Source organism: Ammospiza caudacuta, chromosome 4 (assembly GCF_027887145.1).
Source record: "Ammospiza caudacuta isolate bAmmCau1 chromosome 4, bAmmCau1.pri, whole genome shotgun sequence".
Lineage (NCBI taxonomy): Eukaryota > Metazoa > Chordata > Aves > Passeriformes > Passerellidae > Ammospiza > Ammospiza caudacuta.
The window spans coordinates 56,132,767-56,276,945 of NC_080596.1; the positions used below are offsets into that span (position 1 = coordinate 56,132,767).

The 144,179-nt window shown below is 38.5% G+C and overlaps 1 protein-coding gene across 1 annotated transcript; it reads right to left on the minus strand.

The window, feature by feature from the left end:
• Positions 1-29,607: 29,607 nt before the first annotated feature.
• DTHD1 (death domain containing 1) lies at positions 29,608-92,255 on the minus strand. The gene is given in 14 exon segments (XM_058804333.1): positions 29,608-29,903; positions 30,466-30,517; positions 33,779-34,022; positions 35,051-35,087; positions 35,238-35,526; positions 36,100-36,259; positions 37,108-37,209; positions 37,211-37,344; positions 38,159-38,338; positions 38,978-39,271; positions 39,491-39,518; positions 39,796-39,920; positions 40,095-40,568; positions 92,157-92,255. Coding segments are annotated over 14 exon segments (2,514 nt in total).
• Positions 92,256-144,179: the final 51,924 nt, after the last annotated feature.

The following is a 144,179-nucleotide window of genomic DNA, read 5'->3' on the forward strand; positions in this document are numbered from 1 at the left end:
CCTACAGGAACAGAATGTTTGTATTGCAGAAATATTAAAAGGTTGTGACCTTTCAAAGATAGTATCACACGGTGTAGTCTGAGACTTAATATCAGTTTCTCATCAGCAACACCTCACACAAACCATCATGATTTAAAAAAAAAAATAACTTCTCTTTTTGTTAAAAAGAAGAGAAATAACAGCAGAATAAGCGCAATTATTTTTCCTTCTAGAACTCATAGCTTAATCTGTTAGAAGTAGTTACTTTGTCAGCCAGATTTTGAAACCAGCTACTCATCTATGAATTAGTTGCGTGTTGTCTGAGGCTATGTATCATTATGCAAATGTGCATATTGCTAAATGACCTTTGTGGTAAATTTAGATGATCACTTAAGGAAAAACTGTCAATTTCATTTCATTTCCCCAAAGTCTTTGTCAGTGCATTTATGGATCTCAGTCACCCTGGAGTAGTGGCTTAAAATATGCCAAAATGCATTCAAGATATCTGATTAGCAAAACTAACTTAACCAGTTTCCTCTTGGTTCTTGTGACCTCCTTTTGTTTGATTTTTTTTTTTTAAATGCACTAAAAATGCATAAATGTTTTATGATAGGTATCATTTAATTTGCATTTTCCCTCAGAGGCTTCTGTCAAATTTGGAAACAAATTTTTCTGAAATGGCACATCTCCAGACAAATGATAGTGTTTTTTTTTAAAGTTAAATGTTTTATTATAATGAAAAGGTTTTACTTCTATATAAGTAAAAGAACAGGCCTTCCAGATTTATAAAAGAGGATGTCACAGTAAATGTTCTCTTGAGCAATTGAAGTGCATTTACCAAGTAGAAATGCACTGGTATTTACCACATTAGTGATTACAAGGCAATTATAAAATCGCACCAGCTTATTAAAATTGATGAGAAATGTTATAGATATACGTGATTTGTTAAAAGTATCACTGTAGCTGATAATTTTACAAAGTATGCTGTGAGAAGATTAATAAGTTATGTTGATAGTAAAAAAAGAAACGTTTAAATTCTTAAAATAATGTATTGGGGTTCTTTAAGTTTTTTTTCTTGGAGTGAGAAACCACAGGAAAGAAAACCCAAATAAAACCTTACAATTAAATATTTGGGGTTTTTCCATTAAAGTTGCAGTAACAAGTCCACTGAAGATCAAGACCTTCCCTGAAAACAGTTCTGTACATTTCCAGTTTCCTTTATCAGTTTTCTAACAATAACAGCAATAGTGATATATTGTCTTTATTTGTCTTTCTGGCTTAGACTGAAATTTTAAATCATGCAACTATTTAGATAGGTTTGCTTAAGACATAACTTAGGCTGTTCTATGGTCTTAAATAAACTGCAATTATTTACTACTTCAGATATGTTTTATTTGAAGTGTGTTGAAGCTCATGGTGATGTTTTTACTGACCCACAATGGCTTAGGACATACACATATTTCATTGCAATTGTCAGGGATTGCTGAATTCAGTAGCCTAGCAGGGGTGAGGCTGCTGCAGCTCTGTGGGAGCTCGAGGTGAGTCTGAGCATGTCAGTCTGTGAATTTGTAAACTGAGTAAATTAAAAAAGGATTACTGCCAAAATTTTTTAAAAAGAACAGTAGTCACAGCCTTATCTTAAAATATTCTAAGCTATGCTTCTATAAATGCACAAGTGATTAGCCAAAGGGTAGAATTATTAGCAGTATTATCTAACTAATACCCAATGTGCAATACCTAAATTTGGGGTAATATTAACTATATCACAAATATTATAAAAATCTAAATAATTAGCAAATGTAAGGAAGTTGTATCTTGTTCCTAAAATTTCAAAAGCAGAAACAGATGCTAAACTACACATACTATTCTTCATGAGATGTCTGCTCAGATCTAATATGTAGCTAATTCAATTTTCATACCAAATTTAATAAGCAAATTAGAGAAACTAGCATAGCAATTTCAGGGAAAAGTAGGGAATGATTCCATCTAATATTTTACTTTTAAACTTCGTTGTTCATCCAACAGTTGTAAAAGTGACACCTTGTGGTAATGAAGAACATTGTTCCAGTGTTCATTAACCACAGAAAGGGTGTTTTAAACTGCCTTCCCTGTAATACAAATAGAATAATGATATAATTCAATCACAGAGTTGGCCAGTAATCTTTCACTGTGAAAGATACCCATTAAGCATCAGGTTAGTGTTATTTCAGATTCAAACTGTCTTAAATGTTTTTCTAACCTTGTTCTGGTGCTTTTGCAATAATTTCACACCTTTAGAGTACTAATTGGGTTTGAACAATTCTCCTTGGGTTCAGCTGAGTGTTGCACTTGCTCCTGATGAAGATGAATGCACAAAGCAAAGGAAACCTGAGAATCAGATGAAATTAATCTTCTTTATATAGATACCATGTGCACAAACATATTCCTCGAGGGGAATTCAGAGAGCAGATTGTTTAACTATCTCTGCAGCACACTCAAGGGGTATTAGGTGACATCTCTGTTTGCCACCTTCCTTTTTGTCTATGCACAGTCATTGCAGAGCTAAAGGCTAAAAGGATAGTTCAGAGGTCTTAAACAATGTTGATAAGTGGGGTAGCCAAACTGTTTCCCATCTAAAGCTGCTCTCCTAGCAAGTAATCACAGTTTGATCATTACAGCCACACAGTGCTGAGCCTGAGTTCAGCGAGGTCTCTAATCCTGATAAGAATTAGCTACTTTACCTACAAGATGTGGTCATAACTTATTTAGAAATCTAATTTGTTAAGAAATCTAATTCCTCAGCCTTATTCTCATTTAGCTTTAAGTCCAGCTTTAGCAATCCTGACTCTCACTACAGACAAACCTTCATATAAACCAATCTCCCCTCACCTGGCAGCAGCTCACATACCTAGAAGGCATGAATGAAAAAGCCTATTCCAACTACCTTCTCATCATGATGCTCAGAGATTATAGAAATTGGGGGCTAATGTGAGAGAAAAGCTGGTAAAAAATTTTAACAAATGGGTGATAGATTTCCCTGAGTAGTTGGCCAGACACCATCCAAAATGATATTAATATTTTTGAAAGCAGTAGTTAAATGAATTCCATCTTTGTTAAATGGTTCTTCCAGGAAATGACATTGAAGAATTTGAAATATTGCATGACATGAAGGGATTTATTAAAGGAGTAACTAAAATGTGATAGAATGATAATCAATGTTCCTACTTTTAAAGCCTTTGTTCTACAGGGACAAAAAAATGAAATGTAAAGATTAGATTGAGTTAAGAACACTGTAACAACCTACTGAAGAAACAAGACAGAATGGGATAAAGATCTTTGCAGGTTTGTATAATTTGAGGAATCAATAAAAATTTTACTTTAAACTAAGGATTTTTTTGTGGTATTGTAACACCATATTTGATTGTAATAAACTATTCTGTAGCTCTATATGAAATTTTTGAAGCTCTATATTTGGATATTTGAGAAATATTAGGATTTTTTTATGTTGCTGCAACGCATAGATGTCGTAGTTGAGACGGAGACCACACAAAACAACACACCCATTTTCAGAAGGCTTCAAAACCATCTTTATTCTAGCATGCGTGCTTTTTATTCACTCTGAAAAAACTCCTAAGTTTACACTTTACTCATTGGTCAGAAGAGACAAACAAAGTGCTTATTGGAATACACAGTTGCAGGTTTCTCTTATTTATCCTTCTCTCTTTCTCGGTTTCCATGTCAACGACCTTGGTAGGAAATTCTTTCAGGGGTAAACATGGATCCTCTTATCAAACTTCCCTCTAGCTCAAAGAAGTTGCTGTAAAACCTCTTCCACACATAGACAGTAGAATTGGTAATGTGGTAATAGACACTGATGTAGTAGTAGTGGTAAATAGTAATGTGGTGTAGACACTGATGACTGTTTTTGCAAAATTCAACATTAAATATCTTTTAATCCAATGAGCAAATAACATCACAGTGTGGTATGAATATAATTATGAGTTAATAAATGTTAATTTCCCTGGAACATTAAATGAAGAAGGATATTTAAATCTTGACATGCAAGTTATAGTGGAATGCAGTGAAAACTTGCAAAGTAGTCAATTTTACTTATGGTCATACTGTAGAGTCGAATCAATTTACTCTTAGTGAAGGATTAGGCAGGTGCAAGGTGCAGCTGGTTACTGTGGAGAGGCTGACATGCTGGATTTTACTGCATAATTTATACTTATTCATACACCCCTTCCATGAAGTTCTCAATTTTGAAAGGCAATCTTTCATTCATCAAGGGAACTAATTAGAATCAACTTGTTAAAGGACTAGTTGGTACAGAGGTGGTACAGAACTGTACAAGATTATACAAATCAATAAAACTACAAGGAGTTGGGATTTGAAGCAAAGGGGGTGTGGAAAGAACTTGTATAATTGAGATCTAGCCTGAATTACCATCTGTGAAGTGTCAAACAAGCTGATAACTTACATGGAACAAAAAGGTCATCTGATCAGAGAAAAATTGCTAAGTCTCAGAGTTATGCAAGGGTATCATGAGAATTGCCAAGGTTCAAGGAGAATTTCATCTTGCAAAGATAGTAAAATAAGGTATAAAAGAATTTTCTATTTTATTTTAAAATACAGATGAGCTGTTCACACTCAGTGCCAGAGTCCTATTCCTGCTACCCAAGAATAACAAAGCTGCCAGGTGTTGTGTAGGACAGAACGGATCAAAAAACTCTTCAGGTTTGCAACAGTTAGGAGTAGTGGAGCATCAATCTCATTGTGCAGCTGTAAGATCCAGGGTACGGAATAGGTTTCAAGGCTGTTACCATTTTCTCTTTCTCCAGTGAACAGTTTCACATCAACCCACATATTTACAGGAGAGCCAACACATTCAAGAAAGGAATTAGTCTGCATCTGCTACTGACCTTTGCTTACACAAACTCCCAGACCATTTGGGAGTTCATCAGTTGAGATGGTTCATTTGGGACCATCTCTCATCCATCTCCAACAAAAACATTGAGTAGATACAATAATTCAGAAGAATCCTTACTGGCTGCTGCCACAAGAGAAGAGGAGCAAAGCAGCATCAAATCTTGACCTCTCTGAAGGTCAGTAAGTAAATAGTGGCACTGTCATGAGGAGGGTCTTAAGGCACATTTTGACTTTTAGCATTTGACTGATTCAGTGACCCTCTCCCATCAAGCCTGACTGACTGTGCAGCTGGCAGGCAGGAAACAGAATAGACTGTCCTGTGGATAACAGCAAAGACACAGATAAACACACAGACACAAGTCAAAAAATGTAGATTCCTGAGAATCCAGACACCGCTTGAACTGTTCTGTCATCATCAGATGAACAGCCACTGGGATCTATTCTGAATAAAGATCTTGCTTAATATTTCAACTGATGGCTTCAGAGTAGAATGGAAAAATGAGAAGTAATGACAAGTACACTAATGACAAGTACACTAATAAAACAACAAGGTAGAGAAGAATTGAAGAAGACAAAACCAATATAATCGAGGAAATGAATATAAAATTTCAAAGTACAAGATGGTACACTAACAAATGAGGGAGGACTGGCTTTGCTATCAAAACCTTGCAGCTCAACACAGCAGCTGGAATCATGTCTGTGCAGTATTGAATCAGACAGTGGCAGCTGCTGAGATGCAGCTGCAGAAAATACAACTTAGATATTTCAATCAGGTGAAGCATTTAGCAATGTCAGGAAAAATCTAATTAAGGCAGTATTAAATAGTCTAGGCCTGATGACATTTACTGCAGGATGCTTAGAGAATAGATGAACTATCTTTAATGCATTTGGAAGATATCCATGAAAACCTTTGCAGCTTGGGAGAGGCATCCAAGTCTGGAGAAGCTATGTCCTCTTCAAAAAGGGGATATTTTGGGGCAGAAAAACTGGATGATATTTGGATTTTAGAAATAGCCAAAAACTATATGTTTCAAGGATTCTATATGTAGCAGATCTGTGTAATATTTCAGGGATGAAGTGTGATAATCAGCTACTTTTTGTGTTAGGCTAGCAGCTTTGCTAGACAACTGACACAACTATCTTTTGGTGCAGGTAACAATTCTGGTTCTAATGCAGGTAAAAATTCTGTCTTTGGCAGTCCTATAACTGTTTCTCAGACAAAGTATATTTTGTCTCTTTGAGTAGAACTAGATATTCCATCTTAAAGAAATGGATAGCCTTAAGTTAGGTATCAGAAATACCCTTTCTAAGTTTCTAAGATAAGTCTCTGGAGAAAAAAAAAGGCACATTTTCTCTTTTTCCCTATGGGCAAATTTCTATTTCAGTTTATTAACTCTGAATCATGCTTCCCAGATGATTTCCAGCATCTGTGTACTGTTTGTTCATACAGTGTAGCAGACGCTTGTTTAGAGCTTTAGAGGGGTGCTGTTATGTGTTGTTCTAAGATTAGAGTTAGAAATAGTCTTCAAATATCATGTTTGCTCTTGCTTTATGTATTTGAAGCTCAAATAGTAGATCAGTCTGGGGTTTTGTGCTTCTCTGTGCCTCTATATCGTATCACCTTCTTCATGATTTCTAGCAACTTTAAATGAACATGGTTGATGAATAAAAGAAAAGCCCTTTGAAAAAATTCAAATATTTAAATTATTTTGTTGCAGGGCACTTTTACTTCTCTGTGCTATTCCTCTTGTAGTAGATTTTGCCTGCTATATAAAACAGTCTGCACACTGCTGTAGGAATTCTTCTCTGGGTTGGTGTTTGGAACATTTATAGACAATTCTTATTCAAATCTGAATATTAGAAAATAGTATCATAAAGAGCTTTTAAAAATAAAAAAAAATACATTCTGAAAAATATGTATGTATACATAGTTTAATTGCAATACTTGTTGCAGAGGGGCAGAATCAACTTCCTCAACCTACTGGCCCAAGATGCGGCCCAAGATATGATTGGCTTTCTGGGCTGCTGTCAACAGGAGACCAGAGAATTGATTGACTCAAATCAACTAGGTAGACTCTGTGTGTGTGTGTCTGTGTCTGTGTGTGTGTGTGTGTGTGTGTGTCTGTGTCTGTGTATCTGTGCTTGGGAAGGGGCAGGGCAAGGTCTGAATAGGTGGGACAGTGCAGTGCTCCACAGCCTGCCCCTGGAGCCTCTGGCCTGGTCCTAGAGTGTCTGCCAAACCACATGGCACACTGACAGCCCAAAACTTGTCCCCATGGCTATGTGGGCCCCTGAGGTACATTAAAGTGCAGGCTTGTACCTGGGGAAGAGCCCTGGGAGACCAGAGAAAATAACAAGCAGTGGCACTGTTGTGATGCTGATGAGCCCCACTGCCTTGGATTTACGAGTAGCTGAGGCCATGGTAGATCTAAGGCATTGAGTGTATATATATCTTTCTTCTTCCTTTTTTCTTTCTCTTTCTCTCTTTCTTCCAATTTATTGAAATATGTCTCAAGCCAGACTAAAATGTTCCAGTCAATGCTTTAGTAAGGGCCCTGTTTTGTCTGGATAACTTGAAGTTGGCTAATTCTAAATTTCCTAAGATAAGGTTTATGAAGTGACTTACTTTTAATTGGAGGTTGTTTCTAAATTTGCCAAGTACCTTATTTTATCTTTGTGTTCTAAAGTTTGCAAGTAAAACTTTGTATTTAAATGTTCTGAGAATTTTGATTCTTGTGCACCACCAGAGTGAACACAGTTACCTTCCCCCGTAAACTCGCCCAGCAAGCTCGCAGCTTAACAGTGGTGTACAGTACTTGTCCTTGTTTCCACCACCTGTGCATTTAAATGCCTCCTGCCCTTTAGTTTGATCAGCAGTTCCCTACTCTGCCATGCTGGTCTCTTGCCTTCCTTACCCTGCTTCTTGCTCCTGGAATTGCCAGGTGTTGCTCTCAATGGAAGACTTAAAGATTTTTTTTCTTTCCAGCTCCATTGGGCTCCTTTGTTGCTGCAGGCAGTCTCCCAGAGGGATCCTATTGACTATTGCTTTGAAGACCTGAAGATCCTAAAGTTCATGATTCTGACTTTACTCCTTACCTGACCCATATCCCTCAGGACTGCAAACTCCACACTGCATCCCAGGCTGCCTCCAGTCCTGACCTCCCTGATTAGCTCACTTGTGTTGGTGACCAACAGACCCAGTATGGCCTCCCCTCTGGTAGGGCTGTCTACTACCTGGCTCTAGAAATTATCCTCCATGCACTGCAGGACTGTCCTGCACTGCCTGCAGCTCGCTGTGCTACTTTCCCAGCAGATGTTGGGGAGGCTGAAGCATCCCAGCAGGACAAGAGCCTGTGAGCACAATGCCTTCTGTGGTGGGAGAACTAGAAGGCTTCATCAATAGGAACCCCTGCATCAGGTGGCATGTACTAAACATCAACTGTGAGGTTCTCTTTGTTGCCTTGGTCTCTGATTCTTACCCCATGGGCTTTTGACCTGTTCTTCAAAGACAGCTCCTCACACTCAATTCAGCCCCTGATGTAGAAGGGCAATCCCTCCACCTCTCCCACCTCTCTTCTGAACAGTCTGTAGCCATCGATAGTCATACTCCAACCATAGGATTCCTCTCACCAAGGTTCAGTAATGGCAACAAAGTCATATCTTTCCAGCACAGTGGCTTCTGGCTCCTGTTTGTTGTCCATGATGTGTACATTAGTCATTAGCAATATCCAGCCAAAGAGAGAAGGAATTTGTCTGGAGCTTGGTAGTGTGCCTTACCTATAACTTAATATTTTAATTCCTTCTAGTTTCGTCACTATTGTACTTGAGCATTACCTGTGTGGCATTGATCTACCTCAACAGTGAGACTTTCTGCCTTCAGTTATGCTGGACTATTTGAACCTGAGTCAACAGGCTGTCAACAGCTGAGCTACCCATTAAAACACAAATGTGATCAAAAATTGACTGATTGCTTCCATTCCTCTTTTCCCAATATATTAGCTTAATTAAAGTAACTACAGTTACTTTAATAAAACACTAGACTAAAGTGTGCTGCATCTTGTTCAAATACCACTTACATTAAAAAGTTAGAAGTTGCAAAGTAAAGCCTTGCCAAAATCAAGTTCCAGCAATAAGCACAAACCAACAAGTGTGAATTACAATATTGTTTTAAAATAATGATAGCTATTTTCCCAGTATACTTGTTCATAGTTCAGTTATCTCTTACTGAACAGCTATTCTATGATTCAGCTTAATCATTCTGAAGCCCATGATCCTATGCTTTATTTGCCATGCATTATTCAATATCTCTCTCTAATACAGCTATTGTTACATTTCTTTTCTATGAATCACTTCACTACAGAATGTGCATTTCTTGAATGATCACACACAGGGATAAAGAAGGAAGGTATTTTATGACTGTGGATCAAAGACATAAAAGCATTAGTGTCAAATCTACAAGGTGAAGGATTATTTAACTGGAGATGTCTAAGATGTAGGGTTTTTTTCAAAGTACATGAATTCTGTAAATCTGAATTACAAATATCTTTGGTTTCAGGTGGATTTCTGGCTTCTGAGAAATTCTGCAGCTGAGCTATGGGTGTTATTCAGGCAATATAGAATGAACAAACCTAGAACAGCCTAGTCTAAAGAGAGTACCTAGTATCATGTGAGATCTACATTCAGATGCAAACAGATTAGAAAACTGCCAATAAAACATTTTAAACCAATGATTTAGTATCCTTTTCCAGCAAACTTCCACCTCACAGGGCTCCATACCTAATACTGCGACAGAAAAGTTTACTTTATTACTAGAAAAACTCCAGTCTAGATTTCAGTGTAATCCTTATTGCAAATAACTTTGACAGCTTGTCTCACTGGGTTGTTGTTCATCATTGTGCTCTTCAAGTGTTACTTCGTTGGCTAAGAACCACTAAGTAACAGCAGGAAGCATCTTCCTCCCAGCAAAGTACACCCAGTAATCTGGGTGGCTGGAACCTGCTCCTGAGCTCCCTGCAGCTTTAAGCAGGTTCCAGCTGCCAGTTAACCACATGTGATTTTTTCCCCTTGTGATTTCTTTTCTTATATATTTTATACCACATGGAATTTCATGCTACATTACCATTTTTGTTGGAAGAGAAATTTACTTTTTATTCCTAGGACAAAATGCCGAACATTTGAGTTCCCTTCTTCAAAGCACAGTCATTCCAGTCTTCAAAGAAAAGAAAAGGTGATCAGAATTTCTTTTACCCTCCAAATTTTATTCTTCAGAATTACATTTATTTTTGACATAGCAAAATTTCTCTCAAATAAAAACATAGAATACCTTAAAATATGACCTATCAGTGGAAGAGATCTGAAAAATATCAGCTTATATTTGAAGCTTGGCAACGGAGAAGATGAGCTCTCACAATGAAGAGACCTAAGCAAATCTTAATGATAAATGGCAGTATTGGTCCCAACTGTAAGTGTTCAATGTTACATCTTCTATTCATCTAGATCCTAGATGCTAATGGCAACACTTTCTAAACCAGGAGTTTTGATGGCAAGCAAATCTCAGCTGATAAATGAATTCAGCCTTTTGCATGTAGTCCTAAACATTTAGTATCAGAGTACCTTGTCATCAGTCTCACAACATCAGAAAAATACTATTGCCCTGTCACTGTAGGACATGAAATAACACGACATGCACACAGTGCTGTTCTCAAGGTAAAAAAGAAGTTCATTTTCTGACTCCAACATTTATAGATTTCCAAAAGTGACAGTGGATTGGAGGGTGAAAGTGCTACCTCTCCAATGACACTGGACGTACCAACAGCGCATCAAATTGCTCCTCCTCTATAAAAGAATGCAAACCAGTAAGTTATTTACAGAAAGTGTGTGAGAAAGTTCCTTACAAGAATGTGAACATCAGAAGGCTTAGAAAAATCTTAAAAAGTCAGGGCGACATTGCCCAGAAAAAAAGATTAAAAGGGTAGGAGTTAAGAAAACAATGAAAACTTTACAGGAAACAGGCATGGCTGCACAATGCAATTCCCACGCAATCCTTTAATGGGTAGGCTGCCTAAGGTGAAAACTGCACCACGACAGTAGAGCTGCTGGCCCCTTTGTAAAGCTTAAGGAAGCACCGTACTGGGTCATCAGACACTCTGGGAGATTGCTGTCAGGGCCCAGATTTTGCCTTGACCTTCTCGGGGATGCGGCTGCCCGGGCTCAGGGCCAGCCGAGGAGCAGCGAGGCTGAAGGCCCCGGCAGAGCGAGCGGCGGGGCCCCGGCGAGGGCAGCTCTGGAGCGGGCCCGGCTGCGGCCGCCGCCTCCGCCTCAGGCTGCCGGGCTCTCCGGGCTGGGCCCTGCCTGAGCCGGCTGCAGTGTGCCGTGCCTGTGTCCTGCTGATCCAGATCCTCGCTCGCCGGCTGGGCCTGCGGGGCCTTGGCCTTTCTCTGTCACGGCAGGCAGCCGCGCTGAGCGGCGCTGAGCGGGGCTGCGGGTGCGCTGCGGCGTCCCTGGGGCAGCGGGACGGGCCCCGGCTGCCGCTGTGCTGCCCTTGGAGCGCTGCTCCTCGTGTGCGCTGCTCCGGGGGAAGCTGGAGGGTCAGAGGGGTCCTTATCGTTTTTCAGAAAAGCCTTTCACTCTTCTGAATCACATTTTGGTATTTTATACTAAGCAAGCTGTGCTTTCCAAGCAAACTTGAAAAAGAATTGTTTTCCTTCAATTCCTTTAGGTATTTATATTACAACAATTACAATAATATTAACAGATTAACTCACTAATGCCAAATTATTCTGGGGATATATTTCTGGGATATATTCTTGGGATATATTTCCTTTCCCAAAGCTATAGAAGCTGTACTGTGACGGTGGTCAAAAGGGGTGCAGGTGAAGAGAGCGACGAGAATGTTGAATCCATGTTCAGAAGGCTTGATTTATTATTTTATGATATATATTACATTATGACTATACTAAAAGAAAAAGCAGGAAAAGTTCTCAGAAGCTAGCTAAGCTAAGAATGGAAAAGAATGAATAACAAAGTTCTGTGTCCCAGCAGAGAGCGAGAGCAGCTCTGCCGTGCATGGTCAGTAAATCCAAACATCCACAGGAGACCAATCACGGATCCACCTGTTGCATTCCACAGCAGCAGATAACCATTGTTTACATTTTATTGCTGAGGCCACAGCTTCTCAGAAGGGAGAAAAATCCCAAGAAAGGATTTTTCACAAAAGATGTCTGTGACACTGTACAACTTAATTTCCATCAGTTCGTGACTCAACATCAGCCAGGCAATAAGTTTACTTCCAACACATTTCCATGCCTTTGATAAAGTTGTTTCTCTGGTATTCATGTATCTAAAAAATTTCTTTGTTGAAGGAAAATTGAATTGAAATTGGAAATGGAAATGAATTGAAAAATGTTTTTGTGTTGCACTCCACATATTGCTGTGTGTTATATCTTCTAATTCACATATAATAATGGTTTATGGAAAGCCAAAGCATTTGTATAAAAGAGTGCATTTGCCCACTTCTCTTAAAAATAGATCCAGATTGTATTTGCGGTTACAGCTGGTGGACATCCTCAGGGACATCTCCCACAAGAGGAGGAATGGCTGGGAAGTGCCATTGCAGAGGAAAATATGCTACTAGCTCTATTCTAGGGTCTGAGCTGTGGTGAGACAGAAAGGGGAAATACAGTTCAGTCATACAGTGAGAATTATCTACAAAACTACTGATTCCTTTGAAAAAGCAAACGGTATTTTTGCAACGAATTTTACAGCTGTCTCTTCTGCAATAGAAAATTAACATCCACTTCTTTCCAAAAGCGAATTTCCACCATGCTTCCATCTCCAATTCCTCCAAAACACAGATATAGATGTAGAAGTACAAACAAACATCTCTTTTCTAGAGAGGTTTCAGCCCTGTAAGAATGCTTGCAGGCAACAGAATGCACGTCATATTTTCAGAAGGGTACTTCAATTCCTATTTCCTTGTTTTTCTCCCTTTTAAAACCAATTGAGGTTAACTATATCAAATTGAAAATAAACTACTGCAAATTTTCTTTTAAACTCCATTTTTATAATCAGTAGTGAGCCATTTGCCTCCTAGGATCTGTCCTTACTTTGTAACCTGAAAATACACAAACAACCTCTAAGTTTCTCTGAGGTGTAGGTTATTTCTCTGAAATAGCTCTACAATATACACATAAAATTAAAACAACTACAAAAAAAAATCATCTGTTTATAGCTGACTATTCCCAAGAAACTGGGAAATCTGTAATCATGTTGAGTCCAGATTATATGCTGAAGTAAACACACTTTGGGTACTCTAAAAGAATACATTTAGATTGTGTTGCAATGGCAGTTTAGAAAATAATTTTTTTTGACAGGAAAGATTTGCCTAAAGGTTAAAGTAGATTCTGACAATCTAGGATGGGATGATTTCACATAAATGAAGATGACATTTTCTGATTTAGAATATGAAAAAATATAACTAAAAGAAGTGCATCTAGAGGTAGGTAATTCTTTGGCTGACAAAAATGGTCTTTTGGCTCAAAAACACTTCTAGCCAGAAGACTCTGTGGCTTTTTGACTTTCTGTATAATGTTGGAATTAGGATTAGACCATATTCCTTCAGGTACAATAGTTAACTTGGAACTAAGCCAGAATTTTCTGTGGTTAACTATCTACACTAGAAAAGACGTGTTTGGTTTCTTTTTTCTCTGAATTTCTGTGTTCACCTGTTGTGAATTAAACTTTCAAGCTGTATAAGCAGACTGATCTTCAGGTTTTGTTGGGGTTTTTTTTCTATAACACATTTAATGTCTTCTACTATTTTGACTAATTATTTTTGTGATTCTTTCATCCATGTTCCTTATAACTATAATTTAGACACACAGCTTTGATCTCAGCATAGTACTATAACAGCTTCTCCCTTGGAATAGAGGAACATTGCAATCCTCTCAGTCCTTTCCAGTCTCTCAGACCAGTGGAACTGCCCAGCTGCACTTGTGTATCACCTCTTTCCCTTGCCAGTCACTATTGCATCCCCTTCTGTTATGACTGGGACTGGGGTCTGGGCGTGTTTCTGTGAACTGCCCTTGTTCATCATGCTTTGAGATTTCTGGGAAATATTCAGATATTCAGGCTGATTGCAAAGGCAAAGAGACTGAGTTGTGTCTCTTTATCTGAGTCCTGCCTAGAGAGTCATAAAACCATAGACAGGTTTGGGTTGGAAAGGACATTAAAGATCATCTGGTTCCAATACCCTTCCATTTGATCAGGTTGCTCAAAGCCCCATCCAGCCTGTCTTAGAACACTTCCAGGGATGGGGCATCCACATCTTCTCTGGGTAACATGCTCCAGTGCATCACCACCCTCACAGCAACGAATTTCTTCCTAACATCTAATCTAACCCTTCCTCTTTCAGTTAAAAAACATTACCTCTTGGTCTATCTCTACATCTCAAACTGTTTTTGTCACATTCTAAGAAAGGCCTTCATCCTCTGCTAATAAATAATCCTCTGGTAATAAATGCAGATATTACCATACTGAGTTTTTCCTTCATTGATTGATCCCGCCTTCCTTAATCACTTATTGATTCAACAACCAAATTTATCAGCATTGACTGAATTATTTTTGTCCTCAGGTCTATGAAAATACAAATAAATGTAAAATCAGTCCCAGAAAAATATGATGAAAGAAAAATAGCCATTGGTGATATTCCCTATTTGCATAGCATGTTGAGATTTGAGATCCATGTTACTTAGTTGTTAAATCCTTTTGCCTTGATAATTTTTATCAAATGCATTTATAATTTCATAAAAATAAAAAATATATTGGTATAACAACATAATTTTACAAGATCAATTTTCCAGATAGCCATGTTGATTAGAAGTAATTACATTATCCTCCTTTAGTTGCTTATTTCTTGAATCCTGTATCAGGCTTTACACAATTACAACAATTTTTTTAATGCTGACAACACGAGACCTTTGACTGATGACAGATTATTTCATGACAGATATGGTAATGCAATGTGGCTTTTTAGCCTCTAAATAATCCAGATGTGGGCTTAAATACCTATTTATACTAAAATGTTATATTAGTGTGAACATAATAGTGAACTGAATAATGTCCTTTCTCATGTTTTATTTGGTGAAAGATTTGACCACAAGTTTCAGAAATACTTTAATCTGAGTTGTCTCTTCCCTAGAAAATTGGGGCTTTTCAAAGTCAAAAATATTTTTGCAAGATTTCAGTATATGAAACACTTTTTCCTAACAAAGGAATACATTCAAGGCCTTATTTTTCATTCTTGAGAATTCTCTGTGTTTTTCTGTTGGAAGTTTCAGTCTGAAAGAGTTGATGACTACATTTTATGTATCTTATGCAGGCACATGTTAAATAAGGAGGAAAAGAAGCTCATGGAGGTCCCACAAGGGCTATAATTCAAACTGACTCTTCCTGAATATTTTTAGATGCACCTCCCAGAAAAAGCAACTGGCCTTAAAACAGAGATAGTATGGAGAGATTGAGGGATGGAAGGAAAATTGGTTACCCATCCTCTCCTATCTTTTTTCCTAACAATTTAAGGTTTATTAAACTTCCAGTGTTAGAGTCCATACATAATTTAATATCTCTATGCGTTCACTAGCTAGACCTTACTTTGAAAATTTGATTTTAATTGTCTGTCAGTTCCCTAATACATTTTGTCCACAAAATGTAGTCAAGTATACAGCCACATGTTTAAAACCAAGAATCACTTATGTTTCTATACCTGCAGGAGACAGGGAAATGTTTTTCTGTACCTTTTTGTAAGCAGACATCTATTTCTGGCACTCAGAATATCAAAGGCACTCCTGTGTAAATAACATAATTAAGAACAAATTCATAAAGATCAAAGTCAACTAGATATTTTTATCTTCTGTGTACTCTTAGAGATTTATTTGGTCCAACAATTGTATTGTTTTATTCCCAGTTAGTAAAATAGTTTGCAATAGCCTATGCCTTCAAATATCTGAAGAACGGATATTCAAATTAATTAATTCTGTTTCTGATTTTCTTTTGCTATGATTTTATTTTAATAATACAAGACGATCAATTGTTCTTTTTTATCACATTCTTTCATTAATTTTAATTAAATTAATGAAAGAATTTTTAGCATTTTAAATTATAAAAACAGAGTGGAAAATCAGTACCTATAGGATAAATGAAAATCTTTGGAAAATTCAGAGACTAATTAAAAGACTGGATCTAATACATTTCTTTCCCTCAGTGGTATTGGATTTTATACATGTGTCGTGGTTTAAGCCCAGCTGGCAGCTAAGCCCCACGCAGTTGCTCGCTCACTCCCCACTGGTGAGATGGGGGAGACAATCATAAGGGTAAAAGTGAGAAAACCGGTGGGCTGAGTGAAATACAGTTTAATAAGAAAAGCAAAGGTTCTGCACACAGCAAAGCAAACCAAGGAATTCATTCACTGCTTCCCATGGGTAAGTGGATGTTCAGCTGTCCCCAGGAAAGCAGCCCTCTGTTGTATATGATGGTGACTGTGAAGAAAATGAGTTCTGCCTCAGCCAAAACCAGCACAACAGGACCTTAAAGGCTTAAATAGATGTAAAACTGAGGCTGAGGCACATAATACTGAGGCTATAGGTTGATGTCCCCTAATTTTTTTTTAAAAGATCTGAATTTACTTGAATATATATCTTTGCTGCTATTTTAGAACACTTCTTTGTTCTGAACAATAACTTTGCTTAAGCTGTTTGATTTTGGGGATTTTTTTACAATCAGTGAGCATTTAATACCCTTTTCTAAGTGGTTTCTTTCCTTTGCAAGAGTCTCTTGAAAACTGACCATTTTTTTCTGAGATGGGTTTTAAGTGTGTGATTAAAGGAATATACTTCTGTCCTTTGGTGATCATGGCCAAGCCATTTTTTAAATGATGATTGTTTTAATGATAATTATTTTCTCAAAATAAGAAAATAAGTATGTTTGGGGTTTTTGGTACTGCTATTCAGGGAATGATTTTACTGGATTTTTGTCTGGAAGAAATAAATGTATTATTTTGTATCACCTTAAATTCACTGAGTAAGAATTTTCTTTAGTATTGTGTATGTCAGTGAAATTTGAGATACATGTCAACAGGAGCTTGAGTAAAGATGAAAAGTATGTAAGTGCTCTGAGATGATGATGCTTAATGAGAGAATGACATACATTGAGAATGTATGTATTAATGAGAATGACATGTATTCATACGTTTTAATAGTTATTCTTATGTGATTTTTAGTGGTTTAGTGTGGTAGGAAATTAGGTTGGTGGCTAAGTTTCTTGCATATAAAGACGAGAATGTTGTGGATGCCAAAGATCTCCAATTATATGTAGGAAGTAAAATGTAGAACATATTACAAAGAGAAGGAGCTGTGGGTTAGATCCTTAGCTATTCTTGAAGCACAGTGATTGATATCAAATATACACATGATGCTAAACAAAAGGCCTTGTCTGATAACTGAGTGATTCTATATTCTCTCAAATATTATTTTAAAAGTTTTGCTTTTTCAATTAGTTGTTTTTAGAAGATGATGGGGAAGGGTGTTAATCTTTCTAAATTCTGAATCCAGAATAGCACATCAATCTGGGAGGCTACCAAAAGGGAAAAATAAGATCTATGCCTGCTAAAATGTTTTGTATAAAAACAAGAGCTATTTAGAGATTAAGAGGTTTTTTTTTTTCTTACTTTTCTCTGCAAAACTTCTAAAGGGAAATTGACTGGTAGGAAGAAAGAACTTATTTATTGAACTTTTGCAATGGCTGTTAAAATCCAATACTTCTGTTCAAGCTGAACTGTGTATCACTGAATAACCTTGAACCATTTTTAGTGATCCTTCCTATGTACCTTGAACATCCTTTGAGTGGGGTGGCAGAACGTGGTACACAGGGAGGATCCATTCCCACACCAATCACTCTACACAATGCAATGCTACTGCTGAGGAGTCATAGTGGTTCATGAATCTTATTAAATTCAACTGAAATAAAAACTGAGTTGAAATGTGGAAGTGACAGAATTGTGCCATGGAAAAACATCTGTTTGTCAATGATAATGTTAAATTTTCATACATGTAGATGTATGCATTCTAGTGTGTCACTCTCAAGAAGTAACAGAGGGTTGAGTTGCTCAATGAATATTTTCCAACACCAATCTTAGTACCCATGGTAACTAGGATAACGTTGGGAGATTAGAAGTGTTCATAGGATATTTTCATTTATACTACAGATTATGGGTAATCAATTCTTTAGACACAAGCTTTAGTTTAAATAGCAGTGATGGAAAGTGAAGAGCAAAAATGTAGGAAGAGATTTTGTACGGATAGGTCTGCCATTTAGAGAAATCTTTCTCATTGCAGTTTTCAGGAAAGATGTTGTGTTAACAAAAATAGAATTCCAGGAAGAAGGAATTTGCTTCGAAGCCCAGCATTTCTAATCTACTGAAATGTCACATGATGACCAACTTAGAATTATCTGCCATATAAGCATGTATGTTTGAATTGAACTTTCAGACAGCTTTTGAGACTAGCTTGAGCAAGAGAATTTGAAGATATGCAGAATTAGGGTGAAGTCATTGTTGCCATCAGAAAGAGGCAGAATTAGACTTGCTCATGAGATTTTTCATAAAGCAGGTTCTTTTCTGCATGAACAAGGAAACGTATTACTCCAACTGCTTTGTTCATTTCTTTCAAGAGAAGACTTTTTCGAGTTCAGAATAAAAATTCAACAGACTTGCTCACTCTAGATAAGATTCGAAATTTAAAAGCCTTCCTTTCAATGCTGAAACATTAAAATAGGAATATATATAAAAATATACATATTTAAAGTTTTATGCCTATCCTCCCATTCTGCAAAGTGAGAATTTTGCACTTTTTTTCCCCACAAATGTAAAACTTGTTCATTGAATTATGTCACACCTTTTCTAGGGTAAATTATTTTATTCTGATGTCATACTTATAACCTTTTCTGTCTTGGTGTCATGTACTATTTTTAGAATGTAATCTTTATCATATATAATAGTCCTTGATAGAATTTGATCCTTGATAATTTTCTTCTCTTTTCCCCATCACATTCCACTGTTTTTGTCATCTGAATTTGTATTTATGTTCCTTTAGTTTCCTTTTGGCTTAAGGATTTTCTGCAAGTTGATTATTAGCCCTTAGGGTGTTGGTTTATTCCTGGTGACTCTCCTTCTCTTTATCTGAGCCTTCCTAAACATTAACTCACTGTCCAGATTTACATTAACACTCTATAGTGGAAGCTCCTTGCTCCACTTTCTTTAATTTAATAACAGTAAAAAAGTTATTTTTTATATAGTGTATATAAAAGAACTGTATATAAAAATAGTGTACTTAGCATTTTGTGACAAGCATTCAAACTAGAAGAAGACAAAGCAAAGGTTTTACTGTCATTCTTTACTCTGTTCTTTTAAAATATATCCAGTACTATACAAACACAGTGTGCAAAACCATACTGTCATTTCTGCACTGGTTCTGTGAAGTACAATGAAGATAAAATGTTCAGGAAAGAAAAAAATTGCTCAATGCAGATGCTGTGGATACTTCTGATGGCATGGTAGATCTCAGAATCACAGAATGGATACAGTTGGAACTGAGTCATCTTGTTCAGCCCCACTACTCAATCAGGGTCATCCTAGAGCACAACACACAGGATTGTGTCCAGACAGTTTTAAATGTCTCCAGTGAGGGACACTCCACAACCTCTCTGGGCAGTCTTTTCCAGTGCTCAGTCACCTGAACAGTAAAGTCTTCTGCATACTGAGGTGGAACTTCCTGAGCATCAGTTTCTGCCTGTTGCCTCTTCTCCGATTGCTTGGCACCACTGAGCAGAGCCTGGCTCCATCCTCTTGACCCCTCTCCAGACACTGACAGACATTGATGAGGTCCTGTCATCGTTATCTCTTCTCCAGGCTGAACAAGCCCATCTCTCTCACCCTTTCCTCATAGGAGAAATGCTTCTGTCCCTTAATAATCTTCACTGACCTCTGCTGGAACTGCTTTAGGAACTCCATGCATCTCTCATTCTAAGGAGCCCAGAACTGGACACAGCATTCCAGATATGCCTAACCAGGGGTGAGTAGAGGGGCAGGATCACTTCCCTCAATCTGCTGGAAATGCTCATTCTAATACTCAACATTTGTATATTCCATGAGTAGCAACCTACTCTACTACTGAGGGAGATATTTAATTGAATGGTATTTTCCTGGCTGTGTAACTGGGTGCAGAAAATAAATTTAGCCAAGCTTTATTTTTTCAGTGTTTAAACCTTTAGGTTCATTAAGCTGGCTCTTTTCCCACTCAGAAATATCAGACATGCAGCATAGCACCACTGATCCTAGGCCTGATTGGCCAGGGGCCATAAATTGGTGCTCCAGGAAAGAATTGCTATGGTGTGCTGTGGTGACATATTTTCCTAAAGCAGACCTGTTAGTGGTACAGCTTTGAAGCCTGGCCTGGCAATGTATTAGGCTATTTCATTTCACCCTAATATAACTCAGGAGGATGTTCATATTTATGTAGATATCTTTGACTTGTGGAGCTTCAACTCTTGTCTATGTCAGTCTTCTTGTGGCAATTACAGTTCTTACTATATCTAGTGCTGTGAGTACATTAAAAAAAATAAAAATGGTTTACTGGTTTAGTTCTTCAGACACTGTTTTTTTCTAGTTTCTAAGAAACATTATGGGATTACAAATAAATATGATTCACCTATTCCAGGCACATGGAGTTTGCCAGGTTTCCACTGTTACAGACTGAGATCACACTGCAGAGCATTGTCACTCCTGCGAACATGAGGCAAAAAAGAGCCATCAGAAATGAGCACTTCTTCTCCAAGTACAGGGTGTCTGAAGTGCATTGCAAAATGGAATTTCAGATTCTCTAAATCTCAATCTCAGATAGCAGACGGGTTTGGTTTGTTCTAGTTTCAAGGAAAATCGCAAAACTGCTCTCTTCTTTTACAGTTTTAGACTTGCTGTAATTCCTACTACCTAGTGAGAAATAAAGAGGTTTTGTAGAATTTGAGATTCATAAAAACTGCTGGTTAGATTTCAAATGTAAAAATTGCAAAAAATAAAGTTGGCTGCAATCCCACTATAATTTTGAGTATAGTAACAGAAGGACTGCAGCAGATTTTAAAGCTCTAACAGCATTAATCAGGAGCACAAAAAATAAGTCAGAATTGCAATTCAGCATACTTCAAAAAAATTAAAAGGGCAAAAATTACCAGAATAAGTCTTCTACTTTACACACTTGTTTGAAAGATTTTCCTTGAATTTTTATGTCTTAGAGATTACATTCTAAAATTTTTTTAGAGAAAAAATGCAAAGTTCATGCGTAAAGTGTTTGTTTTGGTTCTTTTTAGTATTTCAAAGTTTCAAATTATCAGGGAAGATAAATTCACCTCCTTCCATATCTTACAGATTTTCATGGCAATTAAATGTACATCTATTTTTTTTTTCCCTCTTGTATTTAATTTTATAATAAGAAACTCTCTTGTAGGTCATGGGTGGACTTAGAGGCCTGTGGAGGCCTCTAAGTTGAAATTCCTTGTTGTGTTGGAGTATTATCATGGAAAAGAAGAAAAATAAATAAATAATTTCCATTCCATGGCATGCTATACTTTTTTTTTTTTTAATTTATTTTTAAGCCAATTAACCAAATATGTTAAAAAAACCATATTTGAAGCCTCTCATGAAAGCATATTTTTCTGTTACATGTAATCTCAATTCTCCCAGATTCCAGCATCCAGAGGACTGAAATAAATTATCTGCCAGGGACCAGAATTTTATTTGGTGTCACTAAGAGATTCTGTGCCATATCATAGCACACAGTGGCTGAATTTTAGCACGAGTGGGAACAATTTATGTAACATTCCCAACATTACTTAAAATTTTAAAAAATTAAGACTCAAATATTTTTCATTTGTGCTCTAACAACTATCTTTTTGGCTACTGGGGATTGCATGTGTATGGTACTATAATTACCTTCTGTCCTCCCTCCACTACAGTTATTTCTAGATTATTTTCTCTGACTACAGGTGGTAGAACTTGTTCTAAAGAATCTCCCTTTATTGAACATATTCTACTGCTGAGCATAACACTGGAGCATTACCATAAGGAAGATCTGAATTTTTTCCACTTCTAATATTTAAGCTGGTACCAAACCTTTTAAAACTGAAGCAGCATTAGTCAATCATGCAAACACTTTCCAATATGAATTTATCTCAAAATGTACTATATCCTTATACTTAAATTAATCTTCTGGCTTTTTTAATATTTAAAATTTTTAGACTAATATTGTATATAACCTAATTTTGAATAGAATTCTTGCTCATTAATTTATTTTTATGTAGCAGAATGTCTGTTTACTGAACAGCAATGGGAACATATTAGGATATGTCCTCATATCCCAGACAAACTAATTTATCATCATCAGGGACTAACATCACAAATATAAATTTTTTATATTTTGCAACTGAGTTAAAAAACTATGAAAAGCTATAGCAGTAGAGGAATAAGATAGAGGCCACTGTCTGCAAAATTTGGTTTCAGATTTTAAAACTGCAGTTCTGAGACTACTACAGATAGAAGATTTTGAAATAATTTCTTATTCATAAAATAGGAAAGAAATTATCTCCTTGTCCTTTTATTACCAGGGTGTTTTTCATGGAAATTTACCTCACCCAAGCCAGATAGATACATCTAACGAGTTTTATGGGCTTTTGAAAAAGATTGTTTCCATTCCTGACAAGAATGATGAATATACAAATAAGTTGTTAAACTCTTTCTGTAGTTCAGAAAGAGTTGACAGAAATAGATAAATCCTCATGGGAAAGAACTGTGCCACCTAATCCAAACTCACTCAGTTAAAGGATGCACGTTGATGCCTCAGGTTTTAGCTTTTATATTTTTCAGATTCTATTCTGCTTTAGTGTGTAAGTCTAGGCTTCATATTAGGGGATAGCAAGCCCTCTTCACAGAACAGGTAGACAAAACAATTCCTTCTCTAACTTCGCAAGGCATCACGTTCCTGTCCCTTTGCATGTAGCAGTAATAACATTTTTTCCCTGCTCCTTACGCTTCTACACAAACCTGCTAACCTTAGCTCTTACATAGATTTTTTATATCTTTTAGCCCAGAGTTTGCCCTTAGTCCTGACATGGCTAAGTAGAGATAAAAAAAACATTAATCAGGTAAATGCTGATGTTCCTAGAGGCCCATCAGGAATGCCGTGAAGAAGGCATTCAGGAAAAAGGTGAAATTGGAATGATATCTATACTATCAGTTTCTCTACTATTTGTGGAACAGTAGTTCAAATTAGTTCAAATTAATTTTAGTGATGAAAAGCAGCTAAAGTAGAAATCATTGGATGAAAGTATAAACATCTACAGTGGGAAAGAACAAAATTATGCACATCTGATATATCACAGTCTGCTCAGAATAATGTGAAAATTTACGGGTGCTATAAATTTAAGCTTTGGAAAAAACCACCAATGTGAATGCAAACATTGCATCCAAAGACTTGTAATTGAAACACTTACGCCCTCTAGTCCAATTGACTAAAAAGCTATCTTTTTTCCAGTTGTTTTTTTTTTCCCTGCAGAAATAAACTTTAAATTGATATGGAAATATAATCTGTATTGTAGAGAATCATAATGTTGCTACTATTTGAATGAACTATAGATGTTAATTTATAAATTGAAAATAAAAAAGGTATTTTATATAACAGATTTTTATGTTTGTTAAAAGGAGCAATGGGTTAAAATATTACCCCAGCTAAAACTATTCAATATAAAATGGCTAGAAGAGCTTTGACAAGCTCATTAAAATTAATATGAACATTTCAATGGGGCAGACTGGCTGTTATAAATTATTCAGGGAAAGTAATTATGCTGTTCAACAAAGCATGCTTTTTTTTTTTATTAAAACACAAGCAAAATTTTAACTAGTAGCTAATTTCCATTTCACCCTGAATTACTAGTTTTATCTTCTGGGGGGGTCCATAACAAAATCAGCTACAATAAACACACCCCGAATTACAGCATTGAGGATCAGGGAACTTTATTGCCGCGGGTATCCATGGTTACCAGTCACTGAAGAACAAAAGAGACAAAGATTTGACAGCACTTTATTGTCAGCCAGGAAACCACAAATCAGGTTGATTTTATACCTGTTTTAGACACGAACTGAGGCTACTGCCTGCCAGGTTTAGGAGTGTGTATGTGTGTCGATCCATGTACACAGTTTGTATTGTGATAAGGAGCGCCAGGAGCCTGCTTGGAAGAGGAGGTGGATTGAGAAACCAGTATAAAGGATATGCTGATAATTCCTGTCGAGTTTATATCACTTTGTACATAGAATGCCTCTCCTTGTGATTTCAGTTCTCCACTGTTGAAAACTGCTGCTCTAAAACCTTTCATGAACTCTAAAAACTGCATTTTAAAATGCTTGTAGTGTTTAATCCTTTTAATCCTGCTGGAAGATTGTGATAGCTAGGGAGTACTTCTAATTCTTTATCTGTTTATGCTCTGCAACCAGTACAGTATTTATCAAATTGAAAATAACTTTACTAACTTTATTGATTCCTTTTTTTTTTTTTTCTGGCTAAACAAAACTTTTTTAGTTTCCTTTGAAGAACCTTTCTCCTTTTCCTTGCTCTTTTACTTATTCCGTCTCTGCAGAAGGGCTCAGCAAAGATTTGGTACTTTAAATACACTCTGTTTGAAAATACATGAGCAGAACCATGCATATTGGAGGACATCTCCTCAACTTCTTCTAGACTGGCAATGACAGTTTGCTGTCCCTCTTAGAAATATTTTCTGAGTACTTATTATTACTGGGATTTTATTTGCATTTGAACAGCAATTATGAGAAAAATGTGAAGTATTTTATTAAAACTCACAGCACTTATATTGTATGTAACCAGTGAATTAAAAAGACTCCCAACCAAGGCTTGAGGGCAAAATAAATGGGGTAGAAATGGTTGAGTAAACCCACATTAGCCTTGCTGACTTTACATGTTGAGCCAATGTAGTTTTACCATGTCATCCCTCTTTAGTTCTAAGCTATTCAGCTGTATGCACCCCTCTTGGTAACATTTGCTTCTGGAACATTTTGAAAAGTGTTTTTATAGGTTAAAAAAAATAGCAGAATGCTTTCACTGTTTTACCTCCAGCCTGACAAAAAAATCCTAGACTTTTAGGAGTTTCTCTGTGTGTAACCAGAGATGACCTTAAGTATTTTCCATTTGAATTTAGTTTTATAAGTATCATCAAATCTGTTATTGGCTCATAACTGTTGTATCATATAATTGTATCATATAATTTATTTATTTGCAAATATTCTCAGTAAACTTCTAGAATTTTTTTGTAGCATCTTGTTTTTTATGAGAAATGACATTTAATCAAAACTTCATAAGAGAAATTCAGAGAACAGTAATTTCTTCATTAGTAATTATTCACTTACCTCAAATAAGTTTTGGTAGTTTCTTAAAATCTTTGGAATTATGTAGAACAATAAAGGCTTCTGGTTTTGTTGCAAGTTTCCTCACTTTAAAATAATTGTGTTGTTCTTTTAGAAGTAGAAAACTTCAAAATATTTTTAAACATTTGATTCTCTATCACTTCAAACTTTTTTATTCCTTCAACTCCTTTTTATTAATTTCCTTAGTTCTTCAAGCATGGACGTTGATTTTAACAAAATATTAATGTAAGTGGAATGAAAAATTTCATATTTCTGATTGCATAGTATCTGCATCTTAAATTATTTTCATACCTTGACCTCAAAATACTGTAAAATGGGTTAACCCATTGAGAGATAAGGGAATAATGCACAGTCTTTCAGGAATTTTTCTTTCATTGTCCTTGTGAAATGACTTTTTACATACTGATTTTAGATTTTAGGTCTGAAAATACAGAAAACAGCATCTTTGTAGAAGCTCTCCTGCGATATCTGCTGGCTGAATTGGCACTTGCAGTTTGAAAGTGCCAAGTAGAATTATGAATACTAATACTGGCTGGAATCTTTCCAGTTCTATTAAACTCTTTCCATTTCTGATAATTAGTCTACTCTGGCTGTAATCTGACAAGAAGACATTTCTGGAGGTCATACTATCCAAATTGGACTTCTAAATAGATTACAATGATGAAAAAGGTTATGTATGGATTTTTAGGTATAGTAACAAGTTGAAGAAGCACCCTTTTTTTTCCACTTGGGAAGTTATTGCACAAAAGGTCTTAATGGGAACATTAGTGTGGTAGGTGTTCAAAGGATGTAAAAAGGGAAGTGAGACATAGACATGTAAGACTTCATACAATGCTTTGGAAAATCATCTGTCAAAGGGTTATATCCACTGTGAAATTAAGAATTTATATATGCAATGAAGAGTTCAAAAGCATATGAATTTTATTTAAAGACTACGAATGGGGTTATAATAGTAATGATGAAATCTTGTCTTTCACATATACTAGAGATAAGAACAAAGTCTTACACTTGCATTATTATAGAATCATTTCTCTTATGTTTATGACATTTTCATTGTTCAGAGGGACAGGGTGGACATGAACTCTGCTTTTCTAGTCTTGTGAACTTTTCTAGGATTTATTATAATATCACAGTAGATTACTGATCCATAATAAGTCTTTTGCTCATCTCTAATAGTATATGAGAAAGTTGAATTTTTTTTGAGGAATTGTGAATATTGCATTTCTTTGCTTGACAGTTTTACTAATTGTATTGGAAATGCTCAAGGACTTGTTGTATCTTCAGGTATAATGCAGAGATATTATGAAAAGGAGGGAATTATTTCAACTGAGCTATTTTATGCCACTTTCCTGAGTCCTCCTGCCTTTTCAGGGGTTTATCTCACTGCATTTAAGACTTGCTCACTGAAATGAGCTGTTGAGAAAAGCTGGAAGGGGCCTTTCCTCCAGCTCTCCCACCAAACAGCTCTGCATGTGGGCTCCCTCCCAATTCACTTGGGACAAGCTTTTAAGTTGAGACTCTCATGCTTGAGGATTACTTGACTATAGATAGTTCTGTGTAAACACTACTTCCTGAAAGCTATCTAAAGAAAGAAACAACTAATTTTTGAAAGGGGCTTGGATGGGATACTGATTAAATACCATCTTCAGTTTTTTAATTAAACATCTATTGTATTAATTAGTTTACTGATCCTGCCCTGTTTCACTAAGTTGAGAATTTGTGTTTTAAATGTTGAATATGCAAAGTCTGCTTTATGGCTTTGTACTTCATCGTCTCAGATGCAGTTGGCAATCCATCCTGTAACAATGTCACAAAAGGAATATTTGTTTTTCTTCCTTTTTTATTTGATTAACTGTTCAGTACTTAAATAATGAACTACTGTCTTCATTTAGCCAAATTATAGTTGTCTAGGTGATTTCTTTCTGAGCAACTGGCTTCCTATCATAGCTCCTTTTCCTTTCAGTTGCCTTCACTGTTTAGCAGAAATATGGAATTTAACCTTTTCTTTAGAGTTAAAAAACATACGCATTCTAAGCCAAAAAGCTCAGATATTGCTTTTCATCCTACATATTTTTTATACTCAATAAAAACACATAGGTCAGAAGTAGATTTATCCTGTGTAGTTCTCATTCTTTTCCACCTTTTGCTTGCACTTCAGAGAGTTGAAATTTCACTAAGGGAGCCCTTTCATTTAGGAGACAATTACCTGAAAAACCAAGATCAGTATTGATAGTAGTTAAGAAATTGGGCTTTCCACATTAATACTTGAGCCATATCAGCCTGCGACTAGCATAATAAATGATAGTACATGCATGTATTTTTTGTTAGACAAAGATGCCATCTTGTGGCAGAATGTTGGAAATTGTATCAAACTGTTTTCATTTTGGTGGAGAAACCAAGTCAAATTTTTAGCAATATTTCCAGTATTGTTTGTTGTACCATCATCCATTGAACCACGATCCTAATGTACATACATACCGAAGATATCTGATGAGCTAGCAAGGGAATATTTAGTCCTTAAGATAAGGCACTTATGACAAATGCCTCATGGCAAAAAGTGTTCAGTATTGGGAAAAGTGTGATAATTCTTTCGTCTAGTAAGAAGTCAGCTTACAGTTAAAAGGCCTTCTTTATAAAAAAAAAGAAAAGCATGTTTGTTATGCTTTATTCCCAGAGAAGGGGTTAAATTACTCGTAGATTTGTCTTACATCTAAAAACTGAAAATAACATGAGACCTTAGTGACTAAATGAATAAAAATAATTAATACTATTCCTATTTAGCTTTTCTTTTACTATGCAGTTTTCTCATTTACAGTAGCAATTTGTAAATGTTGCAAATATATGACCTCTATAAATAAAATACATGGACTGTGTATTACAATTAAGATTTGCCAGCCAGATATACAGGTTTTCTAAATAGCATAAAATGAATAAAATTTAGATCAATAATGTTTTGACTGAGATTAATATTTATATTTTGTATTACATGATTCAAGGGGAGGTGAAAAAGGAAAATAATTAGTGCATTGAGGAAGAATAACAGTAATTAATTGTGCACAGGTGGACTTGGAGAAAGAGGCATCTGTTGCCCATTTCTGAAGCAGTAGGAAAGTCACACAGATGTGACAGCCTGGGTAAGCACAATATGAGTAAGTACCAAGGAGCTCAGAAGTGTGTTTCACTGACTCTTGCCAGCTACTTTTTGCCTTTAACAGAAATCACTTTAGTGTTTAGATAAATGTTTTGTGTGTTATGTGAGGTTTGCAATATAGAAGTAAATAACAGAAGATGGTAAATTAAATATTATTTTAGTAGAAACACCATTAGAGAATGCCAGCTTTACTCATACTCTGACTTAAAAATCTGGTTAGTCCTACTAAGCATTTTGGAGTTTTTAGAGATTGAAAACATGAATAAGGAATGGCACAAATACTTGTGGTTAACTATCTGTACCTTCAATTCAAGAACTTAGTATAAGAAACAAATTGTCAAAGCCATACATCTTAGAATTTGTATGAAGAAATAGTTCTTTTCCCATATTTGATGGTAACCTAAAAAACTGCATTTAAATGAGTTTAAAGTGAGGCAACAAATCTCCTAAATTCAGGAAAGAGGTTACATATTCACATGAGTTTACACTGAAATCTTGTATGTAATTCACAAGGATGAAAAATATTTGTGGGGAATATAAAAGCAGAATTAATTAATATAAAAGCAGAATTAATTTACAAATCTGAAAGTAAGAAGTTGTTACCTCTGCCTTACATTAGGCTATAATCTGAAGAATTTGGTAGTTACTAAAACTGTATATAGAGCAATACATATATTATAGAATGATTCATATGACTTTGATATAATGAATAGTTTCTAATGTTTAAGATATGTAGAAATATTGTGTTGACTATGTATGGCATGGGCAAACAGTTAAAATCCTCAGAAATCTATGCAGATCAGTCTGTAATTATTCATACCTATATATTCAATATCTGACTTTTCCATATAAGAAATGTTCACTTTTATCAAACAAGGACATGGCTATTATACTTTGCTTATTAAAGAGGTCGCAAAGTAACAAACAGCCGTCTCCTGACTGATATCCCTGTCACTTGTTCATCCAGAAATATGGAAATATTCATACACTTAACAAGAAAGAAGATAAATTGGGCTGTGAGTTGCCACTGATTCTCTCAGGCGAACACCTTATTTTGCCACTTTAAATGAAGTTCTTCTGAAAGATCACTTCTGCCACTCTTCTGCAAATGCTGAGACAAGATCTGCTGTTTATCAGCTGACTTTGGAAGGGTCTTTTTGCAGCAGCAAAGCAGCTCATACATCTGGTGTGTTAAATTATCAGGGCCCTTCAGCCTAACAAGCTGAAACATGCTCCGTCGAACAGGTAAACTTAAAGCAAACAATGATATATTGTCTTCTGCAAGCTCTTGTGCATGCCAGAACAGCAACTTGTCCCATAGGGCCTCTGAAGGGCAAAAATTAGTGAAGTAAGAATAAATCTTCCTTTTTTTTTTGAAAAGCTTTTTAAAGCTGGAGCCTTGGTGGCTAAACTCCCCAGCTAAATAGGGAGTGTTTTATACTTTGATGGAAACATCATCTCATTTCATTTCCAATGCCATTTTTGGTAACTGCTCTGCAGTATGAATTGAATTTAGTCAAGAGCAGATTCAGCAATGATCTATAATGGTGGAACTGAATGGGGAAAGTTAGCAATGAAATAAAAGAGTTTCAGTATTTACTGCAACTGATTCATCAATTACCCTGGAGCTTTCCAGTACAAACTGGATTTCCTTATACACAAAACTATATGCTGTTCAAGCATCCTGCCACAACAAGAGCTGTTACATTTCCTGGTAAACAGATCTCTTTTCCTTTGACTACCTCTTAACATAGTAACTATTTCCTTTCTGAATATGGCATTTTCAAGTGTCAGCAACAGCTGAAACAAGCCCTGGAATTAAAAAAAAAAAAATAAGCAAGCATAGGTCTTTTTTATATTGATATAATTTAATGGTTGTTTTCTTACCTGATGAATCAGAAAAAAAATCTTTTTGTTCTTTGTGGTCAGTGGATCAATTTTTCATGCTTTTAAAGAAAATGTATTGGGGAAAGAGAAATGATGATGAATAAGAGGTGAGGCATATGATTTGGGAGTGGATTGCAGTAAAATCTTGGGGGTTTAACTCTAAGCATTTTAATTTTTTTCTACTTAGAATATTTTTGTATTATTAAAAACAATTAACACCATCAACAGGTATAAAACAGTATATAGCTATTAAAATAAAGAAATTAACAAAATTTTCATCTATCAAGGGGGTGTTTATTATCTCTTATAAAAAGTTTATCCTTCATGCAACTTTAAAAAATATTTGATTAATAGCATTATGCCATAAGTGATATATATAAACTGGCTGAATAGAAAATCTGTGTAGAACCTTCCTAGATGTTACAGATTCTGATTTTGAATACTGCATTAGCTTATTCTTCCTTTCAAGGAAAAGAACAATTTCTAGTTATGCAGTAGTTGTGAGGTCAGGTAACCATATTGTATTTGTAGCTATAGTTATTCATTTTACATAGTTCATTTTTTAATAAATCATCATGAAAAATCATCAAAATTCAAAAGATAAGTTCCATGAGAAAGTAGAGAGTTTTTCCTCTTTCTTCTCTAAACACTGGAGAGAAAGAAAAAATACTTTGTCTTGTTTTACCTCTGGCTGAGAAAGATGAAAGTCTTCTGGGCTTTAGTTTCCTACTGCATATAGAACAAGAAATTACTTTCAAAAGCACTGAGCACAAAGAGAGATTAGTTTGTATGAAGTGAAATTCAGATTTTTTTGTTTGAAAATGAAATTATCCTCTTTCAGTGCCCATGTTACTTTTCATTCAGTTGTATTACCTGGATGTTTATTCACAGCTCTCCCAAGGAAATTTTCCTGAGTTTTATTCACTGATCTTCTGTTTTTCATTTGGGAATTAAGAACATGAAATTCGTACTGGAAAAGTTATTGTTTTCTTTCTGATATACTGAGCATTATGGAGCTTATCTTAATCATTTCAATAACACAGGCTTTAAATATTGTTCAATATTTGGAGTGTCTCGAATGTACTGACCTGCACAGCCATAAGGTCAATATATGAATAACCATTATCTATTGTGAATTAAACAGCTTTTCATCAGGCCTGTACACAGTCATCCTGGGAGGTGATTTCAGCGCACACAGGGTGCACACATCACGCAGTGCCTGGCAGTGCAAAACCATCCTGTGCTGTACTGCTCTGGAGACCTTGGGGCTTGGACTAGGAGACCTGTAAAGGACCCTTCCAACCCAAGGTATTCCATGATTCTATGATCTGAATCCACCTCGTTTTTGCATGATTCTACAGCAATTCTGTCATTGCATGTGCCCCAGTGTGAAGATAGAATGACGTGACTGAAAAACTTTCAGAATAAAGGGAATATAAAAGCTCTTCCAGAAGGGGGCGTTGCTTTTCTTCCAAGACAGCTTTCTCTTCGTCTAATGATGCATTTGTACTTAAAATTTTTTCATTCACTATGAGAATTTACCACCTCAAAGGTCTGTGTTAGATTTTCAGAGTTATTGTAGATGAACTAAATTACCCATGCATTGACTTTAATGTGAACCACTTCATGCTACTTAATGTTAAAATTGTACTAAAAATTATGAGAATTGAAAATCAGTATTGTCTAAAAATAGTGTAATAATATACAATGCATTAGATCTAAAACAGCAAATTGCCTTTAAAGATTAAGTGTCTGTGGCGAAGTGCTAAATTCACCCATAGTTCAGCTGCACTGGCATGTGGTCCTGCTGTTCTGGTCGACAGATTAAGCAAAACACTCTTAGCAGTCAGAGCAGTTTTCTAGTCTGGAAGGCCCTTCAATTAGCCATGCAACTGCCTTTCTGAAGCAGGGAATAACATGCTATTCTGCTATTAGACATTCATTAGACATAAAACTTCAGCAGAATAGTAATTTAATAATGTCTATATGTATTACAGCAATCTATTTTTGCAAAGAATTCCCAGCCAGTAACATTGATGTGCTCTGTCAAATGGACCTCTCAGACATGACCAGACTCTAGTAGCATATTAAACAGGACAGACAGAAAAGGAGAAATTAATCTTTTACCTCCTTAGCCCACTGTGTCACATAAATACAAAATATTCAAAATCAGTAAATATGAACACACAGACTTGACATCAAAACTTAATGCCCTCTCTCTGACTTGTGTTGAACAAAATAGGTTAGAGGAGCAGGCGTTTTCTATTGCTGAGGAAAGAAAAGCACCATTAATAGGAATTATTAGTGCAAATCAGGTTACTTCTGTAGAAATATGTTTAAAGTAAAAACTGATGTGAATGTTTGCATACAAAGTAAAACAACAGTATTTTGACCACTGTCAGCAATATATTTGTAAGTGGATAATGAAGTCATATACATATAGAAAATGGGTTATGATTGTACAGTTACTGCCTTCTTTACAAAAGAAATTTAGATTAGAATTTTACAGAAATGAGTGGAAACGTAGTAGTCAGAATGGTCACCTTCAAAAGGCTCATCTGTCTCTGTCACAACCAAAATCAGACATTCCAGATTATTTTAACTATCATCTGGAAAAACAATAAATTGAAAAATGTGTAAAGACAAATTCAAAAAGAGAAACATGCTACTATTTATCACCAGAGATTTAGACCAAGTGTTTCTGTAGATATTTTGATATCAAAATGTATGCAACTTTGATAGTAGTATTTTAGTGGCAGCATTTTGTGCAACATAGTGTGTTGGTACATAGGCTCTTTGAAAAGTTTACAATGAGATTTCATTGCAGGAATATTAAAGATTATTTTATGTGGCATGAGCTTTCACCAGAGATGGAGATAATTGCCCACATGACTGTACTGCAGAGGCTAATCAGGAATAATGGAATAATCAGGTGACGAGTGGAAGACAGGTTACACAAACCATTTAATGATCCTATAATTTGCAATTCTGTGCTCCCAAGACAATGAAACAAGAATGATACACCTGAAACTCCAGTAATAATTTCACAGTGCTATAATAATTTCTCCCTTCCAGCTGGGGAGATAGTTGGGTGAAAATTTTCTGCTAGAATTTTTTCCATGCTTATACTTGTGTGTGGGTCCTTCCCCACAGCTAATAGAAATTCTGAGAATGTTTGTACATTGATGATGCACCAGAAGTCTATCAGTGACTTCTGTGTTTATCTTTAAATCAAAAATCATGCCAAGATCCTTTTTCTAATAAATGTAAGGTAAGGAGGAAAGGGAAATGTCTCTAATATTATCAGGTGAGAAACACACCTTTGGCAATGTTAATGCTAATTTGCACAGTGGAGACTGGTGTTGATATTCATCATATGGTAAGGTTTGTTCCCATTTCTTTGGTATCATCTCTCTGGTAATTTTATAAAACACTGCTGTTCCTTTGTAATGAGGTGAACTGTGGTTACCAAATTCATCCCCTTCTCTAATTTGGAGCTCCAGCCTTGGTTGTCTTGGTGAATAAAAAATCAGTCTGTAGACTTTCCTGAAGCTTCTCCATTCCCTGCAGTCCATATAATAAATTAAAAAAAATATTATCCTGAATTTAGATGCATGGCATCTAAAATAATTCATTAGCATGAGTCAAGTAAAGGTAATCATATAACATTTGGTTGTTCATTGATTGTTCTTTATCATTCCTATTACTTTATTGAACATCTGAGTTCAGCCTGTTTCAGTAGTAGGCATATCTTTGTAGCTAGCTTTCTTAGCCCTTTAATAGTTGGCTTCAAGAATAAGTGGTGAAGGCAGTGCTGCAAGTTGAAAATCAAGGAACAGAAAAGGAGGTATGTACTTAACATAAAGAAGAATGAAAATAAAGGGGTGTTGTGAGTGAAATTAAAAGTATATGCTTTCTGGTTATTCAGGATGGATAGCTATGTGTAACAAAAAAATGAATGGCACAGCAGAGGGGTAGATGCATTTTTAGGCTTTCTAAATCCATTTATTTGATACATCTACAGACACTGTCCTTTGTGTATAAAAGCAGACATTTCTCATGGTCTGGAGACTTCTCTTTTTGAAGAATATCCCTTTCTTTAGAGTACATTCAGTTTTCAATGGGAGAGTTTATGTACAAAATGTTCAGAGGGCCAAATATATATTTATATGTTCAATCTAAGACAGACAGAAGAGACTATATGCAATTTAGGGTGAAAACCTTTCAGAGGCTTCTTCTCCCTTTTCCCTATAAGCAAGTCTCTGAATGGTGGCAACCACTACATGGATTTTTCTAGGCTGTTAACAGAAATGGCATAACTTTCTCTCTCATCACCTCAATTCACAGTGCAACTCACAACAGGCACTATTTTGCCTTGGTTTCTTCCTCAGTCTAAGTGAATTTACTTGGACAAAGCAGCAGACAGAAACCTGTCCTTTTAAAATAATTCTTAAAATACCATGTGTTTCTGAGGAACCAGGTTTCACAGAATTCACAAGGGTTTAAGAGATCATCTTGTCCAACTCTCCTGCTCAAAGGAGGGTCACCTGGAGCACATTGCTCAGGAGCTCGTTCAGATTGTACATTTTTACACTTGGAGCAGTTTCCCATTAAGCTCCACATTCCTTTCTTTGACAAGAAACAGAACACTGAAATAACTTAACATTACGCACTAAATGTACTGTGAGTAACTTCAGTCTGCCTGTGTTCCCATACAGCCTTTTTAATAGCTGAGGTAATTGATAATGCCCATACACTTGCATGAATTATCTGCCTTACCTGAAGCAGAAATATTTCCATCAAATCTAAAATGAATCTGCTCTCCTTGTCTTAATGGGAAGTGCTGTGTAGGTTCTGGGGGACCAATATAACCTTCCTCATAGAGATTTTGAAGTTCATTGGTTAATTCTCTGAATGCAGACAGCAAAACTACTATTTTATATGGGTTTTGTCTTTTCTGATACAGTATCACATTAGCCTTGGTGCTACGGAGAGCTTCTTCCAGAGCCTGAGCAAAGAGAAGTTACCTGTTTTCCAAAAGGAATGCAAGGCAAATGACCACAAAGCTGTAGTAAGGTAAAAAAAAAAAAAAAAAAAAAAAAAAAAAAAAAAAAAAAAAGGAAAGAAAATTAAATTTAAATGCTTTACTTAAAATAATTTATCGACTGCTAATAATTTTTTCTTAAAAATAATATGGGGCTCAGTCTCCAAGGAAACTTTTGCTACCTTCTTTCCATCTTTGTTTCCAACATATGAAAAGGTGGAAATTTGCTTGTGTTTGTAGTGTAAAGTATGTTGACTATGTAGATATGATTTCAAATACACATGAATTTTACATGAAAGGAAGATAATATTTCATAATAGGAATTAAAAAAAATATGCCTTTTTAGTTAGAGAGCTAAATCACAGTTGTCAGTTAAGACTGATAGTTGCATTTCCTTTTCCAAGGTTCTATATACTACATTGTGTACATTCTATAAATGAAAAAGGGGTTTTTTTGTAATTGTGAGCAACAAATCTAGGAGCAAGTTAATGGTTAAAAATTGATGGTTTCTTAACACTACTAATTTCCACTTATTTGTAAACACAGAATTAAATATTTCAGTGAATAAAATTTTGTTAAATTATTCATATATTATCTTTCTAAATGCTCATTTAGTTCAAAAGATACAAGCCCTTTCTGTGCATTCTGGATAATGACATCATCAAACACCTTCCACCCCTCTTCATTTCTACGACCTAATAATTTCAAAGTATCACTGAGATTGTCCACACTTTTTCTCACAGAAGTGCTCACAGCCCTGGAAAGCCAAATAATTATAGGAAAAATAACATAAAAATAGTTATGCAGAAAGAGTAAGCTTGTGTTTGTAGCTGTTTTCCCCTCTGCTGCTGTCCTTGATGACTTTTTCTGGCTTATTCACCTTGCTTAAAATCTGTGTTTGGAGAGATAATTCAGAGTATGTGAATGATATAATTATTTAGAGGTTTTTCCTTCAATTCTCCAGAAATTGCTGAAACATAGAAATCATCTTTTTTTTTTTTTTTTTTTTTTTTTTTTTTTTTTTTTTTTTTTCCAGGAGTCCCCATGTTTAAATGCTTTTTTAAGACATGCCAAAAAGTTTTAGAAATATTGTACTGCATACTTTTGAAAAATTTGGACTTTTATCTAGTGCATAAAATTGACCTGCTATAAACCCTTGTGCCATGCATGTTGATTCAGGCAACCATCGAAACATGTAGAAGTAAAGATGAGAAAATTCAATGGTCAGACTCAAATCAACTTGGTGTGAACACAGCAGATCTAAGTCATGTCTATTTTTTGTGTTCAATTTTTGACTTTGGTGAACATGTCTGAATATTTATTGGCGAAAAAACTTCATACAGTCTTCATTCTGACTCCTGCTAGAAATGTAGTGGTCACCATATTTAAAGAATAAACATCAAATACTGTATTATTTTTTCTGGTGAAACTATAGCATGAAAATTTTGAGAGCCGGCTCTAGTGTTTCTAACAAAGCCCATAGGTATTGCAGTCTATATAAAAGAACAAACATCATTTTAATACAAGAAGTCATGAATCAAAATCTGTTAAAATTAATTGATTTTGATGTTTTAAAAAACGGTGAATTTGAAGTGAGGGTATTACTGAGGATGGCATGCTGCAGCAACCCTCTTTACTGTAGCACTAACGGCTCTTGCATCTTCTGTCTCAACCCCTTGCCTTTTTTTGTCTGGGATGGGAGGACAGAGTAGTAGTGACTGAGCTGTTAAAAGGTTGGGATGAAGGATGCTGGACATGAACCAGTGCACTCATAGATATCACTGAGTGATACATATAATGTCTTGCTTTCAGTGCTGAAATTGATGGCTCATTTGGCTGAATCTAAGTGTAGAAAGAAATTGTATAATCAGCTTGCAATAAAAACCCCTCTTCTATTACATGCCTGGATTTTTTTCACAAAAATTCGTTTTACAAAATTGGTTTATCTTTTGGAGTTGGCTAGGCTATCACAGAAGAATCAGACTCCTCTTTTTAACCCAAGAACAACCTTACCCAAATAACAGCACTTTATACAAAGCTCAGAAAAATGCTTGAAAGTCATCAAAACTTGGAACTTCTATTGCCTAAAATATTTATATGATTTTGTTCCTGATTTGAGTTCGAGTTTTGAAACTCATGACCTTCCTCAGATTGTGAAAAATTTCTGAGATTTTTCTAATCTGTATTTTTTCATAATTTTAATTTCTCCATACTTCCAAATTAACATCTTAATGGGCAAAGGGAGAAACACAACTGAAACACAATTTGAGACTATACTCAGCCTAAGACTAATATATGATAAAAACCTTTTGTTGCACTTGCTGGCACCAAGGAGAGAAATGGTGAGAAAAATGAGTCAGGTGAGAGAAATTAACTTGATCACTGCACCAAGCAATTAAAGTTTTGAGTTGACACATCTTCATTGAAAATTACTATATTTTCTGAACTATATCAAACAAGGGAAGATAGATTTTTTTTAGCTAAAGATATGTGGTTTTAACAAAGCTGACAGGAAATCTGCATGTACAGGATGTGAAGCTGCAACCACTTTTTGTAGACTTCTGATATTGGAAGAGATTGCACTTTAGGATTATTAGCATACTCACTTCAGAACTGATCAGGCTTATGGAACAAGTATCACCTATTTCAAGCTTACCTTTAACTGCCTAGGTGCCAGAGAATTGAATGTTTCTGAATGGTAACAGAAAGAGATTTGAGAATCCACGTTCAGCTTTTGTAAGAGTCCTACCTTTGGAACAGTAAATGTTTCCTTCTTTAAGCATGACAACAAAGAAAAAACACCCAGATGATAAATTTTTACTTCTGCAAAGCTTTCCTGATTAAAGAGAATGTGAGGTCAGAGTATTGGAGGGAAAGGAAGCTGTGTTTCACAGTTTGAGAAGGTAACATTCTCCACAGAGCCAAGCATGAAATGAAAATAAATTGACTATTATTGCCACCTGCATGCCCAAGTACCGTGTGATCTCTAGTCATCATGTGATGTTATTCATATTCCAGTGTATGATTTCAGTGAAATTAAATCAAATTATAAATTGGGTGATTAATCTGGTTCAATACAACACTTCTGCATTTAAAAACTGTTCATTTGACATAGTTTGTACTTATTTATACTCACGGAATTGTTATTTTGTTGTGATCTAAAAGCACAGTAATTCCTCCTAAATTTTGCTTTTATCAAATAATGCAATACATTGCTCTTATTTACAATAATAATGAAACATTATTCAACCATTAGTGTTGTGGGATCAAGCATTTGCTTAACATTGTAAGTGAAAAAAAGAATGTTAGTAAATACTGGTTTTCAAATAGAATTAGTGCTTGAGAAAGTAGAAAGTTCTGTTTAATCACACATAGTGGGCAATATGATTTAATAATGACAACTTTACTTGAAAAACTCCAGAGACTTAACTGGGAAGCTCAAACTCTGCTTTTGCAATCCTTCGATGAGAGTTACCTTTTGGTTTCCTTAGGATCCTTGTAAAGAAATAGGAGTTAAGCAGTTTGACTGGAAGTTGGTATCAGTCACCTTTACCATAATCTCCTGATAATTTCCTCTGAAGCATGAAGTAAATGGGATTGCAATGTTAATAGGGAAAAGTGGTTTTTCATAATCATAACATTCCATAGTGATGACATTGCTGACCAGCTCCTCAGAATCATCCACCACCAAGGAACTAGTGTCATTGAGTGTATTACACTTCAGATTCTCCAGAACAATTGCAGGGGCTTTAATAAAACAAACTATTTCCTAGGGTTTTTTTCCCACTCTCTTTGACTAGAAATATATTTTAAAATTGTTTTTATTTTGAGTGGGGTAGCATTTTGTATTTTTAATTAAATATTTCAATGTAATGATGCGCTATAATGAAGCATAAGAAGACAATTCAGAAAAAATATTTTTAAGAATAAATGAGAAAATAATGAAAAATTTTATGCTTAGTCTGTTTCAGAACAGCTTATAAATTACTGTAAAACTGATGAATTGTGGTCCTTTCCTACTAATTTCCCACAATTTGAGGATTATTGACTTTACTAGCTGTGACTCAGTCCCTCTCTGGCATAAAAAAAATTATCCAAATAGAAACTTAGGGTTTACTTTAGACCAAAGGGAAAGATCTTCATTGCACATGTTCAAATTGTAAACTGCTGTTATGTGTACAACCAGCATCTGTTCAGTACATGTATATTGTGTTTCTGTACCCACACGTTTATAAATTAATAAGCAATAATTATGTACATGTGTTCCTAAAAAAAGGAAGAGTATGTGCTTACTCTTTGTTCATCCAATATCTAGATTTTTGTACTTCTTCTGAATCACTCACAGAAGGATTCACATCTGGAAGATCATAAGTTTGCGCTGAAGATGTGAAGGTACTTAGGTAATTTCTAAAAATCTCCTTTTTAAAAATTTATTTTACTGTCTTCCATTTTCTCTGTCAATTTGTGGTCTTCACTTTCTAGCCCTTTTAAATTGTCCCTGACTACTTCCTTTTTCTTCTGTTGAAAAGAATTCATGGTACTTCTGTCATAAATGTCCTTCAATGTCCCAGACAGAATATCTTCCTCATTGCTTGTGAGAGCATCCTGAAAAGCCAGGTCTGGAGCTTTTCAGTAACAGAGCTACCTCCATGAAGTTTTCCACTGCGCTCTTTTTTCTCTGTAAAAGAGACAATCACTAGCTGGTGTTCACCATCTTCCTTTTTCATTGGAGACTCTCTGCTGGTGTCTTGTTCTTGAGCAGATTTGTTTTCAGCTAAGGATACAATTGTCCCCACAGTTTTAATTTCACTTGTGTGGGTTTGATTGACATTTTGACTTTCTGTCTTGTTCAGAAAGGGCTTTCTTTGGAATTGCTGTCTGGAACTGGAAGATGCTTGCACAGAGTCTGTTGCTTCTCCTTCCGAACAACGCACATCTGTTTCTCCAGAAAGATTTTCACCAGTCTGGTTCTGAGAATCACCATCTTGTCTGCAGCTTGCAGCATAAAATTTATTTTCTGCCGCTTGAAGGTGTGAGATTGTATTTGTCAAATACTCTTTCACTTTCTGCAGATAATTATAATTCCATTGTATTTTTGGGAAAAAAAACCCCAAAAAACAATTGCATTTTGCTATGAAATCTAGACAAAAATGTGAAAACTATTATACACATATTTATTGAATTCCATATAATCGCATAGTACCATCCAATACATGAAGCACACTCTATTTCCTGGCTTCCATTTAATGTTTTTGCATATATTGCTATTCAGGTGAAGTCAATTTCTAAGGAACTGAATAGAGACAAGTACATTTTTGTACTTGTCTAAGAACAATTGTGTGTATTTGTCAAAATTTTACTCTGGCAACTCTAATGAACACTTTTCTAATGATCAGACTCTAGCTAAATTCTTAATGACAATCAATCCAAAGCATGGTATTGATAAAATATAGTCAAATCAATTTGGGAAGACCTTTAAAATTAAATATTATATTTCCTAAAATTGAATCATGTAAGATTCTAATGCATAGATCTCTAGCAAGGCTGTTATACATGGACCTAATTTTAAATTCAGACCTTAGAAGCTCTGAATTTTGCTATGAAGAAGAGATGACAGCACAAAACCACCAGCTCACATATAATACAAGCTCAGAAATTTGTAATATCCAGTTACAGGAATGGTGAAGATTGCCCTTGCATGTAATTAAAACCACTTTGTGAAGAAGAATGCACAAAAAGCACACAACCAATATGTGCCATTCATGTACGATTTTATGTAACTTATATATTCTTTGATTATATTTCTTATCTTGAACCTTTTCTTAGAAATTATTCCAGATATTCTCTCAAAGGATTTAAAATTTATTACTTAGAGCTCTTCCAGCATTATATGCTGTCAGCCCCTATAACTGTAGAGATATCTTGACTAGTTAGATATATTGGAAACCATGGAAAATTTTATTTCTGTGCTGTATGAGATCCTGGAAAATTCTGTTTTGCAGGTTAAATCTCATGAAAGTCAATACAAATAAGACAATAGACATCGGGTACAGTATGGTGGGCTTCCACCTCCAATGTACAGGTACAAGGAAAGAAAAACAGAAAGGGCTGATGCAAGTCTTACAGGAAGCCTTTGACTTAACATTCACTTTTTTAACAACATCACATCAGGTAACTAATACCACAAGGTTTTCAGCTTGGAAAATAATTCTATTAGGAATGCCATCATATATCAATTATACGTCTCTCATCTCTATTGACATCTGGTTAATTTAAACATACAAAAAGTACAGGTCAGAATAGACTTTTCTTATTAAACTTGGGGGAAGGGAAAATGAATCTTGCGATTTCAATGGGGACCAATAAAGGGATCTTTGGTGCATGTCCCTGCCCTTGATGGCATGCCATGCCTTTTGATGGCTTTGACTTTGGGAAAGATTTCTTCTTTTTTTTTTTTTTTAATGTATCCATGCCTTGTCCCTGCTAATTTCCCCTCCATGTTGTTTTTTTTCATTGACTTTTTCCCCTGCTTTTGCAACATCTGTGAGCTTAGTTTTGGTGCAGTTTGATCTTTTGCACTGCACCTGATATAATCCCCGTCATTTTCCTGTTATCACGAAATGTTGAAAGCGAAGGGAGACGACCCATCCTTGTTGATCAGCATCGAACTCCAGATTTATTGATCCAAAAGGCACATTTTTATAGCTGTTTTAATTAAGATCATACATATTGCAAAACTTGAGCTCACGATAGGCTACAGACAAACACTAACCCCTCCCTTTGTTTTCAATACCTGTGGTTTGTTATTGAATCCAAGATTTATTTTCTCACCTTGTTATGAAAGTTCTCAAGGCCTCCATGTTATTGAAGACAGGCTTGAGAACTTAGCTGTTTACAGAAACAGGCTGTGAGAATTTGCTCCTCACAGCTGCCTTTTAAGCCATTTCTGAGCAAAATTCTCCAACAACAAAATTTCTGAAATTTTCTTTTTTTCTTCTCCAATTGGAATTCCTTTGATGGTATCTCCATTCAAGCTTGTTTGTAAGTCCTTCTTTTCTTTTTTGGCCTTCAGTGGGGATCAATTTTGGCAGGCTTTGCTGCATGTGCCTGCATTTGATGGTGTATTTCCTGCCTGGATTTTGATGGCTTTGTCTTAGGGGAAGAGTTTTTTCTTTTTTTTGTTTTTTTTTTTTTTTATGTGTCCATGCTATTTCTCTCATATCTTCCTCTCTTGATTGTGTCTTCCTTCTTGATATAATCCCGGGCCATTTTCTTATAGTCACTAATTTCCCCAAATTTCCTCAATTTTCTTTTTTTCTCCTCCAATTGCATTTCCTGTAATGGCATCTCCATTGCAGCGTTGCCGTCAGCACACTATATACTGCCGTGAACCGTACGCGACACCCGAATCAGTGCTGTGCGCTGTTTATTTCAAAAATCTGTCTCAGTACATTTTTAGGACAATGGAGACAACAGATGTGAACAGCTCGCTCACTCAAATTGAATGCCAAGGAAACGTAACCTTACAGCATAATATAAAGCCATCTCAGTCCAAGTTTCAGGCAATCACACATAGTGCAACAACATATTGACAATAATTCTATCTAATCATATGAAACACACCTTACTGTAGTTAACACAATAGGGACTTATTTTCTAACACAATGGCTCGTTTATGAGAGACAGAGCACAGAGATGCATTCATACTAACCTTCTAAAGATATACATTAAATAAACTTGTTGCAGCCTAAAAGGGCAAATCACAGTGGCTTATTGTTCTATTTCTCACTTCTGCTCTACAGCTTAGAAAACTTTAATGCTGCATTAGCAATGTTCACAAATCTGCTGTCTGAGGCCTGTCTTTTTTACCATTTTCTCCAAACCCTCTAATTTTATGGATCCCAATATAGACATAGTACTTTTAGATGTGTTTTTTGGTTTTTGTTTGTTTATTTGTTTGGCATTTAGTTATGTTTTTATTTAATGTTTGTTTTGTTAGATTATTTCAGCGACTTTAAATCCCAAAGTGAACACATCACCTGTTAGCTGTGATCTGAGAGTGCTGTGAATAGAATTACATAGTTTAGCCCAGCAGCCATATTCCTTCTTGTATTTGGAATCGAAACAGATGGGAAATGCTTTCAACTGAAAGGACTCTTTACTTCTCTGAAAAGCTTGATCAGAATTTTGCACTTTTTTTTTTTTTTTTTTTTTTTTAACTCTGATGTCTCCTCAGGGATTCTAATCTCAATTTTAAGAGTAAAATAATATCAGAACAATTTTATTAGTGGCCCGTGGAAGTAGCTGGGCGTGAGGACAGGATCACTTGAGCTGGATATTTTCCTGGTTCAGAGCACGCTGGTGCTGTGCTGCTTTCCAGCGCGACCAGCAGGTGGGGAAAGGGACAAGGCAGCAGAGACAGCGTGGCAGGAGCTGCGAATCCCCAGGTCAGCGTCTGCAGGGCTGCTTCTCTCTCAGAGTCTCTGTGGTCCAGATGACCCCGAGGTGTTGGAAAGTCTCATTTTCCCAGCCCCGAGATCGAAGAAGGAATCAGGATTCTTCGGCTGTGGTTTTCAAGGCTGTTTATTTTCTGTTATCTGTAACATTCGTTTTCTGACCTGCTGAGGTCTGTCCCACAAGTCAGTCCGTGGCACACTGACTGCCCGTGGGGTGGTGTTATCTTTTTTTACTAAAAACTTTGTGTACATTATTTACAATAATTTTCCAATACCTATCACTATGTTGACAGTCTGCTTCTACCCTAAACCAATCCAAAAATGCCAGCATCACCCAGAAGATGGAGGCTAAGAAGAAAGATGAAGGACAATGCATGCCCAAATCCCTCCATCTTAGCTTCTGAACCCCCATTTTAAAAAGCTCAAAATTCTACTTTTCCACCTTGTGACAAACTAACGATCATTCCAGTTAAACTCTCGTGGTTTGTAAGTCTTCACATGAAGTTGGTAATTTTCTCCATGGGTTAAAATCAAAGCCACAGGTGCTTTTGACTTTGTGCCAAGGTCTCTGAGCCCCGGCCAGGGGCTGGAGACATGCAGATGTCCTGGGTTGTCTCCAGCTGTGAAACTGGGCTGGATGGCTGCATTACATTTCTTCAGATGATGTAGACAATTGGCTGTTGAATCTTTCTTTTGAATTCTTCCTGTATTTCTCTCTTTTAAAGATAACCTGAATTTACTTCTCTCTAGGATCTTCTGAATAAACATGAGTATCTGAAGTATATTACCAAGTGAAGTAACTCTATCACAAGTGGCATTATTTTGATAATTTGCCCTAATCACATGAATGAGAGTAGTCAAGTAATTTTTCAGCAAGCTGAAATGCAAATTATTATTAAGAAGGTGGGTATTTAATGTTGCATCTTTTTTTTTTCCTCCCTCTGAAACATTGCCTTACTTTTTAAAAATGCCTGTGGTGTTCTAGGTGTTGCAGTAGATGGGAAATAATGGTGCTTTTTTGCCAGCTTTCCTCTTCTGGTGAGATTGTAATTCCTGAATGCCTCCTGATAAACAGAGAGCTGTCAAAATCTTTCTTTCTAAAGATTTCTTGGAATCCCTGTGACTGTAGTGGCCAAAACAAATCAAAAAAACGCTTTGCACTGGTATAAATTAGTGTCTATGGAGGTCTCTGCATGGAGAAGTGGCTTTATGGTGCAATTAAGTGCCTTTGTGAACTCCTTTTTTTCTCTTTTTTTCTTTTTTTTTTTTTTGTTTCCTTGCTGTGCAAGCTTTTGGTGATAAAATTGTCATTATGATAGGAAAAGGTGTTTTAAAGACGTTTTTGAACCTTGTGCCATCAAAAGAATACTATAAAACTAAATGAATAACCAACTTGAAGTGTCTCAGTAAAAATAATAATAATAAATGTACCTTATGGACATTCAACAAGGAAGGACAATCAGCAAGATGCCAGCTGAACACAGCCAGTGAAACTTTTAAAATGTGTCTCTGGCAGGTAATTACTGTAGCTCAAGTTCCCAAATAAAGAGCTTGTCATGTTTCTTGCTCTTTGCCACCAGATATTTAGCATCAATTTGCATCTGACACAGGGTGTCAGATTGCAAAGCTGATTTGCGTGGTGTCTCAGTCACTGAAGCACTTTCTCTGTTTAAACATTGATGCTTTCCTCAGAAAATATTTATTCTTTGGATTAAGGGAGGGTCCTTCCGTTTGTACTACCATGTGCTTTTTATCTCTTTGATGATACTGTGTCCTATTGCAATGCTGCTAAAGCTTGGGAAATGACCATAAAAAGACTCAGAAGCATTAGTTTGATGAGGAAAGTGGAAGGAAATGAGTAGTGCTGGTGTTGGCTACTGTAAGAACAGCCAACCAAGCAGTAGCAACCCCTCTCCTGGGCAAATGGAGAAGCAACTTCCCTGGACAGCAATGTAGTAAGAGTGATTTATAGGCAGAGAGATTCTAAGTTTAATAATAAGAAGAAATACTCTGAGCCATATAAATGGCACTTGATGTTCATGAAAGACAGTTCCAATGCTGATCTATCACACACCACGGTCAGCCTGGAGGCAGGTCCATGGAGCCATGCCAGTGCATCACAGCTGGACTTGGAGACTTTGATCACAGAGCAGAGGTACCTCTGCAGCTGCACAGGAAGCCCCGCCACTCCTATGCCTCCTTTATTTACAACCAGATTCTGGTGTTAGGAAAAAAGGGAAAATCACCTCTCCTTCAAAAAAAGGAACCTTTATTAAGGCCCTGCAAAGGCCATGAGTTATTTTCTGTTAACCTTTTTGAGGTACAGGACCAAGCCTTGATCAGCTTCAGGTTCCTTTGAACACCTTTGCTGCCATTACTCATCCATCACATCACTGCATCTCTGTACTTAGTAGATTATGGGCTTAATTTTGGAAAATCCAGGTGTGTTTTGTAATTTTGTCAACAGGCAATCAGCTTTGGCTGCAAATACTGTTCCTAAATGTGTGCCCTGATGGGAAATGGCTTTTTATGTGTGTTTTCTCCTTTGACTTGTCAAAGCTTAATCAGTGGTCAATTCTTATGAATAGGGCACTGAAGTTTCTGATGAAAGAAACAGGTTGTGCTCCAGCTGCTTCTTTGAAGTACTTTACTCTCTGGATTATTGTCAGACCTTCTGTAGGGTCAGGAGAAGTTTTGCTGCTCTTTGCACAGTAACTAATTTCTGCCAAGCACTGTGACATGTTACAGAAAGCCATGTTTGCATCTGTGGAGAGTCAAATGGTGAATCAGCTATATGTTCTTGACAGAGAAACCTATAGGTTGTGTTTCCTTCTGCAAGTGGGTGTTGAAGAGAAAGAGAGGTAAGATAAATGCCAGTAGGTGAGCACAGCCAATGGTTTTAGAGAGGATGAAAAGCAGGATAGCAGTTGTGTTCCTTGGGTGCTTCTGAAAGAAATAATTGCTGCCTGCATTGCATAGTATATATCCACAAGATTAGTCCTGGTGTTGGCTGTCTGATACTGAAAACAGACTGTACCTTTTGTCGCTGAGTGTGTCAACCATTTCTGCATTTTCCTTTAACAAATAGAAGGTGTTTAGGCAGAGTTGAGATCTGTGTATGCTCAGTTCTTTTTAAGGTTTTTTTTAGCATAAGTCAGGCAGCTTTGAGCGATTCTCCTTTGACTCATTAGCTGTCAAAAGAAAATGGAAGGCATAAAACTGTTTCTTTCAGAGAAGAGGAGAGTAGCTGCAATACAATCTTCCTCCATATGGAAGCATCCTTCACATCAACCCAGGCTTATGCATAAGCAAGCACTGACGCATAGAATGCATATCCACCTTGAGTCCTGGGGGCAGTTTTGGGCACCTCAATACAAAAAAGACATTGAACTGTTACAGAGTGTCCAAAGAAGGGCAACAAAGATGGTGAAGGGCCTTGAGGGAAGCTGTGTGAGGTGTGGCTGAGGACACTTGGTCTGGTCAGCCTGGAGAAGGAAGAGGAGACTGAGGGGGGACCTCAGTGCGGTTACAGCTTCCTCTAGAGGGGAAGAGCAGGGGCAGACACTGATGTCTGCTCTGTGGTGACAGTGCATGACCCCAGGGAATGGCCTGAAGATGTGTCAGGGTTCAGGTAGAATATTAGGAAAAGGTATTTTTGCTCAGAGGGTGACTGGGGAGTTGAACAGGCTCCCCAGAGAAGTGGTCACAGCATTGAGCCTGACAGAGTTCAAGAGGAGCTTGGGGAATACTCCTGGGCACGGGGAGTAATTACTGGGGATGGAGCTGTGCAGGGCCAGGAGTAAAACTTGATGGTCCCTGTGGGTCCCTTTCAACTCAGTTTACTCTGTGATATTGATAAGAAGACAGGAAAATATATGAAGAATAATAAATTTGTGTAAACGTGCTGGTTTCAGCTGGGCTAATATTTAATTTAATTGTAAAAGACATTTGAAATCATCCAATTCAACCACGCTAAATAATAAAACATCATTTTTTATATACACAGATGATGGTCCTTATATTTTATATATATATGCTTTATTATACTCAATGCAGTGATATGTATATTATGAAAGAGGAAAGTCAATCTTTGTGTTTGAGCTTTGGTGTAGCAAGTCTTAAGGTGGCTCTATAGCAGTGTGCCAGCCAATGTTGTGCTGCTTGTTACATGGCTTGAATGAAATTATTTTGATGCAGAAGTTTGGAGCTAAAAAAGACAGTCTCTGGCTGGCAGGAGGCAGTTCCTGGAGGAAAAAAATGAAAGGGTGAGACACAATTGCAATTCAAAATTGTCTTAATTAGTTGCATGAGTGATTTGAAATCAGTGAGATGAAATTTAGTTAAATTCAGGTGCTCAATACATGGGGGTAGGTGTGTGTTTGTAGACAGGCAGGGAGCATTAAAAATACAACATGATGAGTTACTGACTGGGTGATGATCTTATAATAGATCACAAACTAAATAAGGATCTGCAAAAGAGGAATGAATCTAATTCTGGGATTTATGAACAAGAAGATGAGGCATAGGAAGCAGGAGGTGAAGCCACTGGTGAAATAGAAGCTCTGGTTCTGTACACCATGATTTAAAAAAGAAGGTTGCAGGAGATTCATAAAAATTATTAGATATTTAAAGATCAAAGGGCATGATCTTCTGGTGATATAAATCACTTCATACTCAGAACCTCCCAAAGAACTGAACTGATTCACACCAGCTGAGGAGCTGATTAAATGACTTATTTTTTAAATTTTCTTGCTAATCTAACCTTAACAGCAGCAATTTACATTAAGTTCTCAGTGACATCAGGTTTCCCTCAGGGCTTACAGGAAAGAATTATTTGAGTGTCATAATTTAACTCTCTCGTCTTTCATTTTTATCTTAAACTGAGCTATAGATTTTCTTCACTTTCTATTTTAGCATTATTTATAAATGAACACAGTTAAAATGGAAAAGAGAAATAATTTTTAAATACAAGACACAATTAACCTCTGAACCTTACTGTCTCTTGATATCACCACTGCCAGAAGCTTAATAGGATCAAAAGAAGGGTAATAGATAATGAGAAAGTCTCCTGATGTATCAGAGGAGATTAAAATAAAAAGACTGTAGGAAGGAAAAAAGCACAAAAAGCTATGGGCTTCAAAAAAGAAGGCACCTTTCATATATCTGGATGGAGGAAGCTGGTTTCTCAAAGCTCATGTGCTCCTGTGGTTGCCCTTAGTGGGCTTGTCTGACTTTGAAAGATCTCCTGTTAACCCTTGTCATATGGAGGATGAGTCTGGCAATGGTGCTTTTCCTAATCTGATTTCTGTGCTCCTGCAGCTAACCTCTGTGAAGGTGACTTGAAAGGGCTATTTAAAAAGGAAACAGCAAAGAAAAGGTTCTATTTTTGTCTGTATATTCTTGTTTGCCTGCTGAACATGGTCTGTTGTTTCAACACTCTTTATGTAGTTATGTGTTTAATTTCTCTTATAGGCTGAATTGAAGAAAGGTTTCTCTAAGGTTTTACCTAGGAAAAGGTGGACATCAATAAAGAAAAATGACAAAAGAAGAATGTAAAAGGTTGGGTACTTAGGTACAAAATTATAAATGACAATGCCTAGCTACAGCTAAAACCAGCAGGGAACATTAAGGACAGTAAGAAATATCTTTTGTAAGATTCAAAAATTATGCCAGCTACTGATGAAAATTTAGAATAAGAAGTGTTGGTTGAAAAGAGCCTAATGACAGATGGTGGGGAGAAAACTGAAATTTTCAAGACCTTTTTTCCTCACTATTCACAGGCAAACTTGTTCCCCGTGTACTGCCATAGTTTCCCCATGTACTGCCATAGTTTGCCATAAGGAGATGACAACCAAGAGGTGGGAGCAACAGGTTAGAGACTGGTCAGAAAAGCTGATTTTCTAGAAATCTGTGAAGGTTTTTAGGATTCACCTGAGGGTGCTGGTGTGGTGACTATGAGGCTGCTGTCTGTCATTTATCAAAACTCAGTCAGAAAAAACAAGACTTGGAACCACTGCCCTGCATTCTTAATGGATGGCTTTCTCAGGAAGGTTGTGCACTAGTCTGCTTGTGTGGATCTCAATGGAGTTGATTTAATACCATGATTAAATTTTTGTAGTTCTCTTTTGCCCCCAAGCCTACATGTTGCTCTATGGTGTTGCCAGTGACTCATTTCTAATAGCTTAATGCTGTTGGAGCAACATTCCAGTCACAAGATAAGTAAGCTTCAGCTGATTTCTCCTAGGAAATGTTATCTTCTGAAAGGAGAAACTAGTTTTTCACCCTTACTGGCTCTTTACAGTGATCCCCCTTAGATCCTTCCTTGGAATAAACAAATTATGTAAGAATTAAATAGACCAAAATGGAATGCTGAGAGGATTTTAACTTCTGCATTTTTTAAGGTGCAACTTAAACATCAGATGTGGGATGATTCTGATGCAATTTCAGCTTTATAGAAGTGAGAAGCAGTAAACTGAGTTGGATTTTTTGGTTGAATTTATAGATCCTATGCACATTTAAAAACTTTTATGTAGCTTCTTTCACACTTTCTAACCTGAAAAGCCTTTCCAAGCCATTTCAACAGCATCACAAAATATTTTTGAATCATCTTGCAATTATCTGAGCAATATGTTCATTCTTCTTCTAGGTTATGGGAAAATCATGTCTGTCAAAACCCTGCTTTTTGGAATTTCCACCTTTCCTGTGAGACTGAGCCTAAAAATGTGATTTCAATAATTTATGATAATAGAGAATCTGGCCTAATCTATTTTTCTTATACATAGAGTAGAGTCTTTGTGTCATTTATGTTGTGGTCTTTCCTTAAAGCTTTTTGCAAATAAGTGTCCCAGGGCAGGGAAAAGAATGGGTTAAGCTGAAGGGAACCATCTGTTTCCATTTCAAGTATTATTTTAAAGGTTTGAAAACTTTGTAAATGTCATGGTTTTCTTTTTGTGGCCCTTAGCTGAATGGGAGATGTCATCAGATGACAATGAGCTTCAAGCTGCTTTCCTATTACTTTTGACAGGTTGTTCATTAAGCTATAATAAATTGATAGAACTGAGGGCTGCAAAAGGTCTGTGACTTTTTTCCAAAGATGTACTCTGTCTTGATTTGAAGGCCTTGGTACTTCATCATTCTTGCAGTTGAAAATTAGTTGAGTTTCCAATTTGAATGTGTTCACCTTGACCTGTATTCCCTTGCTTCCTGGTTTTCCTGGAATGGCTCAGCATCCTTGTAGGTCTCTTCTTGAAAAGGTAGGCAATATGACTTAAATTTACTCATGGTTGTATCTTCAGTTTTGTGCCATGACTTTCCATATGTGGGCACCAGAACTGGAAGCATCATTTCCATTTCAGTGCTATCAATAAATGCACTGAAGTTTTCCCAGGTTCATATACTGAAGGAATGTAATAACCTTCCTTGCGTCTTTATAGCATTGAGAATAATGATAATTCTGTTTATCATTTATTTGTCCATTTTAACTCCAGATTAATTTAAAGTCATTGCTTTGACAATACACCTTTCACTCTGCAGGCATGATTTGCACTTTTTTTTCTATGGGTATAATGTGAATGTGATTTCATTAAAATATTTTGTGGGCTTAATTGTTTCATGTGCTGAATTACTTCAGATCATTCTATATAACTCTTCCATCTTTGCCTTTTATCATCCCACCTGTTTTTGTCAGCTGTAATTGTTCTAAGATTGCATTAGCCTTATTTCAAAATCGTTTATGAAAATGTTATATATTACAAAATCCATGCCAACCCTAAGGGTTCATATTAAAATTACTTGAGTTCCATAGTGTTTTTCCTTTCATGACTATTTCTAGGTGTTCGTGGGCCACTTTTTAGTTCACTTATTATGTGCTTTATTAATAAAGCATAGTGTTGATTTTTAGATCATATGATCAGTTGGTTATGCATAAGTCAAATACCCTATAAAAGTTTAAATATATCTTCACAGATATCTTTCTTTAAAGAAAATCTTGACCTCATCACATACGTAAATAAGATTTGGTCCATAAGGTCTGCTTTCTATAAAGTCATCATCCCTGGCTGTAATTATATCCCAACATTGGACTTAAATGAGAATTTTTCCATGTTAAATTGTAATCATGCTGAGTGTTTTACCTGCTTTTCCTAAATGTATAGGCACCAATTAGCAATCTTCTGAATTTGTTAAAAATATACAGCAGAGACAGTTACCTCGTTAGGAAGCTGTAGCCTGTCACTGAAGTGAAAGAAAAATTTTGAGCATGTTGTCAAAATATTTTATATTTTAAAAGGCTAATCTGGAGAAATTATTTTTGTCACGAGACCATTTTTAATACTGTTTTCATTGGAAGAAAAAATTAAATGAAGTACTATTAGTTAATAGTTAGTGTGTTTGCTTAATATGAGCTTAATCAAAGCATCTCCTCCTCTCAATGAAGTCCTTTGTCTCATGTAAATAAAGCAAATTAAATATAATTTATATCAAATCACTAGTTAAAGCACCATGACAAGACAGGAGGCAGGAGGATGATATAATTATTGGTTTTGTCCACATTTTAATGCCCCTTAGAAGTCAGACCAACCTGTGTATGATTGAAATTCAGAGCGTGTGTCCTTGGTTCAAGGACAGACTGAGCATCTGGCAAGAGTGGCAAGCTCATTCTTTGTATTGGCAGAAAATAAAGTTGAATCTAAAAGCTTTAATCAGATAGTGGCAGGGAAATTCAGCACCTTATGGGTGAGAAGAAAGAGACAGAAGAGAGACATCATCAGAGGTGGCTGAGAGGCAGCCTGGAGCTCAGTGGAATGCCCAGTCCCCAGAGACAGCTGCAATCGAGCTGCAGCTGTCACATGAGTGAAGGAATTATCTAAACCAAGAGATTTGGTGCCTTATCAAGATAAAATAGATCACCAATGGAAAATCCTTAAACAAACAAGACCAGAGGCAAAGGAAGAGCATGGAAGAAGCATGTGTGGGGAGGATGAACCCAGAGCTCCTCCAGATCTGGAAAGGTAAGAGTATGAATAACAGGTTTCATTTTGTGGTAACAGAAAATTAATCTGGCTAAAATTCTTGATGGAAGCTTCCCAGCAGGAAGAGAAACAACCATACCCAGGTCACCTGTGTTCACCAGAACAAGGGGAAAGCTCTGATGGTGGTAGGCTGTGTACTTTGAATGCCAGGATGTGGACATGTGTATGTAGATGTCATGCTGGCATCAGGAAATGGTGTCCCCTAAAGCAGAGAGCCCACAGCAGAAAAGAGGGAATGATCAAAGTCTGTGCTATGTAATATCACTCTACATTTTACTTTATCTTCTGTGTTGCTCTATGTTCCAGGAGTGAGCAGACATACTTCTGTATGCCAATAATTATGATGTTTTTGATGATAAATTCTTGAAGGGCAACCATGTTCAACTTGAGAAATACATAGTTTTTCATGATTTATTAAAATATCCTGTTTCACTCATATGCACCTGTTTACTCTCTTTTTGTAACAACGGGGTGAAGAAGCAATCTTCAGAACTGTTGTGACAGTAAGGGAGTACCTTAATTTATTGCTAGATGAGGCTGGCAGATAACTCCTTCTTCACTGGGAGCAAGGGGAAAGCAGGAAAGGATGTGCATTTAGATGCTTCCAGAGCTAATCTTCTAAAACTTGAAGCATGAAAGCAATTAAACTCACTTCTGTCTTGTTTGATTGCAATTGAAATAACTCTGAAATAATTAAAAGGAGCATATTTTTTTTCAACCTGAAGCATTGATAGAGCAGCGCTCAAAAAAAGAAAGGGCATCAAGCAGAGAACATGAGCAGCAGTATCAGAATCAGAACAAGGTATTTTTTTCTCAGAATTTTCTTGTATTTCCTCTACACTGCTTATTAGATAGCAATGAGTATGTTATAAGGGTTATCATGGTATCCATGTGCACTATTACTTTCTGAATGTTTGATCTTATTTAATTGCCATCAGATGACATTGTGTCTAGAACTGCTTCAGAGTTAATTGTGCAGAGGGAGATGAGAGGATGTCACAAATATCTAGCAAGATCAAATACACCTACAATTTAACAAAGGTAAGTACAGTCTGTGAGCAGATTCTAGTTTACATTTTTGTGCCATTATTTCATTGCAAAATGACCCCATATATTACATTATATTTACCTAGTTAACAACAGGAGAAAAAAGTCATCACTATGCAATATACTTGTGGAACTAAGGTAGTGGAAAAAGAAGCAAAATAACCTTTGTCTCTAATTTACTTTAAGCCAAAATTTGTTTTGTTTCCTTATTCTTCCAGCTTGCATTTTGAATTCAAATGACAACACAAATCATGCAGGGACAATAAGCTTTGTTAATCAGAAATGCAAAATAATATTTTGAAGTCATATAAGAAGCTTCAAACAAATATTTGAAAATAATTTTGTTTGTGCTCTTCTTTCTTCCTTACCAGTTTGGGACACAAGACAGAGGCCCTTTGAAGTCCATTTCAAAATGAGATTTGCAGTGCTTAGTTTGGTATCTAAGAGTCGTCGGCTTTGATAGAAGATCCCGCTTCAACAAATGACATTTGTTTCACTAAATAAATGATGTGCTTTCCTTATTTACAGAACTTCTCTCCTTAAATCCTTTGAAGAGTTGTACTGATAAATTTAATGTATTACTCCCTAGAATCTTTGGATGTTCTTATGCAATGAAATAATTTCAACAGATGGTTAGTGTACAACCGCAGAATTCCAGCGGATGTCAGCAAGATGTGCTTGACTAGGTTTATCCTTGAGGAATCAGATATTGCCAGGTAAGAAATGGGTCTGTGTACTCTACCCACTTCTGGCATTCCTCTCAACAGTTTATGTATGACCAGGATTCTTTTGCAGTACCAGAAATATTTTGAGTCACTGTTTTATTGTGAATGAATTTTTTCACTGGAAGTTATTATTTTATGTGCTCTTCAAGCACATGTACTTTTATCCTGCATGTTTTACAAATACAAAGGAAATCTGCAATATTCATGATATTTGCAGATAAGATGAAATTTGAAAGAGAGAAATAGTCAAACAGGAAAATGAGAGCAATTAAGAATGCCTGCAGAAGACAGAAAGGAGTTAATTCTATATGGTCAAACTCTAGAGAAAAAAATAAATAGACCAAACGATGAAAAAGTCAGTGGTAGGGAGAAAGTTTATATTAAACACTGGATGGCAGACTTACAAGTCCAGTTATTTTATGATTAAATTTCTCTAATGGTTTTTGTAGCAGTACTCGTCCAAATTCAAAATATAGAGAAATTATCCTCACAATACATTGTTATAACACCATGACATTATTTTATAGATTTTACAACTGAGAAGCTGATACACATGTAGATGTAGCCTTCACAGAGCAAAACATTCTCAAGAGAAGCAATTTTCTGGCTTATACCAGACAAGCTCAAGAGGCATTCACCAAGTGAGGACATGGGAACTTCTTCCAGACTGAAGCCAGAGAGGTCCTCTTTCCACATCAGGAAAAGAAATTGTGCTGCTTTAGTGCTGATATGAATTTTAACACTAGAGTTGTTCAGTTTGACTAAAAAGAAAGAAAGAAATGGAGTTTATAGTGAGTTTACATTATGGGCAGAAAGGACTTTTTATATGTCTTCACTAGTAAAATGCATGGCTATTTACCCCTGGATTGAGAAGATATGCCTGCTTTTTTTGTGACTTTTTGGGCCCAGAAAACTTTGGGTTTCAGTTCTGGACATGACAATATCAAAAATAAGCAGACTGTTCTTCAGTAACTACAGCAAAAAAAAAAAGTTCCAGAATTAGCAGAAGAGATGAAAAATATTTATGCTAAGAATACTTGGTGATAGTTAGCACTTAAATTAAAGATATGTTTCAAATTGTTAACACCCAGCATCCTCTTTGCAATGTTGGTTTATATGTTAAGTGCATTCTGGGTAGGATACTATTCTCTGCTTCAGACCCACTGCTTTGTTCAGTAAGCGGAGTGTCTGAGTCATCTGTCTACAGGTAATCTTTCAGTCCTTCTTCTTGGCATTTTTCTACTTTATATTAAAAATGTACAGTTAATTTTCAATATTGTTTTACCTCTGTGGAATTAGAAAGGAAATCATCTACTGTTCTTTTGTCCTCCGCAAGATCTAAATTTAATTTGCTCTATTTTAGACCTACTTGTAAGAAATCAAACAAATTAATTTGTAAGAATTAAACAAAAGAATGTTTAAAACTTAAAAAAGAAAAGAAAAATAAAAGACCTGACTGCTGATTAATGTTTTGATATTTATTCCCACTTTGTTCTGCTTGCTGGGACCACTTTGTCACTGCAGTGGGCAGGATCTAATACTTACCTGACATGCCGTGTTCTCCCTTGCTCCCTCCCTCTGCAAGAGCATTGAGCTGTGTTTCCGACCATGGTTTAGGACTGGACTATTGCTGTGCCTCATAGTGATATGCAGAGAAATGTGTGAAACAGGCTGTGTTGTGCCCCAGGCACTGCTCAGGAACACAAACTGCACTATCCCAGAGCAGCCCCATAGCAGATCTTTCTTCCCCAGAAGCGGCTCCCTCTCCTCCAGGAACCTGTCTCAGCAAGGAGGGTCCTGGGCAGCGCTCCTGCCAGCACTGCTTGTGTTGTGCAGGGACAGTCATTGTTGTCTCTTTGCTTTCTCAGTCTTATTTCAAAATCTTTTGTTGCTTTAAAGACAGGCAAAGGAATAGGATAAAAGTCTTCACCAGATGGCAGCCTCACACATGAGAAGGTGCTGCCTTTTCTCACTTTGTGGTTTGTTGAAGCTTCCTACTCTTGCTGTTTTAATTTCACTTTTTTGGCTTGTTCTCAGTGAACCTGTTTTCCCCATATGTGAATATTCTTTTTTTCTAATCCGAGGTAACACTGCTGGCAAATGTCCTTGGATGTAAAGTGCTCCTTTCTTTCTGTCTTGATATCAATAGCACTTGTTTTTTTTCTATGTCAAACATATCTTTACATGTAGTCCAACAACAGGCCAACATAAAAGCACCATGTTATTTGACCACATTTTCTTGTGTCTAAATGGATGCTCAAGGATTTTTCTTTGTATCTAAGGCAAAGAAAGTAAGGTAAGTTTAGGTCATGTCTCTTGGGTTTCCAAGACCTCAAGATAATGTATTCCCATATTCCTGAGATTAATTTTTCACCTGTTTTTCTACACAACTTGGCTATGGCCACATGACGGGTATGCATCGTAATGTGTATTTATTTATACAAATATATAGTGTACAAATTTATACAAATGTATTAGTGTATTTATTTATACAAATAAAGGGAAAAGAAATTGAAGTCTATCCCATTGTACATAGAATGAGGGAAAACACAGAGAAAGTAAACACTGGTTTGCCATAGATATTTGTCTTTTGCAGGACTAAACTTCTAGATCACCTCTTGCCATGTAAAGAGGTGCTTAGTACAGTGAAAAATATCCAAGGAGAGGCAGGCTAGCTATGCTTGTGTTACTAAACAAGTGTGCAAGGGCCTTGAGAGTGGCTTTGATGAAAATGACATGGCACTTCTTGCATCTAGCTTTTCCCCCTCCCCAAAGTGGCATCACCTGTTTTGTAACCTGCACATTTCCTGTGAGATTCATAGTTAGGCATAGGACAAAGCTGCACTAGGAAAGCCAAAGGTTTAGCAATATCAGCAAAGATGGCAAACTCAGTCTGGCTTTTATTTTTTTATTATTATAGGTGTAGCCTCAAACCCAACTGAATTATCTTAGACCAGATGGAATATGGTTTAGAAGCACTGAAGATGCCCAGACAGAAACCAATAGATTCATTCACATTTTAACTTGGCTAAAGTCCTGCTTAAGTCTTGTTTCTCCTTCCATAAGGAGAAAAGGCCTCTTAGAATAGCTATTAACCCTCTCCTTGGGGAAATTCCCAGAAGTTTAGGCTGGGTCCAGCTTCTTCCTGGACTGACTAATTTGGAAGAAATACTTGAACCCACATCTGCTTCCAATTCAGAGGAAGGAGATGAAGAGTTCTTTGTCTGAAGGTCGTAGTTTGGACCCATTCTACTTTGTATTAAACAATCATCCAATGACATGAGAAGGTGAGAAAATAAGAGAACAGACAGTATTTGCAAGAAGAGTGGTGAGCCTGCTTAGCGGTGAATCTGCAGCTGATGCATGGTGACTGATCCTGTCTGTGTTTGCAGTCAGTTGTGATACACAGTAAATCAGTAATAAAGATGATTTGTGCTCCTCCTTTTGATGTGAGTTTGGGAGTTTACAACTGGGTGATTGTGGAACTGGTTGTCAACATGAATGTTCTTCTCTTCTCAATAAAAATGGATGTGGGAAATGGAACCATTCCTGAAGCCATGCCCTATTGATATTGGTGTCTTGTGATCAGGAGCTTATTTTGCTGGGTCACTGTGCACATCTGTCTGAATCCTCATCCAGAGGGGGAAAAAATACATTTATATATCCATATTTATATATAAATAATCAAGGAATAGATTTTCTGACTTCACAGACCTCTGCACATTAACCAATATTTCTGAAATTATTCTTTCTTTTGTTTCATTTAAACAACTTCTGCAGACATTTAATGTGGAAAAAATAAAGAGGTTGAGAGATGTGTTTTCTTTTTCTCATTAATTCTGTTAGACACATAAGGACTGTAGAGTAATTAACATAATGATTTAGAGTAAATATAAATTAGCCTCATAATTTCTCATGTGAAAGCTTGGGGAATAAAAGCTTGATAATAGTGCTAGAAAAATGTTTTGATTTTCCATGGATGTAAATTTTATGGTCAAGGAATGGGAAGGAAAGGAGGGTTATACATCAAGCACTGACATTCTCTTTCATCTAACAGATTTCATCTTTCTAGCTTTCAACATCAAGAGCTAAAGACAGACCCTAATGACTGTGATTAAGATATGCCCTCTTACATCAGGGCTCAACGTTATGCCTGGTTATTTGAAGGGCAATAATAAACACCACAAAGCTGTATTTTACTTGGCTAGAGCTCTTCTTGTATTAACCAACACACTGCAGAAAAGTTATGGGATAATGAAATTTTATAAGAGGACTTTTAAACATAAAACGAGCATAATTACTGAAAATTTATGGGTCATTTATTCAACTACTGTAGTAGTATTCTGGCTAGATCAAACATTTGGCTAGTGGACTAGAATTTATTTTTTTTTTAGATGAAAGAAATCAATAAGAAATAGTATTGTCCTCAGACCTGTAGCCAGCCTGACCTCTGTCTCTTGTAGATTCTTCTATTCAGCTATAAAAGAGTCATGGGGCTATTTCCTGAGCCTACAGAAAATCTATTTGCTTCAGTGCAATCAAGAAGGAGCAGCAATATATTACTAGAAGCAATATTTTACTAGTGTATTAAATCACCACCTGTTAATTAAAATGAGATTTAAGGGGACCTATACCTGGAAGATTAGATCATAAAATCTGGTTTCTAAATACTTAAATATTTAAAACATCTCAGTGAAAGCTGCAGTTAGGATGGAATTCTCTTGGGAAAAAAATGCTCAGCCTTGCTCATTGGTGATTTCCAGCATCTAAGTATATTTTCAAGATATAAGTCTGAAAACATAACAGTGTTAACTAATAGCAGAACTTTTGATCAGAATTTAAGAGGGACAAACAGTTCAAACTAAAGAACTGTCTTGCTCAGACTGTGGTTCTAACAGATTCTTGGGGGAGGAGAGAAATAAACAGGGCAGGTATTTCCCTGTTCTGTCCTGCATCTTGCACACATCCTAACATGTCCCAAAGCCATGTATTTCTAGCAGTTAGTACCTTTATCTGCTAACTGTAGTGGATACAGAGCTTATGGAGTTTGCAAAGCCCTATGTGTGGATTTACAGCAGAAAAACAAAACAATCTTCATTTCTTTTCATCTTCCTTCAAAGAAAGATACTCCATTCCTTTTCTTGCTTTACTCTGTCAGCACCTGCCACCTTCCTCATTAGATATTCAGGTGAAGCGATGGGAAAGACTTTGGCTGAGATCCTTCTGCTTCCTTCTGCCAGGAAGAAATTCACTGAATCATGTCCCAGATTGTGTTGGATTTGAATATCACCCTTGACAGACAGATGAGCGGAGCCTTATCTCAGCACTGCTCCTGCCTGGGGGCTGATGAGGTGATGGGACTGTGACAGGGAATCTTCTGGGACTGCATTATCCAGGTGCAGAGCATCCGTGTGTCCTAAGTGTGATGGAATGAAAACTCCAGAGGGAATTTGTATTGCAGATCGTGTAAACAGGCAATTCCAAGGCCACAAAAAATAAAATTATCTATGATACAGCACTTGGAGACCTAAACTCTAGGGTACAACTTGTGCCTATCCACTCTGAAACTTCTCATGTACTTCAGAGAGTCAAAAAAGTGAGTGTGCTCTAGTGCATACAGATGAAGCCATGTAAATCTCTGCCCTCACAGACAAAACTGTAAAGCCATATATTTAAAATAAGGGAAGGTTCTCGTCCTAGCCTTTTTCCTGATACACTTTGGTGAAGTTAAATACAGCTCTGGAGCCAAATGAAAGAAATTTTTTGTGAGAATGAATAAGGATGTATGGAGAGAAAAATATTTTTGTCTATTCAAGTCTTGTATAAACTCTCCTAAAAGTTGAATTTGATTAAATGTCAAAACCAAATCGCTTGGGATCAGAAACTCTACATTTTGAAGGAAGTTCATGTCAGGATAAACCTCCTTTCAAAATATTGTTACACGCCTAGCACAAATGTTCAAGTTGATTCCCCTTCTCCTGGACTTATTCCAGTTTGAATGAACAGGACCTGGTGGCTGCTCTCTAACTACTCCCAGGCAGTCTTTCCTAGCAGGACAACACTGTTGAAAATGCCACAGCTAATCATGATATTTAAAATCACTGGCACTATTAAACATGCAGCGTTTGTTAAGGAACATTAAAGAACAGCAATAAATGGTTTTCTGTGTAGTTTGAGATCTGGCTGTACCAGAAACAAAATATTTGCCACATCAAGAGCTTTTAATGATTGAATATAGACCAGAAGTAAACATGCCTAACGCAAATACTTTGTTGGTCAGATGTGAAAGCTCGGACTAGCCTTAGGTCTGTTCACTGTTGGAGATCAGTATCTTTCAGTGCTTCTTTGCCTTTTCCTCCCCTCCCAGACTCTTATCCAGACTGTTTTCCCAAGGTCTGCCAGAGCAGCCCTCGTCCTTGTGCTTGTAAACAGCCCTTTGTCCATCTTTCCTGCTGGATTTGTCCCCAGGCAGTGATGCAATGAAAATGTTGCTGATGCCCTGTTGTGTAAAGGTGGCTCTCCAAGGCCCTCCTCTGGGGCCCAGGATGAAGCCCAGTGGGAAACTGGCTGCCCTGGTACTGCTGGCTCCCTCTCACTTCCACCTTCTGCTGAGAGGTCAAAAAGCATCTCAGAGTATGTTGCTAAGAGCAGTTTTTTATTTCTTCACAAGAACCTAATGAAAATGGATAATGAGGTTCATTAAACTGGACAGTGGTTCTAGGGATTCACCAGGGTTAATTGCCATTTATAGTGATTAGCATAAGAACTAGCTCCCCTAAATTCCTTTTGCAAGGAGTGGAGAGCAGTAAGCACTTTACAGGGAGGGTTCTGCAGTCTGGTTAAGCTGTCTGCTACTGGATGAAAGGGAATTTATTCCAGAATTGCCTGATTTTCTCCATTAACTCTGAATGAATCACGTGGTGTCTGGCTCAGGTGTTGCTCTATCACCAGACCCTGCCTCTATATCTTTGAAGAAACAACTACTACAGATTTCCTTCCCTCTAGATACATTTACAGGACAGGAAAAGCTGAAAATCAGGACAGAAGTGAGTGGTGTTCTGATGCAATGAATATGCTTGCAAAGTCCTCTACATACTTACCAATATCCAGAGCACATCTATTCTGTTTAAATTGTATAAACAAAAGGACTGAATCTAGCAAAAATTAGTCATAACACTGTTTTGTTTCTTGCTCTGAATTCTATAAAAGTCACAGCAGTTTTAGAATCTAAACACTGTTTTTATTTTAAACCCACTGATGCATCACTAATTCCTGCACAGAGTAAGCATTTCATCTTGAGATGTTGTACAATAGTTTTGCAAGTTAAAGCAAGCTACCCACTAAGGTGATCTGTGACTAGACCATGATTCATTTTGGATTAGATGATACTGAGATCCATTTCTTAGGATCTACCTGTATTTTTCCATGCAGCAGTGAGCATGGCTTTTTGAATAGCCTTTTTCCTTTTAGCAACTCAAAACACATTAAGGAACTATCCAGCTTGTGAGAAGTGCTTCATTTTTCTTTTCATTAGCATAAATATTTGTAGAAAGTTTTGTTCCTTGCATATTATAAATACTGATCAAGTGTTTATACTTCTGAAAATCCTACAAATAAAGATCTCAGAGGAAAAAAATATAGGAATTATGCACTTACTGATTATTATCTCTGTGTGATTGTTCAAGTTAATCTCTAAAAGCAGGTTAGTTTGTTACACAAGCTGTTTATAATGCATATTTTCTTGGCATTTTATCTACATGTGTGTGAATATTTATATGTGTGTGTAGGTATGGGCAGTTTACTTAGAAATGCATTGCAAATTAGTTATTCTTAACTTCCCTGTAGCTACTGGCTGACTTTCAAGCAATCACAGGACAATCCATCATAAAAATTCTTGATTTATATTCTGATTATAGGAACATTGATGCCATTTGAATACATTTGCTGTATGCATTATGCATACAGAAGTATGCATATTATAAAATACATTTATCTATTTTCTCTACTTGTGATATTTTTTGCATGCTAGTCCAGGTTTCTGTAAGCAGCTTTTCAAGGGGAAGTTCTGAGCACCCAAATGAAATTAATCTGATTTTATCTTTTCATTTGGTCTGAGCAGAGACCAAAGTATTTGCTGTGTGCCTTGTGAGATGAATTTTTAGCTGTTGGGGTGTCACTCACTTGGGGTCACCAATTGTGGTGGTGTTGTTGCGAGGGTCCCCAGGATGAGGTGAGGGATGAGAATTGACTCCAAGTTGTCAGAAGACTGATTTATTATGATATGATATGATATGATACATTATATTACATTATATTACATTACATTATATTATATTATATTATATTATATTATATTATATTATATTATATTATATTATATTATATTATATTATATTATATTATATATACTAAAACTATACTAAAGAAAGAGAAAGGAGACATCAGAAGGCCAGCAAAGAATGAATAATAAAATCTCGTGACTGACTCAGAGAGTCTGACACAGCTGGCTGTGATTGGCCATTAATAAAAAAAAAACAATTCACATGCTGGGTAAACAATTCTCCAAATCACATTCCAAAGTAGCAAAACATGGAGAAGCTGAAGCTTCCCAGCTTCTCAGGAGAAAAAAATCCTGGCAAAGGGATTTTTCAGAAAATATGTCAGTGACATTTAGCAGACTAAATGATGACCAGTATTAGACTATTACAGTTGTCCAGGAACAAAGGCAAGTTATTACCAGCAGCCCATTATTTGCTGCACCAGAAGTTAAGCACTTTGGGGAGCTACAGCATTTCAGCAGGGGGGTCCTTCTGCCACAGCTGCTGTGAAGTTTGTGTGGGCTGCTCTCAGAGAACAGGGATCCCCTCTCCCTCTGGGGCTTTGCTAAGGCCTGGAGAAACCAACGTGGTAATTGAAATGAAAGCAAAGACATCTCTTCCATCCCCCCAGCAAGGAAACACACAGCACAGAGTTTGTGTTCTGCTCCTCTTACAGGGGTGTACACAAGCACAGAGTTTCTGTAAAATTCTGTTTTCTGCACTGGCAGGGTGTGACACGTGTTTGCCCTGTTTCACTGGTGTGTGATGTCAGGCTGTGGAGCATCAGATTCAAAAATGTGCTTGGGCAGCATGAACCACCTCCTGTCTCACACAATAGAGGGCCCAGTGCACAGGCAGAAGGGAGGAACACAGAGTCCATGCTGTGAAAGCAGTCTGAACAGAAGAGGGCCAGCTGAAAATACGACCTTTTATCAGCTGCAGGCTGTTGTCATGAGTGACAAAAGCAAATATGCCTAGCTCTTGTGTCTGGCTGGGAGCAAACAACACTGCAGCCTGGCAGAAGCATTTTAAATTGCTGTTTCCCTCAGCATGGGAAAGATGTGGCTGATATTGATGTGAGCTGGTACCCACAGCCCGAACCAAAAGCCTGGGATGTTCCTGCAAGTTACGCGTGATGCTGGTGGGACCCCAGAGCAGGGATGTGTCACAGCTACAGAGAAAGTGAAAGCTGGGCCTCTCCTAGAGGGAGAAAATCTCTTCAGCTGCCTTCAAAAATGTGCTGAAGAGGTGAGATTGAACAGTTACCTACCAGTGCTGATGGAGGAAGCCCTGTCTTGCCACTTAATTTTCATCTTTTCAGTCCTATAGCACTAAGGAATGTAAGCTGACAGCACAATGCAGAGAGTTCTCAGAGGCTTAATGTGTTAGTGTCAAATGAAACAAAACCTGAGCTTAACTTTTTAAAGGATTTTGTATGCTACAGATAGGAACTGAAAGGCTTTTATAAATCAGCTCTGTAGCTTTGGGGAAGGAAAGGGGGAGATGAGCATCAGGAAGGAATAGTGATGGACTAATTAAATGGATTAATGGATAGCAACAATAAAATGGTGCATTTGCCTACATAATTAGTACCTGCTTGGGTTTCAGAAACTCAAGGTAATTGAAGCTGCAGATCATGCAGTAAGCTGAGAAGGATAAAAAATACATTTCTAAGACCTAAAAAACCCTTGAAATTGTGATGATAATTACTAAATTCTAGGTTTGCTGGTTCCTTTGTTTCCACTTCCTGAGCTGTGTCACTGAATGTTGTATAAATGAATATTAATTTAGCCAGAAAAAGTGTATTCTCATATAGAAAAAATCTTTTGTTTGGTGTGATGGAGAGGGGCTGAGGTTTGGCTGACTGTGCCTTTTAAGTAAATCTTTCCTTCCTGCAAGGAGGAAGGAAAGTAGGAATAGGCTCATGCAGAGGAGCTGGATGCCTGGGCTTGCATCTTTGAACACAGGTGGCAGCTCTGCTTCAGTCCAGGATGGAGGTCTTGGCTGTTGCCAGTAACCTTCAGCTGCAAGTCTCCTGCTCAATATATTTGTGGAGTTGCTTCCTTTTAATTTTAATGAAAGAGAAAAAATTATTTGAATAGCAGATTTTCAGAATTGGTTTTGAGTGATCCCATCACACAAGTGGCTGAGCAGCAGAGGTGAGCACAGAGCTTCCTGGAGGAGCAGAGCAGCAGCAACACCCTGGGGCAAAGACCTCCATCCAGCATGGATGGACCTAGGAGAAAAATCATTCCTACTACCATGCAGTGAGGACCATAGTGCAAATCAAGGAAAAACCTCAGGAGAGCAGGGAAAAAATTTGCCTGTTCAGATCTGAGATAGATGCTCATGTAACAGAAAATGTCTCCTGGTAGTGTTTTTCAATTGGTGGTCATGTTGCAAAGGGTAGCTTCACTTTTGACAAGCAGACTTCTTCCAAGCCACAACTGTTTTGTTAAAAAATCTCCAGGCAGTCATAATAGTGACAGCACAGTCTGAACCACTTCCTGTGGGTATCTTCTGTGCCATCAGTCTTCTCCTGAGCAGCTGGTGGTTTCACCAAGGTGTGTGTCCTGGCACAGGCTTGACAAGTCACCCTGTGGGGGAAACTGAGATTTCATAAAGGCTTCTGCACCTTGGTGCCTGATTATACACAGTACAAGTGTGTGCTGAGCAGATGGCTTTCCAAACCTCTTTGATTTGAAGAGCTGAACCTGTCTTTCTGAGGATGCACTCTTCAGTACTATTTATAAGGCCTCAGAAAACACCAGGAAAACTTTTCAATTATACTATTGCTTCTAAAGTACTTATGTGCTTACAAATATGCCAACTGTACTGGTGAGCCCCACTTAAGTCCAGTTCTCTGGTTGCATGCAGATAGTATGTGTGGGAAAAAATTCCATTTCCTTTCAGCATCACTCGGTTTTTCATAGTTCTTCTTGTAAGATTTTTTGTAGAATTTTGTTTGGATATTCTGTAGAGGTTTCTATCTGGCTTAAGTAGTTAGCAGATGATGCCATTTATGAAATTCACAAAAGCTTAACCTGGGAAAATACCACAATGAATAAAACTCCCCTTTATTGCATTTAATTTCCATTTGATATTTACTTTTCTTTCTTTAACCTTTATTTATCCTCAAGTCCAGGGCTTCATGGCTGGTTTACACTTAATTAAATACTTAAGCAGAAATCAGTATGAGGGTGTTTTACAAATCTGGTTCTTACATAACTTTGTTAACTGTCAAACAATGTGAAATGTTGTAATAGGACACCATAATTTAGCAGATAAGGAGGGAGTTAGGATAGCACATGCAGCTTGCTTTTTCTTATGAGTGCTTGCATGTGATGATTTCTGAGGGCTTGTTAGCATCAGACCCCCAGCCTCCACTGGCACTTAATACTGATTAAATTAAAAAGTGTTTAGTCCTTCTGTGAGCACCTACAGTCAGAATAAAGTAGCCTTTGGTCAGCTTACCAGGAAGGTTAATTATGCTAAACTGAAATAACATTTTAATTCCAATTAAAATGCAGGGTTCCTGCCACAGGACTTTAATGTGTAGATCACTTTACTGCTGTAGGTGTGCACTGTTATCCAGATGTTGCTGCTGGGTAAGGTGGAATTTAAAAACCAGAGGCAGCTGTCTGTGTGCAAACCCTAAGGGACAAACAGTGGGTAAACAGGGTAAATTATCTTCCATTTTCTGAGTGGCAGAAAGATGTACAAACACAGCTGCAAGAGTTGTTAAAGTTCGGCTCTAAATTCACAGCATCTCACCCCTTGTATCTTACCTGTGTGTCGAGAGCCTTCACTAATTCAGACTGACTTTTTTTATTGCTCCCAAACAGATGAACTTTCAGTGTTTTCACTCTCATTGTCTGTTAATTTGTTTGTTTTCGTTGTAAGAAAATGTTATTTCAAATACCTCCTGTTGGCTATTTCCCCTAACAAGCAACTGTCATTCCATAGCTGAAAGGGACAGGCTGTCCCAGGAGAATGCAGCTCCCCTTGAATTTCTGCATTCAGAGTTCTGTCTACACTGTCACTGAGGAAGCCTGGAATTGCTTAGGAGCTGAATTTGGAGAGAAGCAGTCCCAAAACAGAGCAGTGGAGCTGGCAACAATTCTACTGACAACAGTTGAACCACCGGCTCCATTTTTAGCATAGCAGGAGCCCCATCTGTTTCCAATATTAAAGTATACACAGATAAAATGCTGCTCTAGCAAATTGGATGTAAAGATGGTATGGCCACAGTTTGCAAATATGCGTTTCTTTAGCAAGACTGACAAAAATTGTATTTTGAAACATGAGTACTCCACAAGTCCTTATTTTAGTTCTGGGACTTCATGTTGCTGTATGTCATGGTCACTTTTAATTTGAGTCCCCATATGTGTCATGGTAACTGTGAAATGAGCAGGCACATTCAATTCTGTTCAAGGCTGTTCAATTGGTGCAGTAAAACCTTTCAAGTCTCTTTAGAAAATGGATTTCTCTAAGACCATCTCTGTAAGTTACATCTTTTATTACCAAACATGAAAGTATTTTAACTCCATGATGTCAACAAGGAGCAACCACAGCTGGCTTCTGATGTCAGCACAAAATGAGATCCATGGCAATGTCTTCTGCTAAATCTAGAGAACATTTTATCCTCATTCCTTCACTCCCATGCAGGATGAATCAGTGCTACCTCACTGATTAAAGGTAGTGGAGTTACAGTAGCAGAAAATAATTTTAAGGTGGTGGTGAAGTGCCAAAGTATATGTTGTGTTTGAGATGCATTTGAGATGCAATGCAGAGATACAGTGATTCATGTAGTTGTCTTGACCATACAAACTATTTCCATAGACCAGCTAATTTTGGTCATTCCTTAAATATATTTCCATAGACCAGCTAATTTTGGTCATTCCTTAAATACTCTTTTGTTTCAAGCAAAATAGGTGTTTCAAGTTTCTTATCTTTTATTCTAGAATAGAACTGTGTATAGTTTGAACTTCCCAGGTGTAACTGGAGAAACAAACACAACTATTTTTTCAGAGAATTCTTATGTAATAAGGCACCCGACTTGCACAGAATATAGCTGTTCTCTGGCAACTAGTCAGAAATACACAGAACATTGGAAAGCTGCAAGAACAAAAGAAAAAAAAAAAGCAACGATAAAAGCAGAATGAGCCATCACAAACACAATTAAAAGAAAAACAGGAACATAAAGAAACAAAAAGGAGCCAAAACAAACAAGAAACAAAGCTGGAGAGACAGATAAGACGTTAGCAAAGTTGTAAATGGCTTGAAAGTTGGGATGGATTCTAAGAAAGTGCATGTAAATAAATTTTACTTGTCTGTTCTTGTTTTACCTTTCCTTCTGCAGGCAACACTTCACTGAGTAATGCCTTGTCTTTACCACTCAGTATAATTGTCTAGCACCACACACAGACATCCCACACAAAATGTAAATCCGGAGTTTTGCAGCTGCTTGGGCCACTGCCCTGTCATCACTCAGACTGCACAAGCAAGGACCCAGCCAGAGCTAGAGCTGCCTTCCCACTGGGTTATTCCCTTCAGCTGACCTGCCTGGAGCATGGTTGAGCTCAACCAGCTCCACCAGCCTTGTTCTGGGCAGTCTGGGCTGTTTCAGAGGTGGTGGGACCCCAGCCAGGGAGGGGTGCAAGCTCTGAGAAGGATCTTTGGCCTGGGGAAGGCAAAGTGAACAGGCAACACTGGTGTAATCTGGTTTTCCTGTCCACTGTGCTTTGGATCAGCTCTAGAACTTGATCTCAGGAAGATAATAGTTCTTCTAGTCCATGATACTAAATTTCAGGTTTAAACTCCAGTAATGAATGCTTTCTGTTGTCCCTCCCCCCCACGCCCCTTTTCTTATTTCTTGGCAGTCTCATGAGACACCTCCTTCTTCTGTACCTGAGTCTTAAAATGCAAAAACCACCAAGGACTTTCTGGGGTGTTGGATCATAATGAAAGGGATTATTATGGGCTGCTACTGTTGTTTCTCTGTTAATAAAGAATTAGCTATTTGAAGCAAAGGACATTGTCTGGAGTTCTACTATGCAACAAAGTTATCAAGGAGAAATAATGCAGCAGACAATGATTATTTCATAACTCATACAGAAAGCTATGATTAAATCTCATGATAGGATTTATTGAATTTTGAGAAGAAAAAAGCTAAGGCAAGATAGTAGAATAAGAAGTACTGAATGGATGATGATTTACAGACAATAAGAAACTGCATCTGTGCTTCTGCCTCAGGTGTCAGACTTGGTCATCTCACAGATATGCACTCTTCAGTGTTATTAAAGGGAAAATTAAAAGCCATTTCCAGCTTTTTCAGTATGGTGGCATTGCATTTAAAGAAGCTCATGACTCACACTGTGTTTACTTCATCAGGGAGACTGACATTTAGAAGGATGTATTTAGTAAGAGTGGTTGTATAGAAGAAGAAAATTAGTTTCTCTTAACTACACTTATATGTTAAGCACTAGCAAGATGTTTAGATCCACATTAGAGATGAGGCCTAATTTTCTTCTCAGTCATGCCTGTGTTAATTAGCAGTAATTCTAGTGCAGCAGCAAAGTGACTTGGTAAAGTGACAGCAAGTATGAGCTTTTCCTTCTTATGTTGCTGCTGCTGTTGGCAACAGACGAATTTTGATACATTTATTTACATTAAACAGAACCCAAATGCATTAGACATACCAATGAAATGCTTGATTTAGCACTGGACAATTGTAGCTTTTGTGTTAATTTTTCATTTATTACAAAGCTAAAGTAAACATTTGTGTGTGTGGAGACACTAACTAGGAAACACAGTTTCAGTAATTTTTTTGTGGCTTGGCAGTAAGCATTGTTAGCCTTGACTTTTTCAGTTGCACACGAGGCTGACATTTTCCTACAACAAAGGGGACATTTTCTTCTCCTTTTAAAAGATTTGACTTGTACTTTTCTCAGGAATTATTCTTCTTGGTTATTACGACAAACAGTGAGGGCTGCAGGACCAATTTGTTTCAGAAGCTTAAAAATCCCTGTTTATGCAACAGAGACACATCTTTCCAGCACAGAAGGGCTATGAGTGCCAAAGTGGGAATGGACAAAGCCTACTTTTCTGAGAGTATCATGTTTTCCCGTTTGTCACGTCTGCAAGAGGAAGAAAACATTTTCTCCCTGATTTAGCTGTGTGATTTATTACGCTTTCAGCTCTTGTAGCAATTTTCTAGCTGCTCTTCTTAGTGATTCTGAGACATTCTTTACTGATTCAGGGGAAGGAAATCTCCAGAATGGCTTCTGCTGCCTGGAGTAAGACCAAACCATTGATGAGAAGGGCTGTATTTCTGGGATCTCTAAATGCAAGTGCAGGTTTTGGTGCTGCAGATATACCCAAGGCTGAGCTACAGCCACTTCATGACAGAGCCTCATGTAAAGTGTGTTATACTTCTTTTGCCTTTTTTTTTTTTTTTTTTTTTGGTGATTTTTTTTGGTGAAATTTTCTACTTTCAGAAGAAAATGTGGATTTTTTTTTTTTTTCCCTCCATAGTGGAAAAGAAACCATATACTTTAACCAGTTTGGGTTAAACTTACTGACAGATCAAAGTATATCCTTCTGCCATGCTAGGGAGATACACAGGTGCTGTTGGAAAGTTGATGCAAAATAACAGCCATGTCAAAAGAAACAGCAACAAAGCAGAAACCTTTTGCAGCACTATTTGCTTTCATTTCTTGCAGCCACAGCTTCTATAAACCCCAGACTGAGAGGATTTCTTGGTGGTTCCTACCCATACAACCCTTGTAAACCTGCCTGCCTCTTTCAAGCTCATGTATCTTCAGGCCTCAGAAAATATCTTCGGGAGAACTACAGAGTCCTGCCCAAATTGTTAGCTCCTAATGGACTCAATGACTCAGAAGAAAGGAGAATCCTCCAACTTATTCACAAGAACTGTTTTTAGTGACCCAGTTAAACAAAAATAAACAATGCTCTGAGATGCTGCTCCTTTGCTGGAACCTTTGATGATCAGAGCATTTTACCCCATGCCGTACTTTAGTTTTGTACAAAGAGTTGTTAAATTTTCTAAGAACCAGGCTCTACAGTCTTTATAGATTTCCATGAGTCATTTTGACTTTGGGCTTCCCAGTGATGATTCTTTACATGATGAGACCATAACTTCTGCAGGGTGTGTTGTGCATGTTTGCAATTTCTTAAAATGCATAAAGAGGGTGGGGTCCTTCTGATTTGGATAAATGAAAATAGTTAAAGGATGTTTCATACCATCCCTACTGTACTGAGATGGCTGCTCTAGGAGCAGCTTGAAGCTAGGGACAGTCTGCAGTGCCGCCCCAAATCTTGCCTTTGTAAACCTGAACCTGGTTGCCTTTCAGATTCTGTCTGTAATAACATATAGCCAAGAATAAAACCATTGTCTCCTGAGGAATAATAGAAACTGAAAAGAAACAATCAAAGTCTGGAAAACATCATGGAGTGGAGTTGGGATACAGCTGGGAGAGGTACGTGGGAGAGTAGGTGAATTAGTTTGATGGTAAAAATTTAACGCTGGAATTAAGGCTGGAGGAGAATGGAGTTTTGAACTAGCTGGAAGCTGCCTTGGTATATGAAGACATATTTTAAAAATTGAGAGCAGACTGAGGTTTGTATGCCTGTGACAGCTTGTGAATCTGACTGCACGCCTGCTTTTCCTACACAGTGTAGATGAAGCCTTGGTGTCTGCACGAGAGGTTATTCCAGGACAGCTCTTCAGAGACTCAGAAATACCTCCATGCATCTACTCTGTGCAGATGCAGCTTTGGAAATATGTCTTGCTTTAACCATATTTTTCAGGATTTTTTTTTTCAGTGGAATGTGTTCTGCCTGCTGGCTCAGTGCTGGCAGTGTTGCTTGTTTCTTTGCTCTGCCATATCGTGGTTCCAGCAGGAGGAAAAAGCTCCACAAAAGTTAGCAGCAACAAATAGCTCAGTAATGGAATGGCAAGTATGAGAGCCATTCCCTTTTGGGCTGACAAGCACAGAACATGGATCACACAGCTTAGCATTTGCTATTTGTTATAGCTATTTTGAAGTGTAGAACAGGGAATCACATGTTTGTCTGTTAAAATTAATGCCTTAATTAGAAAAGCATGCCCCATTGCTATTTTGGATTAAATTGCAAGGAAACCTGCAGTAAAGATTTAAGTCTGATTCCTCCTTTCTGGTGCTAGCAGCTAAATAAATGCAGTGTAGCCTGGCAATATTTAGGAGTTACTGAGAGAAGTGGAGGTGGTAAAAATGAATCTGTAAGGTACAGAGAAAATAACCCAGGCTGAACAAGATTTATTGGGTAGTAGTGGGAGGACAGGTGGTGGACACTGCCTTTGGTTGTTTTGGGATTCTTTTTAAAGGGAATGTAACATCAGATCAGTCTGCAAATAGACAAAATGCAAATTGAAAAATGCATTTTACTAAATAAAATATAACTATTGACAGGGACTGCAAAACCAGGGAAAAGTACAAAATCATAACTCTTCCTAAATAGCTTTCACTTTTTAAGATTTAGGAATATCTTATCTTGTCCTTGAATTTCAGGGTGATAATTCATTCCTTTCCCCAAATCCTTTTCCTCTGGTTTTGCATAATAATTATAGTCCTTTCCTTCTTTACCACCTCTACATACCATCTACCTTATACAGAAATAGCTGTTACAGTTCTGACCAGGCTGCCTTATAAATAGTCACTGCATCTTCAGTATTAGGCTTTAAACTCTTTTCTGGGTGAAGAAAAAAAAAAACCCTTATAAGGAAAGAATGTATTGATGGTTCTTGAAATCTGAGCAGTCTGTAAAACCTTTCAAATTTCTTCTTGAGCAGGCTGTGGCCAGTTCAAGCACTGGAAAAGCCCATTACCCTAAACACCAGCTGAAAGCAAGGCTCCCTAGAGCAATCTGGCTTAGAAGAGGAACTGCAACTCTGCAGAAGCAGTGGCAGGTTTGGATGAGGGGCTCCAGCTGCCCCCCATCCTTGCCTACAAGGATGTTTGTTCCATCCCTTATTAAGAAGTCATCCTTCTCCCCCCATTTCTACTTTGAGCTGGTTTCTGTCTTTCACTGTACTGCATTTAACAACAAAACAAAAAATAAAAAAACCAAACAACCCTCTGCAATTATTGGTATTTATAAACCTCCAAACCCATCAGTTAAATTGGGAGCTCTGAGGAGCTGGTGGCCTCAGGTAGGAAGGTGGGGTGAGAACAGTGGGAGGGGCTGGGGTTGGCAATTCCCTGGCCTGGGTGGGTGCTTTTGATTTTGGTTTAACTGAACCTGATGGGTTTGACTGAATCAGGTTAGGGAGCTGTCAGCTGAGCAGTTTGCAGTGAGTGATTTGAAAGTGCCACAGTCTCCAAGAGAGGTGGTGGTGAGGAGCTATTGCTGAGCTGGGGAATGTAACCTTTTCACACAGCTGAGCTCCAGCCTGGGCAGGGGGTAACCAGATCCTTCAGCAGAAATAAAACTTCACAGAAATCTCTCATGGATAGCTGGGAAGAAGAGAGGGTGAGAAAACACAGATTTGGTATTAAATTCAGCATAGTGAAATTTGAAAATGAGTGGGGACTTAATAGCACAAAGGTTTTTGTACCAACACATCTCTGGGAATGATTGAAATTTTTATTTTTTTAGCCTCTCTAAAAAAGCTCTGTACAGGCTTCCAGCCAGAATCCTGTTCTTTCTGCATTTTACTTCATTCAGTGCTTCTGCCCCACTCAGAGCTGTTCATCAGCCACCAGTGCTGGAGCCACCTCAGCAGAGCATCATTTCCCCTTGCCAGGGGGTGTTTGGTTCCTTCCTTGGGAAGAGGCCACAGCACGGCAAGGGTTAAACTGCAATCTCTCTTATCCACTCAGGCTGAGAGCCATGCACACCATCAAAATTCAAGTCAGAAAGGAATCTGAAGAGCAAGGAGTGTGTTCGTATAGTTTCTTCTTTTAAGAAGTTCGCCCATTTTTCTAGGGCATTTTTCAATCCATTGAACCATGCTGAAACCTAAATTCAGCATGAATTTATGAGGATGGGAACATGCTTGCAGTTTTCAAGATTTTAAACATAGGTACCTTAGTATTTTGTAATATAAAAATCCCTATGTGATATGGTATTACATCTATGTATCATGTAACTATATAACAGTTTAAACATAATCTACTTTATAACTTATTGCTTGAAAATTATTTTTTAATTTTGTGTAGGAAAATTAACTGTGTACATATGTAAACTAAGATAATTGCTTCATATTATTAAATTAGCTTTCAAGAGGTGTGCTTTTATTTATGCTTTTATCATAATTACATTAAAGTGTCAATGTGAGCTACTTTGAAATAAAAATTCTAGATTATTGTTTAAGTAATTTTCAACTAATTTTTAGAGAAAGCTGTAAGAGGTTTTCCATGTTGCCTCAGCATGCAGCAAGAGATGAGAAGTAAATTTCAGATGTATTTATTAGATTTAAAAAAAAAGTTTGATTTCCTATTTTGATTGCAAATATTCTTCATGTTTTGAAAAGCCACACAATAAAAATTGTACTAAACAGAATATGTTATGCCATTAATGTTTGCAAAATATTTCATGGTACTCTTGAACAACTCTGATACTTATATTGACAATATAAAATACACATATAAATACATTTCCATTAAACACAGGTAGAGTCATAGTTAGAGTCATATGTTCTTTACCACTTCTAACTAATAAAACTGGGAAACTTTCTCTGCTTCTTGCCCAGCCTTTGCTGTAGTGGGGCTCTCCTATTTTCTTTCTGACAGAGCTAAGAAGTTGTGACTGCCGGGATAATGTACAACTGAGCCAAAATTTTCAGATCGTGAAAAAGGCCAGGTTTGATGGGTACATGGGCAGCCAGGGGAGCCTGCTCTTTCTGGCACTGCCAGCAGCACGTGTTGGCTTTACCAGCCTGCCCAATCATCTGCATTTAGGGCATACCTGCCCTGCTTCTGCCATCAGAGCCAGGATCTGTCTGGGGCTGTCACTGACGGGAAATTTGGGCATCCTGGGCAGCTGCAGCCTCACTGCTCACCCAGTGCAGGGCTCTTTGTCTGCACTGAATGTGGCAGCAGAGCTGAGCTGGGGATAAATTAGTGCTTCTGCTCTGACAAATTGTAAAAAGCATTTCACTCACATACACACACAGTCACGCATGTGCTTTAGAGTACTGTACTGACAGTTTGGGGTTTAGCAGGTGATGAATTAAGGGGCAAGAAATAAAAATAGTCCCTAGCATGGTCTTTTTTAAATAGTGCACTCTGGTGTAATAACTACTCTTGTAGTAGATATTTTTAATTGTAAGGTATCTAAGTGTGAGGTATTTTAGGAGCACAAAATAATATTAGCTAAACCTTAGCAAGCTGAACTTCTGATATGTTATCTTGCTTTTATTTTCCCTGGAACCTAATTCTGTAGTGTTATCTCAGCAGTCAGGCTTCTCTTTTTTATTTTTCAAGTGGTGTCTTTCTGATATTGTGACAAGTAATCTGTGAAAAATGTGGAAGTGATAAAAGAAAAAGAAATTGTTTACAGGTAAGCCCGCTTCATCCTTGCTCTTTTACCAGAACAAACAAAATTGCTTTGTGAGCTTGAGCAAGAATATATGTTTTTCAGTTCCTGAAAAGTAGATATAAAACAAAGCAGGACTCACTGAAATAAGCTCACATTGCTACAAGAGAAATGGGATGTGTACTATAATATCATATACCTCGTCACTAGCAGCAACTGTTAATTAATCCCTCAGAGCCAAGGAGTCTGATGAAGACCTTTGGATTTGGCATGCTGCTAATAAGAAAGGCACAACACATGTCTGTATTCCATGGTTTGGTTCCAGATTTCCTGTCCTAGTCTGTTGCCTGGAGAGCTTCCCAAATCTTCCTTTTCCAGCCAAATTTAGGAAAAAAATAATTAACAAGCAACGTTTCACATAATCTAAATTTTCAAATATTCAGATGTTTCCAATCCATCTTCTAGTCCAGGTCCTTTTACAGAAGTAGTGTGAACAGTTTAAGGAAAATTGTCCTTAACTTGTACCATCTGGAGGTAACACAGATAAGTCAGGTATTTCTTGCTCACCTACTTCTGTTCAACGACAGCCCAGCTAAAAAAGCCCTGAAATGGTTTGGATTAGCTGAGCTCCCTGTGCACAGGAGATGAATATCAATTAAATGGCCCTTAACAGATTTGGGTTGCAACTAAAACCACACTTGACTGTGACTATGTGGCTGTGTCTTAAAAACTAACCAGCAAAGCTTAGCTTAAGTAGCTGAGCCTCAGATGCTTTGGTGGTGATGTGGTTTTCTGGGTCTGGTGGATATTAGTGTTGCAGCTGGACATTGGAAAAGCTGTCATTTCCTGTCAAGTGGTGTCCCATCCATATTCATCCACCACTGCCTGCTGGCTCCTTGCTTTTCTGAGGACATCTTGAACAAAAATTCTAATTTGTTACTGTCTTCTTGGTGCAGTGGAAGTTACAATCTATTGCTTAGGACTTGAATCTTTAGAGAATGACAGGCTTGTACAGAGCTGAAAGAAGCACTGCTCCTAATGATGCACTGATGCTCATTTGCCATTGGAGGTGGTGTTTTTTCTAGCCCCACTTCTTACGCCGTGACTTCCACCACAAAAATCCTTTGTTTACCAGGAAAACAGTTCCTAGGCTTCCAAAGCCCTTCTTGTTTTCATTTTATCTGCTGCTTTGTCCTTCTGCATCTCTCTGGGAATTGATGTAAGTTGTCACAGCAAAGGCTGCCTTATTTTTGATTTTGTTGCATAAATGTCAGCGAGGAGAACCCTTTCTGGAGAGCCCTGTAGAGGAATTTAGCAGGAATCTCCATCAAGAGCCTGCTGGGAGCTGGAGTGGCTGGCCCAGGGCAGGACCTGGCAAAGGAACATTGCCAGCCCACTTTTAGGCTGACACATATTGTTTTGCCCAAGACACCACTGGACAATAATTTCTATGGTTTGGTTTTGTTTGGGTTTTTTTTTTGTTTTGTTTTGTTTTGTTTTGTTTTGTTTTGTTTTGTTTTGCTTACTTTGGCTGATTTATTCTAGAAATTTGATCCATTCAAAAGAAAAAAGAAAAATTAGACAAAAAGAATTCCTTTGAAGCTAACAAATGGTGTTGTAGTTCTAACAAAAAGTGACTGCTTGGTGGACTGTTGAAAGCAAATAATTTATTCATTGAATTTAGTGCTTTCATGCTTCCTAGTTGCCAGCAAACAGATGATGACAATAAAATCCAGAAATGTGTATGTTGCTCATATGCAAATCAGTAGAAGAGTATTTGTGTGGATAAACAACAACTCAGAGATTAATCTGACCATTAATTTTATGGTGCAGGTCTATATGTATGTTTTATAGCCTCAGTAATTCTGATTTGTACTACAGAGATAGGTACCTCACATTATTTTCATGAAGGGATAAGTGTTAGTTTTAGGAGCAGGACCAATCAAACTTAGTTACTATAAAAAATGTGCTGAAAAAACAGCAATTGCTAAAAACATTCACGTGCTAAAATTGCTTTTTGAACTATGTCTAAAATAATGTGCCTCATTTAAGTGATGTGGAGTATTAAATTCTTAACTGCTATCAAAATTACTTTAGCACCTGGTATAAATGCAGTGTTTAACACTGCTGTTAACAATCAGAGAAGTGTGTTCTTACTGGTGGCATGGTTGATGGGGCCATTACTGAGACTTTTTGAAGAACTGTTGGGATAAAACATGTGGGGAATTATTTAAATATGGATGAACCTGCTTTAGCACAGAGGGTTGGACTTGGGATGTCCCTGTTTTCTGGGGGTCCCTCTGCAGACAGTAGATTTGACTCCAGTGGCTCAAGTGATGGACAGCCTAGAAGTGATGGTCCAAGCAAACCATGTTGAAATTATTAGCAGCCAAATCAGCCTGCAGGGTCCAGTTTGGCATAGAATCTGCAGGATGACTGCAGATTACTCAGCCAGAACAAAAGCTGGGCCCCACTCCAGGGAATTCAGTCTTATTCTCGTGTCCTTTGCAAAGCTCTTGATGAACAATTCAACCCTTAAAAAGAAAGTCATCTTGACCAATAAAATAAGAATAGGATGTGTTTTGCATGTAAAGTAATGACTGATTGTACATTATTCTTTGGAGGCAAATTGCTATCAAATAAATAACTACTGCTCTTTTAATAACTATTTTTCTTATGCTGCTGTTATGTACATTTAATACCAATCTATTTCGCTATCAAATATGCATACGGAATTAAATATGTTGACCAGGATTTCTCAAAAGAGCAATTTTCTACAGAGTACCTCAAAAATTCTTCCTGAAATCATTTTGCTGCTCCTGGCTTGTAAGAAGGGACAGACTTTTTATTTTCTAGAAGATTAATGTGTAGTCGGAAGAGAGTGCCTATATTTGGATCATTCTTCACAAGCAAAAGGCTGAGTTTGTCTCAAAGTGATTGCCTTTGTTTGATAAATAGTTTGTGGTTGAAATGGAATACGTAAACATTTAGGGACATAAATAACTCAGTCATGGTAATAACTTGTAGACAGTGATATATCAATGCCATTATGGAAATTTGTGTTCAGCACCATAAACAAAAGCTAAACCATATAAAATGGGAGGATATTTCTATATAAGGATTCCAGGAAGCAAAAGTTTTTTCTGTGTATGCTGCAGATTAGCCCAGATTTTCTAAAGTGAGGTATAATGAACAAAACTTGTTCTGCAAATATGTGTAGTCAGTCAGTGCAGACCTGGTCTAAGGCTGCTCTGAGTATTGCTGCAAGAGTACAGAATAGAGATCTCAAGTCTTTAATATATAAACAATATCAGACTGGCAAAAAACTGCCCCAGGTAAATATGGCAATAGGTGATATCAGCTTAGTGCAAAAGGTCCCTTGAACATCTTGATTTGAGCTGACCTGGGCTGGCTTTGTGCAGGTGAAGCAAAACTATGAGCAAAACTAGCACAGAGGTGGACTCAGGTATCTGCCAAAGAAGGTCGCTGCTCCCAGGCTGGGGAGGTGGAAAGGAGCTGGAACTCCTTTGTGAAGGGTGGGAACCCAGGGCACAGGGAATATTTCTCTGTCTGATCTGAGGGGTCCTCACCCCCAGAGAAACACTGACTTTGACCCTCACCCATGGAGAAAGCTTCCAAGACTTAGAGATAGACTAGAGTCTACAAGAGTGTGAAATAGATATTAGAGAATAGTATAGTTTATCACAACTTGTTCTTCTTCACCTTCTTTCTTCTTCTTCATGGGTTTGGGTGGTGTTTTGTAATTGGGCAGAAAAGTCCACATTGCAGGTTCTGTGGGATCAGTTATTGGGTTAAAAGGGAAATAATCTAGGTGTCATTTCTTAATTGGATAGTTTAGTCTTAAAAGACCTGGTAACAAGAGATAGCCATTTTGTGGTGCTTTTCTGGCATGCAAGGTCTGGTGCAGGTGCAGGTGGCGTGCTGAAGTTTTGATAAGATAACAATAAACAACAAGCTGAAGTTCACTGTGTCTCTCTTTCCTAGCACAGAGGTGCTCCAGGAGGGTTTCCCCTGACAGGGAACCCCCAGGGAGGGGCCCAACATGGGGTCAGAAACTGAAAGTGAAGAATGTGCAGCCAGCCAGAGATGACACTGGTTGGTGACCCTGCCTTTGCACATTTGTTAACTTCTGGTCCTGGATTTTGTTAGAAATTTTAGGACGGTTGTTTATTTGTTTATGTTGTGGGTGGAAATGTATGTAATGTCTTTAAACATGTGTTACCATCTGGAAGCAGGGATGGGAGCCAAAAAACACAGCCAGCCCTCTTAAAAACTCCACCTAGGGCTTTTCAAATCACATCAAGACTTTCTGATTTATAGGATACACAATTGCTGAATATTGTGAAGCACATGGAGCCTGACAAATTATGAACTTTAGAGGAGATTTTATGGCTTCTCCAGGGACTCTGAAAATAAAATGGCCTCTCTAACCTGTTCAGCTATGGCATGCACTGTGTTCAGACAAGTATTGCTGACTGAGTGTGACTTCCAAACACTATTGTTATGCTTGTGATGTACTTTCACATTTCCAAGAGCCACTGAGGGCTCTTTTTCTTGTCAGCAAAACTTCTCCACTTCTCAATCAAAATTAACAGGGAACCTTACTGACATAAATGTCCTCCTGAAGAAAGAATTTTTTCCTTTCTGTCTGAGAATACTCTTGTCAGAGTATATGAAGCACCTTAAGAAAAAATCACAACTCTTCTATTAAAAAGGAAAGCTACAAGACATTAGGAAGAAAGAAACATTTATTTCAGCTTCTTTTAAAAATGATGTCTGCATTGCTCACCAGGTATACATTGTTTAGAGCATCCAAAAGCCAAAGAAAAGATAAAGAATATATTTTAGAATAGTACATTGCTCAAATAACACTGCCTGAAATGAGTCACTGGTGTGGCTTTTGACATACCAGAACTCAAGCAGTTTATAGAGAAGACTAGATCTCTTCAGGTTCATAGGTCTATTTTTGTGTGAAGCAGAGGAATAGATCTTTGCTTTTCTGTAAAAATAATTTTTAACTTCAGATGATTGCTAATTTATTAATTTGTCATTTTACCTTTTCTCTCCAGTGAAAGCAGTGTGTGTTCACATTCCAAATATAACCAGCCAGGTGCTGGAGGAGGCTCTGGAGGATATATGTACACAGCATTCTTCAGGAACTTCTGGTCTTTTTCCTCATGTGCCTTTATTTTGTTCTCCTCCAAAGTAATGAGCAGCTTTGAGTTCAAACAGCCAATTTCATTTGCTCTCCCTGCCTACACAATTTGCACAAAACTTCTTTTTCCCCACACTTGTGATAACCTTAACCCTGCATGAGCATAGGGAACTGTGAAAAAGCTCTTTCAAAGAAAAAATAATTAAATAATTAAAACCCTAGCTAAAAAATCTGACTAATGTTTATTTATTGCACATTTCCTCCTGGCAAGGGAGCAGAATGATGGTGTCAGCCAGAGAAAGCACATCATGGGGATGGCGACTGGGATGTGACAGGTCTTGGTGGAAATATATGTTACACAAAAATTTACCATCCTTCTCTTCCCTGTCAAATGGCAGCCTCTGTTTTCCTCTAGGATTCCTGCCAAAGCCTGTGCAGCAGCAGAGCCTGAGTTATGTGAACACCAATGTGAACAGTCATGGTAGAGGTGGGAGGGTGAAGTCAGAGCACTTCCACCATGGCTGGGTTCCACACCTCAGGGATTGGAGACAATTTGTTCTCAGACAGCTACAAAATCAAATATAAACCTCTAAATGGCCCTGAGGCCATCTCAGTTGGTTTGAGCATGAAGGTCATGGGTCATGATGCATGAAAGTCACGATGCCAAGGTCATGGGTTTAAACCCTGTGCAGGCCAATTGTGTAAGAGTTGGACTTGATGATCCTTGTGGGTCCTGTTCAACTCAGAATATTCTATGTTTCTGTGAATTTTCAATGTCTGCACCTGAATCAGGGCAGCATTTAAATGTAATTTTACTTATATTACCAAATATGATTTTTCCATTAACTATATTTATATTCCATATTAATTGAGTATATAAATATTTTCAATGTGGCAATCCTTACAAGACCTCACAGAAAAGGGCAATTTATTTTTATTTTACAGCTGGACAGTCAAAGCCAAGAGGCTTCTTGTCCCAGGTGACAGAGGATGCCTGGGTGGTCTTTCACATCCATCAAGGAGTAAGCTTGTTAACCATCTGGATGTGAGAAAGCTTAGATTAGAAATGCTGAATTATCCAGGAGAATTTAGCCTTTCAGCAAGAAGGAGCCATTTCAGCCTAACACCAGGCTGGTATCTTCAGCTGAGTTCAAGCATGAGCTGTGTTTGTGTGCAGGACCCCTCTGTTATCATACTTGAACTTTTCTGTGCCCAGACACTGAAAATCTGTGTAATTCCAGGCTCCTCCAGATCCCAGCTGTGGAATTAACCTAAATTACTTAGAGAAGCTGTGCCTGCATCTGCATTACACATTGTCTGTGTCTCCTGTGATCTAAAATGTAGGTAGTGCAGAGCTGGGACAGTTTTGCTCTGTGCACTGCAGACATAAGGAAACCCAGCTTCACCAGGAGACTCCCAGAGCTGCTGTGCTGGATGGACAAGGCAGAGATGCTGGATTTCTTGGAATAACACACAGCTCAGAGATGAAGACAAAAATCTACATTTTGTTTATTTTTCAGGAGTGAGAGGTGACTCATTATGAGCAAGGAAAGCCATAATTTGTTTTCTAGGTAACTCCCTTTTGGTTTCAAAGGAGAGTGAGGCCTACCACTCCGTGACGTAGCAAGGCTGTAGGAATGAAAGCAGGAGCTACAACAGATAAAAAGTGGTGAAGAGAAAACAAAGTGAAGCCTACCAGACCTCAACTAAAATATTTAAGTCTAATCTCCAGCATGCTACCAAGAGATGAAATGCAGCAGATCACTGCACAGGAGAACTCTACTAAATGAAATTATACAGTGCAGCAGTCAAAAACACGTGGGGTGAGAGCTGAGCAGAAGTGAAAGTAATTTTCCTCTGTGCCTGCTGCCCATGATCGAGATTATTGCTGCATGGAACCACACATGGACAACCGAACAACAAGGGCCACAGCTCCTGTGCCTGCAAATACAGAGTGCAAGGGACACAGAGTAATTTTGAAAAATTTCTTGTTCAGCAGCAGTTGCTGCCAAAGGGAGATTCTCCTCCAGGATGAAGAACAGACCTTCACTCCTTGTCCAGGGGAGTAGCAAAGAGCCCAGCAGGGGGCTGGCATCACTGTGCCTGCTTTCGGAGCAGTCCCATCAGCTCCAAGCCTTTCTTAGTCAAAAACCTCCATGTCCACTCACAGGAAGGTCCAGTACAAACTTTCTACACGACTGTTCTGCTGCTTTTACTCTTTGTGTTCTTGAGTGCAGGGGTTTGTTTCTGAGGTTAATAACAACTGATGGTGAGATTTCAACACATGCAGGGCAGCAGCTGGTGCTCATTTAGGTAGTGAGGATACTGACAGCTGGGCAACCACAGCAACATGGCTGTCAGGATGGGCTCTTCTAGACCCAAAGCAGGAGGTGATTTTGAAGAAACCTATTATATTCACTTTTTCTTGTTAACTGGCATTTATCTACCCTTGGTATATCTGGAAATGCTGTGTTGCTACACAGCCTTTCTATGTTTCCCTTTTCTGCTTTGCATTTTTCAAACCTAAAAGAAGCAGCCATTTTCTACAAGTGATCTGAGTACCAGAAGCAGAGGCATGAGTTATGCAGGGAAGGAAGGATGAAATTTTTCTCCAGAGGTTAATCACAGGTTTTAAAGATTCTCTGTTCTCAAGAATGACAACCTCTGTGTAAAAATGTGCTGTCATTCATGCTTTTCTTTCTCTAAAAATGTAATGAAATTTAATTGTATCCCATTTGCTGTAATCATTTATATGGTGAAAACAACCATTGTGTCTCACCTATCAAGATAAGGTGCTTGATATTGCTTTCTTTAGCCAACAGGCAGTTTGGTTTTTTTCCCCCGTTGCCCTTGCTGCAGAGATCTGATCATATTCCTGATGGATTTAAACCAGCAGGTGTGTGGTTTGGTTGTTCAGTTCACACTCTGGTATTTATAGTTTCTGTTAGATTAATAATGAATCTTTGAAGAAGCCCATCTGTTAAGCAGCACAGTCACAACTTTGAAGACTTTAATTTCTCTTGAATTGCAGTATTCTCAGCTGCACAATGCAAGTCATCTTTTGATCAGTCCACATCATTATAATGTTTCTGCCAAGCATATTTTACTTACAAATGTTCTAATTCGTATGCTTGTGGTGCTTAGGACCTGCATTACAGAGTAACCAGGGTGGGACCATCACAGATTCACATTCAGGCTACAAAGAGGCGCAAGAGAATGGGTGAAAGTCCCCTCTTGTTTTTAGCCTAATGCTTCATCCAGCTGGCAGGAGTGGCACCTGATAGATTTTTAGTAAGTCTGAGGAAAATGTGACATGAAATGTTTCACGAGGATGTGCAAACATGTCAACATGAAAAATTACAGAATTTCTGAGGCTGTAAGGGTGAGGGTGCATTGCTGCCTCATGATCAACTTGGTGCCCAGCAGCCTCTCTGCTCAGACCCTTTTCTGCAGAGCTGTTCCATCTGGCTGGCCTCCAGCCTGCTTTGGTAAAAGGGGCTATTTCTCCCCAGGGAGAGGATTCTTTATTTCTCTTCATTAAATGTCATGAGATTTCTCCTGGCACATTTCTTCAGCCCCCTGAGCTCCCTTTCAATAGCAGCACAAACCAAATCACTGGGACCCAGCTTCCCTCCAGGCCTGTACCTTAGAGGACTCTGACAAGCAGGTCCCTGAATGGGTCAAAATGAGAGCCAGCTAGTAGACTTTCTTCTAGCTGTACAAAGACTTTGTTGCATGAGAAGTTTGGATTCAGCACTAATTAGAAGTCCCCAAAAAACAACATAGCAACTCCAGGCAATATCACAACAGAGGTCTCAAAAAGGAATTTTGTTGCTGTTGTCATTGGATTTTCTATAGTCCCTACTGGTTTGTGCTGTCTCTTTTCAAGCAAATGCCAAACAATTTAATCTGTGAAGAACTTCTGACTCATGAGGTGAAGTTTGACTTCAGGCCAGGAGGAGAAACTGGGGAAAATCTTATGTGGCAGTCTGTGCTTCCTTTCCTGGAGGAAAATTTGGGTTATTTGCACCATGTTGTAAAAGTGGAATCATAAAATAGGAAAATGGGCTTAGTTGGCATTCACTTTGCTTTGACTATGCAGAGCTAAAGAGCAAGAAAAAATTTACTTGAGCAGTTAGAGGAAGTACACACATTTGCACATGACATTTGTTTTTATATTTTCCTACAGAAATTAAAAGAATAAGCCCCAAGTAAGGGAGATGGATACATTTTGATGTAGTCTCTATTAGCTGTCTTAGTTGATTAGCAAGGTATTTATAGTTTTTTTGCTAAAAATAAAAATCACTTATTTTAACTTTTTTGTTGTGTTTTGTTTGTTTTATTGATATAAAAAGCCCAGAAATTATTAATTTAATAATATTACCAATTATTTCTAAGCTTCTTACTTTTCTTCAGAAGCTGGGGATAGATGAAAATTAGATATTTAGATATTTAGATATGAGATTTAGATATTTATGAAAATATCACAGTGATTTATTTTGTTTTACTTGCAAATATTAAAAGCTCATGTGATACAGATCTAATTCACTTTAGGAAGGCTTAAATTTTACTGTGATGAACGCTATGAAAAGACAAGACTTGGAAGGACAAAAGAAAATACGGATTTTCACAGATAAACATTGTCATGTTTCTAGCTCAACTGAAGAGGACATGCAAGATGTGTGTTAGCTGCTGAGTGTGATCGGTTTGCTAAAGAAAACTGGCAAGGAAAGCACAGGAATGACAGCACCAGAGCTGGAAAAGAGATTTCTTCTCTGCTGTGCTCCTTGCCAATGCAGAAGGGCTGGATTTCACTTTCAGATCATTTACTGTATTTTACAGTCTAATTTTTACTGAATATTCTTTTGCTTCTATTGACTGACTAATGCCTATGTCGCCATGACTTTTTTCCTGAAAAGTAATCTCTGTGTTTCTTTTGTTCTGTTCCTTATGGCTGTATCATTGGTGATTCATCTCCTTTGTTTAATAGTTTAAGCCAACCCAGCTTTGCTGAGCCATTTATTCAGGGAGTTCTGCTTTATCAAATGAGTTAAGCATGGCTCTGCAGGTGATGCTTTTCACTGGTGTGAATTAGGGAAATCCCTCAGACTTCATCTCTGCTGAGTAAAATGCTAGCATTTTTCTTTCTTATTATTTCAAAATTCCTTTTCAAACAGCTCATTTGAAAAATAATTTGAAATATAGGATTTCTCCATGTGCACATGAAAGATGTAATCTCTATGACAATACCCACATAAAAAGTTATACAAGGTTAAACAAGTTTCTGTAATTGTATATTTTATACAGTTTTATCCAAGATACTCCAGAAACACAAAGTAACTTTGCATACCTTTTGTTGTATTTTTTATTCTTTATAAGCCCTTTCCAAATGATACTTCTGCAAGTCTTTCCCCAGTAATCATGTACATTAATACATATATTTTTATCTTTCAACACTTTCAAATACTGTATTTTCTCTCCCTTATGTTCTCATTCCCCTTTTGACTTCCACAGACATTTGGATGCACATGCACTGCTGACAATCTACCAGCCCAGCACCTTTTCTTATTCTGACACCAGAAATCCTATTGTTGTGTTGTGATATTCTCTTTTCCTTATTTTCTATTCTGTCTGTTGCAGTCATTTTCCCTTATCTACCAAGTATGAGATATTTCTATTTACCTTATCTTTTATTAACTTGAATCTCCTATTATACTCTGTATCCTGGTGGGAGGGTAGGGATTGGATATTTTATCACTGAGATTCCCTGACTTTTGCTCTAAGAAAAGAGAAGCAGAGACACCAATACAGAGCCCAGTAACCAGAGCCTCAAATCAGCTCTTTGGAGAGATGAGCCAAATTTTTATTGAAGAGTATCTGGCTAGGAACTCAACCTGCCAGGGACTTAGTTACAACACAGGCTGAAAAATGAATGTCTGGGGATCCTCTGTGCCTCACACTGCAGAGCACTTTGCCCTGAGGTAACTTTGTGAAGAGTGTTTGAAAGCCTGGGGCACTCAGAACACTGCCCACTGCAGTTATGGGGTGTAGGAACTTGGGGGATCAAGGGCCAAATGCTGCAGGAAGGAGAGATCAGCAGGGGCTGAGACACCCTGCAGTCTCTGGTCTGGACAAGTCCTGCAAGGTGAGCAAAAAGTCTTTGTCCTGTTATTTATTGCCCTCAGATATAAAATAGTTCTTCTAGAAGTATTTAAAATATCTTTATATAATTTGCCTGGTTTCATTGATCAGTTTAGACAACAAAAAAAGAAAACTGTCAAATGTTTGCTGAGAACAAGCTGTCTCTGAGTGTCACAACAGAAACCCAACAATGTGCTTTACCAGAGCTTGCGCTGCAATCTCACCTCAAAGACAGATTGGAAGGCCAGCATTACGGCTTTCTCAAGATCATGGGAAATGCAAGTTAAAAAAAGATGGGGTCATTTTCAGAGAGGATCTGCTTCTCTGGGCTATTTTTAGTCATAGTCCTCATTTCCAGGGAATTGTGTTCTTTATGAAATGGGCTGCCCTCAGCAACATGTGGCTTGTACGTGTTGAGGCTGGTGCTTGGACTTCCACAGCCAGAGAGAACTGCCCTGGTCTTTGGTGTGGGTTATCAGCTGCTGAGAGATCAGCTTGGATCTCTGCTCTGAATTTCCACAAGTGTTTAAGAGAACAGAGACATCAATGTTCAAAATCAACATGAAGTTCTCATAAAACATAAAACTAGGTATCAGATGCAAGAATTGTGCATTTTGCCATCCCTTCTTTGCTGCCATAATTTAAGGGTTTCTTTTGGAGTGCTATTCTTCTATGGATATTGGATATTGATCTGTATAGTGCCGCTGTCAGCCATTCAGGCATTTTTTGCCCAAAAAATAGTATCTCAGGTCTGAGGGCTGGATGGATGGATAGACTTAAATAATTTAATTAAACCTCTTTCTGACGTTGGTGTTTGAAACTGCAGCATTCTGCAGCTAAACCATTAATATTATAATGTTTATAATTGATTGAGCATCAAAAGTGTCTTTGGGAACATAAAAGGAGCAAAAGCCATGTGGTTGACGTACCTGAAAGTTTGTAATTGGATCCAACCAGACACAGATTATACTACTAAAAAAAACAAAACAAAGATCAACAGTCTTAGTATGGCAGAAGCCACTGCAAACTCATAAAATCATCAATTACACTATTTCCCTGAAAATCTGACTCATTTTTACCTTCAGTCAATGTCAAGGGACAAGGCTGATAGCAAAGCAAAAGGAACTTTCTTCCCAACTGACTGATGTTTTCATATTGTCAGGCAATTTTTTTTGTAAAATAGTCCAAAGTTCAGCAAATGTGAAACTCATTTAAGCTCCACCACCTTCATTAGGAAAAGGCAAAGATCAAATTGATAATGATGAAGGATTGATTCTAGGCAACCACTATAAAATTGTAATTTGAAAAGTGGGCAATCTCAGGCAATGCATTGTGCTTTATTTCTCTTGTGTACACTTAATCAATAAGATGAAATCATTAGTTGTATTTTTTTTGCCAGCTTCCTATAATTCCCTTTTAGTAGTATTTAAGGAACTACTGTTTCAGGAACAGTTTCTGTCCTACTTTATAAAATTTGTTTTAAACCTTAACTTGTGCTGGGACACACCCATTTGCAGTGAAACTTAATGCCACCACCCTGTGAAAAAGGCTGTAACCTGGGTGTTTGCTCACACACCGAATCCCTGTGTTCAGGGGGTTGGCTGAAAACCTTCAATTAACATAACAACATACAGATGGCCTTCAATAAAGAGCAATGAAAGGGTCTGTGGTTCAAAAGCAATTTATGTCTGAAACTGGTGTCCTTGGCAACGCACCTACACACTTTGTCTGTGGAATGTGCTACTGTTTTGTCTGCCGGAAGGAAAAAGAAGAATATTTAATGAAAACAGAAGAATAAATATACTATTATAAAGGAGAAGGGGAAGAATCTAGATTAATGCAGCATTTCTCTATTTTCATTAATCCTGATCAAGATTTATCACAGAAGGACCTGCTATGTTTTAACTCTGTATAGATGTTCTATCTTGAGAAAAGAGGATTAAAAAAATGGGTCTTTAAATAACAGCCCCACAGGAACACACCTTGAGTTGTTTCTAGATATCCTTTACCTCTTTTAAGATGGAAATTTAGAGCCTCGTTCCTCAATTTATAATTGTGGAACTGTCAATTTTCCTTTACAAACCAGAGGACAAAACACTGAAAGTCATATAAAAATTCATGAAAGAAAAAAAGAAATGAGCACAAAGCGGCTACTAAAGGTTATTACTGGAGCTGTTTGATAAAGATATGCTCATTGTGGTATTTTTTTACCTGGAAATGCCACTGCTTCTGGACTGGCATGTCCATAAATATTTACCATGTGCTCCAGGCAGCCGTGCAATGGCTCTGTCTTGAAGCCTGACTCCATTACCCACACTCTGCACATAAACTACAGCTGCTTCTAGGATTTTAAAATGCCTCAAAAACTTTCCAGCAGCCCCAAAACAGAAAGATAAATAGAAGCTGTATTTGTATTGTGCTTTTTCCCTATCCCTTCCCCATCACTCGTTCCCTCTTCTCCCACCTGAGCAATTTCAGAGGTTTCAGGCTCACACTTCTGACTGGCTTTGTACAAGCATTTCTTTCTGGCCATGCAAAGTTCTGAGAACACATGAATCCCATGACCTAGGCCATTCCTTGAGGATCTCCAGAAACTCTGCAGCAGCAGAGTGATTTCTCTCACTGGACCTCCAGGTGCTTGGGAGGCCAGGGAGATTTTCCTTTTCTGACCAGACAAAGCTTGGGAGCAGAGAGGAGGACCTACATGGGAAACTCATGGATTGGTTGCTTTGTAGAGAGCACTTCTGTGACCTCTGAAAATAAAGTTCAGCAGCTAGGGAGGAACAGGATAAATACTTGTTTATAATGTGGGAGGCATCACAGAGTCCCACCATTTTTTAAAGGAAGATTTTTTTTTCTGGGCCTGGACAATGCTTTTAAGAAGACCCTAACTAAGATACATGGTTTAAGGCACTTCTGAAATTGCCTTTTTCTGTGACTGAAATTGCAGCAGAACCAGGAAAAGGAAATCACATCACCCACTCCATTCCCACAGTCATACCATATAGTTTCTGTTAGGCATTTGTGTGTTTGTTGGGCTACAACTACAAATTTCTAGCATAACAGGGATTATTCTGCACCTATTCTATCTTCAAATTAATTAATATCTTGTTCCTTTTGCATTGATCAGACCAGACTCTCCATGCTCTAACACTTAATAATTTCATCTTATTTTCAGCTTAAATATGTTCACAATGTATTGATGGTATCTTTTTATCTGTTTATTCCTCTGTCAATATTAGCCTTTAATATAAACACTTCTTATCCTCCTATATTTTTGGAGGATGATCACATCCAGTTTTCACCTTTTATGTTTTGAGAGTGAACAGACACATCTATGTGGTCTCCCTTCATGACTCTCTTTATTCCTGAATACTTAGTAGCCTGCTTTCACACTAGTCCAGGTTGACAGAGAAACAATAATCCCACTTGTAAATACTGTGTTGAATGGAAATCTTGCACATTCAGCTGCTTAAATTCTGCTATAAAAAGTAGGAAGAAAAAGTACCTGAAAACTGCTTAACTACCAAAGAACTTGAACACAGAGGGACCCCTTTCAATTTACACTGGGAAGTACAGAGGAACAGTAGATCAGAAAGTTTGGAAACCTTCCTAATAAAGACAGGTTTTGGAAAATGCATGCCTTGATTATGGTCTGAGCAACTTTACAGTCTAGATAAAGAATTTTTAAAGGTAATGTTGTAGAATTCACTTTTAATCAACTAATCATTCAAAAAGTAATCAGCATTCAGAAGTCATCATCAAATAAGTGTTGATCATTTAAAAAAGAACAGATAGCAACTAAAGATTGAGGAAACATTAAATCCAAACTACACGATTAATCAGAGGAAAATGGAATAAAATTTTACTCAAAACTTTTAAAATGCTTTAGAAATGACACAACTCTTTTCACTTCAAGTGAATTTTCACTAAAATTAAAATTAAGATGAAGCTACGGAAGAATTAAGTTTCCATTTTTCATTTTAGATTTTGGTTTTCCCTTTCCCCTCTCTGAATGACCCTATTACAATGAAGATAGCTAAATATCTTCATAATACTATAGAGAATACCAAAGAGAAACTCAAGATTGGAAGTAAAAATCTTTCATCCCTTCAACCTTCAAATTTGGGACTGAAAGGTTATTGATCAGAAAATATGAAAATTCTGGGGCTTTTTATTAATTCATTTACTTAATTTAAGCTTGTGAATTATCTACAGCTATTATTGTAAGGACTTGTAGCAAGATGAGGTAAACAACTCAAATTTATTTTCTCCAGCATATTGAAGCAAAACAGTAATGCATATATAATAGGTCAACTTCACAAGTCATACATTAATAGCATTTAATTAATTTTATCTTCTTTTTTTCTTTTTATTAGTTTTCATTGAAATTTCCAGAAGCTCAGTCTTTCATTTCCTCATGAAAGCCAGGACAGTATAAAATATTTAGTCTTCTGGGAGCTCCAGTAAAATCATTTCTATCACTACGAGATCCTAACCAAATCTAGCAGTGAAAGATTAATCTTAAAGAAATCTTCCTCATTTTCCCAAACAGCATTCCTATGGGGCAATAGACTCTAGGAAAAGGTTTTCAAAAAATGCCCCATCATGTTTCTTTCAGATGTGGTGTGAAATACAAATGCAGTGGAAGTAGGGGGGACAGTCTGGCCTGGATCTGCTGGGTGCAAGGCAAAGGGGTCTCCACAGGAACAGGGGCAGGACTTGGTGCATTAGGACAGAAATGGGTGCCCCATGGTCCTGGGAGGAGCAAACCATTCCCTGAGCAGTGGGACACATTTCAGGGTCCCTGGCAAAAGAAGCTCAGGCTTTTCAGCATCTGCCTCAGGAGCCTAAGCAGCCTTTCCTGGCAAAGGTGAGACTCTCAGATCCACCCTCTGGAGACAGAGCCACTGTAAACACTGAGCCTGGGGCAGGACATCTCTGAGAGAACCTGGGGGAGCTGAAAGTGCATGGGGACTCCCAGAGTGATCCCCAAACCAGCCTTGATCACAGCAGCATCCTCCCCCATCTCCTTGAGGAAAGGCTGCAGCTGTCTGTGCTTTCAGCCTGGGATGGCTGAAATGGGAGTGTTCATTGAAAACTCTCTTTGCTGACTTCTTGTTGCCACAGCTACTTTGTCTTTGTTGCCCGTCTAGCACCTACTTGCTATATGGGAGAGAAGAAAGACTATTTTTGATTTCAGCCTCTCCCAGTGCACATACCCCTGAGGCTGACAATGCTGCAATAATCTCTGTAACTATCCTCCATGGTTTGGTTTCAAAAACATCTGCATTTTTCTCGTGTTCTGTGTAATCCTGCATCTCCCGCCTTTCCTCTTGAACATTTCTTATGATAATTCCTGCTTGCAGCTGTAGATTTAGCCTGCATCATTCATTATAGCAGAAATCACAGAATCTCAGAGTAAATCCTCATTACTGTATGATTTGGCAACAGCAGCTGTAGCAGCAGAGTGACATTTCCAGAGCATCTTTTTGGTGGTCAAACATTTTAGAGATTGAGCTCTCAATAAAAACCCAGCTGTGTGAACACTTCTGTGTTTCTGAATATTAGCTGGAATCTTTCTAATGCTTTATCCCTCAAAACCTTCTGGGTCTGTGAGCTCCTTCAAGAAAAGTGGAAGTAGCCTTGATTATTTTATACTGAGAAAATGAACTATTTTGTAGGAGGAATATTTTAATTCAGGTGATAGTAAGGTCTTGTGCAGATTCCTTTTTTCTCTGCTTTGGTAACATTTTAACACTACAAAAGGATTTTCAGAATTACTTTCTTTCAGGAATGTGCTTGTTATCTCTTATATTTTATTGTTTAGAGATTTTAAAATTATTTCATCTCTGCTTTTTTTTCCTCCCATGTTAGAATAAGTCACCTGTTATTCTAACAAACAGTGAGACAAATGATCTTCGAAGTACCATCCCCACATCTATCAGTGGGAGGTGCAAAGTGTCAAAAGCTTTCAAAAGCTTTTGAAACTTATAATTCAAAGACTACACTCTACCTACGTACCAAGAGCCTGCCACATCTAGCAGCTCTGTCACTCCTACCACCCTGCAGTCAGTGACACAGTGGCACAAACTGACCTAATCCCCATATGCACCCACATCAAGTCTGACTGTTTGGAGGTGAGTTATTTACATGTAATTCAACTCTGCTGGGCCAAAGGAATGCTGACTGCTTAAGAAGCACTGAAATTCACATAAGAAGAAAGTTACAGCGTGAGAACATCCTTTTGGGGTTTTTGAAATGTTTAAGCTTTTCCTCTGTTGGAGTGAGTAGCCTCCTAACCAGCTGCCTTTACAAAAGCAAGTAAATGTCAGTTTGGAGAGGTAAAGTAACATCTACTGCTAGGTATTGAAAAACAAATTCAGTAAAGCAAATCGACCTCTGTTATTTACCTGAAGTGGCTTGATATAAGCTGTTGCTTATGATTTCTGCATCTAAGTCAAGTCTCAATGCACTTTTCAGAATGTTTTAAATATTCTTATTTTGCCTGGGTTGTAGCTTCTGATCATGCTTTCCAAATGCAAAGGAAAGGATGAGCAGTATCAGTTTCAGTTTAAGTAACATGCTTATCAAATGTCACTCATGTCTTTGTGTTACTTTGAGCTGTTACACTGCATCTGATATTAGAAATGCACTGATGTAAAATCTCCCCCTCCTATTTCCTGCAAGTCATAGGATTTTTTTTTAAATTATCTGCATAAATGCATTTATTAGGGCTCTTAACCATTAAATAAAACTCCCATTACTGCCATCAGTCATCTGTTGAGCATTCCTATCCCACTAAAGCTTGTTACCTGTTCCTCCATCTTTCACATCCTCCTGCTTCTCTGTGCAGAGCTGAAAACCCAGCACTGCACCCAGGGCTCAGCCAGCAGAGGTTGCCTGGGCAACCAAAATACAGGATTTGGACATGTGGGTAGTGAGAGGAGGAAAGGAAAACCTCTAAAAGGAAGAAGAAAATAATCCAGAATACTCTTTATTAATATTTTTTCATTTGTAAAAATATTGTAAATATTTCAGGGTAGCTTCGTACCAGTGCTTGAGGAGTCTCATCTCCCTCCAGTGAGAGTTCACAGGAGCTCACGCAGCAGGTTAGCAAAGGGGAGGTTAATATGATCACAGCCTAGAATTATCCAGAGAGAAAGAAATATTCCTGATACAATAAGACTTTCTATTTTAGAAGAAAAGTTATATCAGTACCTGACAGCCAGATCTAGCTGAAGTTAAATACATTCAGACAAGAAATAACGTATGCATCTTTAATCAGGATAACAGTTAAACTTAGAAGAAACTCACCTCACGATTTGTCTCTCTCTCTAACTTAATAATTGTCCCTTTCTAAAAGATATTCTCCAGCTTCTAGATAAACTATGGATTTCACAAATATATCCCTCAGTATGTCATCAGACTGTTGTCTTCTCCAGCTCAAACATTGAAAAGGTACAACTTATTTGTTCTGATGAATAGATATGAACACATTGGATTGGATCAGTGCTCAAGCCAGTCTAATGATTTTCATTTTCTACACCCTGAAGGAGATTTTTCAGCGATACTTCAGCTTTTTCTGGTGACAGCCCAAGCTGCAGTGGAGCTGGTGACATGGTTAGCATGGGATGGGTGTCTCCTAGTGGTCAGGGAGATGAGACATGGGCAGCCTTAGGGTGAGCCTGGTCACTCAGCTCCCACACAGGGGCTGCGCATGAGCACAGGGAAAGCCATTCCTTTTGTTAATTCTGTTACAGCCAGAGGTGACAGAGATGTTGGCAAACCATGGCACCCATCTGTCCCCTCCGTCCTTGGCCACTCAAATGGACAACTGCCAATGGGGCAGATAAGACAAATACAGCTGATACTGTCATGGTCTAACTGGGAGGTGGATGCCCCCCTGAGAACACTGCAGCTCCACACCCTCTCTCCCTGGGTGCCACACAAGCTCCTGGCAACAACCCTGGCAATGAAGAAGCCACATCCCAGCAGGCAGAGCCTTTGTGGTGGTGTCCCCAACCCCAGTGGGGCTGGTGCCAGGCTGGCTGTCAGGAAGATTATGAATGGGCATTCTTAGTGTGGTTCCAGGGGAGCCCAGGGCCTTCATGGGGCTGATTGTTCCATTTGTTTTCACATCAGCCCTCAATCAGAATAAAAGGAGCTCCCAGTACAGACTGTTCCCTGCCTTGAGGCTGGGCAGTGTCAGGATTTCCTCCATGGACATTTTCCTAAGGGCTACAGAAGGACACAGCCTTGGCTGAAGAGAGCTCTGCAGCACTCACCTCCTCTGTACCACATCATGATCCAAGAGCAGCAGGACAGTCCCTGCAGTCTCATGCAAAGTTCACTCCACACAACTCCCTTTCTCTGTAAAGTTTATCTCAAAATAAGTTTTCTGATCTGGGATCCCATTGGCTGGTTTGTGCTTTTTTTGGAAAATCTTTTGGGATTTGTATATTAGGATTGCATAAGCCTCAATTTCTTAAAAATTCATGCAAAAAAATTCGCTGAATATAAAGCATCATATCTAAGATTAAAGACTGCAGGGATACATATATAAACCACCCTCTCCCTTATTTGAGCAATGTAGCAAATTTATATGATAAAGGAAAGAGCAGGTTTTTCACCTGAACCCAAATGGCTGGTGGAAGCTTATGAGAATCCTTTTCTTATGTAAACTCCAGAAGTCTGATGATGGGCTCTGGAGAATTCAGGAATGAACAAATCTTAGGTTTAGCATCTGAAGACAGTCTGTGAGCAGAGCAGAAAAGCTGAAGGACTTGCTTTGATTTATGGACATCAAATGTCACACTCGATAATGAATTCCACTGATGGGGCTGAGATAAATATCTCCTTAACACAACACTGTTGAAAAACCCTCAGGTGAAACAGCTGATAACACTTTCATTATGAGTCCTGCTGTTCTGGCAGGACTGCCAATGTCACAAGCAGCTGAACCACTTGCTACTCTAGCAAAATAAGCTTTTTCTAAAGAATGGACAAATGCAATGGACAGGGAACTTGTGTGTGTGAGGACCCATGCTCTAAAGGATAACAAACAAACTGCAATGGCAGCCAGCTGACCTACATTTACAGCTGGAGATGTAAAGCTGGCCCAGATGGACTGCTGGTCAAACAGACCATGCACTTCAAATTATAAATCATAGCAGCACAGGGATGGGTTTCCTGCTGCCCCGTGTAAGGAACAAGCCAGGTCAATAGAGCATGATGAGCCACTGCTGGAAAGGAAGCACAGATCAGAGTGACTCCTGAATCCTCAGCACACTGAAGGGAAGCAGCCTCTGGGTGTGCAGAGACAAACCCAGCCCTGGTGCCAGCAGAATCTGAGGCGGCAGCAGGGCTGAGCTGGACAAGCAGGGCAGCTCAGGGACTCTGGTGCAAGCAACAAGGGTGCAGCAATGCCAGCGCTACTGTACCCTTGTGTTGTCATTATAGCACAAGAGTTCCATTATCATTACATTACAAGGGTTCCATATGGCTAGAGTTTCATACCTCCTTGATGTTTCTTGTAGGCAGCTCCCTAGGCACTCTCTTCCTCTTGCAGTAGCCAACTGACTCCAGCTCTGCTCATATAATTTAGCATTTGAGTCCTTTATCCCAAATCACATCAGGATCACCATTTATTGTCATTCTAGTGCAAGGGTTTCATATTGCTAGAGTTTTGTACCGCCTTAATGTTTCTTGTAGGGAGTTCCTTGTCCTTGCAGTAGCCAACTGACTCTAGTTTCCCCTCAACCAATCAATCCACTCTTTTATAACACATTTCTTATTGGCTACAGGTGTGGCCTGTTAAAATCAGGCCTGCTCCTAATCCTTACTAATTGGCTCAGCTGCAACTCTTTAGGGGGTAAGATGACATTCTATACCACCTTCATTTACCCATACTATATCCCCCTACACCCTTGTTGCCACCAAACCTGTGGCATCCCAGCTCCCACAGTGAGTGACAGCCCACCATAAATGCAGCTTGCCCCCCCAGCATGGATAGCCTTTAACAAAAGCAAAGGTGCAATGCATTGTAGGGTCACTGGGCTCCAGAGAGAGGATAGTAGGAGATCTTTCTCCACCTTTATCAGGCACAGTGGTGATACTTGCATCAGCAACAGGAAAGAATCACACACACATAGGTCCAGATTTTAGCCCCCACCAAACCAATTAGCTGTGTTGAGATCAGCACACTACTGCTCCCCCTGTATAAGTATGAGGTGACTCCGGCATTTCGGGGGCTCCCCGACCCCGGCTGCTGTGGGTGCCTAAGACAGAGAAGTCCAATCAAGCACGGCCTATCCAGGCCCCTCAGGCAGTTCCCAGCCACAGGCTACCTCAGCAAGCTCAGCTTGAGATCAGCTCTTTGTGATTATCAGCTCATTTGTGATTTCAGCTCTTGGCTTGCTAAGTGCCTTGGGCAGACACAGGGAGAGAGAGGAGAAGGCCGTGTGAGGTTGCACAGGATTGTCTTCCTTGGCCTTCTGCGAAGGCCTCAGGGACAGCTCCTCTGTCAAGCTGGGCAAAAGGAGCTCTTTGTATAGGGCACAGGAGTTTTAGGAATTGTCCAGCAGCAAGGGTCAAAAGGGAAGTGACCTATAGTCTTACAGAGCAAGGGTCTGAAGGCAGAAAAAGGGACTTAGGTCCAGCCATCATGACTGGGCATTTCCTATCTTAGGCTGCTGAATGCCAGGGAGGCCTTGCAGGCCCTGTGCCTGCTGCATATAAGAACCTGCCTGCTGGCATAAATAAAACCCTTTAAAACCAGGCTTGTGGGTATTTTGCTGAGTCTCCCAAATACATTGAGTGGTTTTGAGCACAGCCTTCCCCACCCCTCTGTGGAGTTGTGTGTTTGTATGACAGGTAACAGGCACATGAGCAATTACTGCTACAGTGGCAAAGGAAAGGAAAATTGAAATTTGCTACAAAACAAAAATGCTTATCCTAAACTCACCTATTAAAGATAAAGCATAGGCATAATTAAGCCACTTTGCTTTTAGACAAATTGTTTCACACCAGTATTTTGTGGTTTTCTAGATCAAAACCAGAACAAGGGAAATAGCTCTGCTGTGCTCAGTAAATGTATGCAAATAATCACAGCATGAAACTATTATTAATAAAGACCAGTTGGAGAGATATCTGTCAGAGTCCCCAGATTCCTCAGCCTTTTCTTTTTCTTTTTTTTTCCCCTTTTAGAGTTCAGAAAATTTTTTTTCAAAACTTCACACATACAAGACTTCCTGGGATCAGCTGGTGTGTTTCCACAGTGTTCAGGGAAAGCCTGAAACATTGCTGTACATGCAGAATCTTCATGGAATTTCTGTGACCCAGATGCTAAGTGTGATACCTCTATGTTCAATCTGATATACAACAGAAACTTGGAAACAAGATTTATGGTTTCATGTATCATATTTTTTGTCCTTCCACCCACATACAGCCTTGTATCACAAAAGGACAGTAAGAAGCTCAATAAATATTTCATTCTTTAAATTAATCTTTGATGGCCAACATATTAAATAATGGCAAAAAGTATGAGGTTTGGTTTGAAGCCCAGGCAAGAATATTTAATATGAACTCCTGATCTGCAGAGATGGAACTGCTTGAGGAAATTCCTGTTACTGGCACAGATTCTGGAAGGAAAAATAATTCATGTGTTCACTGCTCCTTTCCTGAGACCAGAGCATTTTCCTTCCATGCTTAGTTTCAAACTTAATCACTAATAAAGGTCAGAGCATTTATCCATTACTATCCCTTCTCAGTCCAGCAAGCCACTTCCAAGACTTATTCCTCATAGACAGCAAAGCTTTATGGCCAAAGGCAAGCACTTTTTAACTTCTGGTAAATAAATAAAGACTTTTCTATTAATTCAAGGAAGTTAGACTAGAGAAACTTTTGACAGGTGATTACCAGGGTTAAAAACTTAAATTTTTAAGCCACTTCTTAAAAGTGACTTTTAAGATGCTGTGGACAAATGTTAACATTTTACCCTGATTTTCACCTGCAGCAATTTATAAGAATCTAAGAAGGTGACAGATCAACTCCCACAGACCTAAACAGCCTGTCAGACATCGTTTTTCTTAGCAGCATCTTGGAAGTCTACCATCTCTTCTAAGAATATATTCCCTGTGCCAAACTAAATCTTCCCCAGGACCTGTACTCATCATCTGGATTTATGAAAAATTGCAGAAGTCTGTGAGTGGAAACTAAAGCAACAAGTGGATAATCCCTCTGTAGTCTAGCCTTAAAATGTAACATCAGATAGAATATTCGTTCAAAAATATTTCCTAAAAAGTCAGTTGAAAGGAGAACTTGGGTATGCTGGAAGCACTTTACATATTAGCACTAGATTGCTGGCTGCAATATTAAAAAACTCATTTTTTTATACAGTTTTAAGTGCCGTGCATTAAAGATCCACGAAGTAACAACTTAGGTGATTATATGATCTTTCCAAGGTATTTTTCCCTGCCTTAGTTACAGGTGTGGAGGACAATTTTTTAAGTTTTGTCTTGCCCTAATGCTCCATGTGAGAGCTTATTCTAGCCTAGGCTGTCATTAATTGCTACATTTGAATGATGCCTTTATCAAAAGAGCAATGTCCAACTGAACACACTTAGCTGGCCAAGAGTCATCACATCTATGAAATGATGGTGGCAGTGAAAGGCACCACTTGCCTTTTCATGTGAGCATGCTGTACCAGTTATTAGCTAAAGGTTAAGGGGGCAAAAATCAGAGTTTAAGTGTAGCAATGAGTTCTTCTTTGCACTCTGGGCATTTGCTACTGTCAGAGCAGGAGTCCAAACTGCTCTGGGGTCTGGCAGCTTTGCAGCAGATTAGGGGTAGAGGTAGGCTGATGTTCTTACTGAAGATTCTTGCCCAGAGAACAATCACAAGAATTGCCTCTCCTTCTTCTGTGCTCCCTTCCTGCATCCCCTTACCTCATAATAATCAGGAAAAAAACTGTGTGGGAGGCAAACTTGTGTTTTTTCTTGTATACAGGGAAAGAGAAGTATACACACAAGCATGCTTTGTCACCTAAGATTCCATCAGAGGTATGAGCCATGTGCCATTAGTATCATTTTCTGGCAGAAATACCCTAGGAAGGTCCCAAACACTGGCTCCCCACTCGGATCAGAGTGGCTACAACAGCTATGCTGAAAGGGAGGACAGGATCTGGAGAGATCCTGTCACCCATCCATCAGCTGTGATAGTGGGTGTGGAAACCAGGGAGACCAAGAGCAGTGCAATTCATTTTGTGTAGAAATGGGATATATATGAAAAATATTTTTTTTTTTTTAAATGGATCTCATGAAGTAGCATTACTAGAGTCTAACTTTGGTAGAATAAAAAAAAAATTGAAAAATCTCTGGCTTTATTTAAGTAATGAAATGTAGCTTGGAGAGATTTTTGGATTGTTTGGCTTGAAGAGCACATCCCATATCTTGTAATAAACCACCAGCACAAGAAGCTGGCCTCCACATGCAGGCACACACAGAGGTACCAAAGTTTGCTACTGCAGTGGGCTTAGAGTTGAAGTTCTTCGGAGTCTATATTTCAAGTACAGATACAATCTAAATATCTATGTACTCTCTGTGAACTCAACCTCCCCCTACAATTGGTTCTGCTTTATGCCAGAAATAAAGTGAAAAAACGCAGTGAAAAATGCTTGTTTTCAAAAATATCACTTGTTGGAAAGCTTTGTTGCTGTTCTGCTAGGAGAGATTGCCTTTACCTTCCCAATTTGGACAGCAGGAGCAATCTCATTATTAAAAGAATGAAAAACTTGAATTTTTAGTAGTAGCCTCTCCTTAGAAATTGTACTTTCCTTCCCACCTCCCATCCTCTTTTGTTATCTCAAGCATTCTTAATCCACCAAGGCAGGAATCATGCTCCTCCCCTTCTACATTCACTAATTGGGTGGATGCCTTTATTATTTAGTTTCATCAAGCTCAGTTTTGCCCTGTGAAAGTTTCAGGGAAATTACTAAAAAGAAGAAGTGAGAATACCCATGGGGTTTCTCTTTTCTTTCCCTTCTGATGACAGCTCTCAGTACTAAAGAATTTGCTTTTAATTAAGCCTGATGAATCAGCATTCAGGTGGCTGTAAAATGCTGCCACCTTCTTCTCCCCTTTCTAAATCTTTGGGAATTCACAACAACTCTTCCTGCAGACAAACTGCTTTTGATGGAAGGTTTATCATGTTTCCTTTCCATTCCAGGATACCCTGGGCTGGGGCAATGTCATCTCCACAGTTACTAACTATTCAATGAGAAAAATCTTTTCCTCTTCTGAAAATGTTCGGCCAAGAGGGACAGTGGCCAAAGAATGGAAAATTTGTACTAAAACCTAGTTCATTTTTTATGGACAGATCTAGATAGATCCAGAAAAAAAAAAAAAAAAGGCAAACTTAAAGAATTCAAACATGATGAAAAAATTGTGCAGATTTCCTACAACCTAAAAACCAGATCAAAATTATACACCAGTCAGATCTTTAAAGAAATAAGTAAATCACCTGTATTTTATAAAAGTAAAGTGGTTATTTCATCAAAAACTTAATCTGAGAGAGGAAAAATACATAAGGGAGGGAGGAAGCTACAAAAGAGGGAAAAATCTGCAAAGGAGGGAGGGAAAAAGCTGCAAAGGAGGGGGAAAAAAACAAAGTAAAAGTGAAGCTGAAATGTATTACAAAGGAAAGATAAAAAGTATTGTAAAGGAAAGGGAAAAGGGAGAAACAAAAGAGAAAATAGAATTACAAAAGCTGAATCTCCAGCACATATATTTTCCAGACAGAAATGACAATTGCTGAGGAGAGCAGAGGAAAATAGATGGAGAGAGGAAAGTAAAATTAAACCAAGCAGAGATAAGGACAAGAAATATAAAAATTGCATTTCATTCTTACTCCCTAAATTAATGGGTTTAGGAACAGCTCACTGTACAAATGGTCTGTTCCTTGCCATAATCACTTATTGATGTTGACCCACTGCACAGCAATTGATAAGACAGAACCCCACTGCCTGTCCACCCCCTCTCCTTGTTAAGGTACTTTTAATATTGATGGACTAGGTATTCTGTGTAGATTAATGAAGTCCATGTAGGAAGTGTATATTAATTTGACAGGTTACTCAGACTCATCACAAGTCAATGGGAAGGAAGTCTTGCAAGACAAAAATGTAGTTCTCAATTCTGCAGTCTTATATTTTTTACTGAACCTTTTAAAATGAGAAGGCTTGTTGAACTCAAATTCCATTTACAAACTTTAAAAACTTCTAATGTTTTTAGAAGTAGAAAGATACTCTAAAAATGTTCCACAGTTAGATACATTTCCAAAAGTATTTTGAAGATAACTGTTATATAATGTGAGGTCTGAATAGCATTCCTTTGTTCATGAAGCTTTAATTCAAATAAGCTGTCTTGTTAACCTTAGTAAGTATATTTGAAGGGCTCACCAACTTCAGTTGGAGGTACATTAATCCTGCTGTAAGTGCCTAGAAGAGCACATCAGGTACATCATATACTCACAGAAATGGTCAGAGTAACATTATGTAGATAGTGGAGTCAAACACTCAGCAGAACAAAATTACCTGTGCATTCTCAGTTCATGCCTTGGTGAATAGCTTTTCTTTATTGAGTGTTAGTCAGATAAAACACATAAAGATGCTTTACCCCCACATTACTTCTTGAATTTGGACAGAAGACAGTGCTTGTCAGTAAGCTTCAGTTTTTCTTGTAGGTCCCTTCCAACTCAGCATATTCTGTGACTGAATCTGAATTGGGAAATAAAAGAAGCATTTTGGAAAAAACCCAAACCCCAAAACCCAGCAAAAACCTCAAACCATATTTACTTGTACATCTCCTGCAGTAACATCTTCTCTTATTTCCCAATTAACTGATGGAGAGCATAGGCCCCAAATATAAATGCAAGTTTAAGGCAAAAGGCAGGATTGACTTGCTCAGCATATCTAAGAACAACACATGTAGACAACTTTAGTTTTTTTACTTTTCCTTAGCTGCATTTTGGTTATTTATGAATAACATTTTAATGTTATTCAAAAGAATAACATTCCTCTCCTGTCTTTTTCCATCTAAAAAAATGAGCAGAGCAGTAGAGAGGAGTCAGCACAAATGACCCATGTATGTGCTTAATGGAGCATGATGTGGGTAAAAGGATGATTTTTTTCATCATGTAATTATCATAAACCATGGACTCATGGGATGAAGATAACCAGAATAAGTGGCACAGCAAATTAAGTGTTGGATTTTCATAACCATTGAATACTTTGCATAATTCTATTTTAATAGAGGTTTATTTTTGTTTTTAAAAGAAATAAAATGTGAAAATTTAAAAAAAATGAAATTGACCTTCATCTCAGTCATCACAAAATGCAGTCTATACAGTTACTGCTCTGGTCTTTGTCACATGAGACTGGTGATTTGGTAGCTTATCTGGGGATCCTCTCTGGAGAGACAATATGACACACCACTAGACTCCTGACAACAAAGTGAGAAGAGACAAGAAGCCTGCAGCCTTTGAGAGAGAGAGAGAGCATGATTTCACAGCCCAAATTTACTTATGTCTGAGCTTCTCTTGAGGGTTTCAGCCTTACCTCTGCACTGTACCATCAGTCTTACTTCCCTCCCTGGGGGCAGTTTGCACATCAAACTCTGTTCTTTAGTTTTTAGCTGCTGTGTTGGGGGTTTTTTAATCCTTTTTTTTTTTTTTTTTTTTTTTTACTTGGTGTCATTATATATCATCTTTTTTTTCATGGATTTTGACCTCCTCTCTGAGTTCAAGTCCTACTTTCTCATTTTCCCTAGGTTTACTACCCAGACACATACAATTCTTCATAAACCCCGGAGCTCTACAGTCACTCTGCAACCTCTTCCTTTGGCTTCTCATTCTCCACCCCAAGAGCAGGAGTGGCCCTCAATGGCCCTGACCAGCCTCACCCAGAACCTCTCCCCAGCCCCTGACCATGGGCCCAGGAATCTCATTTAGGCTTAGACTTGGCCCTGACCTGGGTTATGCTGCAGATGTATCTGTCTTCAGTCCTAGGTTTGGCCCTATCTCCAGGATGGCACATAGATCTGTGTTGAAGATTTGGGTCCAGTTCCAACCCTGCTTCTCCCAAATATCCAACAGAAGCTCTTTGGACAAATTCTATCCTGGTTGCACTTCTGCCTCAGCAGTGATGACCTAGAAGCTGTGGAAGTCAAATAATTGGGGGAGTACAGTGATTGTGTTACAACCAATTGGCAGAAATGAGCTTTTGCAGCTGCTAAAAGCTGAATTCACATGCAAGTCAAGTATTAAATCACATTTCAATTCTTTATCATGAAATCCATTACAAAATTTCATTACTTTTTCATATTGCTAGAACAAAATACTTTTCTTAATGTATTGATCTCAGACTAAAAGAGACTTATTTGACATTAATTTAGCAGTATCAAAGTTCTTTAACTTGGTTACAAGAGTTGTAATGTTTCATTGTAAGATAGTTCTGAAAGACTAGTAAAAACCCCCAGATTTAATGAGTTAATGAGTGTGTTATTGACTTCTAAAGCACTTTACAAACAATTAATATTTAGCCCTAGAGACAATTCTTTTCTATAATTGCCACAAAACTACCTGAGATGGTCTAATGGTTGTCAGTTTTCCGATCAGGTTGACTTGTCAGCTTCAAGATTTTTCTGCTTTGGTCAGTAATTGGGTCATGTGAATTTTTAGGTTGTATTTCTTGGTTTTAACTAGCCTGTGCCAAAAGACTGCCAACACTGAAATATTAGAAACATATAAAGCCATTTTGAGGAACCTGTTGTTACGAGTGAGCATTTAGGAATTAAAAGAAAATATAATCTGGCACAATAAACTGTGCAGCTCTGGAATGTGAGCAGATTATAACGACTGTCAGATTAACAAGAACCTTCTTCAAGTGATGATGTCCTGTCAGCTGCTATTTTAGAAGGTCCAGGAGTCAGGAAAGAGGCTTAAAGCAGAAGGGTGATGTGACACATAAGTTTTTTCTTAGGTATAGGATTCAATTATTTCTTTCAATTTAAACTACTGAATTGCTACACTTTTGTTCCTTAATCTATTTTGCCGAAAAATACTGAACACAGTTTTTATCACTTCATTAAATCAGTATTTCTTGTATGCTCAGTTCGATTAATAGGAAATTTAAGAGCTTCAGCTAATTTCCAAAACCTCTGTGTATAGATAGGGCAGCTAACAAACCATGCAAAATTCATTCCTGAAATCAATGATAAAGCCAGAGAAAGACAAGCATGTGTTTTGTTGCTATGACTTCCAGCTGAATAGTAACTTCCATCTCTAATTCAGCAATACTTTTAATGACATGATATTGGCTTTTGTTGACAGGGGCTGTTATCCATAAGTCCCTATATAGAGTATGACTGCTTTTTGCTTTTGGCTGGCAGGTTTTGGCAGTTATGCTCTTCAAATCATAATTAAGGAGCTTAAGACCCTCATTGTGAATCTAATGTAATGGACTTTGTAATAGCTACAAAAATTTGAATCATGAACCATATCTTTACATAATTTTGAGCAATAAATAATATAACATGGTTCTTCAATTTGACTTTAGGTGCAGCTAATGTACCATCTCTACTTGGAGCTAATACTGAATGCAGATCCTGGTGTAACAAGTAATAAAAAGTACTGGCATTATTAATCTAAACAATTTACAAAGCTGCTCTACTTCTGAGTAGAAAAAGTATAATCATGGAATGAAAGCTCTAAGTCATCTGGAGAAACAAACTCTGAGTCCTTCAGTCAACCTCAAACAGTGCTTTGGGAACTGATTGATGTTATCTATTATTTGGAAAAAACTTAATTATTTGCACTATAATTCTTACATGTCTATAAAGCACTCTTCTTTAAGGCTACTATGAGTAACAACACAAAAGAAAAATTTTCTCTTAATTAACCATCCTCTTGTTGCCTCTTCAGGGAGAAATTTATTTTAAAACATCCTGAGTTTTTCATAAGATGTGGAATAATATTTTGTACACATTGGTACATGTACTAGTACTTCAGAAGGCACCCAAAAATATATGTTTATGTACAGCATTTGGAGTGGTGGGCTTGGCACCTGGAACACTACTCTTGTTTCTCTAGTGGTAAATTCACTACACCCCCAAACACACATCAGGGTTTTCTTGATGCTAGAATTACTCCATTAGGCTGTGAATCATGCTTGAGCCCCATTTGCCTTGCCAGACAACACAGTGTGAGTGGTGGTTGAAGCATGTGTGGGAACAGGCAAGGGCCTGGATGTGCCTGGAGTGGGCATGAGAGCAGCTGGAGGCAATTGAAATCACCTCTTTCAAAGACCATAATTTGCACCTGAAGAGGAACAGGTTATTAAATCACAGGACTGGTGAGCACAACGTGCTTCTCAAATTCTCTGTGTGGAGAGCAAGAAACTGGAGTGCAAATTCAGGAGCAAAAGAACAAAAGCCCAACCATTTGTTGTTTTTCTGCACATCTACTGATGCAGAGGAGTGTGACACAGAAAACTGCAAACCTCTTTGGCAAAAAGGACAGAAGGATGAGTGGGTGTCCCTAGCTTTGTCTATGCTCAGCTGCTTGGATGTCTCTCTTTTCTAAACTAGTGGTTAAGGTTTATGTATATTGAGATTCTGTAAATCTGCCTTTCAGCTGGTTAACAAAGTGTTTAGACTGCATTAAGTGATTAGCTAGATAAGGGGAGATGAGAATTTTGTATAAATTGGATGTCAAGTGGATACATTGACTAAGCAGGGTCAAGAATGCCTTGTTCTGAGAAAAAATCAGGGATGTTCATCAGGATGAGAGAGCACAGAAAAAGGTCTCCATGATGCGGCCTGAAACCCAGCTGTGCTAGCGTGAGACCTGCCTCTGCAAGGAGATGGCCTGGCTTCTGTGCTTGTGACAATGCCATTTTAAAATGCTTTCCCCTACAAGACACCCTGTAGACTTTTCCCACAGGGTAAAAGACAGAGATGAAATTTAAGTGGCCTGATGATGGATGATTTGTCTCGCCTGAGCGCCCGGCTGTGCCACTGAGCCGAGGACTTCCAGCCCTTGCCATGGGAACAGCACGGAACACAGGGATCAGCGAAGGATGTTTCATACAGATGCACTGGAATGATCATTTTGATCACTGCATGCCTGCTGGAAGTGAATTCTCTTGTGGTGGCTAATAAATACTTCCTGCAGCACTATTTTTTGGGGGAAATTTGCTTTTGCTTTGCTGGACTTGTGATATGTTGAGCACTTGTCTCTCCACTGGAGCAACTCAACAGAGTTGAGTTCTACCACTCCCAGCTTCTGGTGACTTTTTTGGGACATAGAGGCCTTGAATGCAGTGCCCTGCAGGATCTGCACTCTCTCCCATTAGGAAGGAGCAGTTATTAATTAATGATTTGAGAGGAAAAGAAATTAGGAGGTTGAAGTCTCCAGTTGGCAAGAGGTTTGCATACAAATCTTCTTCTTCTTCCCTCAGGAACAATTAAATGAAATCCGTTATATTTGCATATCAAATAGCTTATTTTTTCCCTCATCTGAAAATAAGTATTAAGAGACTCTTTCTCCTCACGAGAATTCACATGAGAATTATTTAATTGGAAATATTAAATCTAGTTTTTTCTAAAACCAAATAGAAAATGGGATTTTTAAATAATATTCATAAATGGGAACTTGAATAGCCTGGTAATCTGTAAAGAAGTTGCATTTAATACTTTAATGAATTTATAATGTTTTTGGAAGTTTGTACTCATTAATTTAAAAATGAGTTTCAGTATTTTAAAGGCATTTTTTTAACTAGTCTAGAGAAATAATAAAGAAATCCTCCTGCAGAAGTATGGCCAGTTTTCCAAATTCATATTCCTAAAGATTTTTAATGACTTAGTTTTTGTTAAATGTATTTTTCCAGACTACTATTATAAATTAAGATTCAATGTTGAGATTATCCATAAAATAACGATAAATAAATCTCCTTAATTTACTTGGTAGTTGTATAAGTAGTTTCATACCTGTTTCTGTATACCCTGATCATGCTAAACAGCAGCTCTGCTTCACCTCACCTGCACTGCACATCTCTTCTACCTGGAGCAGGATTTGAAACCTCTTTTTCACGGTGATACACAGGAGTGACTCCAGAGCTCCTGAGATTAACACCCCCAATTAATGGGTTTTTACACTTTGATTAGTAGATCTGTGACTGATGATCCATTGGCCAAAGGAGTGGATCTGTGACTCCATTGGCCAAAGGAGTACTTCCTAGATCAGGAATTTTCAGGACTAAAATATGACCTGCTACTGGGAATTGAACTCTACAGCAGGAAATCCATGGGCAATTCTTTATCCATGTTCATTTAAAGCATTTTCATACCATAGGGTTTGCCCATGATCAGGAGGACTGCTGGGTAACTCAGTAGGCCTGGTAAGGGGGCAGGAAAGCCTTGAAACCCATGGTTTTATCAGTCAGATACTGAATCCTGCAGGGAAATAGGGATGAGGCCAGCAGGACCTCTCTAGCCTTGGGATTATGAACTGCACATGGCATTTTGGCAGCTCCCTACTAAACTGAGGTCCTGGCACTCCCGAATCTCCCCTCTTGCAGTGCATCTCAAGGGCACCAAAGCTGGAACAAAATAAATGCCCCAATTGTACTTTCTCGGAGTGCTGCTTGAAGCAGTTCTTTATGCCTTTACTAATAGCTCTTGCTTTGTCTATAGTTTTTATCATCACTATTTGAATTTTAGAGACCATATGTCAGAATTTTTCCATGCAGCCAACTGCTTTTCTTTCCACGTGTGAAGTTATAGTGCTGCTCTGCTTTCAGGCTTGGTAGGGTTTGGCTTTTTTCTTATTTTATTTTATTTTATTTCCTTGTAAAAACGGAGGAGAACTTGAAATTAAAAGAGCAGCTGGAGATATATTTTGTCCATGCATTTACTTGCATGAAACCTGACTTGTTATGAAAGAAAGCAATGGCTTCCTCTGCTCAAAAATACTTCAATACATGATTAATTTACTGCCAGCAAAGATTTTTGATGAGTCTTTGTCATAGGTGAATGACCAGTTAAAATGTATGTTTTTCAAATCTAAGCAGGAATCCACCATTTGAAGTTCAGAACTCAGCAGCATTAAGTTCTCTTTACTCTAAATTACTATTGCAGAGGGAGAATAAGGTACAGGAGCAGAGCAGCAGCACTGACAGGTTGATGCCTGAACTTCTGCACAGAAACATTATACAGACAGAAATCCCACTTCCAGTTTCCAAAAGCCTGGAATTTTATGTAGGTTGTGCATAATGTGCCAATTTCTCCCCCTACCTCTCTTGATTTTAAAAAAGAGAAGATACCCATGTTCTATCTCAGAAACTCTTTCAGCAATAATACTCCCAGCTCATTGATTGCTCAAATCTGACAGCAGGGTGAGAAAGCCAAAAATATATTTTCAGGTCTGCCTGATGCCCCCTCCCTATGCAGACCTGAGGCTGTTGGCTCCATGCTTGCCAGGGATGCCAACAGCAGCCAGCTGGCCCAGAGCACACCTCTGGCTCCAGTGGCACAGGCGTGTGCCTGAGCCTTCCTGCAGAGGCAGCTGAGGACATGGAGGGAACGTGAGGTTACTGCAGGCGAGGAGGGAGGGGTGGCTGTGGAGCTGGGGAATTGTGCTGCAGCTTCAAGAAATCAGTCTTCATTAGCCCTGCTGCAAAGGCTTGGAGTGGTTCTTCTCCATCTCTCAGGAGACAATCTTAATCATCTGGGACAGAGGCATTCGGTGTCTTTCTCCTGATTGCCCCTCCAGAGCTTGTTCCTTTTGCCTGGGTAATCCACTAATCAGCACAGAAACACCAGAGGCTTGCTAAGGAATGTTAGGAATGCACCACCCATAGCTGCCATGATCTTCAGCCCACTGAGAATTGAATTATTTTATAACTACTTTTAAAAGGAAAGAGGCAGCTCTTAAAGGGTAACCATTCAGCACTGGTGGTGAATAACTCGTAATAGAACCAGTGAAGGGTTTGGGTTTAAAGTGACCTTAATGATCCCCTTGTTCCAACTCCTCTGCCATGGACAGGGGCACCTTCCACTAGAACAGGCTAATCTGAGCCACATCCAACCTGGCTTTGAACACTCCCAGGGATGGGGCAGCCACATCAGCTTGTTCCAGTGCCTCATCAGCACTGAGTGAAAAATATCTTCCTGTGGCATTCACATTCTCTGAAATAATTCCTTTGCCCAGGATTTTTCTCCTGGAAAGCTGAAAAGCAGTGAGAGAGGCCGCAGAGAAAAGGAAAACAATTTTTATCTCATTCGCTTCTCCTGTGTTGTGCTCATGTGGAATGTGTTTGGAGATTGTTTACCCACAGGTGATTGTTTCATTGGATTCTGGTGTGAGTTGTTTTGACTCTTTGGCCAATTGGGGCCAAGCTGTGTTGAGACTCTGGAGAGAGCAATGAGTTTTCATTATCTTTTTAGCATTCAGTAAGTCTCCTTTCTGTATTCTTTAGTACAGTGTATTCTTTAGCATTGTATATTATTTTTTAAGATAATATAGTATAATAGAGTAATAAATTAGCCTTCTGATAAGATGGAGTCAGATGCATCATTCTCTCCCTTCACTGGTGAACTTGCATTTACAATAACTTCCTACTACCTAATCTCAGTTTATCTTCCAGGGTATTACTCCTTGTCCTACCACTACATGCCTTTGAAAAAAGTCCTTCTTGAAAAATCACTCTTCATGAAAATGTTGCTTTCTCTGTTTTTATGTTGCGAGTTGCATGCTTTTAAAATAAAGTTGGCAGGAAGGTAAGTGAATTCAGAAAAAGAAAAAGAAAAAGAATCTTCTTCTCTTCCACCCAGGAAAAAAGTCACATACCCAGGGGATATTTTGGATCAGTGTTGAAGGAGAGCTATCTTAGGCCCATTGCTTGGGCAAACATTTGGGTTCTCTGAGGAACAACCCAGGCATTGCTAGTTCCTCTAGCACTGCAAATCTTGTAACAATGGCTCAGCAAGGCATCCCTGCTAAAAACTGCTCAATTTTCTGTTGATTTTTCTCTTTTAGTTTTCTCAAACCCAGGCTTTCTTACAGGGATAATTTGATCCTTCAAAAATCAAGGGATCTCACTGAAACAGTATGTTGTTAACATATTATCAGTCAAATTCAGATGACATCAGATTTTTTGCAAAATACTGTTGTCAAGCCCAACAGATTTTTCATTCTTATTTGAAATTAATTAGAGCCGCTGCCTTACTTTGATTTTTTAAATGACTGCAGCAGGGGAAATTCAGTTACTCTCAGAGGTCTTGCCTTATAAAAACATCTCTGTTATGACAGTAGGCATCTAGATGTAAAATATGTATTTACATACAGTGTAGTGAGACATTTGTCTGGTTTAAGGTACTGCCAAATAAGCACTTGCAGCATTTCTTTGTGTGCAGGTAAACTCATATTAATTCCAAGAGAGAAGAACAGAATTAATATTCTTGTAATTGTCTATTTCCAATTAAAAGATCACTGTTCAATGAATAATAATAGAAAAGAGCCAAGACTTTCAAATGTTTGAGGCTGAGTGCTTTGAATTAATATTTATGAACAAAAAAACATTCTGACTTTGTAAGAGTGTTATACACTCAGCAGCATCTTCTGCAATTGACAAAAAATATGGATGCAGCACAGAGTAAATTGTCCTTTCTGCATTTTGATTAAGGACAGACCTTGCTGCCTTGTTAAGTGCACAAAGCTGCAGCTTTTAGATCAGTTGTGAGTCAAAATTTCCTTGGTTAATGATGAAAGTTTACAGTAATAACCAGTTTTAAGAAGCACATGTACTTACCACTTTGAAAAGCACTCAGCAGCTTCTCCTGAAATCCTGGTCTGAAATATAGAACTCTTATTTAGTTTAGATTTGGTGGGTTTTTCTGTTGTTGTTGGTTTTTTTGTTTGTTTGTTTGGGTTTTTTTTTGGTTTTTTTGGGGTATTTTTTTGTGTTGGTGTTTTGTTTTTTATTTGAGTCCTTTTCTTTTCTTTTCTTTTCTTTTCTTTTCTTTTCTTTTCTTTTCTTTTCTTTTCTTTTCTTTTCTTTTCTTTTCTTTTCTTTTCTTTTCTTTTCTTTTCTTTTCTTTCTTTTCTCTGTGCAGTTGACTTGTCTGGGTGTTAAGACTTTGTTTTGAGCTGTGTGATGGTTTTGGCTTCTGAAGATTGTGGGAGTACAAAAAAAAGGTTTAAAATTGCTGTCATCCCTTTCTCTTAGAAGAATCTTTAGCTTTCCCAAGGGCTATGAATTATGTTTTAGCGTTTAAAAGCAGTAGTTCTTTAAAAAGATACAAGATCATCCATATGTGTGTGCTGTCCAAACACCTTTCTGGGAACTTGGTTAACTGTCGACGGAAGGAGACCCAGACATCCGTTTGATCATCACAGGCCCAATTTTATTGATTAGTACGGCGGGTTAAATACAGTTAATAATGAGCTTCATACATATTGCAAAAGTTGAGCTCAGGATTGGTCAGCTTACATATCAGCATCTACGCCTACTTCTACATTCCTATGGTTCTACTTTTGATACTTTCTACATATTCTTAGGATATTTCAGAACTAATCTCAACTCCCTATCCTCATGTTGCAGCAAGGTCACTGCTGACCTTTCCTTTTAGCTTGCTGACTGCTGACTTTTCTCCTTCAGCTTAACCAGCGGCATTATTTCAGCGTGGCCTTTCTCAGCTAACCAATTATTAATAATACTCTCCACATTTAACCACCACATCTTTGGAAGTACAAGAGGAGAGAGGAGAAGACAGTGATATTGTTTGCTAGTGCTGCATCCAGATTTGTAGCACTGCCCCCAAATGGTGTCTAGGTGGTGTGGGATGCAGGAGAGAAAATTGTGAGGAGCTGGACCCTGCTCACTGAGGCTCCTGGCTTTCTTCAGAACAGTGTTCTGATCCTGAGAAGATGCATGAACTTCCTGATATTGAGGGTTGGCATTTCAGTTTGTCTGTTTGGTGCTGTCATCTGCAGCCCTTTTCTACCTGCAGATGTGTTCCTCAATGCCATTCTCAGCTTTGAAAAACCGCCCAGTTTTGGCCTTTTTCTTGTTGCAGCTGTAGGCTAAACCAGCTCTTCTAAAAATTCAGTAAAAATGTTCTATATCTTGTTTATTAATGACTAATAAAAGTGTATTTCAGCAATGGTTAATGAAACCCCCTGCTTTAGATGCCTCAGACTAGACAGTTAGAGAAAGGGCCGGACCAGAATCAGGGCCCTGCTCTCCCCCTGTGCTGTGCATCTCCTCTCTGGGACTCTGGACCTCTGTCCACAGTAATCCCACAGTGATGCAATGAAGATGTTTTATAGTATCCAGAAAAGTGTGGTTTGCATTTTTTATCCACTCTTAACTGTGAATGTCTACCAAGTAATAAATAATAAAATAAAATCTTTATATGGAAAGATGAGTCATGGTATCAGCTGGAACTAAATCTGGAGGGAGGGTTTCCTAGTGCAAGTGGTCAATACATATCAATATTTTTTGACTTTTATTCATTATTCCCTGACTTTAATTCTGTTTTAGATTTGTTAAATAACATTCTGCTTTGCACAGGAATTGCAGAACTGATTGTACCCATGGGATATATAATACAACACTCAGGTGGAGGCAGTATCAGCTATTTCAGTAGAGGGTGTAATACTCAACCATTTGAAGAAAACAGATAAAAATATGTCATTTTAGACCTTTGTATGTAACAGAGGTTGGTCTATAAGCTTATATATGACATTTCAATTAGTCAGTTCCCTTGAGATAATTCTGAGAAGTGCTATTATAAATACACACGTCCAATTCTTTCCAGTAGAAATAAATTTTTGCCTGCTTATGGTTTGGCTCTTCCCTGCAAGGACTGTTTTGTCCCAGAGAGATGAGTGGTCACATTTCCTTAAAGGAAATGATCTGTTTTCTCTTGGATCAAAATTTGACTTCCTTCCTCTTTACATTCATTTCTCAGATATATCTGAAATAGTAATTTGAAAAAAAAATGGGAGCAACTTCTTCCACCCATCCAGTGGAGTCAGCAAAAATCAGCTCCTGGCATCTGTGGTGAGCCAAGGAGAGTTTTGGAAAAGCTGGAAAAGCTCAGCAATCCAGCAGTCATGAAAATTACTCTGTATTTCAACATCTCTGTTCTTACTTTATGCCAATCTGCAGGAATATAGATTCCTCTGCAGATTGCAAGAACAGGTTTTTGTTTGACCACAGGGGAAATTTTTTTAAAAGTCTCTCAAAATATTGCCAGGTTTAAAGTCCGATGAAAAACTTTATCTGCTCCATTAATTGTTTTCCAGAACTCCATTTTCTTTCAGAAATGCTCTCCTTCCTCAGCTCTCTGTCCCTTCCTGAGCCCAGCGTGTGTGCAGATGGCACCAATCTACTACTACCAATGGTGTAGTTGACACTGGAGGGAAGGGATGCCATTCTGAGGGACCTGGGCAGACTTGCATGTGGGCTTGGGTGAACCTCAACAAGGCCCAATTCAAGGTTCTGAGAAAGTAGAAGCTCTGAGAAGAAGGACCTGGGGGTGTTGGTGTACAAGAAGCTCAACAGGAACTGACAATGTGCACTTGCAGCCCAAAAAAGCAAATGTCTCCTGGGCTGTATCCAATGTGGCCAGCAGTGTTGGGATTCATAAAATTAGAGGGTTTTGAGAAAGTGGTAGAAAAGGCAGGCCTCAGACAGCAGGCTTGTGAACATTGCTAATACAGCAAAAAGTTTTCTAAGCAGTAGAGCAGACGTGAGAAATAGAACAATAAGCCCCTGTGATTTGCCCTTATAGGTTGCAACAAGTTTATTTAATGTATATCTTTAGAAGGTTAGTATGAATGAGTCTCTGTGCTCTGTCTCTCATAAACGAGCCATTGTGTTAGAAAATAAGTCCCTATTGTGTTAACTACAGTAAGGTGTGTTTCATATGATTAGATAGAATTATTGTCAATATGTTTTGCTCTATGTGTGATTAGCTGAAACCTAAGCTGAGATGGCTTTATGCTACCCTGTAACGTGATGCTTCCTTGGCATTCCATTTGAATCAGAGAGCTGTGAACATACTGTCTCCATTGTCCTAACAATGTACTGAGACTGATGTGTGAAATAAACAGCTCACAGCACTGGTCCAGATTGTCCCATTCCGTTCACATCTGTATATAGTTGTCAGCTCAGCAAGCAGGACAAGGGTATTCCTGCCCCTCTACTCCACTGTTGTGACACCCCACCCAGCACAGAAGGGACATGGGCCTACCCTGCCGGACAGAGCCCAGAGGAGGGCTGCAAAGCAGCTCCAAGTGCATTGAAATTGGACAGGAAAGTTCCTCTTTCAAAGAAAATCTTTAAACTCACATCTAATACAAAGTAATTTCCTTACACCTGACAAAGATTGCAAATTGGTCACAGGTTTCCTGAATCACATTTAGTGCCAGCTCAGGATTTTACTGAGGGAGTGAATTTTCTAGTCTTCTGAATCGCATAGTCTGTTGGGATGTGGATCTCTGGATGGACAAAGACCAGAGACAGCCCTGGACTGTGTCCATATTTCTCTTTGTTTTAAAATTTTGTGTGTGCAAAAAGTATTTGATTACTGATGGGTTTTAAAATGTTTATGGGCTCTGCTCCATGATCTAAGGTATGCTTTTTTCTCTTTCCAACCTGTCATATTGAGGTATTCCTAAAAAGATCAAAGGCAAACCTTAAATTGATGTCTTTATTTCCTATTCTATTTTGAACATAAGGCTTTCATTATTGTCTTTCATGTAACAGTCCCCTGTCCAGGTACATCTCAGAGTCAAAGAACCATTTAGGTTAGAAAGGATCTTTAAGATCATTGAGTCCAGTCATTAAACCAGCACTGCCAAGTCCACCACTAAACCCTGTCCCCAGGTGCCACATCTACATTTGTAAGTCCCTCCCAGAATTGTGACTAAACCACTTTCCTGGGCAGCTTGTTCCAATTCTTGACAACCCTTTCCATGAGGAATTTTTTTTCTAATAAACAGTCTAAACCTCTCCTGGCACAGCCTGGGGCCATTTCCTTTTATCCTATTTCCAGTTACCCGGGAGAGAGGCCCAAAACTGAACACAATACTTGAGGTATGGACTCAGCAGTGCCCAGTGTCAATGCCCTGGTCCTGCTGGCCACACCATTGCTGATCCAGGCCAGGATTCCATTGGCCTTCTTGGCTACCTGGGCACACCTGGCTCATGTTCAGTCACTCTCAACCACCACCTCCAGGTCCTTTTCTGCTGGGTAGCTTTCCAGCCACTCTGCCCCAGCCTGTAGCAGCGCCTGGGGTTGTTGTGACCCAGGGGGAGGACCCTGTGCTTTGCACTGTTGTATCTCATAATCTCATGGCATCTTTGTTGTCCTCCTAGGTTACCCCTCCTTTCAAAAGTGATAAACTTTTTTCCCTGAGTTCCAGCCAAAGTTCTCTGCTCAGCCAGGCTGGTTTTCCTCCCTGCTGATTCATTGTTTAGGACATGGGAACAGCCTGTTCCTGCACCTTTAGGATTTCCTTCGTGTAGATTGTTCTGCTTTCTCACTGCTGCCTGCTCGTCTCAGCCATGGTGTGCCTTCATATGGGCACTGATCTGATGGGCAGACCTCACCTCAGGAACTGCAATTGAGCAGCCCTGTTTTGATGCCATGTGATTTCCTTCATGTCTGTCTCAAGCAGCTCCAAGTCTCTCACCCCTATTTCTGTGGCATCAGCTTTTGCAGCAATTCACAAAAAAAGACAGGGGTAGAGGGACCTGCAGCCTGAGTCAGAACGTGCTGTGACCTGTGGAATTGGCAGTGCTACCTGAAAGTCTGCAGTTTAACATGGAGTGCTGCAGTTGAGTTTGGGGCATGAAGCAAAACACGGAGGAAAGTGATACAGTGGGAAGAACAGGCTGCAAATTTCACTGCTCAGGCCTCATGGCCTGCTGGCTTATGCCACATGTAAATGTACAACAAACCATTATATTGTAGCATATTAGTGTGTTTGCCTGTTTCAGCTCAATGAAATTATTGGATTTTTTTTTTTCTATGCCTGTACATTACTAGTTAAATGAGAAGCTCAGCTGGACTTCATCACCAGAGCATCCTGGTGGAGGTACTATAATTGAATCTCCACTTAAAGCTTAGTTATACACTCAACAAGACTATACCAAATTTTGACACAGAGCTAAAAAGCTAAAAGCTTTTTCTTTCTGATAGTACTGATTAATTTATTGATCTGTTTCTTTTCAAAACTCTATAAGTAAATATATGATCTTCTGAGTAGCTGAGGCCTCACCCTGGGACCCCACTGAGCAGCTGAGATATTCCTGGGGAGATGCATCCCTACAGAGCTGCACTGCAGCTGGCTTGTTGGTGTTCTGCAAGTGGCTTCCCTGCTTACTAAACTCTGACAGAACAAGACTTGGTGGCTCTGTAACTGGTGGGTTTTATGCTGCCTGTATAACTAGGACAAACATAGATCATGAGCTATAGACTGCTTAAAATTGTCCAACTTTTTTGTCAGTGAAGAGGTTTATTTAAAATAAAAACCCCAAACATATATTAATAATGGAGAAGAAATTGAAGAAATCTTACTGTTCATTGGATGAAAACATAATGGACCACCTAGGGATTGATAGGAAACTTCATGTTTTATTCACAGGGAGATGGAATGAACTGGAGCCCGTTTAAGCATTGGAAATACTGCTTTGGTACTGAGTATTTAAGCTTTCTGAAAACACAGTTTTGCTTGGGGTATTTCCTTATATTAAAAATCTTCACAAAGCCAATCTTTGTCTCTTAAAAAAAGCCTAAAGCCATAAGCCCTGTTTTCTCTTATATAAATGAAATGAAATATTAGGGAAGACTGAATATTTTCCATTGAAACTAGTTTATGTATCTTAGATTTGCTCCAGGACATAAAACCAGCATTTTGCTTTGCATGATCTCCCTTTGCACCACATCACAAGAATTCAGTCTTAGAGAAATAACATCCTGTCCATGCAATAATTTCTAGATTATCAGGATAACGACACTGGTTAGTGCAAATCATATCTGAGGGCCAAGGTCACTTCCAGTTTGGGTGTTTCCTGCTAAAATGCATGTCAGTGTTTTTTCAAGTACTGACTACTCTGATGCATCTGGTGTAAGTACAAGTTACATAGAGAAACTCTGCTGGAACCATGGATTTTCAGAGTGTTGGCTCAGTCAGGATAAGTGGTTAAAGTGATCTGGCTGATGGGGCAATTTTTCTGGTTGTGTCAATCACAAATGAGAATGGATACTGAAGCTGGAATGCAGAGTGCCATGGGAAAATCCCAGTAGGAGCCATTCATATCAACTTTGTGTCTGAAACCAACGTGCTGTGCAGCTGCCTCTGGATAAACACAACACAATGTCCTTGGCAAGACCATAACACATCTTTAGGTGTAGGTTGCAGGATGGAAGTGCAAAATCCTACTGAAGGATGAATCCTACTGAATCCCTCTGAAGGATGGTGGTTTATGCCTGTTTTTGGTGGAGGCTGATGACCAAAAGCAGCGGTAGAGGACCATGCTGGGGCTGCATCCCACACTGACTGAAACTTCTTAGTGTTGTTGCCCTGTTTCCAGCAGTTCAGCTGGGAGCTGCTTTCATTAGACACTTATGGCCAAATCTGTCTTGTCCTCAGAATCATTAAGGTTGAAAAATGACCTCTAAGACCATTGAGACCATAAAAAGACAGGAAAGAAGCCATGCCAAGACTGCAGCATATTCATTGCTTGTCTCACTCCTCCTACATGGAGCTGTTCAAGTGAAAAACTCCCACTGCTTTTTGTAGCTGAAGTTTGCTACTTTCAACTCTGCTGTGCAGGGCTGGATGTCACACTTGCCGCAAGTTAGGCAGGAGGGTGCTCAGGCTGTTGGTAGTAAGGGCTTCAGGCAGCTTAAGGCTCTCATGCTTTGTGAGTCACTACTAAAGGCTATAAATAGGAAATAATACAAAGTAAACGTAAGAATCTAACAAACCACAAAGTGTGGGGATAGTATGACTCAGCCTAGTCTCCCCTTCCCCAGTTTTATAATTTCTCTTGTTGCTATATTACATTTGATCTCTGAAACACTGGGGACAAGGCAGGGTCTGATGCTTTGTTGAGGTGTTCTTGTTTCTCAAGACATTTTTTTAATAACGTGAAGTTGGAAAAGATCTGACTGAACTGCTGGTGGAAAATATGATAAAAACAGATCTAAAAGTAAGATGGCAAGAGAGAAAAAGGGGTGAGGGGAGAGGTGGGGAATGTTCATATTACAGATACCTCAAGATTTTAAGTGAAACCAGAATTCCTGAGTAGGAAAGAAAAGGAGAGTGAAATACATCTCATTCTCATGTTTGTAGCTCTCTAATCAGTGATATTGTGAAGGAAGGGAAAAAGGAACAACAGATTTCAGGATGTTTGCATCTTGACCAAGCTGGGATACAACTAGCAAGTGGTGATGGATGGGAAGATTCAGTCTTGTACTGAAATGCCCAGGGAAGTGCAGAGTGTGCTGGAACTTGTCCTGCAGCAGAACTGCAGGGTATCAGTCATTGAACAGGACTAAATTTGAGATGAACTTTCAGTTATTTTTTGGTCTTGTGGGTGTTTGGGGTTTTTTGGTGTTTTTTTTGGTTTGTTTTGTTGTTGTTGATTTTGTTGGGATTTTTTTAATGGTTATTGTTTTGTTTGGATACTTTGTTCGTTTGGATACTTTACTTCATTCAGGGAGGAGGTGGTCTGTGAAGTTCTTGGCAGGTTTGTATTCAAGCTTTGAATTTTGCTATTTGCCTGTCAGGAAACCTTGCCTCAAATGTCCTATTTCTCTGCAAACTAAGAAGATGTTTGGAAGATTGTAAGAATCTTCAAAAGATTCTTGCACACCATGTGCTGTGCTGGAAACCCTTTATACCACTCTAATGTAACAGTGCCTGGTCAGATGGAAATGTTGATGGAGAAGCCTGAGTAGACTCAGAATTTAGTGAAATTTTGAGTATTTTGAAGAGACTTTTTACAAAAAGCCACAAACACTGAGCTGTTTTTCATTATGTTGTTTCACAAATCAAGCAGTCTTGCATGTGGCCATCCATATGGATGTATGTAAATATGTACATTTACTATGTAAATACAAGAGACTTTGGATATTCAACAAAAGATATCCGTCAAAAAAATATTCACCACTTCTCTTCTATAAGGTACCTTCATCTGGATGAAAAGGTGAAGAGTGTGAAGGGGGGCATGATATGACCTCTGCCAGAGGAGAAGGTCAGGGCTCAGGAGGGAAGGACTCCAAACCTGAATTCATGCAGAACTCAGTGCTGGAATCCTGGCCGAATTTTTCCTAACTGGCAAATTCTGAACTTTCACAGGAAAGGTCAGGATAATTTAGTAGGAAAAAAAGCTGCTGACAAATTCTAATGAGTTTCTTATTTTTTCCCATGTGGGAATAACTCTGAACAATCTAGATAAGTTTAACATGATGCAATGCCAACAAAATGAACAGTTGCCCTGGGACGAGTTCATCCTTGGCATGACTGCTTATTGAGCTGCTTTTGCACCAGGGATTGGTTTCACTCAGCTTTCCTTTAAGGTACTTTTCTGAACTCTAACAAGCTGAGACATCTGAATAAAATAGTAATTTTACATCAAAAATATTAATAAAGCAGATATTTCAGATACTTCACTTGCAAATAATTCATTGCACTAAATTAGTTTTTTCTAATCAATTAGGAGACTGCCAGGTACCAGCAAATGGTAATTTAACAGCAGGAACAATTTTATGTATTTTTAGAGAGGATGAGAACCAATTTATTTAAAACTGTTCCTCTAATGCACAGGTCCCAGGCTGAACACTTCCCTTCCATGACACAAAGGCTTTTTCCCAGCAGTTTTCCTATTTGGAACAGGGATGTATTGCCTTAGGTACTACTCTGAGCCTAGTTATTTTGTTTGCTGTTGGATCAGCCAGCAAAATATACCATTATATGATTTATGCGTCTCAAGGACAAACTGAAGCTCTGCAGAGACGTATGCGTGCATCCATTGCTGGCATGGGGTTTAACAGGGTGGTACAGAACTCTTTACAGTCAGTACAGAGACACAGGGGACCAGAGTGACCCAGAATGTCCACATGGTGACCCAAGTCCTTCTACAGGCACATACAGTCCTTGATAAATGCTGCTTGTTACCCTCCAATGGATGATTCTCTGGTCTAACCCAATTTGTTTGTTCTCACAGGCTCAGACCTGCCTACAAGTAGCTAACAGAAAGCACTAGGTACAAATTATCCCTGAACTCTCACTGTTCTCTGGTGTTTGGATGCTTAATGTTGTATTTTTGCACCAGCATATAGTACAAATAGAAGAGATGCCTTCTTAGTCTGTGTCATTTCTGGTGGTGGAGTTAGGGCTGGCCACTTTTTGCTTGATGAATTTGGAGCTCAAAATCCATTCCATGAGGGGGAGGATTACAGCTGTGCCTGATCACCAGGCTGTAGGCTGGATTTGTGCAGTGGGAACTTTCCTCTTCAACCTCTGATACCAGACCTGGTACCTGCCCCTGGGAATGCAGCAGGGGAAGCCTGGCTGCAATGCTGGGGAGCAGGACAGTCACTTCTGACTTCACTGAAGCATCTGAAGGGTTATGCAGAATAATCTGTATCTAGGATGCCAAGTGCTGTGTGTTGTCATGATCCTATCTGAATAGCATGCTAAGAATCACCTTTAAGTGTGTAAATCCTGAAACTTAAAACCTTAGACTTCATGACAAATGTAAAAGAGCTCTCTCACAGTCCTCTCTGCAGATTTTTGGGTGCATGCTGAAGACATCAAGATTGGATGCTGGAAACCATGAAATGCACCCTGACTTTTGTAGCTGCACCAGGGGCTTTGGTTTTCTCTACCGGATGTTCTGACCAAGGTCCTGTTCCAGCTGCATGTTGGTTCCAAGTGTGTCAGTCCAAGAACATACTTTGGTAGTGTTGGAAGGAAACCAAAAGGCAAATGCCTGCTTTGGCACCCCCATCACAGCATGCAAAGCTCCACGGAATCTGGCAAAGCCCAATCTGGCAGCCTTCAGTAGATTAAAGGAATATGGCTCAAAAGAAAAAGGCATTTGACCTCAGGCAAAGACAAATACATGCCATGTAATTGTCATTACTGCTTTTCAGTATGATTGCAAAAAATTGAACAGCTTGAGGATGTCACATTTAGTGCCCTAATTGGTTCCATATTTCACTGGGTAAAATCTGAAATACTCTTGTTTTATGGAGTTCAAGATTTCTCAGTATCTGCTTCCACAAACTCTGCATTGGTTTGACTCTCCAGTTGCTGTTTGGTGTGCACAGCTGGCTGTCTCAGGTCAGTTTTAAGGGGAATAACTGAGGTACAACCTCTAAAGAGAGACAGACCATGCCTGAGGCAAGTCTGTTTCCTTCCATGGGAAACTTCATCAAAGGCTCTCAAGGAAAGAGAGGGCTGCCTTTCTCCTCTGCTTTAAGTTAAACCAACAAAGTGATTTCTGAAAATGCACTGTTTTAATAATTGCTCTCATACTTAAGAAATAGCCATACAGGCTAATATTAGTATTTTGGTATTATATATTAGTATTTTATATTCAGTACTATTTGCTGCCAAATACACACTAAGCACTATACAAAGCTTCAAAACAAAGACAGCCTCTAGTATAATCCAAAGGCTTTGTATAGGAAACTTCTTGTTAACTAAACACACATTTTCTCACTAATTTAACTGAAACAACTGACAGACGTGAAGTTGAAGCATCAGCAGGAGTTTTGCAGATCAAGAATTTGAGGATTTTTAAAGCCATGAATCAAGGCCCAGGAAAGTCAGTGGGCGGCTCCAACAAACCAATCTTTTAGACGTTAGGTTGAAAAGACAGTAAATTAACAAAAAGATCCTTGAAACTGTGGCTGAGGAATGAAACTTGTAAGATATTAAATTACCTGAACACCTGGAAAAGGAAGAAAAGACTTTTTCTTGGAAAGACATAAAGTGCTCTGCAAGACACTGAAGAAGAAGCTGTTCCCAGAGCACTGCTCAGGGGTGCTCTCTCCGGTGTTGCCTTTCCTTTAATGCCGAGTTCATTAGCTTCTTTGATGTGTTACAAAGAACTGGAAAACGGGGGTTTTGTTGTGGGTTCTTTGTTTGTTTGTTTTAAACTCCTATCAGAAGGAGAGCAGGTGTTGCGTCGTGGCCGCCTGAGCAGCCCGTATTCCCCTGCCCGGGTGGGAATGACCGGCCCGGCAGCTCCTCATCCACCTACCGAGTCCCTCTAGTGGTGCCGTCCCGCAAATTTCCCCTCCTACATTCCCAAATTAATGAAGAATGAAAGCTAATCTAACCGAACAAATATTTGAATGCAGCCTTCCATTAGTGAGAATACTGCAGCGTTGAAAAGTGCACATTTGTTTGGTCCAAGCAGCATCATGCTGCTGGAAAATCGTGTACCATGGGAAATGCTGTGCCTTCAGCTTAACTGGAGCTGAAAATGTTTTTATTTTCATTCACAGGACGGCAGAGCGGGGTCCTCAATTTTCTAAGCAATTGTGAAACAAGCTAAAAATACAATATGTTTTTCAGCATGTGAAGTTTTATGCTTGGCTCTTTTTAGAAAGATAATTTAGGAAGGTTTCTTTGAGCAAATTAAATGTATTTCCATGGTGACCTTGTGAGGGACAAGCTCAGTATTATCAGTGTGCATTTTGCAAATAGAAAGTTAGAGCTGGGGCCACTGTGTTCACAAATTGGGAATGATATTTCTGCTTTTTTGAGACAATCTAATTTTGGGAAGAAAATAAAAGTGAAAGGTTGGAAATGAAATAAAAGCTGCTGAGAGTGAAATTAAAGAATTGAGAAATGCAGGATGGTCCTTGAAGCAAGCACACCTGCGTGTGAAATGCTCAATACAGCATTGTCTTCATTTTAATTCTTTGTGGGTTTGAGGTGAGGTTTTTTGTTGTTATTTTGTTGGATTTTTTTTTTAAGCCATGTATTTAGGTAAAGAGGAGAAACCACATTTGTTTGTAGAGGCTTTTTAAGCTTTCAGGGTTCAGAGCAGATCTGAAAAATGTTTTGGCTGGCTCTAGACCCTGGAGTGGTGCGGCACGGTGCGAAGGCGACAGCAGCCCGGCAGTGACCAGAGTGACAGGGGACAGAGGATGGCTGTCCTGACCTGCTGTGGAGCCAGGACAGCACTGCACAGCTGCTGATGGAACACTGCTGACAGCCAGGAAAATCCAGAGTATTGGCAAAGGGTGTAGCAGGAGCCCAGCACTGCTGCAGCAGCCAGGGCAGTGCTGGAAGTGCAGCGAGCAGGCGTGGTGCAGCTGTAGGTAAATATGGGTGATCCCACTTTGTTCACTTCCCATTTGAGCCAGGGAGGGATTATCCATTCTGCACTGCTCTGCTTGGATCCTCAGGCACCTGAGTTGATGGACTTTGTTTCCCATTTCACACATTGCCAAGGAGCCACTGGGTAAAAGCACCTGTATTTCTCCTGGGTTAGGCACTTATTTGATCAAAATTCAGCTTTATCTGGGAATTCATTACCTCAGTTAGTCTTAGGAATTGAGAGATTCATGTGGAGAAATCAAATTAATTTCCTTTCTTCTACCAGGTTGTCAATCAATGTATGAGAAGGAAAATGGTATAATTTTTCACTTATTTTCCTAATACCCTGAGGTTAGATGAGATTAAATATACTTTAACCCTGCACCTCTGTGAAATGCTCTGCAGAGATACCTGACCAAAGTCTGGCGAATGACAAATAAATGAGTCTGCAGGGAAGTTTGACTTTTAATAGATTTTTTTCTAATCATATCTTGCTTTCAAGAGAAAGATCATTGGGAAGCCTAGAAAGGCAGTGGGCTAGAATAATAACCAAAAAAAGATCTGTATTCACAAATTATTCTTTTAATTTCAAAGCATAAAGTGGAAAGCCATGATTGCCTGATGTTTGTGTTGCTGCCTCTCCATGCAGAAGTGTGCTGACCAGGGATGGAAGGTTAGGGAATCAATACTGAGAACTGAAGTAGCTTTTAGATGCTCAGCTCCTGCTGTGCTTGGTCTAATTTGCAGTTTGTTTTAATCCCATTTTAAATACTGCTGGAGGGGTCTGTTTTATCTCAGCAAGAAATCCAGGGAAGCTGGTAGTTGAAAATAATGGATCATCAGGAAATAAATGTGGGGATAATGTGTGCAGGGAAAACCTCAGCCCTGAAACTTGTTTTGGAGGAGTGCAAGCCCACATCTCTGCTCATTGTTTACAATTAGAAATGAAACCCAAAACTATGATAGGAAATTATTCATGAAAGTGCAGTGGTTCCATTCTTTTTAGGCTGAAATCCCCAAAAGAACTGCTATAAATGTGCGCTAGCTGGCAGATAAATTTCATGCCCAAACTTTCAGAAATGGTCACCGGGGGAGAGTTATGCTTCTCCCCTACATGCTGGATCTCACCACTCACAGCACTTTGAGGAGTCAGTCCAGCTGAGATGTCTAACTATAAAACATTCCTAGTCCATCCCAAAACCCCACAACAGTTACTGTGTGTTCCTTTGGCAAACTGATGCTTGCAGCAAAATGCAGCAAAAGAGGTGAATGTTGAGCAGGAATCCCAGAGGGGAGGGAATGGCCCTCACCCTTCACAGAGGAGAAGGTTTTGGTCAGTGAAATACCCTCTCACTCTGCTCCTTGACAGGAGTTTTATAGGGATTTTATAGGGATTCAGCAAAGACTGGGAAATGTCAGCCAGTGGAAAATGGAAAGTGAACTGAGGAAGCTAGTGCAGCCTGACCCCATTCATTGCTATAGCAATAATTCCCCATGAAAGTGGAGCAAAGAAATGTTTCAGATGATAATGCACTTTTAAAATGCAATACTCCTAGCCAGAAAACTCTCATTTTAACCCAAAGATCTGTGAAATCCTTTAATGACACTGATAAGCTGCTTTGGCTTCCTAAAGGATTTCTCAAGTGGGAATGAATTTAGCAACCCCTACCTTGCAGTTACTGGTGAGAATCTAGGTGTACGAGTCCTTAAACAATAGAAGTTTTAAGAACATACTTTGATATGAGTGAATCCTCTGTCTTCTCTTATTTCTTCAGTTTTCCAACCCCCTCAAAAAGGTTGAGATGCAAATGCAACTCAAAGTTACTGGCTGTCCTTTGGATGCTAATTCCCTTTTGCGCTTTTCAAAGTCCACTCCATAGTGTTAAGGCGGGAGAAACATTCCCACAGGACTTATCCCAGCCAGATCTATCCCTCGTCAAGGCACAGTAAAAAGAGATTTCCTGAAATACTTTTTTTTTTTTTTTGCTGTTGGCAGAGTGCAGCTACCTTCTTACAACAGCTGATGCTTTATGTCCATATATCCATCTCCAGCCAATCCATCTTTGTTTCTGCACAGACAGGGCACAAGAGGTCTCTCCTGCCTGAAGGAGGTGAAGGCACTGGAGGGGAAGCGCTTACAGGCTATGGTGTCATTGCAAGTGGCACAGGCTGAGGATGAACAGCAGAGGGTTTTTGGGATTATGTCCCTCTGACCCACCCAGAAAGAGTCCCTGGAGGCACAGCAAGGGCTGCTTGCCTCCCCTCTGCATCTGCAACGCTGCTGTGCTTCCATGCATTTTCTTCTACACATTTGAAAAACACAGTCCAAGGAATCAGTGGCTTATTTGGCTTATAGGTAATTTTTCATGTGAGTGACTGAGGTGTTAACCACACCTTCTGTGATTCCAAACCTGCCAACCAATGTGTCGTTTTACTTAAATTACCTTTGACTAGGAGAATTCAGTTACCTTGCAAAAGGAAAAACATGAAATAGCTCTGTTACAGGCTGATATTTTGGTATTAGCTTGGGTTTTTTTGTTTGTTTGTTTGTTTTTTAAGTATTTAAACGGAATCTTAGAATGTATTTCATTTTAAAGTACATTAATTTGCTCTAAAGCTTTACAGTAGCCTTATTTCTGCACCTACTTAATCTAAAAAAACCCAGAAAATTCTGCTCTGTTCAACCCAGATTAGGCTAGTTTAAGATTTAGATTTGTAAGGGAGAAAATCTAGGGCTTTTAGATTCTTCATAGAGCAAAATGAAAAATAAATAGTTTTAATTTCTGTGGACAGCTAAAAGAGAATTGAGAAAATAATTCCCTTTGGTTTAAAATTGAAAGTTGGAGGGAGTTTCTTTTCTCCAATCAAAATGGTAAAAGGTGTGGAGTAAAGGAGCCAAGTAAAAGTTTAGTTCCCCTGGAAAAAAAAGTTTTGATTTATTTTGGGGAAATTCTTATTATTTCTTAGTATAACTGCATGATAGAATAATTTCAAAAGTAAATGGTGGGAGTATATTTGACTTTTCCCCTGGATTTCCCTATGAACTGAAAGTAATTGTTTCATCTAATCCAAATGCCCAAACTGTTTCATTCCTCTTGAGTCAGGATTTCTCACAGAAGGGACTGTCTGGGAAAAGCCTTCCTGAAGCCCAAGAAAAAGGGAATTCTCAGGGGTGAGGCTCACCTGGAGGCTGCCAGGAAGGACCACATGTGTCCCTTGTGTATGGCAATATGAAGGTCCTATGGCACTCCAGGGAGTCCAGGAAAAGAATCTGGAAGCAGTGAGGTATTTTCTTGAAGTGAAAAGATCCAACATTATAGGATATCATGTATAATATGGTTCTTGTAACACTATATAATAGGATAGGGTATATAATAAAAAATCCAGTAATAACAAGATTATTCCTATAATATAGGATATCTGATATCAGGATATTCCCAGCCTGAGGAATATGAAGCTATGGATTGCAGGGTAATGAAATAATCATTTCCAGACCTCTGGTCAGTTGTCACCATGTCTTTTTCTTCACTGTCAGTACTGTGATTTGTAAGGAGTATAAAGAGAGTGTGAGAGATTGCAACATCTGAGTCAGCTCAGCTCAGGCACAGCAACGTGATCCAGCCAGAAAGAGCAAAGCTAAAGGTCACCTGTACCCTTCTGCATGTTCAGCTCTTCAGGTTTTTGCCTTTGTGAGTCACTGGCTGTTCCAAACTTCAGACTGAATAAAGCAAAGTCATGATGTGAGCTACAACTTTGATTAGACCAGTTTCTTGAAAAAGGGAAATATTCTTCCTAAATGGACAAAACAAATGTCTTGGCACGGGCAGGGATAGGTTTCTTAAAGTGATGGTGGGAAAAGAGGTAGCAAAAAATTTGTTAGCTTAGCACACAGGAGTATTAGCTGTATTTTGTAAGAATAGCCAGCATCCTGCAGGAGTCCCTTCCTTTCACTGCTCCTCAGGGTGAAAGCCCAAGAGTGGCTGCACACTTGGAGAAGGCCTTCCAGGTGGAAGAGGTTGTCACTCAGTCATGAGCATGATCATTGCCTAGTGCAGCCTCAGACAGACTTTTTCCTCATTGCAGAAATACTTAAAGAAGAGAAAGGCCAGTACAAGCATGGAAACCCATCTAGTGGCACTAAGCCTTTCAGAGGTGGAATGTGCACGCTGGATCTCTTTGGTGTCCAGCACCAGGGTCCTTGGCCGCTCTAGAAACAGCTGCCACACCAGAATCTCTCAGAAACAAACAGATCACTATGGCTATGTCAAATGACACCCACCTTCCCACAGCTGAGGGCTGCAGGGCAAACAGAGGGACTTGGGATCAGTGCATAACCAGAAGAGCTCCGTTGCTGTGGCTTCTCGAGCATCTCCTTGAACTCCCTGAGTAATTCAAGTGTTGAGTGGGATAAGCCCCTCCTCCTCACTGAAGGGCTTTCACCCTAAGGTGTAACTTACACCTGTAAGCCAAGGGAAGGGAATCACCAGCAGCTAAAGCCATGAGATTTACACACCTCATCTCCCAGATTGCTCTCAAGAAGGTCACCCTCCATCCACTAGGATGCCCTAGCCACTGTTTGTGTGCATGAGCAGTCTTGGCAGTTCTTCCATGCTTTTTGGTGGTTTAGTACCACAGCAGCAGAGATCAGGTGAGCAGTTTTTGGGGGCTGTATGTAACCCTCTTAATCTGTGCTGGAAGTGGGAATATTGGATGAGCTGCTTTAGAATGCTTTCTATTAAGTACGTAGCCAGCCTTTACAAGCAGGGCATACCCTGCCCATATTTCTGGCCATTTAATTAATCAGTGCAGTGAATGCAATTGAGACAGGTAATGAGAAGTCCTCTATTCAACCTTAAACTGGCGCATAATTTTACCTGTCAACAGTCTGTAGTACAGAAGGTTGTTTCTGAAAATCCTGGCTCTGAAAGTTACTGAGCTACTTACGGAAAAGCACTTAACTGCCAGTGAGTCAGCATTCAGAGGTCTGAAACTCATTTCCAGGAATTTTGTGATTTACAAGGCTTGACTTTCAAACTTGGCCACTGACACAGCAAGAGAAGAAATAAAAACATTCTGAAATAAAACCCCCGCATGCCTTTCAAATGCAAAGCACAATAAGAAAACTGTCAGTCTCTTGAGACATATCTGCACCTGCCATTTAAAATTAGAGGGTAGTGGAGAAATACTCTGTCTCAGTCATTTTCTCTTTGGAGTCACAGTTTCTTGACTGATGTCAAGTCCAAAGATACCACTGAAACAGAAAAAAAGAAGCATTCTTTAAATTTCATAGTACAAATTAATGAAGGCAGTTTCTGTTCTTTTGGATCCCTTAAATGTGGAATGACAGTGTTTGGTATATTACAGCATCATAACAGTTGATGGGATCTGCTTCACGCTGTGCTGTTTGAGCAGAGATAACAGACTCCTGGCAGCAAAAGTTTCACTAGTATTATTTAATGTTGATATTCCAGTGAAGTTCAGGAAAACTTACCAGACACATTTCCAAAGAGACGATTTCCAAATATTGCCAATGCTATTCATGTGGAAGTAAGAAAATTTGCAGGCCCTATTTAGGGAATGAGATGAATAATTCATTGAGATGGTTAAGACAGGGGAAGTGACCATTCCTAGGTGACCATCAACCACTAAGAAGGACTGGTAACAATCTCTTAGGGAGAATAACTTTTGCTTCTGGCAGTGCTTTCAGCAGCTCTTGGAAATAAGTTGCTATCTCATTTTCTTAATTTCCTGGCTCTGTGTCCTACTTTTCAGAGAGACCATTTTCCTTTTCATTAGGGATATTATGGTAAAGGTGTAATTCGTACTTCTAGGAGCTAAAGCAGTCACAGGGTTATTAATCATGGAGGGAATGTAACCTTATAAGACCCCATGGCTGGAAGGGGAGTCCATTCTCTGACTGAAAGACAAGACAAGGCAGAGACCGGGGCTGCAGTTTGCTGGGAGGCAGAGCATCCACCCCTTGCACCAGTCTTGGCTAACCAAATTATATTGTTCCCCTTTGTGTGGTAGGTTTCTAATTGGAGTGAGGTACATGCCAGCAAAGAATTAAACAAGTTTGTGGCAAGCCTTGTATTGTTTCTTTTGGGTATTTTTAGGGGGTTTTTTTAGTGCTTTTATTTGCTATCTGACTCTTTTGCTGCAGAAGTTACTGTCCATTTAACTGTAACTGGTAAATGCTGCTGAAGAATTTGCAAATACATAGACAGTACTAGTAGCTCTTATATGTGTTGACTTTTTCTCTTGCTTATGGAAAAATTCATTACTTTGAAAATTCTCAGTGTCATAGTATGCAGTATCTTGTATTGCTATCAGTCCATTTTCAGACCTGGTTATGCCATGGGGACAGCCTGGTTTTATCCTGTTAGAGCAGATGATGTCTTCATGTTTGTGGATACAAGTAAACCTCCCATAATGATTGTCTAAAATGTTTAGCAGATTTTATTTACTTAAGTAGCTGTTTAGACTAGTATATGTGATTTGCATAGACTTGAAAATTTACCTGAAAACAGATTTTTTATGCCCTTGACAGAAATATGAGTTTGCAGTGAGAAAGTGGTCATTCCCCTTAAGAACTATCTATTCTTTGTTTCCTTCTTGTTCATAAATTCTTTACATATTTCTTATGTTTATTCAATACAAACTCAATTATATTTGACAAATTAAAAGCCCTGTCTGTGCAAGGTACAAGAACATATGAAATAATTCAGAACAACTTGCTTGGGTTTTATCAGCACAGAAGAGGAGCTGTTTTCCAAGGTTGATGCCAGGTCAGTAAATAAAGAGGAATAGTTCAGTGGTAGTATGCCACTGTAGTTTTATTTAAAACTGCAATATCCCAAGCCAAATATTTATGTTCCATCTGGAAGCCAACAGGTGACCTGCCTAGGTTTTTCTGCACAGATGGTATAAAACTCTCTAAGTGTTTTATGGGTAGGAAAAAAAAGAACCTTACGATGTAGAAATTAGGAAATTCTCAAAGCAGTAAAATTGTGTATTGTGGCAGCAACATCCTAAGGTAAAAAGAGTTGAGAAAGGTTCATGGTCACTACTCTATGGGACCAGTGTGGCACCAGCCAGAGGTCTGACAGAGCTCCACATTTGCTTGTTTTCCAGAGCAAACTGCTATTCATAATTTTGAATTAAATTGACTTCTAGGGCTTTTCCTGGGCTGAGGTAAGAGGCAAAGAAAAATGCATTTGAAATAAACAAGCATTAAAAGTTCCTTAGTCTAAACTCAGTGTACAGATGGGTGTTAGATATGAAGGATTCCTATTTTTCCACATTGGTTTTCTGATTGTCTGGTTAGATCTCAACATTATGGTGCAGAGTGGCTATTTACAAGTAACAACATGAAATACCACACATAAAAAAGTGGTGAAAATATTATCTCTCTGAAGAATACTGTATTGGAAATACACCAAAAATATGCAAAGAAAGTACTGTCATGTATAAGCAGACAAATGTATACACATAAGTTTAATGATCTTTATCACATATGTTCTTAAAATCCCAAATAATCAAATGATAATCAGCAAAAATCACCAGCCTCCTGTATCAGGCCTCTGTGCCTTTACAAATTTGGAGGAAAGAATATTATTTCAATAGACATTGCAGACAGTTAATAAAGCACTTGACAGAGGCATCTGTAAATCATTTCTTCTCATGGCCTCAATAGACTATTTTTTATCAGGAGATGAGAATTTGAGTAGATGTGATTACCTGAGTTCAAAGAAGAAAACATTTTAACCAGGACACCTTTCCATCTACTTTTGTTTTGGTGAGGATTATTTGTGTTCTTATTAAATCATATAATAGCAATCAAGTGAGGAAAGACAGGTGGGTAAACAAGCTGAAAATTAGACCAGAAAGCATTAAGAAAGATGTCCTTATTTTGTTTTGCAGGCTGCAGAATTTGGCTTTAACGTTGCAGCAAGTTGGGAGATACTTGCCTATACAAAATCAGAGCCCAGCTGAGTTCACTGGAGTCTGTGTGGGCAGCCACTGAGCCACACACCTTCAATCCTGGAAGGATTCACTCCCAAACAAAGGACGAAAGGTGAAAATCAGATGTGACAACTGTTTCACCAGGGACTTTGGGAGCTCTGGATTGAAGGAGTGTCACTGCATGGAGGTATTGGCATGTTTTGCTCCTGGGCTGTGGGGAGAGAGGTGCTGTTGCAGTGCTTGATCCTTGTTTCTCTTTTTTGTTTCAGAATTTTTCCAGTGAGAGATTGTCCTATATTCTCACCTTAAAAAAAAGCCTTACTAAATTAACAATATTTTTAAGTAATGCTCTGAAAAGATACATGGAATTCTTTTGTTTTATGTAAGTCTCATTATAGTGTTGGATATTTTGGTGGTGTTTTTTTCCAGCATGTCTATCCAATGTATAAATAACTTCCTGTGGTTAAGTAGCTCTCTTGTTAACAATGGATCATATGAATTATGAGTTAAACACCAGTACAAATTATTATGTATTTTAGCAATTCTGCAGGGCCGCTTGTTTCTAATCTTTCCCTGTTACATTATGGGACTCACTGTTGCAACAAATCATTGAAATTGGTCTTGCAATGGGAATGGTAGCCATCAACCAGATGCTCAATTGCACACCAGAGAGTTACTGAAGAACAGGCACAAAAGGCATGACAGCTCAAAGAGGTGACTCTACTCTCAGAGCTAAGGCAAGCCACTATGGTTGCAAACCATTGAAATACTAAAAGAAAACCAATTAAAAGCTTTTGTATAAAAATATTTTAAAAAATCAAATAATTGTGTTGAATTGTTGATATAAAAAGGAAAAAAATAAAAAACCTCCAAAACCTCAATGAAATACTGTTTATTGTGACTGTCCAAGTTGTCTCTCATAAATGTTATGATCCCATTTCTCACTTTTTATGCTCACTGGGGCTCTCAGGAGACCAGTGAGCAACAGGCCATTTTGGAGCTGCTGTCATTGAGGGCATACAATGCTTAATTCCTAAAACAAAGGTGTTGCATAGTGTGCTCTAAATGTCACTGCTACCACTTAGAAACCGAGGTGATTTGCATTCCTTTTAATAAATTAGGCATTTAATTACATTAGAAATGTAACCTCTAATTGAAGCACCTGCTCCCAGTGGGCATAACTCCATGATGATTTTGCATGAGCTACCTAGAAGTAGATGCATGCTGCTACAGGAGTGGGTATCTCACTAATTGGCACTTAAAAATTATTCTTGAGTATTTTTGCATCTTAATGGATCTTCCCCCAGGGTATCTCTTAGGACGATATTTGTTTTGCTGTAGGGTGCTGCCTTTTGTTCTTGTCCTCCACTTGTGGACATTTGTGTACCTGCACTTTTCTCTTTGAGAGCTTTTATTTTCCATGCCCTGATACCCTTTACTATCTCACAGTACATAATGGAGGATGCAAGTCCCGAGTCCAAGTGGGTATTTCATGCCAGTGGTGGTACTGTCTGGTTCTAAACCCATTTAACTACAGGTTCTACTATAGGTTCTATGCCTGTTTATACAGCATAGATTTTTAAATATCTATAGTGTTACAGAAGCTATTACTTGAGCTCTGAAATCTCAGTTTGTTCTGTGTGGTAACTCATGAACCAAATGCAGAAGAGCAGCTCTCTTCTGAGGATGCCACATAAAACTTCATTGTATGCTGAAGTCCCATATGAGTCTGATTATTAAAGATTTAAAAGCTTTAAATGTATTTATTTAGCATAGCCCCTTGGATAAGGTCTAGTCTAAGCAGTTATTTTCTTCTTATCTATGATTTGTTTGCACATCAATAAGAAATTTTATTTCTTGTTATTTTCCTTATGTTTTATAAGGAACATAAGGAATTCAGTTCTTCATACCGTTTTTTGTCAATTTAACTCTCAAGGTGGCTGAATTAATGCATTTAAATAACACCTGCCTGTGTTTCATATATCTAGAAAATGTTGTGAAATCATACATTTAACTGTTGTGACTGATTGCAGATCATCAAGGTGCCGGCCAGATCTGACACAAACAACAATAATTTGTGCCAGATGATTGAAGAGCAGCTTTGCAGTTTTCTTCCCTGATTCATGTTTCCAAGACTACCCCTGGATTTGCCTCTGTTTCTGACCAGTTTTCCTGTCAGCTTCCAAGGGAAGATGCAAACCTGGTGCTCAAACCTCAACAAACAAGGCACGCTCACAGCAGTCAGGAGTTTGAATCCCTGCAGCAGCTGGGCAGTTTGGCTGCTGAAGAAGTGATGAAAGCTCTGAGGAACAGCAAAAGATATTAAGAATTGTTCAGATCTTAGGCAGTTGTAAAGCCTCACTCTTGCTCTCAAATAATTTCAGCAGCACATTAAATTCTGGAATCCATGGCTTACAGTAACTTATTCCTGTCAAGACACAGTACCAGGCACCACAGAGAGGGCCCAGGAAATAAAAGACAAAAGGACTATTTGTGTATTGCTTACAGTTTAGTTTCTTCCCAACTCCCTTAGGATCTTTTCCTTTTATAATTATTAAGCTCTCACTTCATTACTAATGTAAGTTTTCTGCATGCTTTTGAACTTGGTCTTTGTTCTACATGACACTGAACACACAGTATTGGGGATGTATTCCTTGGGGTTTAATTTACTCTCACCATGCTTCTCCTGGTTCTCGCAGCAGAAAAAAGATGATCAGGCATTTGCCATCTAAAAAAAAGTCTTATATTTAAATTCAAAACAATGCAGTTTGTGGGATTAGGACTGATAAGGTAAATTAGAACTCTGTGGCCTCAGAAAAGTCTTCTCTCTTACACAGAACTTGAACAAGGTCCTGTTAATGAAGTACAAATTATAAGCATTTCTGGTTATTCTCTGTATTCTACAGACATGAGAACCTTCTCAGTTTGTCTGGGAGACATCCAAAGATTAATTCAGACACTTATATATATCTGTGTAGCTGATGGACCATAATATTCTTCCCTCTTTAAACCTCTCATTTTGAAAGATGAAGCCTGAATTTTATATCTGAGATAAGCCTATTTAATTAGTTTGGGACTCTACTACGTGTGGGCAGAGGAATTCTATTTGTTTTGCTGAAGTACCACACTTCCTTTTCACATAAGCTGAGAATGCAATGCCATTAATTTTTCTTCCTATAAATTGTGTAACTAAATACCTCGTTAATTTCGTTAGGAGAATAAATGAAGATGTATGGCAATACCCTTTCTGGAGGAGAAACAGCACCAAAACAGTCTGGCTGCAAAACGTATGTTTGTAAACACTGGATCACATTCTCAACTGTGCAGTTTCATTGACTTTGATTACTAAAGATCTGGTCTATCAGTTTCCTCTCAGATAAATACAAATGAACTCTTCCTTGTGTCTCAAAATGGCTCTCCCAGATACCAAACGCAGCCCCTAATGAAGGCTGTGCTATTTTCAAAAATATTAAAGAATAAACTGTGCATCTGGGACTGTGTAAAAGGGGCAGCTATCTTCATGTGGACCTCCAATTACCTCCAAACTTCCAGGTTTTCTAGACATGTGGGCAAAACCTGCTGCAGAATTGTGGAATATCAGAGTAATTCTTTCTCACTCTTTATCTGCTGCTACCAACTAAACCTTGCCTTGATAAAATAACCCCAGTATTGTTGGATCAAGAGAAGGACTTGCTTTTTGGGTGGGCCTGCTGTAGAGTTTGGTAATTCTCAAAATGTGGTGGCTTTTTCTTGATGGACCCTGTGGACATTCAGTGGAAAAAAAATTTCTCCTCTTCTGCACCACCAGCCCAATGTAGATATTGCTGCTCTTAGCACCATTTTCATCTGTCAGCCATTGCATATCTCTGGTTATCCGCATTGGATTTTCTGTTAAATCCCTGTGCTGACAGAGAATAGCATTACAGAATTCAGCACAGCTGTGAGGTCATAGTGTAATGAGCATTTGGAAGACAGACATGAGGTAGGAAGCAAGGTAGGAAGCTCCCAATAAATACTGCAGGGATAAATAAGCAATCTGTGCATCTGTGGTGGGAAAGGGGGAGCTGTCACCTGATGCTGGATATGGGAAGCTCAGGGATAGCCATGATGCTTCAGGCTGCTGGCAGGATGATTTCTCTCAGCTGATTTCCCCCTAAGGCATCTGGCAGGGTCACCTTGTGCCTTTTGTGGGGTAAAAAAAAAGACTAAATCATCATGCTCTACTTGATTCCCTATTGGTGTGCTCCATGTGTTCTTGGTACTTCACATATGGCTTTATTATGAGACTCACCTTCAGTTGGGGAAGTGTCTTTTTGCTGCCTGGGACTTGTTTCATGCCCCTCTGCCATCTGGATCTGTGACAATTAAAATCCTGTTGGCCTGGGCTATGTTCAGTGTTGGTGAAAAACCTCAGAGCTGAAGTTGATCTGTTTCATCACTAAAAGCCAAAAAAATTTGTTCTTATGGTAGAGGTGAGTTACTGCTTTGCTGAGCAGTCACAGTGGTTTCCTCATGATAATTTTTGTTTTTCACAAAAAAATAAGAATCTTCAGAGCTGTGTGACTTGTGTTACACCTGATTTCTGTAAAGACTGATTGAATGTGCTTTGCCTTTCCTAAAGAACTTTTGATGGACTTCTCTTTGTTTTCTACTTTAATTCAAATGAAAACAAGGCAGTTACTTGGACTAATTAATTTATTTGTGTTAATGAATTTTACTGACTCATCCCTCCATATTGCACTGAAATTTGACGTGTGCAGCAAATCAGGCATGGTTTAACACACCAACAAGACAAAAATATTTGGGGGCTTTGGGTTGGTTTTATGCCTACCATAAATAAAGGCATTTAGAAAACTGAAAACATTGCCTGGAGGTCTCTGGTTAGAGAAAAGCCCTTATTTTCAGCCTGAGATGTGGCACAGCTGTGTTTGTGGCACTGGCTATTTACAGCCACTTAAACTCAAAGACAGATTTATAAATAGTTTACAGAAATATTGCTTCAGTTGAACAAATTAATTTTTTGGTTTTTTCCAAAAGTGATGTTATAAGCCACTGAAGGCTGGGGAAATTGTTGATAAAATGTCAGAAAGAAGGAGTGGAGGAAAACTGTAACAGAAATTCAGGCAGCCATGAGATGTGTGAGGGCATCCAGCCAGGATGTGGAATTTGGTTTCAATTGAGTATCTGTTAGACTAGACCAGCAGGACAACAACCTCTCCTTGGTTCAGGAGGTCAGAAGGAGGGTAACAGAGGTATAGTTTGGATGTCCTGTGGTGAAAACAATTTAGTTGGATCTTCCCCAAAACTCCTGCCACTGGCAGAACAGTTTTTGAGCATGGCTGAGGCAAAATAACCAAGATGGGCATGAAAAGATTGAGCTTGCCAGGAGAATCATCAGCTCCTTCTTTCCTAGAAGTGAGACACCTTGGTGGGCAGCAAGAGAGTTTGGTGGGTTCTTCATGTCATTTCTACCTCTCTTAGGTACCAAGTCATAGGTAAATGATGCTTTCTTGAAGGTCCAGTCATAATAGGTCTTGTGAAATTGATGAGAAAAAAAACCCAAACCAAAGCAGCTACTGCTCTCAGTTATTATTAGGGTTGGACCTAATACCTTTTTTGCCCATATGCCTTGGTACCAGACCATGGTAAGCCCTGCTTGCTCCTGGCAGGTGTCTGCAGTGATTGGATGGAGGCTGTAGCTTGGTCTGGGACCAGCAAGTTGCCTGCAGGTGGAAATCACAGAGGGCAGCTCTCCTGCACCTTTCCTCCAGGTACACTTTATGACTGAAGAATGGGAAAGGTTTGGGATATGTGAAAAGGGGGAAAATGTTCATGTGAAGGAAAGAAGGAGCCACAAAAGGGCCAGAGGATGGATCCTCTCTATGGAGATTTCTCTTGGTTATTGTCTCCTGATGCTCTGTTCTCCTGGGAGGGGAAATACCACAGTGAAAAAAGAAAAACAGTGATTTCTGACAGGATGTCCATTCTGAGAAGAACAAAAAATTCTCAAACATGGATAATCTAGGAGAATACTCTTTCCCTTCCCACCTTTAACATGGGGGGTACTGAGAAAATGTGAGCAGCAGCATGAGCCTGCATGTAAAACCATGCCAGATGTACGGCAGAGTTGAAACCCAACTGTTGACAACAAAGCCAAACAGCACAAACCAAATGATGCTTGATAGCATCCTACTCTCTGGGCAGGTTTCCAGGCTGGGTGGGAAGGGAGCTGGAAAATTGCCAGGCAAATACAAAGTGCAGATGTGCCGACAAGAATCTCAGGGCTTTACTTTGCAAGGAACTTAGCAGGGTCTCCAGCAGGCACTCGGGAGGTGCTGCATTCACCAGCTGCTGCAAAAGCCTTCCCTCTGTGCATAAACTGAGATATTGGCAGCAAACAATGGTTTCCTTCTGCTGTGGGTGACCAAACCTGAAAGAATTTCAAAGCTCTCCACTTTGTGGCAGGATCCAAAGTGAATTCCTTCCTCTGGCCCTCCTTCCTGGGTTACCTTCCCAGAACAGGGGTAGGTTCTTTCTGACAAACGAAGACGTGCTTTGTGGGTTTTTGCTGTTTTAAAAATTGATTAAAATACTTGTGGAGGTGAGTTTTCTCAGGTGGAAAGGGCATCTCTCCTCATCAAGTAGTTTGGTTCAACTGAGCATCATTGTTTGGGTGAGTCTGCCTGAATGCTCACTTGGGGATGTAAACCAGCAGCTTTTGTTTCCAAATTGCTTTATATTTTGTGGAATTACTTCCATCTGTGAGGCTTTCAAATAGCATCAAATTAAAATGGTGGCGTTTTGCATTTATTTTGGCCAAATGTAAAGGTTTAAGCTGTTAGGCAGCAAATTCAGGTCCAGAATGAAACTTTTAACGCTTATCTCTTATTGAAAAAAAGCCCCTGAGGTAATATAGTCATAATTTTATCTGTATCTAAAATTTTCACTTTCTCTTTAATCATATTTCTTCCAAACTTCCTCTCTTTTCTGCCAAATGAGTATGGTTTTGGCTTTTTTTTTTTTTTTTTTTTTTTTGGTTCTTGGCTTTTTTTCCCCCCCAGTTACTTCAGTAGAAAAATTGGCATAAAAGCTGTGTTTGGCTAAATCTGTTGCAGGGAAAGAAATCAGTCTGTTACTACCTCTAGAAATCAAAGTCATGCTAGGTTATCTTCTGCATACAGCTGGCAGAATTTCAAACTTTTTCTTGCCAGGAGATGTAGTATTTGAACTTAGTCATTTTCTGGGAATGTCACTTTTTCCTTGCACTGCAAAGCATGTGAGTGCATTCATATTTATGGAACAAATCAGTAGTTTGCTTGAGTATTGATTAACTAGCTTCAGAATTTGCTTTAGGGAGATAAAATGTGCATTTGAGGTTCAACAGTGCAATTAATAAATATTTAGGTTTTGTCTGATTTTTTTAAATCACCTTGTTTGAATGCTTAGTGAATTGCTAAGGTTTTGTTTGTGTAAGTTCCTAGGAGAAAATGCTCATGATGTTTCAAACAGTATAAATAGAGAGTTACTGAATGTTTTCTCCTTAGAAGCAGGTCAAGGCCTTTGACATATCTGCTTTGTGACTTGAAGGCTTGATTGCCATTTAATTGGCTTTAGTGCCCCATAGCTTTTGGGTTGTCAGCATGGAACTGCTTTAATTTAATTGCTATATTAAAGGATATAGAAATGAAGGATGAAAGTAGCACTTCAACTCCATACTTCTGATTTTTTCCAGATTTTTTCATATGATGGAAAGTGAGTACATTTCCAGAACATAAACTTGAAGCTTAGGAAGCAAAACCAGCAAGGGGACTGGTGTATACATATTTTGTGTGTGTTTGAACCATGCAGGGATTGAATGAGTCAGTTCACAGTCACTGTGGGATTACTTTTGCATGGCTTTTTGCTCAGACAACCATGCAAAGGTATTGCAACCATGCAAAGGCAGGAATGTTTGGAAAGGTGAGAACTCTTGTCCATGTGTTGGTAGCTACTTGTGCAGGTGTGAATCCCAACCACTTCTATCATATCATAAATGTAAACATTCATCACAGAACAAACTCAATTTAAATTACCCAGCATTTACATGAACTTAGATCTATTAGAACTTACTTGTTCTCTAGATGAAGACACAGTTGTTTCCTAATTAAAATTCAGATATAAGTTTCATCTGTAGGAATACAAGGGCATGATTTTGCTTATGTGTTTGCTTACATTGTAGTAGTAAATACAGCCATGGCTCATATGCAATATAAGGTGGGCAGGCTGGTTTGAAAACAAAAAGGATTATGTAAAAATTGCCATTAGATGAAGTGGTCTGCTTTTTATCAGCCTGAAAATATTAGGAGCTCAATTACTGCAGGAGCAGAGCCTCATTTCACTTGCACAGGTGGCTGAGGAGCAGTTGGATCATGGCCTGGTATGTACAAGTTAATCAGCTGGAACAGGGGGCTTTATCACTCTCTTCCAAAAAGAGGGATCTGTGTCATCAGTGGTCTGCTGGAGATTGTTATCAAACATCATGTGCTAGCAAAGTCATTAGGCTGTTCAAACTTGATCAGTGCTTGGCTGTTGCAGACTTTCTTTTAATCAGAGAGGCATAATTGTAGCTTCTCCACAGGCAGAAGGAAATCTGGGGTCTGAAGTTGCATTTCTGTGTGTTTGCATTTATCTCACGCTCCTCCAGCTCTTGTCGATGGAGATGTGGGAGTGGAGAACCAGCAGCTTAAAAAGTTAAAAAAAAAATTTCAGGAAGCTCTTCCTAGCTATGTGGAAGATATGATCCCCTGGACATAAAAATATAGCCTAAATCTCTTTCTGTAGTCATGAAAAAAAGGTACCTTCACCTCTATTGATATAAATACCTGCTCTTCAAGGATGTTGGTTTAAATACAAGGCACACAAAACCTGGGGTTTTGAAAGGGATTTTAAGCCCACAAAATTAAAATCTTTGCTAAATCTCTAAATCTTTCCTAAATCAAGGAAAATGGCAGATGCCCCTAAATCATCTCCAGGACATTAAAGTGCAAGGACAGTGACATGCAAGCAATGAATGTTCTTTAGATATCAAGTGTGTTTGTATTACTGTACAAATTTGGCTAGCAGATGGAAAGACATTGAATTTCAAATCAAGTCAGATCTTCAAAATCACTGTTTGTTACCAAATTGAAGGATGGATTGTGGTGGATTAGGAGTCTCTGCGAGGAACTCCTTGTTCAAGCTGGCAGGCAGTTGCTCACCTAAATAGCTGCAATGATTTCAGAGTACAGGCTTTCTCCCCAGTGCAAAGCAAGTGCAAAACCTGGTCCAAATCATTAGTTATAAATCAATGTGCAGGTAAGAATATTTTCTCTGAGGACTGGCAGATGATAAGAGTTATCAGTAATTTCATGCATATGCTTAACCCATTATTGGAGAAGGGTCATATGGGGTGGCAACAAGATCTGTTGAGATTTTACTCTGTTTAAAACAAACTAAAAACATGCACATAGAAAGCTACCACAGCCTAGCTGATGCATGGTAAATCTTTAACCTTTTCCTGGTATGAAAGAGTCTTTTTAATAGGAGAACCCTCTTCAGAAAGTGGAGGAATTTCAGGCAGAAAAGCACAGAGCCTGCTACAATAAATAGCTTCAGAGTGGGAGGACATGTAAGAAGTGTGCCTGGGATGCAAAAAGACATCGAGAAACCTGGAGAAATCCTTTCAAGAGCTCTTAGGAAAGAACAGGAGAAAGTCCAAGTGATTTAGGGTCATCACAAACTACACTAGTGCTATTTTCTCAGTTTCTGGAACACATGGCATTCCCTGAAAAATCGTGTGTATTGTATGCTGCTGTTGAAGGACAGAGCAGAGCTGAGTCCATTGCTCTGTTCTTCATCAGTAGAGACCATGAAAAAATTGTGGAAGTTGTCTTTGAACAGTCACTTGCTGTTGAAATCCTTGTTAGATAAATTTAGGGAAAACTGAGAAGTGGTATCTATTAGCCTAGCTAAAGTTTGGTTTTGTCTTTGTTTCAGGCCAAGGTTTTTTGCATATTCAGGTATTTTTTAACTACTTTCATGGTGAGTTATGTGAAAGTTAACACTTAAAAAACCATCCATGTGAGGGGTTTATGCAAGGGCCTCTCAGGTCATTCTGTTCCTTGAGAGTTTGAGACTCCATTGGACAAAATTTAAAACATGAAGAGAGAGAAACTGCAAAACATTGTGTGAGAGATGGCTATTTTAAAACCTCTGAATGCCATCCGGGCCTTCAGTAATAATAATACATAATAATAGTTATTATGGAGTGAATGCTCAAAACTTTTGGAGGAATGTCAAAGGAAGCATCTGTAGAAAACAAAAACATCAGTCTGAGATGCTGTGGGACTTTTCACAACCCTATATTTTGTCTATGTTTTTTCTAGGTTGTATTTTCCTTTGTCTCTCATTTCTCAAGAAGACGTTGGCTGTTTCTGGGACTCCTGAACTCACTGCTATTCCAGTCAAAGCTTACTGCAGGTGATTCATTCCCTGGGGAGTTGTGCATTCTCTGCTTTACAGACATTGACACTGGCACAACTTTGTGAAACACCTTCCATGGATAAAGGCACAAAAAGAGGTGGGAGAGGAAGGGAAGAGCAGGTTAACAAAGTGATATGGCCAAAAAGTTTTGAAGCATTTAGCATGTTTTGGAGATATTCTCAGGCCTCCAGCAATCCCATATACACATTCAGAGTTGATAGCTCTTTGTCTCAAGCCTTACTTTCAGACATGACTCCTCCTTAGTCTTAAGGCTCATCTGAGGATTTGACAATGCAAAATTATGATATGAAAATTATGGCCAAATTCTTTTGTAGGGGGATAGAATATAAGAAAATAAAGGTAGTGTAGAAAGTAATCTTACCCCTAAGCAGTTGCAGCTGGGCCAATTATCAAAGATTAGGAACAGGCCAGACTTTAACAGGCCACAGCTGTAACCAATGAGAAGAAGAGTGCTATAAAGAGTAGGGTGGCTGGGTGAGAAGGGGAGTCAGTTGGCTGCTTTGTGATGAAGAAAGAGGCTGTGCTCTGAGGAGATGACCATGAGAAACACCAGGAAGGTATGAAACTTTTGCCATAAGGAGACAACAGTATGGAACCCCTGCAAAAAGATGACAACATTCTTTTACGTTTTTGCTTGGACTTGCTGAAATCACAGGACATTTAGGTTTGCTTTTAAAAATCTGCTGGTTTTTTTTCCCTGTTTTCACTTTTGGTAAGGTTTGGTGGATACGTGTGTATGAATGTACTTTTGGGCGCTCCTTCATGCCCCTTACATGAAGAGGGTTGGCTTCATTAACACAGATTGCTTTCTACAAGGAAGACCTGTGTTTCTCCTTGCTTTTTTTGTTTTTTTTCCAAATAGTGATCCCAAAGAGTACTTATAGCAAAAAGGTCAGAGAGACAGAATCACACAATAATTTAGGTCAGAAGGGACCTGTGTAATTGTCTACTCCAACATCATTCTCAGAGCAGAAGCCTGGCTTCAGAGACCAGTGAGCTAGTGGTTTCATATAGCTGAGTTTTGAGTATTTCTAAGGCTGGATATTCCACAGTCTCAGTGCTTGTTTTCACACTTTATCTCCTTCCTTGTAAGTTTTCTCTCCAAGCATCTAGCTGGAGTTTCCCTGGGTCTTTTTTTCGCCTTGTCACATTTTCCTCATGTCCTGCTGTTATACATTTTGGCAAGAACCTAGCTCTGTGTTTTCCTTATCTCCTTTTTAGATAGTTGATCCCAGCAGCCAGGGCTGCTCCTGGCCATGCTGAGGAGGGGGAGCTGCCTCAGCCTTGTCTCACACATTGCACCCCAGCCCCAGGCTGCCTGCAGGGGAGGCTGCACAGGTTTGTGC